The 144,179-nt window shown below is 40.3% G+C and overlaps 1 protein-coding gene across 8 annotated transcripts; it reads right to left on the minus strand.

Moving 5' to 3' along the window:
• Positions 1–21,602: 21,602 nt before the first annotated feature.
• LOC131237296 (DNA-(apurinic or apyrimidinic site) endonuclease 2) lies at positions 21,603–118,699 on the minus strand. Of its 8 annotated transcripts, none has more exons than XM_058234995.1 (10): positions 118,374–118,698; positions 101,346–101,457; positions 70,777–71,016; positions 70,288–70,373; positions 60,156–60,271; positions 47,056–47,136; positions 33,892–34,029; positions 33,659–33,810; positions 25,082–25,812; positions 21,604–22,222 (listed from the first exon to the last, which is right to left on the minus strand). In XM_058234995.1, the coding sequence occupies exons 1-10, from the start codon at positions 118,485–118,487 to the stop codon at positions 22,145–22,147; spliced, it is 1,848 nt and encodes a 615-aa protein (XP_058090978.1). In that variant the 5' UTR covers positions 118,488–118,698; the 3' UTR covers positions 21,604–22,144. The 8 variants fall into 8 exon arrangements, with proteins under 8 accessions (XP_058090983.1, XP_058090978.1, XP_058090979.1 ...); XM_058234994.1 differs by having other exon boundaries at positions 21,607–22,222; positions 33,892–34,092; positions 118,374–118,696; XM_058234998.1 differs by lacking the exon at positions 118,374–118,698 and adding an exon at positions 115,926–116,214 and having other exon boundaries at positions 21,607–22,222; positions 33,892–34,092.
• Between the last annotated feature and the right edge of the window lie 25,480 nt (positions 118,700–144,179).

Below are 144,179 nucleotides of genomic sequence, written 5' to 3' on the forward strand. Positions count from 1 at the left end.
AATAGATTGGATGGTGAAAAAACATTACGGTGGCCATTAGAAAGGTTCCAACGGTGTCATTATCGCCTCTGCTTCCTTTGGTGTGGTCCACTGGAGCTATGGACCTGCCTCATTTTTTAGACCATCCCGTAAAATGATCCGAGAAAAGGGATGAATGGCATGGATAAAACCCTTACATCACGGTGGGCCCCATGGGATAGGACGCAATCCGCTTCCCTATTTTAAAGACTTCCCAGGTCCACCGTAATGTTTGGGAACGGATTAGGTGAGACCGGTGACTCCGCGACCTAGACGTATGTATTCTATATCTACGCTGCCCATCTGTTCTTTCGTATCATTTGAAGGGAATTATCCAAAAAAACAAAAAACAAAAAAATAAATAAATAAAAAATAAAAAAAATAAAAAATTTGAAGTATACCAATAATCAGGTACACCGTACCATAGTAAAGAGTGGTGATTGAATACCCTACCTTCAAGAACTTCTCAGGACGCATCTTAATGTCTCCGTGGCCATCCAATCTGTTGATAAAGTCACATAATCTTGTATGAAGAGAAAAATACCAAATACTAGCTTGATCTAAAACTTTGGTGACCCATTAGTGGTCAATCACAACTATTTCCTATGATATGGTCCACCTGAAAATTGGATCTGCTTCATCTTTGGGATAATATGCTAAAATGATCTAAAAAAACAGATGGACGGAGTAGATACAGAATATATAAATCAAGGTGGGCGTCACGATAAGGGCCGTACCACCGTGTTGGGTGAGTGAGGGGTGTCACCTAATCCGCTCCCGTGATGTTTATCATTCGTTGAGGTCAGACAGAAAACACAAATGCGACAAGGCCGGAAAAACATTAATTTGCTACTCGACAGAACAGGTGGCAGTTTGATGTATCTATCTGGTCCACTTGTATCGGGACGGATCGCTTTCTAGAATAAAATTTACGACACAATAATGTCCGTTAACTTTATATAGTTTATCACCCTGCATATTTGGCCGTTAAATGTTTTTGTTTTACACCATTTATTTAATGTCCCAAGATCAGATGGGTATGATTCTTCAATAGGAGTGAATTTTGAGACGTAAACGATCAATGACAGGGCCCTTTGTATGGACGGACCTGCTTCACAGTTACCTTGCCACATGTCGTGCGAGGAGATGGCTTTGTCGTATCATCTCCCTGGAAAGGTCAAAGGACAACTGTCCTATGCCGAAATCACCGGACGCGGATTAGCTACTGACAGGTTGAGTAGCGAGACTTGCTACTGAAGTGACGTCACTAAGTTCTGTGGGCCCAACCGTAATGTATGTTTTGTATCCACACTGTCCACCCCTTTAGAGAGATCATATTAGCAAATGATCCAAAGAACGAGTCAGATCAAGGTCTTTAGTGGACCACACCACAGAAAACTGTGGGGAGAGTGACGACCACCATTAAAAAGTTCTAAAGGCCACAAAAGTTTCCGATCAAGCTGATATTTGTGCTTTCCCTTCTTTCATATCTGATTGAACACATGAACAGGTTGGATCTCAAAAAAACATCATGGTGGACCTTTGGAAGGTTCCAATGGTGGCCCTCACTCGCCCCCCTGTTTTCTGTGGTGGGGTCCACTCCAGCCTTGGATCTGCATCATTCTTTGTTTGTACCTTAAAATAATCTGTACAAATGTATGAACGGTGTGGATACAAAACATACATCATGGTGGGGCCCACATAACTTGGTGACGTCACTTCAGTAGCAAGTCTTGCTACTCAACCCATCAGTGGCTAATCCGCGTCCGAAATCACCGGAGCATTATTAAAAAGGTTCCCTTCTTTTCACCAAATATTTAAATATTTTATTCAATTTATCTGTTTCTGGGATCCAGTGCCTGGGGGAGGGATGGAGGCTTCGTTACCTTCGTAGGGTTTCTGCCAAAAAGCAGGATACATTAATTTTGATCAAAACCGTTCGTTTCATAGGTTTGGTGAATCCTATCCAAAGGACCATTTATCACAAGGTCATGATCGTCTAATCTCTAAGCACACGTGATTTCTTGCTCGGATCACCATAAGGGGGTGTTTGGACGGACGGATGGGAAGGGATTGGATGGTAAAATCCCGGGATATGCCACACGTGCCAAACAGACCTAGTGAACTTTTCTCGAGATATAGCAAACCCATGTATCTTAAACCAATCGACTGACATCACCATCATTACCTTAAAATTGATCCCATCCCTCCTAATCTAATCCCGTTCAATCGAGCCAGGGGTGTGTTTGGACGGATGGTTGGAAAGGATTGGAAGATAAAATCCCGGGATATGCCAAACATGTCAAACAGACCCTATGAACTTGTCTCGGGATATAGCAAACCCATGGATCTTAAACCAATCCATTAATATCACCATCATTACCTTAAAATTGATCCCATTTATCCTAATCCCGTTCAATCCGGCCGGCCAAACAGGCCCTAAACATGTTACACGTGCATTGTATACCATATGGAGGAACAAACATCCCTTATATTCCACCGGATGGAAAAAAAGATCAATCTAGGCAACTCGACATGCATAGTAATTTACCAAGGCCCATGTTGGATTGCATCCTGCCTGACTGAAAGATAATTTGTTTAAAAAAGGCTCTGTGGAGCCACCGTGATGTCTGAGTTTTATCCACGCCGTCCATTCATTTTGTGAAATCATTTTAGATTACGAACTCAAAAGAAGGCAGATACAAGGCTCAAGTGGGCCACAAAATGGGCCTCAAACGCCCACTGTTAAAAACTTCTTTGGAGCCACAGAAGTTTTCAATCAAGTTGATATTTTTGTTTTCTCTTCATGCAAGTCTAAACATCATGGTGGCCCTCGGAAGGTTTTAACTGTGGGTGTCATTATGACTATTGTGTCCTGCAGTGTGGTCCACATCAACTTTGGATCTGTTTATTTTTGGGCTCACGGTGTCTTTATCACTGTTGCCAACTGCAGTGTGGTCCACTTCAACTTTAGGTCTGCCTCATTTTTGGGCTCATAAGTTAAAATGACCTAGAAAACTGGATGGACGGCATGGATAAAATTCATACATCATGGTCAGCCCTACAGCACCCTTGGGTAGGACGCAATTCGCTTCTAATCCAAAGTTTCTAATCATGCAATCGATGTCCTCCATTTTGTTGGCACTTGGTTTGTTTCGTGTGGTGTGCGGGGTTGTGCCTGAATCCATATAACAGCTTGATTTAAATAGATGAACTTTGACCCCAAGCACCAAAATACATATATACATTAGATGAACTTTGACCCCAAGCATCAAAATACACATATACGTTTGATCCAAATATATATGACCGGCTTTTGAGAAGATCGTGCGATAATGGGAGGGTGAAGTTCTTTCTCTAAAGATGGGTTGCATCTTGTCTTCTATAAGAAAAGACTTTTCAAAATACCAGTGCAATCAAATAATAGAGAAAAATCGCAATTGATCACTGAGAGCGAATGTGTGTGTTGAAAGAACTATGTGATATTAGATAAATGACAAATCCAGTGTATGAGTATAAATTTGGATTACAACTAAAAACCAATAGTTAAGAATTACTACTACTGGATTATTGCTACTCTTTGGATAAGCCGAGATAAAAGATAGATTTGTTTTGATTTGATGGTGTGTTGGATTGGATTCATACTTTGCTAATTTTTCTGATATTTATAGACTTCTGCTGCGTAGTTTATTCTTCTAGATGTTTTTTATACTACTCCAGCAATTATAGTAGTCGAACAACCTCTCTCTAGATCCTTCTTTTGTTTTGTTTCCTCTTTCTAAATCTTCCCCTTCTCTCGACCAAGCCTTGCTTTTCTCAGTCACAACTCGTTCATCGGCCACACACCGGCCACATCACTTTTGTCAGTCTTTTGATGACATCTAGTATTAATTCTTTGCCAAATATGATTTTGTTAAAAGTGCTCCAAGTATCCGAAGATCTTCCCATACCCCTATCTGTTATGCAATGTCACATATCGCCCTCCTATTGGCTTTTTCCAGAATGGCCAAACATAGGGTACAATATTTCCCCATACGTCACTTCGCCTTTAGGAAAAAGGTGAAAGCGATGTTATTTCATTGCCCAATGCAATCAGTCATTGATCCATGTGTCATCTCCCCATTGATTCTACCTTACTGAGGTTGAACTAAAAAATATTATTTACCTCTTTTTTCTAAGTTGTCCATATGACACGTTGCATAAAATCGTATCATACGAGGAGCTATGACTGCCCTTTCATTAATGTGACATATCGCAACCGATATATAAACACAACTCTAAGTTAGTGCTTACCTTTCTTCACCCTTTGCTTCTTCTCACTTGTGTCAAAACTCTCTTTTCAATATGCTTTTCTCTAGATTATTATGGTTCCATCTTCCTCATCTTCCATTCCAGTCTTTCACTTAGAATCATTCATCAAAGATTTATATGTTTTTTTTCTTAAAGAGTGGTTAATAATCTTCTTTTTAATACTCCTATCAAATCGGATAAGGCTTTATTAATACTCGGCCCAGCCTTTCATCATACAGTTACTCTTGAACTATCACGCCCCAAATTTGGGAACTGGGCTCATAAAATTCCAACCGCTGAATTCGGTGCCGACAACCTCCACAGCTCCCAGCTCCCATGCGTCAGGTTTTGATCTTAGGATCTTACAATGAGGATTTTCAGGGTGAATTTTTTTAATCTATAAAGGAGCATAATCACAAGTGTCCTAAGTCACCAAAACATCATCACCACATATCCACTAATATAATATTTGAGTACAGTCCTAAAAAGAAATTACATCATATAACAAAATTTCAAAAGATCGGTGTAGCATCTCGAAAAAATCCGTACAAAGACTCGAGTACCACCTCAGGCAGAAATCATTAAGGATCAAATTCTTTCGAAATTAGACGAAAATTAATTAAGTACAAAACTGAATTGATCAGCAAATTAGTTTGAATCACTTTCTATACGAACTGCAAGACCCAAAACTATTAGAATCGTTAATCCAACATTACCTAGAAACCTAGGATCAATCTCAAAACTCAGTTGCTCTCGGGAGCATCTTGAAACTCCATATCAAACTTAGACTGCACGTCGAAAGTCCGATTACCACGAAACTACACGGTTATGATCGCCTTACTGGACTTGACAACCATCTCGATAATCAAGTCCAAATAGTATTCAGAAACGCGAATATCTTTAGAAAATATACTCAAACTTAAGTGAATTAGGCCGTTCGCTTACAAGCCAAATTTAAGGTTTCAGACCGTCAGATTCTGACCCAACTACACCCTTGAATCAGGAAAATTTTCCTACACATGTCAGTGTTCTTGTGGCCTTGATTGAGTGGCGATGACCGTTGAACTAAAACTGGTCCTCCGCGGTCGATTTACTAATCCGATTGGACCGAAACTTTAACCTGGCATAGGTTTATTGTCAGAGAACTTTCTTCAGACCGTAGGCGAGCAATGGACCTCCGGATGAGCTCCGTTGGACCAAAACAGACGTCTTTTGGCTATAACCTATGTATACCATGGCCCTGGGGCCATTGACATCAGTTTTGGGCCTATATAAGGGCCTTAACCCACCCCTCTCTCATTCCATACGAATTTCCTAAATCCTAGGAGAAAGAAGAGAGAAAAGAGAAGGAAAAAGTGAGGAGAAGTGAGAGAGAGTTGTGGTCTGTTGTTGGGATTCAATCCCACTACTCCACATGCTGAATCCCCTCTTCCATGTTGTTATATCGGCGATTTCGACTCCACTTTTAGGTAAGGAATCCTAACCCTAATCTGCTTTAGGTATTCAAATAGGTAGATCGGTGAAATAACTAACCTATTTCATTGATTCAAGTAGCCGTTGTGCCGTAAACAAAGACATAGTGTTCGAACTGAGTTCGATACGAGTTTACCGATGGAAGGTGTGGACTATAAACGTTTAGGTTATGGTTTTCAAGATTTTCAATGTCAGTTAATGATTTATGACTGACTTGATTGTTGTCACATGTGCCTAGACGCGATGTTTTCCATATATTATACAGATACATAAACTACGTTGAATATAATTCATTCTATTTGTTTGTTGAAATGTTTGAATGAACATGGAATGATGATTTGTGCTTGGCATGATAATTTATTGAGAATACATGATTGTTGTATGTGTGACAATTTCCTTGTGAAAGGAATTGTTGTAATATATGTTATAACTAATTTATTACATGTATGTTGATATGTGTAGTCTAAGTGTTTGATAAAATGCCTAAATGAGAAAATGCTTGTTGAAATGTATTTAATGAGGGTGTTGAGATAGGATTCTCAATTACCTTATCTGTAGTTACAGTTTCCTTCATGTAACCTATCTTACTACTACGTGATTTATAGGTGAGATACATATGTATGAAGCATGTACACTATGTGTTTGTTAAAGTGCTCGAATGAGATTTATATTTGAATTGATTGTCACATGCTGTTTTGACCATCATATATGAACGCCTATTGTGTTTGAGTATGATTGGGACTAATTCATAGTCTAGGCAATTGGTAACGGTTTACGATCAATGACCAAACCAGCTTCGCCATGATGGATACATTCGATGAATCTGAGTCGTACGGTGATTATCGACAGTGGTTAGGCCACGTGGAGTGCGTATGCACTCCATGACGATTAATGCAATGTGCACTCGTACCAATCAAGCTTGTCAAGTAACCCGATTGGCCTAATGTATGTTCACCATGTATGGACGCTACTATTTGAATTAAGGTACCACTTACCACTGAAAAGCCCGTTTAACCTTGGTATCACGATCCGCTAAGACTCATGAGCCGGGCATAGTAGTATGGGGCACCATGGTCGAGCTGTCGGCCTACGCTGGGGTGACGAGCCTCCCCGTAGTATCCAGTGAGCAAACTAAACTCATGAGCTGAATATGGTGGTATGGGACACTGTATTCGAGTTGTCGGCATATGCTAAGGTGACGAGCCTCCTGTAGCGACTTGAACTTGCCTGTCCACTGTTTTTAAATCAGGGGTGATATTGCCCTATAACTTGCCTATCGTATGTGATTTACTAGGATTGACGACCCTATATGGATCATTGTTTGGGTATTTGATATAAAGAGAGGTACCTTAGCTTCCCGAATCTGCCGTATGAATAAACCTAATTAAATATTTGCTAACATCATCATGTACCACATTGCATGTGCTTTAGCTAGGAAGCGCACGTTTAGGGAGTTTGCCATACGTGATCGTGAGATGATGTCGCTGAGGGAGTGCAGGTGAGGGTATGCATCATTACAGCATATCATTCCTGCATTAACAAGAGTACTTAGGACATGATTATTATACTGCTTTATCATTACTGCTTGACTGAATTGATAACATATTAACCTTTGCCTTATAGCTCCACTGAGTTGATCACTCACTCTCACTCTAGGACGGTGTTTTAAAATACCAACCAAACTCTATTGTAGCTTCAGGTGATGGCGATGCTTATGAGGCGGAGTCTGACTTCTATGATGACGAGGAGAAGTTCTCCTTCATGCAACTCTTCGGTGGGTCTATGTAGACCTAGAGTTGCATCACAGGGATCACAGGGATACGGACTAGTTGAGCATTACACCTTATCATTTTGTAAATTTTAGAGTTCCACATGTAATTATTTAACTTAGTGACGTTCATACTCTGGGGACTTACAATCACATATATGCTTTATATATTTATCACAGTCTTCTGCTTGCGTAATTTAACTATTTATGGAGTATGATATGCTGATTTGGTATAATCCCACTTATCTTAAATGCACTAATACGATCAACATTTAATCATCATTATTTATGTTACATAAGTGATGCGTTGGAACTCGGGAGTTGAGCTTCTGCTCGACCCCTGATTTTCGGGGCGTTACAATCGGGCACATATTCCTGCCTCAATATTGCTGTAGTCTAGCATAATCTTCATGTAACGAATGTGCATAAGCTTACTACGAAGCTTAGAGAGTGTGTGTGTGTGTATGCATATACTCCTGCCTCAATGTTGTTGTAGTCTAGCATAACCTGCATGTAACGAACATGCATAAGCTTACTATGAGCTTAGAAAGTGTGTGGGTGTGCGCACAATGCGTGTGCCAAGCATACAAATGTCAGAGAAAGTAGAAATGATGGAAGGCTAAACTGGCAAGTCCATAAATGATGTTAGTCATACCCAGGTTATGCAATGCAAGACGTACATGATTGAATGTCATATGTTAGAGATGCAATGCAAGCATGTCAATCCTCAACTAGTTCACGTATCAGTGCGGTTCGTCACTGGAAACATCATCGGGGTCTAGTACACTCTAACACTAGTTGCCGCCCCATAGCACGCATGACCAAGTGAGCGGAAGGGACCTCACTATCCGCCTTGCCAATGGTATGCCAATGCCCATCTAGCTGGTCGATAGCAGACCCATTTACAAGTTGGTCAAACTAACCTAACTTACAGCCCCCTACCCTCGGGCGGATAAGGTCACACCCCTTTTCAACCGACCAGGACACAGTGGGAGACGCGGCCTATTGGTATTCGATACTCGGGCGCTTACGTTATCCACTCAGTCTCGACGTTGAAGCATCTTACTGGTACTACAAGGGTTTAGGGACTTTCACCCAAGGATATCCATAGCACCTTAATGCTAGAACAGATATTTCTGGTACCCAATCTAGAAATCCACGATATGCCTGTGGAGACAATAACCCGGATGTCGCTAAGGCGTAAAGTGATCATGACATACAAGATGTGAAATGCATGAGTCATACTATCCAAGTCATACATCAAACTTACACTTACCACGCGATCATGTGGGGCAACCCTATCTCATATGGGGTCCCCTAAGTATCTCAGTCCAATGGCATATGCTATGATCCAATCACCACCCACAACATGCATGCAAATGATGCGTATGGGCATATGTCTGGGCATGATGTCATTATACTAAGCAAGTTCTTAGTGTGTCCTACCAGGCCAAGTACACTAGCATGTTATTAGACATATCAGATAATAATCGGCCTTAATCGGTTCATCATATACAGAAAGTGGGAACTAAACGACATGCCCCACTAGAAATATAGAAGTCTATGTGGTATGACCCACATTAGACTAACATCATCTCCTCATGTAGCCTGCAAGGCATGAATAGAATATACATAACAAGGCGGGGTCCACTGGGAGTGACCCGGATAGACACCCACATGTACAACATGTGTGTCACTAGGCTACCAATCTATTTGGGCACATGGCCCACTACTGATGTCCCAAAATAATTAGATTATCAATGACATCACTATAATTACTTTAGTAGATTGATTTGCACCGTTTGATCATTGTTAACATAAATCGACGGTTACAGATCATTGGTTAGTCATTGGATGTGATACTATGCTCATAGCTCATCTAAGTCTTGGGATTTCATCAGTTCTGGCAAAGTATATGCTTAAATAGATTTAATAAAACCATAGTTTCGATATTCACACACCAACTAATTTAAGGATTTGAATCCAATATGTCAAATATAACCAAATACCTAAGGGATCCCGATTCCAGGGATTCCCAAGTCCGAGGGATCCCTAAACTAGGGATTTCCAAGTCCAAGGGATCCCAAAACCAAAAAATCTCAAGTCCAAGAGGTTTCTACTCCCACATTACCCTATGGTACGGCCCACCTGAGATCTGGATCAACCTGAGTTTTGGGCCCATGGTCTAACATGGTTTGGTAAGATGGATGAACAGTGTGGATATGATACATACATCATGTAGGGTCCCATGTGTGGGGGCATCCCAAGGAGGCTTCCTCCCTCGCGTCACTGGGCAATAAAGCCCAATGACACCTTTCTTTTTCTTGTTGTTTCTCTCTCTCTTTTTTTTATACACTATCAGTGCAGGCCCCACATGGATCTTCTACTCCATTCACCGCGTAGTCCATCTTGAGCGGGTTTAATGGGCTCTGATTTGGGTTGATTTGGACGAATAGAGACTCCACAGTGGGCTTTGGAAGATATCAACAACAATGATTCGTTTCACTCATTATGGCCCACTTGAGACCTAAATCTGTCTCATCTTTTGGCCCATGACTTAAAATGATCTTGGAAAGTCGGTGGATGGTGTAGATTCAATATAAACATCAGAACAGGGTCCCACTTGTGAGACCCAAAATTAGCCAAGAATGGGTTAATGCCCACGTGTATGGCATTCATATTATTATTATTATTAATATTATTATTATTGTATGTTTTGCATACACTATTAAGGGTGGGCCCCAAGTGGATAATCTAATCCGTTTACCGTCTTAGCCACCTCGAGTGGAGTCCAATAGACTCTGGTTTGATCTATTTGGATGATCAAGGACTTCAAAGTGGGCTCTAGAGTATTTCAACAGTTGGGCATTAATACCCTTAGTACGGCCCACTCGAGACTCAAATTTGCCTCAAATTTTGGCACATGACCTAAAATTATATGGAGAAGATGGCAGACAGAGTGGATTAAACAAATTCATCATGGTGGGGTCCACGTGTGGGGGCAGCCCAAATAGTCGCCTAAATAGTCTTCCACCCTCACGTCACTGGGCTATAATGTCCAGGGACACTTTTTGTTGTTTTTCTTTCTTCCTTTTTTTCTGTTATGTGGGGTCCACTAGTGTATAATCCATTCCATCCATTATATCGGCCAGCTCTCTATGGGCCAAAGAAGTCCAATGATGGGTAGGTCCAACACCTATACAGACAACAGTCGGCCTTAGAAAGTTCCAACAGTGGGACTCTATTTCCCTCGGTGCGATCCCTTAAGAACTCAGATTTGTCTCATTTTTCTATCTCATAGCCTAAAATGACATGACAACGTGGATTAAAAAAAAATACATCAAGGTGGGGTCCATGGTTGGGACACCCCCATCCCACATCCGCATGGTTGATCGTGAGGGGGTACTCCCACTCCCACCATCGGTTATGGTGTGGTCCACCTGATGGTTGGATCGGCTAGATTTTTGAGCTCCATGGCTAAAATGAGCCAGCAGATGGATGGATGGTGTGGATCTAAGAAACACATCAATACGAGTCCCACGAGTGAAAACTCACTCCAACCCTCCCATGCAAAGTAAGACATGGGTAACCCAACTCCTCTAGTATTTGTGGTATGGCCCACCTGGGATTCAGATTAGCTTTATTTTTTAGCTCAACACCTAAAATGAGAAGGAAAATCGGATGGATGGTGTGGATGATATATATACATCATGATGGGGCCCAGGAGAGAAGCCCACATGATGGCTTTGGAAGGTGAATGGTACCAAAGACATGTCTCTGGACATTGTTGTATCCAAGGACTACGGTGCCACTACCCTTCTCCATCTCTTGTGTTTTAAGGGTGAAGTAGGGCCCACCTAAGAAATACACTCCATCCATTTGAATGTCCAACTCATGGTGGGGCCAAGAAGCTTTGCATCACATTCATTTTTGGTGTATTTTCACCATCCAAGTGTGCTTACACAATCAATTGGTTAAAATAGAAAATAAATATAATAGTGGGCCACACAAGGTGGTCCATGCTATGATAGTATGCAGGACACGCTCTCTAATAGCATGGCCCACTTGTGGGTCCCACAACACCATGAGAATAAGAAAAGAAAGGGAAAGGAAGGGAAATAAATCCAGCCATCGGGGTGGCTCCCTATCACTATGGGGTCCACCACATACTCAAACATGATCAAGATGGGTCCCACCCTTATGGGCCCAACAAAATAGAGAAAACACAAAGAAGGGGAGGGTTTTGACCCTCCCATGCACTCACTTGGTTCGATCGTCTCGGATCAACGATCGGATGGCTCACCAAGCTCCTCTTCACCCCTAATCTTCTTTAATCTCACTTTTCTCTATTCTCTTGCTCTTACTCTCTCGATCTTTCCTAATACTCTCACAAGTTCTCTTTCTTTTCTCTTAATCTCTCCCTAATCTTTCTTTCATTTCTTTCTTTCTCTCTTGATTTCTCTATAATCTTTCTAATATTTTTCTCTCTCTCTTAATCCTTCTCTACTCTTGCTAGGAAATGGTAAAAATAAGGAGTTAGAAAGTTTTTGCGGTAGAGATTTTAGGATAGGGAGGGAATAAGGGAAAGATGGAGGGGTAAAATGGAAAGAAAAAGAAGAAAAGAATGATGTAAGGCCTGTATCCTAGTTCGTACCTTTCCTTAGACTCCTGCGATCCTCCCCATCGAATTTTGACAACCTGCAACCTATAATTGATGTTTACGCGTGACCTTAAGTCACATCCCGTATATCTGAGTCGACTCGACCCGAGATTTGTACCTTAGCGATCGCGCCGTCACCGCAGTTCCAACGCCGTGCCTTGCGTACCGATGCGATACCCAGGCCAAGAGTTGTGGGCTCGCATTTATTTTGAGAAAAATATCGCACATTGTGAATCTTGAGAGAATCTCTACCCACCTATCACATCAATCAATCAAGTACATATCCCATTACTAGCCTATGCTTTCCTTCTCCCCAAGACAAGCAACCTACCCCCTAAGTCAACTCTCATATCACTCACACCCATCACCCATCACTTCTCTCTTACAACACCCTCTCCTCTCTCATTCCCTCTACCATTTTCCCAAGCAACCAAAGGGAGGTGACCATCCAAGATTTTCAAGAGAGAAAAAGAACCTAGGTGTGGCTCACTTCCTACCCCCTTAATCTCCCATCTTCACCCTTCAATCCTCATCTTCCATCATCAAAGAAGAAGCCAAGGAGCTTAGCTTTCCAAGGAACCAAGAAGAAGAGAAAACAGTGGGTGACATTAGGATTTCTACCCTTGATTTCTATTTGAGAGCCCACTTGTAGTGGGACCCATTTTGATGTATGTGTTGTAAAGTGAGAGGAGCTCAGAGTGGCGGAGCTCCTCCCTTCACCACTCGACTCTCTCTCTCTCTCTCTCTCTCTCTCTCTCTCTCTCCCTTGTATGATGGTCCACCTATGATGTATGTATTTTTATCCATGTCGTCCACCATGTGGGACACACCGCTGTCTAAGCGGGACCCCCTCACTGTCATGTTCGGGGCCCACCATTGCTGTCCGTTTTGGGATGGCCCGAACCATAGAGAAAACACAAATATCAGCTTGGACCCCACCTGATGCATGTGCCTTTCATGTTGTCCGTCTAGCCAGCACAGCAGGGCCAGCTGCCTATCTAGATCACCATCCAGACCCTTGGACGGTGGGGCCCTACCTTGATGATGTGTTGTATACACACTGTCCCTCCATGGGACCCACCCTAATGTATGTGTTGCTCCCACACCGTCTAGCAAAGGACGGTGCTAGGGCACCTTGATGTAAGTGTTTTATCAATGCTATCCATTTGTGGGGACTGCTGTGATATATGTATTTTATCCCATCGTCCATCTGGATGGTGGGGACCACCAGCTGACTAGCTGTTGTATTAACGTCAACAAAGTTCTGTGGGTCTGATCATGAGGTATGTGTTATATCCAAACTGTCCATCCGTGTGGCCCACCACGTGGGACCACTATGACGGTGGGAACCACCGTGATGAGTGTGTTTTGCATCCATACCATCCATCATTGGACGTGGACCCCGCCATAATATAAGTGTTGTATCCTCACCGTCCATAGGACGTGGGACCCACCGAAATGTATGTGTTGTATATCCATTTTGTCCATTTGGTGGGGCCCATCTGCATGTGCAGGCCCACCTTGATGTATATACATGCTGTCCATTTATTTTCTAGATCCTATGGGCTGCCCCATAAGGCCCAATGTGATGTATTGAGGCCCAGGTGGTGAGGCCCATTGTGATGTATCTGAGGCCCATGGGATGTGGCCCATTATGATGTATTTGAGACCCATGGGATATGGCTCAAGGAGATGTAGATGTGAGGTCCATTTCGATATGTAAGGCCTTTATGCGAGGCCTATTGCGATGTATTCGAGGCCCATTGTGATTGTACGGGGCCCACTTTTATGTATGTGTTACATACTATCCATTCATTGCGCCTAGCTCATGGGCCCCTGTTTGAGGCCCAATGTGATATATATGAGGCTCTTGTTTGAGGCCCAATATGATGTACATGAGGCCCTTGTGTGAGGCCCAATATGATGTATACGAGGCCCTTGTGTGAGGCCCATTGTGATGTATATTAGGCCCTTGTGTGAGGCCCATTGTGATATTTATTAGGCCCTTATGTGAGGTCCATTGTGATGTATATGAGGCCCTTGTGTGAGGCCATGGGCCCCACTATATGTTTGACTCTATGTGGGCAACTCCTTGGGAGCAATATTGGTTGAATGTCTGCATTGTATGGGCAATGATGGTTAAATGTCCACATTTTGATCTTCCCTTAGGACCATTGTTAGGTCCATTCTCATCCATCTCTAAGTAGCTTAACCCAAATCATTGGGCCTCATTGATATTTTCATGATCCATCTATTCATATTGGGCTAACCCAAAATGTTGGACCCCCATTAGTTACTAGTAGGATTATTTTAATCTTAGAGTCCATCTAGGACTTGTTTGGGCCCCCTAGGGAATCTAGCGGGCTATATGATAGTATGGAGAAGGAAGCCCATTCCGAATACTTAGCAATATAGGTAGGCCACCTAGGCCTAACCTTGATATGGGGAGAGTATTTCATTACCGTAGATGGTAGGATCTGCGATGTCAGATTTGGTGTATCCACAGTTGAGGACCAATCTTCACATTATAGATCAGATCCGCGGTCCTTCTGTGGACCCTGCCTTGTCTATAGGCTAGTTATCGATTCCGACTATGAGTATGTGATTGCACAACATCATGATACATGCCTATATGCATCATCTGCATGCTTGTTACGAGGAGTGATTGATCATAACATTATGCCATTAGGCAAATTGCTTATGGGACTCCCTAATAGGTGGAGTTGTCCCTCATGAGCGCACGGTACACGCAGGATTGATGCACGACTGGATTATATGACTCATACATCTTGCATTGTGTGATATGGTTACTGTACGCCCTAGCAACATCAAGGTCGTGGCCTACACAGGCACACCATGGATGGCCGGATTGGATACCGAAAATACTTGGTTCTAACATTGTGGGCACATATGATGTCCTTGGGTGAAAATCTCATAACCTTTTTGGTACCAGGAGGATACTCCAATGTCGAGACCGAGTGGATGTATGAGCGCACGAGAGCTGTATACCAGTAGGCCGCGTCTCACACTGTATCGTAGTCGGTTGGAAGGGGGTGTAACCTTACCCACCTGAGTGAGGGGGCAATGTCTAGGTTAAGTTTGATCAGCTTAAGGAATGGGTCCGCCATCGACGAGCTGGGCCCAATATTGGTAGGCAGATAGTGAGGTCTCTTACACTTACCTAGTTGCGCGCTCGGATAGGGACGGCAAGCTGGCATAGAATATACTAGACCCTAGTAATTGTCCAGAGTGAGAACTATACTGATATATGATGCTCCAGAAATGAGCTGAATTGATATGTGGATTCAGATAAAGATTGATATACTTGAGTTGCATCTCGCATATGACATTGTCCATATATGCCTTGCATAGCATAGCCTTAGTATGGCTGATAACATTCATATCTTGCATCACATAGCCTTGGTATGGCCGATGCATTCATGCCTTGCATCGCATATCCTTGGTACGGCTGATGGCATTCATGGACTAACTAGCATTTTCGCATTACTTTGATATTGCATACTTGCATTCTACCTTGCGCACACACTTTCACCACCCTCTAAACTTTTGTAAGCTTATGTACGACCGTTGCATGCAGGTGACGTTGGATCGCAGCAACGCTGAGGCAGGAGTACGTGTCAAATTATTTTGGAGCTTTTTGATCATCTTATATTTCCCTTTCCACATTGTACTCAAATAATTTTTTATTATAGCGGATATGTGTTGATGTTGTTTTGTGACTTGGTTATGCTTGTGGTTATGCTCCTTTACAAAAAAAAAAATCCATATTGAAAATCCTCGTAGGATCCCAGGATCGAAATATGACATATGGGTGTCGGAAGCTGAGAATGGGGTACTACGGAGTCTGTCGGCGCCGGATTCGGAGATCGAAAATTCTGTGAGTCCGGTTTCCGAGTTTGGGGCGTGACACATGAGAATGGCATAAGTTTGTTTGACTAATGGGGAGAGAGTGACATGAGTGATGGATGGCTTGATTGATTGATTTGACAACATGGGGATTTGTGTAAGTTGGAATGGGGCGTGTCATGGGGCGTTGGAATCGTAGCGCTCGCGCAGTCGCTAAGGTACAAGTCTCGGGGTATCGCGGTACAAAAGTAAGGTAACGATCAAAACCCATCGATTTGGTCTACTGGGAACATGTCGTTGTTTAAGTAAAAGTGTACGAAAGGTCTCGCGAGGTTACAGGTTTTACAAGAACAACTTCATGAAATTGAACCATATTTTCTAAAGTGCCCTAATGAATTTCTGCTAATTCAATTTGATCAATTTTTGGACCTTTTCAATGCATTTTAATCTCCAAGATCATGGCCAAAATTGATAAATAGTTAGGAGGAATAGTATACTCATGTTGAAACACAACATGGCGACACATGGAAGTAACTAGAATCTATGAATGTATCAAAATTTCCTTTCACGAACATCCAATCAATACTTTCATCCTCACAGTAGTTTTAACTTTTTAGAGTCGATCGACTAATATATTTCATTTTGGATGCAGCCTCATGGGTCCAACAATCATAGATATATGTACCTTCACCCATCCTTTTCCATTTTATGAGCTTGTTTATCCGGGCTTTACTTTAGAGAATCAACATCCATTTACCTTTTCAGACAAGACCAGCAAGGCATATTCCACTTTTATATCTCTGCAACGCAAATATGAGGATGAAGTTGATGAATAAGAACACACGACTTTTCTTTTAATGTGGATTTGTCAATTTTCGCTCTGTGTGAGTGTTCTTAAGATTACCAAGGAATACATTCATCTGGTTGAGGCACTTACTCGAGGATGCCAACTTGCTCTTGACCCCTTTTTACTCAGCCACTTATATCACAATATATTCAAATTGGCACTCGCTCAAGCAATACATTTTGGAGTATGTTTTTACTGTTAGTAGCAACTATTTCAGGGGGCGTTACCATGATCTTGTTATGATCGATCAAATTTTGGACTGCGTATTTCAAGGAGAAATAATGTTTTGTGTCGTGGCCTTGCCTTTGATGGAATGTGCAATACTCATTCTTCATATAATTTGGAGGCAACGGGTTTGGCGGTGGTATAGGCTGGAGAGGTGCCAAGAGTTGCCTTTGGATGAGTGTGATCAAAATGTCCATGTATGAATGAGCCAAGGGTGTAAATTGCCTAGGCTGCTGCACCGCATCCATTTGCATATTTTGATTTGTTTATCGTGGATTCCACTTAGGTTGCTACAGTTGAGGTTGGAGTTGTCGTTCCTGCAAAGGAGCATTTGACATCCCTTGTGCAAAGGCAACGACATTGTTAGTTTCTACTGAGTGAAGAGTGACCATATTTCTGTTTCTAACATCATATCTATCTTTTCTTCAGGTTTTGATTTTTGTGTAGAGGTAGATTGGTGTGGCCATGGTGCAATTGTGCCAGCTCTTATTCCGGCTTCCACCTGTTCCTCTGCAAGGATTAGCTGGGTAAAATTGGTGTATGAATATGAAATCAGATACCCCGATATATTTGGATTGGCTAAATGGACAATCATAGAGATTTGTTCTTTTTCGTTGATTAGTGTTTTCATTTGTGCGCCCATCGCTCTCCATCGTCTCACATATGCAAATAATGTCTCATCGCTCCTTTGCCTAAGGGTTGACAAGTTTGACCTTCAGGGTGCTACATTTAGATTGTATGCAAAATGATCTATAAATGCTTGGGACAATTGTTCATAGGTTCTAATCTTGTGATAGTCAAGAGACATGTACCAATCTAATGCATCACCCCTTAGGGATTTTTGGAATAAACGGATCAATGCCTTGTCATCTTCTGTCATGGCATCACGTTCACCACAGAAAGCCTTTAAATGCGCAGTTGGTCATCCTGTGCCATCGTATCGTTGAAATTTGAGTACCACGAAGTTTATAGGAACCCTGGCGTCAAGGAATGGGCATAGATCCCTAAATTTTATGGACAAGAATTCCTCCCATGTTATTTTTTAAGCTCATTTTGGATCGCCCTTAGATGGTCCTTGAAGTGTTCCCAAAGTCGATCAAATTCATTTGGTTAGGTCAAAAGAGGTCGTGCCCCTTTTGACATTTGATTAATGTAACATCTTGAACTTTTGCGGCTCAAGTACATACTCGTTCCTAAGAATTTCGGGTGTTAATAATGTAAAGATTTGGATGCTTTAAAATCTTACCTTGATTTTCTTTCAATTTATATCACATTCATTTACATTCACGAAGGTAACTATTTTTGAGAGTAAAATCAATTGTATTTATTATTTCTTTAGATTAAAAGAATTCGACAAATTATCAAATGCCCTTTCAATGGGAGCTTATTACATTATCAAAGTTTGCAACGGAAATAAATAAAACTAAACATAAAGCTATCTCTTTATTTATTCAGAATAATCTTCCGTAAGGGGATTGTCATCCGTGTCTTCAATCTGCACATCACTTGCATCATCTGTATGGTTGAAGAAGGTTAATGCCCTACTCATAGTGATGGTTATCATTTAAGATTAACAATAATTTAAGAGATTCATATTGTGGTGACTATGAATCAAATACATTTTTACACTTGAGTCAATAACATAATCTAGCTACACTAATAAATCAACACCAAAGCCAAGGAAGTGAGGGCATCGCTACGCTCACGGACGAGGGAGAGGCGTTCACAAAATGGTGACTCCATTGGAGAATGCTAGTTACTAGCCTAGGCCTGACTTAAAATATAGGATTTCTTAATTTTTGGGGATTCTATAAATTCAGCATATTTACTTTCCTGCACTCCAGTGAATACTGTTCTTATTTACTGTCCATATCATACTTTTAACATTACAGTAAATACTGGTCTCCCACTAACGTACTAACTCACTAACAGTCTAGTATATATTGATTCATTTACTTTTCTGCCTACATCCAGTATTCTAGTGCAAACTGGTTACTTTTACTTTCTTGCGAGCATCCTACGTTCTAGTCTATACCATACATCTTATATACATACGTGCATATCATCCACGCATGCATACATAGATACATGTTTAACTAAGCCATTCATGGAATTATCGATCCATCCATCTTACTATACATCCATCCGTTCAAATCATGCATCTAACCCTTCATCCAGCCATCTACCCGTCCTATCATCTAAACTGTCCATGCGTCTACCTAACCAAACATGGGGCACAGCTGGGTACAGGCGGAGGCTCCGAGGGGCCAATGAAGGGCCGCCACTATGTATGGGTTTTATCTACACAGTCCTTACATTTTTCCATATCATTTTAGATTATTAGCCCAAAATAAGACTGATCTAAGTCTCAAGTGGACCACAGCACAGGGAGTACGCCTACCGTTGAAACCTTCTCCAGGCCCATTGTGTTGTTGATTTACTATCCGACATGTTGGTATGATCGTATGCTCCTGTGTGAAGTGAAAAAATAAATATCATCCTGATACGAAACTTTTGTTGACCCCAAGAAATTTTCAACGGTGGGAATCTAATACTTAATGTGTGGTCCACTTGAGATTTGGATATTCCTTATTTTTTAAGTCCCATATTCTAAAATGATATAGAAAAATGTATGGACGGTGTGGATGAAATCCATACATCACGGTGGGCCGTAGGAGCCCAGCCTGTCCCGAGCTGGGAAGAGGCGGGGATCGTACCTAATCCGTGCCCCCAAACATGCATCCATCCATCCATCCATTCCTCCAATGCATCTTACAACATAAACCATTCATTCATCCATGCATCCCACCCATCCGTGCATATATGCATGCATATCACACGCTCACACATGTCATGTCGTGCACACACGGCCCACATATGCACCGCACATGTGAACGCGCACACGCGTGTGTTGTTTCTAAAAAGAGAGGGGTCCGATTTTCAAATAAAGAGCGAGGTATCCGGTTTCCCATAAGAGAGGAAGGTAAGGTGGTGCCAAGCACACACATGCTTAGGCACGTGCGTGCGTAAGAAGGCAGCAAGACTCTTATGTCGGTACATCACGATGGGCCGCACAATCACCAATCCACCGACATAAGTAGTTCCCCGAATCCGCATCCAATGCAAATAGCCCCTTGGTATATATATATATATATATATATATATATATATATATATATATATATTCTTTTCCAAACATGTGCAGCCCATTGAATAAATGATCCAAACCATTGATAGAATGGACCTCACATCGATGTCCCAAAACCCAAAACATGTCATTAAAAGATCCCAGTTGTAAAAATAATATTTGACCATACTTGTGATTGAATGTTCACTGCAGCTTTATTTTCTGACTTAACCCCGTATCTGTTAACCACCTACTGAAGGGTTACGACACTTCTAAATGGGAAGAGTTTCAGTTAATGGATAATCCATAGTCGGCCTGCAACATCAATGGTTTGGATCGCTTGCGCGTTTGCCCTCACCTGCAACAATGGAACTTAGTGCAAATGTTGCAATGCCTTACCTTTAAAATATAAGGGGAGCACTACCCGGTTTAGAGCTTTACATCGAACCGAGTCAAGCCAAGCCATGCGAAGCTTAGGGCAGATCGCCCCACTCTAACTCCAGCTCGAGCTCAACTTGGCTCAGCCTTTAAGGTCAACACACTAGCTCGCCTCAGCCTGATGATTTGAGCAAGTCGAGGCAAGTCGAGCCCAGTTATCTTTAGTAACGGCTAAAAGCCTAAATATAAGACAAGATATGAATGATATATGTAATCCAAAGAACGGTAATCTAAAAGTGTAATCCATTCAAAACTATCAATATTTTACAAATATATGTTAAACAAAATATAATAAATGTTAAATAGTAATTCAAAAGTGTAATCCATTTAACACTACCAACAACAACATGATATGAATAATTAACCACCTTCAAACAGATGGAGGTGTTGTCTCGCCTAGACTCTCGATCTCGTCCTCTTTCTCATCATCAGCATCAAAAGTTCTACCACTCCAAATTGACTGCAACTAATCTTGTGTATGAATGAATGCTAGTGAAAATTTCACACACACACACACACACACACACACACACACAGAGGAGTCAAGGTTGAGCCAAATTGAGGCCTGAGTTTCGAGCTGAGCTGAGACCAGCCGAGCTACCTGTTGCTCAACCTCGGCTTGCTTTTTTAATGGGCTGAATCTAACAGGCCTTGGCCGATTGAGGCGATCCGAGCTAAACCGAGTCGAGCTAAGCAAGCTTTTTGAGCTAGCTCAGCTCGTGTACAACTCTACTACCATAATCCTTTTTTTAGTTAGGAGTTCAATAAAGAAGAATTGCACTGATGATACATTCTTGGATTCTTAAAAGCAGGCTGACCGATGACCTGATGGCCCACCATGGATGAGCCATACGCCAAAAATGCACTAAGCATTAGTTCATAGTTTGCATAGTTTCTACACAGGATCATTATTACTTGATAAAGTTATAGCAATAATGCTTCAGATTGATAAACCAAAAGGTTTGCTCAGAGATACGTCAGGACTGTAGCAGTTGGATTTTAATTTTTTCAGTGACCCAAACCATTTATTTGATGGGACTCCCCTTGGATGAGGGTTGCTCGAAAAAACTCTCAGATTGAATATTTCAACCCTTCGATTATTCAAGTATGGTGATCATTCATGTTCGAAGCAAAAGAGCCAAATTATCAAAGGGTTGAAATAATCCAATTAAGAACTTTTACTTGTTGACTTTCCACCATACAAAGTGAGACCCGTCGTACAAATGGTTTGGATCATTAGAAGATGACCCAAATTCAAAGGCTAAAAAGTCCCAACTTTTCATATTGCAATAAGTCGGGATCTATTCAATCAAATTGATAAACAAAAAACAAAACAAAAAACACTTTTGAGGCATATTACAGGAGCTTAATATAAACAACAAAATCATCAGAAAAAGACTGAAGAGCATGACCAGGTTAAGAAAGTGCCAATCATCTCTTTTTCCTACTAAATTTTGAGGAAGCCCATTGAAAGTGATTACAACTCGCTTCTGGATTCGATGTGGGACCCTGGAAATAAAAAAACAAGATAAGGGGTTATTTTTGAAACATGTTATCATCCTTTGCACGATATGAAGAAGAGAAATGCAGCTTAACAGGACATGGCAATGCCTATAAGCTCGTTCAAAACAACTATTTACTGCGCTCAGCTACCTAGATGCACAGAATTCAGGAACAGAATACTCAATTAGTAAAAAGAGAATCAATATATAAAGCTGATTTCTCATTAATAGATGCACCCTTGCATTTCTGCCTCTGATAAGACTGAGTTTCAGCTATTTTATTGCTATAAAGAAGGTGGTTTATCCATCACCAAGATCGGATGTGAATAGTGACACCCCTAATACAAATATGCAGTGTTCGAAATATCAGAATCGTGTTACGTATTGCATCCTTGGGATACAAATATGTATCGGTTATTGCACGGGATATATCGTTTGTATCAGGTAATTTATCGCACTTTTTGGGAAACATTGGGAAAATGGTTGAATTTTTCAATGAAACTTTAGGGATTGTTTTTTAAAAAAAAAGACCTTAATACACTTTTAAATCATAACGTCTCAAAAAGAATTACACATAATAGGCTTCCTTTGTATAGGGTCTTAAGATAATTGTCTGACTGAACTAATGCAAGTATATTCAAATTGAATGCATAACATTTAGAGCATATGTGACGATTATTTCTTCAAACAGTCCTAAATACTTTGAAATTAGTCCTCAATTGACAGCTGGTTGAAGGGAAATTTGTAAAAAAATATTATTAAATTTTTTTAATTAAAAATGAATTTTATTTTTTGAAAATTGACAAGGACTTATATTCAGTAGAACAGCCCTAATACATGCTTGATTACATGTTTGGAGTGCAACATTGCAAACAATTTGGGAGAAATTGGGGAAATTTTTGAAATTTCCCAAAAATTTCCCAAATCGAACCACCTACACTCAAATTTCAAAATTGAAGTTTATTTTATGATCGTTTCATCAAGTACTCTTAAATATTTCGAAATTAGTCTCAATTGACAGCTGGTTGAAGAAAAATTTTGAAAAAAAACATGGAGAACATGAAGAACCAATGGATATCGAAATCAAAGCTCCAACTCTATAACTTTTCATGTAAAACATAAAAAAACCAATGAATTTGTAACCATTTGACACTGATTTAACATCATTTCAACAAATAATAATAATAATAATAATAAATAAATAAATAATAAAATAATAAAAATTAAAAATGCTCACCGGATCGAACATGTGGGATATATCAGCACTACTTGTGCGTTTCATATCACACATGTGGGATACAAGATATATTGTGGGATATATCAGCCGATATCGTTGATATTTAAAACATTGCAAATATGATGATTTCAACTTACCCCATGAGGATTGATTATCAGCTTTACCAGTACTTGGCAAGCTTGAGTGTTTATATGACAGTTATCTGGTGCTCCAACACAACCATTATGCTAAGGGCCCTGTTGATTACTAATGGGATGGTAAACGACTGCCAAAGAAAATTAACTTACTGAGCAGTGTTGCCAAAGAAAATTAACTTACAGCCAAAGAAAATTAACTCGCTGAACTAATTCATTTTTCATACTTTATTTTCACTGTGCAAGTCTTCTACTGATTTTCTATTTCTCCTAACATTAAAAAAATAAAAATAAAAAATCAAAGAAAACAAAACCATCAATTGAATCACCAATCCACTCAACCAAGTTACAAATTGAGTGGGGAAAAAACCCTCATTAGACCCAAGTTAACCTTTGAGTTCTCACACCTTGATATACAAAATGCATCAGGCTTTTATGGTAGGTGTCAGGCTTGGTTATGTATCGACATTATAGTGCAAACAAGAATTCATATAAATTCATACTACAACATATCTACAATAACCAGAACAGAAATGGTGTGATGGTATAATGCTCTCTTTACTTGATAGCCTTCACATAAGTTCCACAAAGGTGACAGAGGAAAGCATTCACAAAAATAGAAGTACATGATACGGCACGCAAATAGTGTGTTGCTAAGCACTGTTATCATCAACAAGAACAAAAATAGTAGTAAAAAGTTCATAAACTTAATTGCATGATTACAAAAGTTGGAGTTGATCGCAAGGCTTAGCCTCTTTACTCATCCAGAATCTGCAAGAACTTATGTGAGGCGTACATCTAACATAAGTCGAACCATAATGAAGTTTCACTCAAATGTTTGATAAGTGTCCAAAGTAAGATATCTCAACGGCACTACCAAAATATGGCCCCAAATTACAATCCCTAGTCTATGCATGTTGACCATTGCCAACGTGCCCTATGCAAGACCCAAACACTTGACAAAAACATGGTGTTAGGTTCAGAAAATATGCCTATCTTATGAACCGAATTTACTATGTGATCTTTTGGTTAAGAGCCACAAGAAATTACAGTGGTTTCTTTATATTCTGGCTCTTTCACATATCCATTCTAAGTATTATTTCAAATATCAATTTTGGAGTTTTGATCTCTTAATTTTGAATAGCATTATGATAATGAAAATGTTTAGCATAAAAAATCATTTCATTTACTAACTGCATTTTCCATTTGATGTTGTTTTCTTCAGTGTTGCTAGCTTTCTATGGAACTAAAAAGATGACCGCCCCACTGTTATATTATCATCTTAAGCTCCTACATAAACAACCTTACACCTTAACAACTCAACAGTGTCCCACTTTTCTACATCCTTGAGTACCTTGCTTGGCATTTCCACTTCTGGAAGAATAAATAAATAAGAATAGCACTCACATAAAGTACTAAAATTATCCATTGAGTAACTATAAGAGAAAAAGCCTACATGATATATACATGAAATGTTATTGCAAGTGTGAAGTACCTTTGCACGAGCACAGACATAAAATCCACGGCCTAAATTGGGACCTGCTTTCTTCACTGACCGTACAACGCAAGGTTCACCATGGCCGTTGCAGAGCGGTATACTTCTCTGCATTAACTGTTGAATCCTTTGCCACTCCAATGCAGCACTACCATTTTCATTTTCCAAAGAACAACATGAATTGGTGTCAGTTTGACCTTGACTGATTGGATTTATGCTGAATTCATCATTTTGGGAACAATTTCCTTCCCCACCATCTATAGGATCTTCATTAGGGGAACATGTCTCATTGGGCACATGAAAAGAATAAGGGTTTACTTTTGAGATATCCACTTGATCATGCAAAATATCATTTTTTGCGTTACCAACATCCACACTTGAGCTAGGCTTCTTTTGAAAAAATGATGTCAATGTGCGTTGAGAGCAATTCTCGTTTCTTGCTTTTTTCCTTTTTTTCATGCAACTATGAGATATAGATTTGATTCTCTCATTTCTCAAAATGATCATAGAATTCTCCTTGACATTCTCATCATCAACACTGTCCAAATATTTGTTTGTACTTGGAGCAGGACCTTGAGTTTCCTGGTCAGAAGTTGGAATTTTTTTATAAATAGGATAGAATGATTCTTTCACATTCTCACTGCAATTCTCTATTGTGACTTCAGAAGTTGAGCACAGCACTCCATCCTCCATGACAACAGAAACTTCTCTTTGTTTCGCAAGCAATGACACTGCATAGAATAATGATCAAGTAAAAAAGCAAATATAAAGACGCTTTAAACGCATTAAAAAAACAGCTCATGAGTTCAGTTTATAGACATGGATTCAGCATACCTAGTAGATAAAGTTAGAAAATAACAAAAGAAACATTAATGTTGACAAGAACTGTGCTTGTATTTGAAGAAATCACACACACACACACACACACACACACACACACACACACAAATGCAAATGCATGTGAAAAGCAGCGGTTTTATAAATTTAATTATAAAAACAAATAATTTCATATTTAAAAATTCGCTAGAAAAAAATCATTAAAAATAATTGTACAAGGACATTTGGAGGAACCAACCTGCAAACAAAGATATAGATTAGCTAGATGTAGAGAGATTATAGGTTTCCTTAAATGCTAGCCCACATGCACCCTATGCACTCCAGAAAAGGAGGAAAAAAAAAAAAACCATTTCCTTTCAAGTGGAAGGGTTAATATTTCTGACATTTTCAGGGCATGGTCCATGAATGGTAGCATGCAAACAGACCAATGGCCTGATTTCATATGGTGAGGCCATTTTAATTCTAATGAGAAATTTACTAAAATTTCCTATTTAAATTTATATATATATTTTTATAATTAAAATATTAAATAAAAACCATAATAGAACTTACTGATTGCAAATTTATTTATACAATATTTTCAATATTTTAAAATTTAATTACAATATTTAATCAGTAAAAATTAATTATAAAAATAATTATTATTATTATAAAGAGATTTTCCTAATTTTATACGTTTTTATGTATTTTTATAATTAAAAATTAACCAAAATTAATTTTTGTTAAAACTAACATGGTCCACTTCACTGATATTTAGCGCTTTTGGGCATGATTTTATATGATGTGGTTTACTTAAGCTTGGGATGGGCCTGATTTTTGGGCGCTAAAGAGAATATGAGGGGCTTACATGATGGATGGATTGGATGTCTTAAACACATCAATGTTGAGCCCCACACATTGCCTTGTAGATTAAGTTTTGGGGCTTACTCTACAAATCTTTGTAGACAATCTTGCCTCTAAATATATGATACCTTGTTTTGCAAGCTCTGAGAAGTCCTTTCAATAAGGAGTCCCACAACAATCCATCACACGATTCACACCAGACAAGGGATGGATAATTGTTGCCCAATAACTGACATGTGGTGGGGTTTTTTGAAACTATCTTTCCATCTATTAAGTAAACAAAGGAATTTTTCTATGGAAGATTGATGAGGATATCCAAGCACCATATCCAGTATATCAGAGGAGGAAGCGAGTTGTGACCCACGCCCCGATTTCTCTATGGCTAGATGATCATTCTGTGGGGCCCAGCTCCAGATCGTAGGTGTGTGGAAGACCCCACATGCATACTTGGTGCATCATTGAAAACCCTACATTGGAGAGAGATGCATGTGGGCTGCTTATTGGGAGCATGGAGATACGTTTTACATGTGGAGACACGTTTTTCACCTTAGCAAGGAGTTATTTTATATTTGTTAGAGAGTTAGGGGGTTGTCTTATTTTGGTTTAAAAGTAGGAAGTACTTGGGACTTTTCCTTATTGAGAGGTGTCTTTTTGTAAAAGTCCCAAGTTGAGACTATTTAAGGGTTATGGGAGCGCTAATTTGGGTATGATATAATTATTATGAATGAGATTTCTTTCCTAGGGTTTTTCCCCATGCAATTTCTTGTCATTAGAATCGTGCGATGCCTTGGTGTGAAGTCATTAATCTTAATCCAGATAAGTTTTCTTCTCTCTATTTCTCTGTCTTTCAAATTTCCCTTTTATTTTCCACTTTTTCTCAACCCATCTCCACAATATTCATTCCCAATTCTCATCCTTACTAAAATCCAATCCATACCACATCAAAACCTAACCTAAGCCCACACCTTCTCTTTCCCAACCCATGAACAGTGCAGTGAACAGTGCTATGAATAGTGATTTCTCACTTCCATTCCCTTTTCTCCTATTTTCCTAACTTTTAAACCCCAAGTTCCTAAATCCCCAATCCCAAACCATTAACCTAATTCTCAATTAATCCAAACTTATAATACTTGAACCTTGATGGACATGTGAATCCCATCGAATGTAGATTAATCCCTATGCTATAAATGGAAGTCCCATCTTCCATTGGGCTTATTTCTCTTTGATCTATACGTTTAAGGATCCATACTGCAGGATTGTAGTTAGGTCTTGAATCTAAACATAGTTGCTTACTCGAGTACGTTTTATATATGTGGTAGATTATATATTTTTTGTTTCTCATTCATATGATAATCCATTGATTAATCTTATGAGATCATTTTAGCCTAGTCTCACGTCCTGCATCAGAATGGTGGAGCAAGAAGAACCATAATCTAGTCAAGCCATCTCCACATGACATGTGGCAGGGTATGCTGATATGCAGGGCCCTATAACAGATGGTTTGTCTAAAAAATCTCATCTACTGTACAATCCCATCCATCTAATATGTGGCCATATCATGGATGGTTTGTCTAAAAAATCACACCTATTAAAAAATCCCATCCAACCTATGTCCATTAAAGTGATGGTGGAAATAAAAAATAGTTCACAGTCAAATAAATGGAGTTAGTATGTGGACCCAAGTGGTATTCATCCCTGTATGTTTCCTGTGAAGAGATGACTCTACAGTATTACAATTCTTCTGTCTTTACCATATCATCTCCCTCCCTCTATTAGTTGAAGAATCCAGCATGCAGAAGTTCCAGGATCTTGGCATGGTCGGAAAGTGATTCATTGTGATTCCAACTAATGGGCCCTACCTTGGATTAGGCTGCAATATATAATCCACAACAACATGCAAAAATCAGCCCTGTCTGCTCATTGGCTGGGCCAAACCTTGGGAGTCATTGGACAACCAATGGTATGACTCAACATACAGGCGTGGCCCACGTAAGGATTGGATTTGGATAAGTTCGAGGTTTGAAAAGTGATCTTCATATTGGGCTCTATAGTCTCCATTGGCACTGATTTCTTACCCTGGTGCTGTGTACACTAAGACGACACATTGTTAATAGGTAGTTGTAATGTGTGAAGTGTATTTACCCATGGATTATAATTTTACTAAAAAAATCCTATAGATTTACCAAGAAGTACTTTCAGATAGTTTTATAGATATTAGAAAAATAGGGTAAATCTGGAATGTAAAATGGGTTGAAACTCCATTTTATAGTAGTCTCGGTTTTGTACGAGTAGAGAGAATTGTGTTAATCTTATAATGTGTATTCTTTTGTTATTCCTTTTGGCAAGGGGGAATGCCCAAAAGAACGTGGGTGGAGGTAGTAGGAAAAGACATGACCTATCCTTAACTGAGGATATGGTTGTCAAGAGAGTGAAATGGTGGAACAGGACTCATGTAGCTGACTCCAATTAGTTTGGATGAGACTTAGGTGCTGGTGATGGAGATGGTGATGTGTTGAGGGTCAAATATTGCATATTAGACCCCAATGATTGCCTGGTTTTGTGAACATGATAATGTTTAAGGTTCTATTTTAACCGTGTTTGTGTTGCAAGGTGAATTTAAGAGCTTGGATTGAAAAGGGTGCTAAAAGTATGGATTTGATGCTTAAGAATCAACAAGGCAAGGGACGGATCTTAGGGGACCGAGATCGAAGAATTCACACGCCAACGATCCAAGAAAATCAAGTGATTGAAGTTAAAAGGGCCCGAAAGTCATCTTGAATACAAGATCATAGGGTTCCCACCATCCGTTTCGCTCGAAACTTTATATCCGGCCTGAGGACCCTAAATTAACCGTACAAGTCGAAATTCAGCCCTTGGATCCATGTGGAAGTGGCCCAACGGACAGACCAGCCCACATATCATTGATTTGGGGCCCACCTGATCTCTGGATATGCCTCAATTTCGGTCTCAACCCCTTAAATTAGATGAAAAAAGGGATGGACGGAGCAGATTTCTCATGAACATCATGATGGACCCCACCTGGGGATGTGCGCGCACACGCAACGCACCAAACCAGGATTCCTGGTCAAGGTCGAGTTGACCCAACGTTTCTCACCAGACGATGGACGTGCGTCCGCTGTGATGCTCGATAGGCCACCACCGTCCATCATTTGGTCGATCCGAGCCGCTCATTGGATCCAGGGCGTGGGGCTGACCATAACCATGCTATCCTTTTCGTCCCATGCACGTGTACACACGTAGATCACCGTCAAACGTAGGATGAACGGTGGGAAGATTCGATCCTTTGGGCCGCACTAAACTCTAGCAAAAGTACCCATTCCTGACCGGTTTTTTGCCATGCATCCAATGGACGGAGTGGATTTCTCCGTCAACTTCAATCATAGGCCCCACGAAGCATCAGCGCAAGCTGATTTCCACACGCCCTGCGTCCATGAAATCTGGACGCTGTGGGCCGTTTGATGATCATGATCTTGGTCGGATGAGTGATCCGGACCATCCAAACTCCTCCCATGGGACAACCGACCAATCCCAAGGAGCCTAAACTGAACAGATCACCTGATTAGATCTCCTTTGTGCCAAACACGGGTCAAACGCAAGACCGTTTGCGTTTTCTTACTGCGTAAGTTCTATGCACACCACCGCCACAACCGACCGACTCTCCTTGCTGTATAAAAGAGAGAACGTGGAGGGAAAGAGGCTATCATTTGGACATGGAGATCAGCATGGGTAGCCGTGGAGGTAAGATGGAGATAGAGAGAGAGAGAGAGAGAGAGAGAGAGAGAGAGGTGGACGTGGGACGGCCTAGAGTTTGCTTCTTCTTCTCCTTTCTTCTTCAGTTTTCCTTTTCCTTTGATGTTTTTCTAAGACTTTAGACCATCATGTCTATCATGAGCTAAACCTCTTAGCTAGGGCTAAGAGGTGAAGCTTGTGGCATGATTGGGATGTTTTCTTTGTTTTGATTCATGTCTTGCTAAACTTTCTTGAATTCTAGTTTGATTATGAAGGAATATTTTTAGTTTTTAATGGTTTGTTGTGACTCAAATATATATATATAAACGTAAATATTACCTTTTGTTTTTTTCTTCCAAATGTTCAAATACTCATATCTTCTTTGTTACTTGTTCGTTTTTAATAGTCTTTATCTTGTTTGAAAGATAATCAGATAAGCTTTCTAACAAGACTAGAATCACTTCAATCGAACCTCGTTTGACGTGCTGAAAATATGTCCGTCCAGTATATGAAATCAGTTGTTTGCAATTTGACCAATGATCTGCTTTTGATGATATTACGATCATTGGAAATGTTGACTGATAAACTTTTCATAGCAACTGAAATTATCTTAATCGAATCATGTTTGACTAGTTTAAAGACAGCCAAAGTTTTTCCAATTTTAGTCAATCGACAATGCATGGTTTTGATAAACGAGCTGGATCTCCCTTATCATGACCTAGATTGGAGGAAATTTAAGTTTGTTAGGAAGATCATTTAACCATCTTTCCAATGAATCATAAATCATCCTAATCGGTCAGGATTTGCCTCCACTAATACCATGACCATTTTATATATCAGGACAACTGTACTTTCCTCTTCCTCGATTTTGAACATATGACCTCTCACGCCTCAACACACGTTATTTGAAAAGCCTAAGTGGTACAGAGAGTGATCTATATGGGCAGAGAGGATTCAGTTTATCCATTTTTGCATGTCAGTTGCGTCATACAAAGAGTTTCAAGGGTTTTGGAGTTTGAATGCTCGACCGTGACCGAATCGCTACTGGATTTGGTGTTAGCCGATCGGGTCCGTTAGTTGTCTTCGGCACATGCCGAGTATGCTCCCAGTTTGATCCATTTGAATTTTCAATGATTTCCAAGTCAGTAAGAGACAATTCATTGAAGTCAAGTTGAAGTTCAAAGAGTAGCGTGTCCTTGTTTTAGGTGGGGTGTCTACATATGCATCATATTTTAATATAGTTGTTTTAATTCAATCAGACAGTGCATAGCTTAGGACCCTATACAAAGGAAACCTATTATGTACACTTCTTTTTTGAGATTTATGATTTAAAAGTGTAAATTAAGGTCTTTTTTAATAATCCTTGAAGTTTTATTGAAAAATTCAACCATTTTCCCAATTTTCCCCATGTTTTCCAAAAAGTGTGATTAATTACGCATACAAACGACATATCCCGTGTGATAACTAATTCGTATTTGTATGGCAAGGGTGCGATACATTGCACGATACCGATATTTTGAACATTGGTTAAGATGACAAATCAAGAATTACCCCAAAAATACCATTTCTGATATCTTGGGTCAACAATTCATAAGAGCAGGGGGATAGAGAAGGATGTTATCCAGAGAATTGAAGCTGGTGGAAAAGGTGAAGATGTGCTTCTAGAGTTTCATGTAATCGCCACGTACCAATCAAAGTTAAGGAGATACTATCCTATAGCCATAAGACCAGCCATGTTTTAGGTCTCAAAATTATATGCTTTATAGACATATTTGAACACAAAATTATTTTCAACCCTATATGTAGTAGCGCAAACAAATGCAGGAGAATGATATACATATGAAAATAATTGAGAAACAAAAACATGGTAAACTGCTTACACAGTAGAGTATTTACATATGCAATGGATTCCTACTAAAATGCTTTAACGTGTGAAGCATATACATATGTAAATGTTTACAGACAAATGTTGCCTAATAGTGGTGCTAGGTCATTGTTGGGCCCACATGGTGCATATGAGATCCAACCCATCCAAAACTGATGTGCATTGAGCTCAAAAATCAGGTGAATCAAATCATTTTGGTGGGCCACACTATAAAAAACAATGTACAACTGCCAAAAACTCCCAGGTGGTGTGGTCTATGTACTACGTATATGGCATCCAACCAAACCATGGGGTACCATAACGGCCATTACGGGGCCATAAAGACTGTTCCGTAAAGGTAAGGGTGGCAACCGTTACACATTACGGGGTCATAACGGTCGTAACAGCCATTATGAAAAAAGAAGAAGACTCATAACGGCTGTTACAGTCCCTGTAACGGCCTGTTATACCCCCCATAAAGGCCGTAACGACCTTGTATGCAGGTTTTTCAGGTTTTTTTTTTTTTTCAATAAAAATAAAAGAGACTGTAATGGGCATTATTGCCCCTATAATGGCTATAATAGCCCGTATCGTAAATCTAATGGTGGTGGCCATTATGGCCACCGTTACCGTTATAGAATACCTTGAACCGAACAAAAAGGTTCACCACACCATGATGATGGGATGCCCGAAAAATCAGGTAAATGAAATCATCATATGGGCTCCAACATTTGAATTTGGAGGTTTATGGGCATTTTTTCCATCTTTTCTATGGTGTGGCCCACCTGATTGTTGCATCAGGCTGATTTTTGGCTTGTCTAACCACCATGGTGGATCACACCTATTGGATGGGTTGGATGTTATACGAACACCGCATGGGCACCGCAAAAGCACATTTCCACCACTAATATATGTATGTATTTAATTTTGGAGGTTTTTGAACCTTTTTGTAGTGTTTTCTATCGTGTGGCCCACTTGATGGTTGGATTGGCTTTATTTTTGGGGCATCTAACCACCATGGTCAGTGGCATCTATTGGATGGGTTGGTATCATACACATATTAGGTGGGCCCCACAACAGCCCAGTACCACCACTATTGTAAGTAAATATGTATGTAGGTATGCATGTATGAAGGGAAATATATTAATTTTCCTATAAAATGCTTTCTAAAATGCAGAAATGGTGTTCTAGGCCTAAATTTAGTGACTATGCCAACTTAGGAAATAGAAACATAGAAGATGTACAAGAACTCGTATGAATGAATAAGAAATACTTTCACTAACCAATGGTCTGTTGCCATCCACGGACCTCAGGAACATATCTGGCAGCTAGAGGTGGGGTGCTATGGACTGGAAGACTGGGCATTTCACCTAAACAAACATAAACAGGCGCATGATCTGAACCTTCCAATCTTATGCTTCTCCCTCCTTTCCACCTGTGAAATGAAACAAGAGAAAATTGCATCCTTGCAATGCAAAAGAACATTAGCTAATGACTACGTATTTCTAACATTTACCTGGGCATACTGTCAGGCTTCCACCTTTTAAACTGAGTTAGTATATCACATTCTTCCACATGGCAATCTAACAAGTTGTGGACTTCTATGTCATGATTTTGATGCAAGCAAGGTCCAGCAATGAGAATATGATCAATCCTTGACCCACAATTGAATTCTTCAGCACCATCATCCATTGACCAGCATGTGTATGAATCTTTTCTTTTAAAATAAATATGATGGAAACATATACAAAAGGTAACTCAGAAGACATATAACAAATACGAAAGAGTCCTAAAAGTAAAAGTACACATCCTCAAGAAAGAAAACAAGAAAACATTTTATGGCAAACTATTCAATGAGGAAAATGAACATGCCTATATTCATGGTTTATTGAAGAAGAAGAAGATAGGAGTTCAACAAATAAGAAGATTAATCCATTGCTTGGATTAATTGACTAATCATCCTTTTTATTTTAAAAGAACTAAAAATTACAAGTTTTCCCTTATAATTGTTGCAAAACCAGCAAAAAAAAAAAAAAAAATGTCTGCCATGCGTGCAAACAAACACAATATACCATACGCACCGCATGTATGTGTACAAATACAGCACACTTCCACAATCCCCCTCGTATTGGAGCATATACATGAATCATTCCCAACTTCTAGATAGTAAACTTCATCTGATAACATCATATGGGTTTCGTGAACGCATTGCTCAATTGATCAGACCTATGGATATACGGAGTAACAATTTCCTCATTTGCCACTTCCTTACAAAGGGAGTCAACTTCAATGTGTGCTCATGGAAGACATGATTACTAACAATGTGAGTGGTCACCTGGTTATGACAATGAAGTGGCAAAAGACTACCGGGTTGGAGACTGATCTCTTATAGCAACGCTCATACTCTGATAAGTTCAGTAGAATGCGACATAGCACAATATTTTTCCTGTACACTAGATAAGCTACTATAGACTGTTTCTAGGTGATAAGATTACCTCCAAGAAATGTGCAATCACCAACAAAAGAATGACAATCAGCAACAGAAAAACCAAACAAAAGAAGATGCCCATTGAGATGGGTGCAATGCTCCTTTTCCAAGAGATGTATTCAAATACCAAAAAATAATGAAAAGAATACCATAACAAGGAATATGAATAAATATCATTGAGATCAAATGATCAAGGAGAATACATAAATTGACTAACTGTACCCCCAACATGACATAAGGTAATGCACGATGACATGGGTACCGAGTGTACTGGTAGCATCGTTCGGTGTATCCCCAATATATCGATAATAACCCCAATATTATTCGTATCTCCAGCTCGGTGATACCGATAACACTGGTAGCATCAGAAATTCCAGGTATTGACGATATATTACCGATATATCGATATCGCCAATGTATCACCAATATCTGCGACTGTGTAAATTCCAAGTGTTGTTTGTATCACCAATGTATCTATATCGCCAATGTATCACTAATATTTTCAATTGTGTGACTAGGTGTCCATTGTATCGCCTGTGTATCGGTGATATTTTGATAATATCGCCAATGTATCGATATCACCAAAAATCTGTTTATTTTATAATATAAAAAAATCCATATAAATTTTTTTATTTATTTATGGGCACATGGTTGTATGATGAAATGTATGTTTGTATGTGTGTATATGTATGCATGCATGGATGGATCATGGATGGATGTATGTATGTATGCATGGATGAATGGATGGTTGGATGGATATGTGTGACTGATTGTATTTGTGTGTGTGCACACATGCATGGATAGATGGATGGACCATGCATCTGTGTTTGTATGTATGTATGTGCATGCATGGATGGAGGGATGGATCCACCATTTTCCCGATGTTTACCGAATGTTTCCAGAAGTCAACAATACATGCTTTTAGGCACCTTTAAAGGGAAACTTATTATTTGATTCCTAAATATGCAAATATGCGTCTTCTTCGCTATTATTTGATTCTTATGCAAATATGCGTATTTCAGCATCTCATAAAGTATCATTGAAAATACCACCATTTTTCCTATGTTTCTCTAATGTTTCCCTATGTCGGCATTACATGCTTTTAGACCCCCATTAAAGAGAAACTTATTATGTATGCATCTTCTTTTCAACTTATTTGATTTGTAAATATGCAAATATATGTATTTTAACATCTCTTGAAGTTCATTGAAAAATTCTACCATTTCCTCATGTTTCCCTCAGTCAGTGATACATTTCTATGTATCAACGATTATATCAGAGATATCGATACATGTTTCTGTATCCCCAACCAATGATACATGTAATTATACCAATACTACAAACACTAAGTGGTAGTAAGATAACCCACAATAACCTTATTTCATGAACTACCCCATCAATGTTGTCATGTGCGCGATCGCGCAATGTCATAATCAAGGCCACATGGTCGCATATGCCATGTGGCCCATATGTAATCGCATGTGGCATAATGCGATTGCATAATCACATATGCGATCACATATGCAGTCCAACTGTTAGAAATATAACCATTGGACATTATTATTATTATTATTTGAAAATCCATGCATTTGCCTATAAAACAGCACTCCCCCCTCCCCATTTGCAATGTTGCTTTCCCAATTCTCTTCAATACTCTCTCTCTCTCTCATTCTAAAGGCCTAAACACACACACACACACACACACACACACACACTCTCTCTCTCTCTCTCTCTCTCTCTCTCTCTCTGATGGGGACATCCCGCGCACACACACGCACGTCGGGCCCCCTACGCACGTACGCTAGAAGGAGGGCCCCACCGTCGATCTGGATCGATGACGACATCCAGGGAGGGCCTCCTATTTAGAAGATGAAGTTTTGGTTCAAGATAGTGGACCCAATAGCCAAGAAAAGCCAATCATGGGATCTCATGATCGTGGCCCACTCGTTGGATTGATTTCATATTTTAGGTTTTGCTTGTTGTTATTATTTAGAATATCGTGAATGCTTTAGATTTCTTTGTTTGGTTTTTATTTAAGTTTACTTCATCGCCAAGTAATAGGTTGCGCACATGGTGAGAGTTTTTGGGGTATAGGGTTTTCCCTATAAATAGGCACCCCTTGTAGTTCTTTTGATTTATTGAAGCTTAATAAAATTCCTGCTTTATTTTTCTGCTCTCTTAGTGAGTTGTGGAAGAATTCAAAAGTGGGTGCGAATCCCTCCCTTTTCGAAGGGTTAACTACGTAATGTGAAGCCACATCTATCCCCATCCGTCCCTACCCTCTCTCATCTATATATCTCATCTTCTATCATCATTATTGCTTTGAATTTCCTAGCTTTTGCAGTTATTCATCCCCCTATAGCCAATTTCCAGAATCTGAACCTGTATTAGAGTTGAAACTTTGGCGGAACACTATACCTCGACCTTACATCGGATCATCATCAAACTTGGAGGGATTGGAGGTCTCTCTTGGCCAACCAAGGCCTAGGTATCACTTTGGGGAGACGGGCTTCCATCACACGTGCGGCCAACCCACCCGCGCACGTGCGTCAGCCCCGTGTCACCATCTGCACGCATGAGCTTTCTCTGGGTCAGGTTTTCCTCTGGTTTTTCTCTTTTCATTCTTATTTCCTAAAACCTAGTTTTCGTTTGCATTAGCCCTAATTTATTTGCCCCTTTTTTCACCCTAGAGTTCCTTGAATTGAGATTGGTGAATCCCTTGGATTAGAGACTGATTGCTATGCATGTGTGGATGATTAGTGCTTATCTTTGAGCATCGTTTGATTTATAATTTTAACAGATCCAGCCCTAACATGTGTAGGCTTGGACCCACATAGATTCCCCTTAATTGAATAGTTTGGACTTTCATGTGGGATATGGAATTTATGTAATTGTTTCTGAATAACGTGATCTTAAGCCTGATATCTCGCACACCATATTTAAATTTCATGTCCTGCATCAAATTTGGTATCAAAGCTTAGGGTTCTTATAGGGGAATACATTATTTGTTTAAGGTTAGTTTGTTTGAGTCCGTCATGCATCTAGTCCATCACATGTAGTTTTTAGGAGTCCATAGTCCCTTATTTTATTAACTATATTGTTGAAGTAACATTGCATAGTCCCCTCATATAGAGTCTCATAGAATCATTTAGTCCCATATAGTCGTTGTAGAAAGTCCTTAGGTGGAGTTAGTAAGTTGTATGCCCATACGTATAGGTCATGGTTTTGGCTAGCACCCTACACTAAACATGGAACAACTGCTAGAGTCGTTAAATAAGTTATCCCAGCAGATCGAGTCTTGGGGTAAGTGCTTGGAACAAAGCATAGATCAACGCCTTGACCAAATAGAGGCCTCCCTCAAGACAAACCCCACCATTAGGGAAGATGGTCAATCTCAGGCAGGTGGCCAGGAGGATAGACCAATGAATGGAGGTGGCCAAGGAATCCGTCATGGGCGTGCACCCGTACCCCCATCCCATGAGGGACATCAAGACCATTATTTTGAGGGGTACAACATGTGCGGCCTCGTGGCTAGAGAGAGTGCACCATAGGCTAGTGTAGAGTTACCATTCCAATAGTGAATGAGTTTCGTGATGTCGTTCCTGATGATCTACCGGATGAGTCTCCCCTTAGGAGGGATATAGAGCACACCAGAACATGGGACACTATAATACCTATAACCGAGTTTGCGTTTAATAGTTCTGTCAATACGTCCACAGGTCTCAATCCTTATGAAGTCGTTACTGGTTATAAACCTGGGAAACCTATTGATCTTGTCCCTATGTCACTGTCTCATAGGTCGTCAGAGCCTGCAAAGTCTTTTGCGCATCACATTCATTTATGGCATCAAGAAATCAGGCAGAAGATTATGACTAGTAATGAACATTACTCACTTTCTGCAGACCAATATAAATGTTTCAAGGAATTCAATGTAAGGGACTCTGTCATGATCCGCATCAGGCCAGAGCGGTACCCTCAGGGAGCTGTTCGAAAATTACATATGTATAGCGCTGAACCATTCAAAATTATAAAACGAAACGGTCTCAATACGTATGTAGCAAATCTTCCACCCTCCATGGGAATTAGTTCCACATTCAATGTGGAGAATCTAGTTGCATTTCAAGGGGCCATTGACGCATTGTCCAGCCTTTCGCATAACCATCCTGATTCCTCAGACCTTTTCCTTGTTCCATGGCCCCCTCCCGACCCATTTTTCCAGCCTCTACATCTCATTCCTACCCATCTCAACTCATTTTCCCAGCCTTTACCTCCCATACCTACCCGTCTCGACCCATTTTCCCAGCCTCTACTTCCCACACCTACTCTTCCCGACCTTTCTTTCCAGCTTCTACCTACCATACCCAACCTTCACACACCTAGAGAAGAAGTAGAGGATATCCTGGACTATCAAATAGTTTCAACGTCAGACGGCGGGTTTCAGCAGTTCTTGGTCAAGTGGAAGCCACGTCCAGCTTCAGCCAATATGTGGCCGCTGAGGAGGAGCTTCAGAGACTTGATCCTTACATCTCGGAGCGGTTTAGGAGTTTTATTTTGCCGATGGAGAAATTTTCGCACCCGGGGAGAATTGATGGGGACATCCCGCGCGCACACGCACCCACGTCGGGCCCCCTACGCACGTACGCCAAAAGGAGGGCCCCACCATCGATATGGATCGATGACGACATCCAGGGAGGGCCTCCTAGTTAGAAGATGAAGTTTTGGTTCAAGATAATGGACCCGATAGCCAAGAAAAGCTCATCATGGGATCTCATGATCGTGGCCCACTTGTCGGATTGATTTCATATTTTAAGTTTTGCTTATTGTTATTATTTAGAACATCGTGAACGCTTTAGATTTCTTTGTTTGATTTTTATTTGAGTTTACTTCATCACCAAGTAATAGGTTACACACATGGTGTGAGTTTTTGGGGTATAGGGTTTTCCTTATAAATAGGCACCCCTTGTAGTTATTTTGATTCATTGAAGCTTAATAAAAATTCCTGCTTTATTTTTCTGCTCTTAGTGAGTTATGGAAGAATTCAAAAGTGGGTGCGAAGCCCTCCCTTTTCAAAGGGTTAACTACGTAGTGTGAAGCCACATCTATCCCCATCTGTTCATACACTTTCCCATCCATATATCTCATCTTCTATCATCATTATTGCTTTGAATTTTCCAGCTTTTGTAGCTATTCATCCCCCTATAGCTAGTTTCCATAATCTGGACCTATAGGAGAGCTGAAACTTCGGTGGAGCACTACGCCTCGACCTTACGTTGGATCGTCATCAAACTTGGAGGGATTGGAGGTCTCCTTTGGCCGATCAAGGCCTAGGTGTCACTTTGGGGAGACGAGCTTCCATCACACGTGTAGTCAACCCACCCGCGCATGTGCCTCAGCCCCGGGTCACCATCTGCATGCCGGAGCTTTCTCTGGGTCAGGTTTTCCTCTACTTTTTCTCTTTTCACTCCTATTTCCTAAACCCTAGCCTTAGTTTGCATTAGCCCTAATTTATTTGTCCCTTTTTTCACCCTAGGGTCCCTTGAATTGAGATTGGTGAATCTCTTGGATTAGGGACTGATTGTTGTGCATGTGTGGATGATTACTGCTTATCTTTGAGCATCATTAAATTTATAATTTTAACAAATCCATCCCTAACATGTGTAGGCCTAGACCCACATAGATTCCCCTTAATTGAATGGTTTGGACTTTCATGTGGGATATGGAATTTGTATAATTGCTTCTGAACTAACGTGATCTTAAGCCTGAAATCTCGCACAACGTATTTAAATTTCATGTCCTCTCTCTCTCTCTCTCTCATCTATATCTTTCATTCTCCTCTTCCTTTACTTTCTTTCTCTCAATCTCATTCTCTCTCTCTTCTTTCACTTTGTTTCTCTCATAGTCTTATTCACATCCTCTAATCTATACCTAATTACCTTTTCTTTTACTTCCTTTCTTTCATTAGCATTCTAAGTTTTGTAAGTTTTAACATTCTTTTTCCTTCTTTTTTTTTTTTTTTTTTTCCATTTCAATAGTCAATAGTAAAGACTCAAAGACTCAAGAGATTCAAGTCAAGATATTTCTCTTGGTTTGTTTAATCATGAAAGATTCAAGAGAATCAAGACGTTTCAATAGTCAAGAATCAAGACTCAACATTATATATGCTATTGGTTTGTTTTATTGTATTCATTTTATAATTGTATAGTGTATCACAAACTTCTATTACTGTTATTTATTTATTTCTTTTATCAAGACATTCAACACTAGACTTCAAGATTAAAAAATTGAAGACTCAACTCTCTAGAGAAGTTCAACACTAAAGTTCAAGACTCTTCTCACATTGAACCCTCAACTCTCAAGACCCTGGAGTCAAGACCTAATTTTGTTCTCATATTCTATTCTCTCAAGTCTCATCACGAACCCCCCACCCCCTTCACTTTTAATTGGAAATTCCTAATGTTATGTAGATTCACACGGGGGAAAATAAAAATAAAAATTCATCTTGAACAAAAGAAGCTCAATGACCTGGTCTTCATCCAATATAACCAGAAGCTACGTGAATGATTCCAAGCTAAGCAAGAAAAGACTGGTTTCTATGATCCTATCTACCTAAATGATTTAGAGGCAGATAGTGAGTGGCTTGTGGAGATGGAGGATCTAGTCTTTGCAATTAAGTCCTTGACATGGGCCCAAGTCAAAGACACCACTTTTGGATTGACACCTAACGAAGGTTCTCAATGGTGGAGAAGAGAGGCAAGCAGTAGCACGAGGTCTAGCAGCAATCAAGGCCAAGAAGATAAGATTGAGATTGAAGAACTACAAGAAAAAGATGCTCGACCATTGGACATGGATGAACAACTTGTGCAAACAGATGATAAAGAAACAGAAGAAGATGAAATGGGCGTTGAAGAAGGAGATGACTCTGATGACGATGATGACTCTGATGATGGTGGTGATGTGCCACAATGGGAGAGGGATCAATGTATATAGTAATTTGTATATTTTGTAAATTGTAACTTGTAATTGTAAATTGCTTACTTTTATTGTAAATTTGTAATTTCTGAGTTGTAACTTATAACTTGTAAGTAATGTATATAGTAGTCTTCATTCTTTAAGATTTCATTTCTCAATAAAAAATTTAATAAGTTGTTGACATATTTTTTGCATGGTGGTTATTAACTTATTATAGCTTAGGTAGTATCATAGTAGGTACCAACTACAAATTACACAAATTACAATGAAATAGATAAGGAATAGATTAGTTCTAGTATTTTTTCCATTTTTTCACAACAACAACAAAAAAAAAAAAAAAATCCTTGTGCAATCGCATAAGCGATCCCACAGGGTGGATCGTATGTAATCACATAGGCAATTTGATAACATTGTACCCCATAAATTAATTAATGGGCTCATTTATCTAACTACCACAAGAGGTAATGCATGATGACATAACTCCCTTCGAGATAAGGGATCATAACACCAAACCTTTTGGGGACCTAAAATATTCGTTAAAGATATGCTCGACAGATCTAGTACTCAATTTATCATTAGTATGATCAAGAATGCCAACAGAACAACTAAATCAATACCCGATGAGTAGCGAAAGAATTTCAAAACTATGACTGAGTAGACAATATGGTGATTTTTCCATTCAAAAGTCAAGATAAATTACAATTAATATATTTTTTTTAAAAATGGCATTAAAGTGGCTACTGGTATTTAGGAACATGTATTTCAATAAGAAGAATCCATTTCACCTCAAGAAGATGATACTTTCAGCAATATAATTTTTGTCGATAGGTCCTTCCTTACACATGAAGTTTAAGCAAGAATCCCAATCTCTTGAAGATACAAGAGAAATTCACAAGAAGATAAGAGGGAAGACTTGTATCTTTGAACCCCTGCCCAAGCAATCCCAAAGAGGTTGAAATTGACACCAGGTGTCCTTCACAATTTCAGTGTAAGAAAATACGACTTAGAGACTCTTATGCCTTCCTACACGTGATGCACATACTCATGATCATATTGTTCTTCTTCACGAGGTTATCGACCCTAAGGATCTTATTAGCCATAGCAATCCACAAACTCTCAGGGAATAAAAGCCTTCCACGCCTCAGTGAGTGAAGATGGATGCTTGCTCCTCGACAAAGCTTTAGGAAATGCTCACAAAGCTTGCATTTCCTAAAGAACCACCACTTTTAGAAAGAAAGAGCCTTATATCCCCACTCCCACCAACCAGGACGTAGGCAATCCAAAAGAGGCTATTGAAATGAGACCAAATGTCCCTCATAGACTCATGCCGTAAGAAAAGATGACTACAGTGTTCAAAGGTGAATGTTGAGAGGGATCTGCAAGTTGGTGAAATCCCATTGCAAAATTGTTTTCATCCTTATGTGGCCTCTTTATGGCTAAAGAAGCAAAGGTGATTGATTGTTATGAGTTTGATAGAGTAACAATGAATTGAAATTTGCTTACTTGACAGAATCTCAGGGAAGAGGAAATTGAAGAGTTTAGTAGGCCCAATATAATCGAAATATCCTCGATATTATCCATATCTCCACCTTGGCGATACCAATAAAACCAGTAGCGATACCACATTGGTAGTATTAGAAATTCCAGGTATCGGCATTATATTGTTAAGTTTCACTAATGTATCAATATCGCCAATATTTTTGATTGTGTAAATTCCAAGTGTCTATTATATTGCCAATGTTTTCGACTATATATTTCATGTGTAACTTTTATCACCAGTGTATCAATGATATTTCAATAATATCGGCAATGAATCGAGACCACCAAAATACAATTTATATGATGAAATAAATGTTTGTATGTGTATATATGTATTCATGCATGGATGGATGGATGTATGCATGGATGGATGGATGGTTGGTTGGATGGATGGATGTGTGTATGTGTGTGTGCATACATGCATGGATGGATGGTTGGTTGGATGGATGGATGTGTGTATGTGTGTGTGTGCATACATGCATGGATGGATGGATGGATCCACCATTTTCCCCATGTTTCCCAATGTTTCCATGAATCAACGATACATGCTTTTGGGTCCTATTAAAGGGAAAGTTATTATTTTATTCCTAAATATGCAAATACGCATCTTTTCGCTATTATTTGATTCTTAAATATACAAATATGTGTATTATAGCATCTCCTGAAGTTTAACTGAAAAATTCCATTATTTTCCTCATTTTTCCCAACATTTTTGGGAATCCGCGATATTATCAACAATAATGATATTGTTTCTGTATCCCTAGCCAACGAAACTTGTAACGATACCGATACTTCGAACATTGCTAGTTATATGTTGAACTCTAGCAAAAGCTTGTACGATTGATGGGATCTCATTTCCTATTAAAAAAATTAGTTCCCACGGGTTCAAACTTAGGTCAAAGACCAAAGAGGAATTTGGCAACACGGAAGTCCTCCCTCTACCTTTGCACGGTCTCAATGTCTATTGACATCGGCTGATACACATTCAATTCTACGCACATGCCCTCCAAGGCAGAATAGTACTCTCCCACACTCTTATCCCCTTGCTAGAATGAAAATATGTTCTATGGAAGCTCAAAGATACAAGCAAGGTTTTTCTCACCCGAATACATCTCCTTTAAGTTATCCCAAACTTCTTTGGCAATCTTGAAGAAGATGACATTCGCATTGATATGTAGCTCCATACTGTTCTACAACAATACTCTAATTTGGGCATCTTTTGCTACCCAATCATCATAGTTTGTCACAGTTTCATCAAGTTTGGGCAAAGTCTATCTTTCCTTTTCCTATCAGAAAAACACCTACAAGTGTAGCCCACTATAGTTAGTTTGTTCCATTCAATTAAGTCGATGTGATTTGAAGAGACATCGACTCAGATGGAGACATAATGTTATTCTTTTATTCTTTCTTGGTATCCATCCTGACAAAGGGAAGAACTTTGAACACACGCTAGAAAAAACTTTCAACTGAATTGAACGTCGGATAAGTAGAAGGATCTATGTATCCACAACCATAATCAACTAGATCATTACCTGCTTTCTGGCTTTCACACTTATATGTCTTCTTCTTTTTTTTTTTTTTTTGTACCATCAACAGCCTTCATGCACAATTTGCCTTCAAATTTGACCGTAGATCTAACTGTAGATGAGAGATGGCCCACTTGGACCCATCACATGGGTAAAACAAAAAAGTGGGCCTTACCACCCACCAAGCAGTGGGCCTTGCACCCCTTTGTTGAAAGATGATATGAAGTAATTTGTCCAATATTGCAATCCCATGTGGTGAAGGGCATAGGCACTAGGTGAGGTAGAGATCAAGCCATCCTAACTCGTCGTCGGTCCTCTTCACACAGGTCACATCAGTAAAGATAGAATAAATGGGCGATGAAACCGGGGTACCTGGATGTGCCGCATCATGCCCCCAAGGTCCAACCTCTCTCTAGAACTTCCCGAAACTCTGTGACCAGTTGAAATTCCAACAAGTCCTCTATTAACTCTGACAGTTTTTCCATTAATTCCATTAAGTCTCATCTCCTTGGAACCATACGAAGATGATGATTATCCTTCCCCTCCTGTATTTACCATGTAGGCCCATCCATTGTCTTGAAACCTTTATTTAGGTATCTTCTATCCTGAAATGCACAATGCATATCAAGGTGTTCTTGAGCAAGGATTTCAGTTCTTTGCACTACCATCATCAACATGAACCCTCAATTTATTCTTCCACTCTGCTTATACCGTGGTCCTCTTTATCACTTGAACTAGCACCCCACCAACCCTTTTAGATGATCTTTGTTTCCAAGTTTCCTCCAAAGCTAGGCTTTGAACTGCCATTTGCAAAAGAGATGGCTTCAATCTCTCTTCCTTCAATCAAATGCAAGATTACTTGATATGGTTTTCAAACATTCCTTTGTTGTTCAATCCGCATTTAGACATGGAGACACTGAATGCACTTCCATCCACCAAATTGCCATGCATTCCTTTTCATTGCTTCTTAAATAATGCTTGTGGCCTGCAGGAGTTTCATGCTCTCATTGTCAATCCTAAGGCCAGGTGGAGGAGGGTTGCATCAAGTTAGCAGCCAGAGTGAAACTTTCACGACTTTTATCATGAATCCTTACCATCTTACATTTTTATCATGAATCCTTTCTTTGCTTCTTTAGCTTCCTCCTAACCCGGTACCTAACAAAGACAACGCCTCCTAGTTTTTAGAAGCTCATCACAATTCACAAGACAAGAAGACGTCCTTCAACTTGCCGAACTCACTAAAGAAACCAATAACTAGGCGTTTGTGTGGTAGTTGATGAAGGTAACAAATAGTTACTCCAATTTATCAAAATCCAGATTTATTTATTTTTTGTTCCTTTTTCCAACCTCTTTCCAGCCATCTTCATCCATAGCTTCAACCTTGTGGCTCTTGATCCTATAGATGTTGCTCCAATCTAGATGTGTCTATTATCATCAAGTTTCCTTCATTTCAGATCTCAGCAAGGACACCATCTGTCCACTGTGGACAAGCTTCAAATTGAATGTTATTGTCGTATCCCTCCAAATTATGGTAAGGACAAACAATAAAGATACATCTATATGTCACAAGTGTTAAGGGTGCTTAGTGCTTGGTCCAATATAATGTGTTTCCAGTTGATCACACTACTCACTATTAATCATGAGCCTAGAGGCAAAACTGAAATATCCAGCAGATATTATTTTTGCAGCCTCTGAGCATTACATTTTCAACTAATAGTGTAGAAACATAAATATAAGCCATACAATATAGAGCGCAGAAACAAGGCAAGGAATCAGCCAATGTCATCCAACACAAACAATGAGCAATCAGATACTGAGCAGAAGGGCTAGAAATGAGCAATCAGATACTGAGCAGAAGGGCTAGAAATGCATGTCCCAGCTGGAGCATGTATGTGGTCACTGCAATCTTTGTTTTCAGTTATAAGAAGGATGCTATTACTAAGCAAAAAGAAACCAAATCATAAAGAAAGGTGAACTCAAGAAGTTTCCACCTGTTGCAGCAAATAGGAGAATTAAATGAAATATTATTATGCAATGAGAAAGCGGCTTTTGAAGAATATAATAGTCAACTACATGGTCCAACTTAAACAGGAAAGCTATGATGAAACAAAAAAGAACAATCAAATCTTAGCTTAGACATGAAGATCGAAGCCAATACCGATGGGGATGCTTTGTCCTGAAAACGTCAGAAAAAGGGCCACCGCATTCTCTTAGTAAAGATCTCATCCACTTCCGGAACCTACATACATTCCATCACCAATGAAACCAAGACCATGTCACTATTTCTAGAATCCAACCGGCAAGCTTCCAAAAACTTTAGGAAGAAATCTCTTTTATTCTTTCATTTTGTTTTTTTCCTTGATATAGTAAAATGTCCAACCGCAAGCAAGACCACAAACAAACATCATACGAGCTCACAGGAGAGGCATTGGATTTAACGGATGGCGTTGATAGAGATTGCGACTTTCAAAAGCGGACTTAGAGAGAGAAGCACAAGGCTCAGTCACACTCCCTTTAAAAATGAAATCTCACAAATCTGTAGGCCTTGCATGCAAAAACTCCCCGACTCCCCACCTGCTTGAGCAGGTAATTGGAGATTTTTTATTGGCATATAAATTAAGGATTTGAGGATTTCTTTCATATAAACTAGAGATTTTGGGGATGTGTGGTTTTTGAAATCAGAAATCCTAGTTGGGGATTTTGAATTCTAAAATGTAATATTGGGATGATTATGTATTTAGAAATCCCTAATTGGGATGATATTGAATGTTGAACTCATTAATTGTCAATGATTTCGAAATCCCTTACCCTATGTTGGGATTTTGAATTCAGAAATCCCTAATTGGAGATTTTGAGTTAAGAAATCCCTGATTGGGGATGATTTTGTATTCAAGTGGTTCCATCCTTGATGGCCATATTTTTCTCTACTGTAAGTCTGTAACAGAAGTGGCATAAGCTAATTAGTGTACAAAACAATAGGTCCTAGTGTGGATGTAGCATAGACCAACAAAAATACAATGATCCACTTACCTTAGCCATACAATTTGTGGCCATCAAATGGACGTGATGCATGAGAACATGAATAAAATAATTACAGGAATTTGAACAGTATCCCTATGCACCCATTTTGTATAAGTGGGTCCATCCTCATTATAATAGAAATTGCGGTAGTTAGTAAATAAAGAAAGATATTATTTGTCAAAGATATTTCATTTGCATTATGATTACTACATATTAATGTGATCCTTCGTGTTATTTGGGTAGTGGTATTGCATCAATAGTACTCATCTTGTTCTCTATTATAGCATAAATGGCATAAAGATATCTTCGAATAGTTTCAAATGTGCTCTTGCTTCTATAATTGGTAAAAGGAAGTTCATATTTAGCAATGTTTATATTTCAACTGTTCCCTTAGTAGTTCTAGACCGTTCCTTTTTTTCTTCCTTAAAAATTTCCTTGTATGGAAACAAAGATAATTGACCTTCATTTGTTGAGTGTATTAAATATCATGGAAAATAGTATTCTTTTCTAATCGAATATGTAAAATCATGTTGTTTCTTCCATTAGATGACCTGTGGAGGTTTTTTTCTAATTTGTTTCCCATTGTTGTGTAATATTTGACGCTGGATTGTTGTTATTGAATTGTTCATCACAGCCAATGTTTTAAATATCGTTATCGCGTAATGTATCACTCCTTTAGGATACGGATACATATTGGTTATCGCATGGGATATATCGGTTGTATAGCGTAATGTATCACTGTTGTTGGCAAAAATGGGAACATCGAGAAATTGGTCGAATTTTTCATTGAAATTTCAAGGATTATTGAAAAAGACATCAATACACACTTAGAAATCAAAACGTTACACAAAAAAAAGTGCACATAATAGAGGTTTCCTTTGTATGGGGTCCTAAAACATGCACTGTCCAACTGAACTGATGCAAGTATATTTAAAGTATATTCATATAATTTATAAATGTAAAAAGATATGCATGAAAACACAAACAATACATTTGAAAGCAAAAGAAAAATCACTAGATCAGGTTACATACATATTTGATTTTGTGTTTAGATACAAAGATTTGCAACTAATTTGTGAGAAATAGAGAAATTTTGGTTTTTCCCAATTTTCTACAACTTGCCTCATCTCCCTCAAATCTCGAAATTGAAGTTCCAAATCCATGATTTTTATTTATTGAAAACATGAAGAATTATAGATTTGTAACCATTTGACACTGATTTAATGTGATTATAGTAAAAAATGGATCGAAAATTGAAAATGCTCACTGGATCAAATAGGTGGGATATATCGGTGCTACCAATGCATTTCGTATCGCACAGGTGGGATATGAGATATATCGTGGGGTATATCGGCCGATATCGTCGATATTCGAAACAATGATCACGGGCTATGAACTATGTTTCTTTCTTAATTTCTTTTATATTCCCATTGTATAATAAATGAGAACGTTTCATTTTTGTATTTGTTGCAATATATTATGACAAAAGACAATCATATGAATGTAGAAGTAGAAACGTATGAGAATGTACAAGAAATATGCAGTTCTTTTGTTAGAAATTGGATTCCAAAGGTAGAAAATGAGTTAAACTAATCGTTAAGAAGACTATTTTCTCTTCAATTGGTGATGCTTTTGACTTCTACAAGCAATATGCAAGAAAAACAGTGTTCAGTATTCGTACTGGTGTAACTAAATGCAAGGAACACAAAAAAAAAAATTGAAAAATATATGTATTATCGAAGGAGGGGTTAATAGATGATAAATTAGAGATGAAGCAAAGGAAAGAGGTGAGAGGATGTTACATGAGAGGGTTGTAAGGCACTCATGATAATTAAGAAAGAGAATGGTGGACCACATTACGGAGTGTAAATGTTTGTTGAGCGGCACGGTCATGAGTTGGCGACTCCTCAGAAGAAACACTTTCTTAGGTCACATCGCCAAGGCATAGAAAAGTTTGAGAAATACATTCGCAATGAATCAAACAGCCACTTTGCAGACAATGACCATTTTCAAAATTGAATCAAGTGATTTTGGAAATATTGGATGCATGGTGCAAGATGTGAGAAACTACAAGAGAGATTAAAAAACGGAGAGAGAGAGAGAGAGAGAGAGAGAGAGAGAGAGAGAGAGAGAGAGAGACTACGAGCTATGATGCTCCACTGTTGTATAAGTGTTTTAGAGAAATGGAGTTGAACTTATCCTTTGTGTATGAGATGAAGGTTGATAAGAAAAGTATATTATTGTTTTTGTGCTGATCCGATAACATGCGGGCGTATGATCACTTTGGGATGTTTTGTATATGACAACACATACAACACAGACCGCTATGAGTTGATTTGCACATCGTTCACCACTATGAGTTGACCTTCACATCGTTGAATGTGTTAATCACCATGGGCAATCGATCACATTCATAGCGATTTGTGCTGTCGATGACACCTTCTCACAACCCAATGTGATCGACTCCTCATGGTGATTAACCCTTTGAACGGTGTAAAGAACAACTCAAAGCAATGTGTCCTATGTGGCATCAAAGACAAAACTTCACCAAAGTGATAATCACTGTTCGAATTATCCCCAATACTATCAAAATATCTCTGATATTATATTTATCTCTAGCTCGACGATACCAATAACACTGGCAGTATAAAAAATATTCCAAGTATCAATAATGTATCACCAAGTATCGCCAACATATTGATATCGCCAATCTAATCGCAAATATTTTCAATTGTGTAAATTCCAAGTGTTGTTGTCAAATCACCACTTTCTCTGAAAGCACAAGCCGTTAGAGGATGTTGTATGAAGTGTTCGAAATATCGGTATTGCTACAAGTTTCATTGGCCAGGGATACGGAAACAATATCGATATCGCCGATAATATCGCTGACAACCAGAAATGCAAGGAAACATAGGAAAAACAATGGAATTTTTAGTGGAACTTCAAGAGATGCTAAAATACACATTTGCATATTTAAGAATTAAAAAAACTACAAAAAGAATGCATGCATAATAAGTTTCCATTTTATGAGGACCTAAAAGCATGTGTCGTCGTAAGAAATCAGTCTAACCATCCAACCTTCCATCCAGTGTTCGAAGTATCCGACTAGTAGTACGCACACCCTCCTAACCCCCGGCGGGGGAACGCCACTAACACAATCCTACTAAGGCCAACCGCTAAAGCCACTAAAGCAAGCCATCGGCCATATAAAGTGTTCCGTGAGTGAGAACTTAATAAAAAAGGAAACACTTTGTTTCACTCTTCTTGAACTGGCTGGTATCGCTACAAGTTTCACTGGTCGAGGATACGGAAACAATATCGATATTGTCGATAATATCGTCAATAACAAGAAATGCGGGGAAACATGGGAAAACGGTGGAAATTTTCAGTGAAACTTCATGAAATGCTAAAATACACATATTTGCATATTTAGTAATAAAACATTTGCAAAAGGAATGCATATATAATAAGTTTCCATTTAATGGGGGGCTAAAAGCATGTGTTGTTGTAAGAAATTAGTCCAACCATCCCATTTATCCATCCAACCATCCTACCTTCCATCCAAACATCCATCAGTATTTCAAAATATCGACAACACGCGATATTTTGTTAAGAATCGTCGACAATTGAAAAGGAAACGAAAGAATGTGCTCTTGATATCGCCCAACGCCCATAAAAAAGAAAAGAAAAAATGAAATGGAATTTTTTAATAAACAGATTTTTGGTGACATCGATACATTGGCGATATTATTGAAATATCACTGATACACTGGCGATACAAGCGACACCTAGAATTTACACAGTAAAATATATTGGCGATATAATGGAGATATCGATACAATGGCAATACAAGCGATACCTGGAATTTGCATAGTCAAAAATATTGGTGACACATTGGCAATATCAATACATTGGCGATACTTAGCAATACGTCGTCAATACCTGGAATTTTTTATATTACTAGTGTTACTGGTATCGCTACCAATGTTATTGGAATCACTAAGCTAGAGATAGAGATAATACCGAGGATATTTTAATAATATCAGGGATAATACGAACAATATCAATGTATATCAGGGGACTTTAATACTCCCCTGCACGTGCAGGGTAGAACTCCAGACGGGAACATACTAAGCAAGGGTGGAGGGACACTCACAACACTCACACCATAAACGGCCCCCGTGGGAGAATATACTAGGGAGGCATATTTGTCACTCTTGGAATTCGAACACTTGACCATCTGCTCTGATACCATGTTAAATCACTACTTTCTCTAAAAGTTCAAGCCATTAGGGGATGGCATATCCATGTATATCAAGGGACTTTAATACTTGTATTGCCAATGTATCGATGTTGCCAACGTATTGCTAATATTTTCAAATGTGTAAATTCTAGGTGACGCTTGTATCACAAGTCTATCAACGATATTTCAATAATATCGCCAACGTATCGATATCACCATAAATTTATTTATTAAAAAAAAAAAATCATTTCAATTTTTTTATGGGCACATGGTTGTATGCAATGTTCAATTTGTTGTTGATAATATTGATAATATCTCAATATTATCGTTATCGGAACATGTGCGATATCGAGACCACAATCTTTCATTTTTTTCCAATTGTCGATGATTTCTTAGCGAAACATCATGTGTTGTCGATATTTTGCAATATCAATGGATGTTAAGCCTCGCCTGCAATCGGATCTGTCCCAAAATAATGTATTAATCTACTCTTCTCATCAACCTTCACTTCATACACAAAAGGATGAGTTCAACTCCATTTCTGTAAAATATTCATTAAACAATAAAGCATCATGGCCCTTAGTTTCTTTTTTATCTCTAGTAATTTCTCACACCTTACACCATGCATCTATTATTTTAAAAACCACCTGATTCGCTTTTAAAAACGGTCACATTATCTCTGAAGTGACTATGTTTGCTTTATTGAGAATGTATCTCTTAAAACTTTTTTATGCCTTTAACGTCCAACAATGTAACTTAAGGTGTTTCTTTCGAGGAGTTGCCAACTTATGACTATGCTCCTCAACAAACATTTACACTGTAATTGTCCACCAACCTTGCTTAATCATCATAAACGCCTTACAACCCCCTCGTGTAACATACTTTTGCTTCTTTACTTTACCTTGTTTTATCTTTATTATATGTCAATCCCTCCTTCGAATATATGTGCATCTTCCAAATTTCTTCATGCTCATTATTGTATTTATTCAAACCATTAAGAATACCAAACTCTATTTTCCTTAATATATATTGTAAAAGTCAAAATCACCACCATATGAAGAAAAAGAAAATTTCCAACAATTGCTTTTAGGTCTTCTACTTCTGAAATCCATTTTCGAATGGAAGAACCATCTATTTCTTATATATTCTCATGTGCTTCTACTTCTGCATTCATGTGATTGACTTTTATCCTAACTTGCTGCAACAAATACAACAATAAAACATTCTCATTTAATGTACAATGGAAATGCAAAGAGGAAGGAAACTTAGCTCATAGTCCTAAGTAAGAGTTCAATCTCAGATTCTATAGAACAACAGGAGTAAATTGGAAACAGAAGACCAAAGATCATCTAATAGAGGAAAAATGATTTAGCACATTCAATTACCAACTAAAAAATTTATTTCCATGATATTTAATATATCCAAGAAGTGAATACTCAATTACTTTTTCTCCATAGAAGAAAATCAAAGAAGACGAAAAAATGTTTAGAACTATAAAAGGAATAGTTGAAATATAGACATTCTGCAATTTGAACTTCCTTTCACCAAATAGGCAAGAGCACATTTGAAACTAATCCATTCGAAGATATCCTCACATTACTTTTACCATAATAAAGAACAAGATAGCTAGCAGCAATCCAATACTATTATCCCAATATCATCAAAGACCACAAAACTTTTCAACATCCATAGCCTAGCTAAAATTTCTTTAAAAAATAAAAATAAAATATCGGCCTTCATTTGCTAATCATTACAATCTCATTTATAACAAGGATGGACCAATTATATAAAATAGGTGCGTCAAGATACTATTCGCATTCTTCCTCTTATATTATTGTCATTCTTATGAATAGTGTTCATTTGAATGCCACAAATCGTGAGGTAAAGGTAAGAAGATTAATGTAAAGTTGGTCTATGTTACGTCCACACTAAGGCCCACAATTCTGTACATAGATCGGCTTACCTTATGTCACTTCTACTCAATAGATAAAAACATTGTCGCGAAGACAAACTCCGCTTAAATACAAAATCCTCCCCAATTAGGGATTTCTAGATTCAAAATCCCTAAATATAGAATAGGGATTTCAAAATCATCCACATCATCCCCAATAGTTCATTTCATATTTCAAAATCCCTAATTAGAGATTTTTTAATTCAAAAGCATAAATACAATCAAAATTCCTAATTTATACGGAAAAAACTCCAAATCCTTAGTTTATGTGCCAAGAGAGAGATTGAGAGCAAGAGAGAGACCCAAGGAGTTTATGCGTGCAAGACCTATGGTTGTGCGAGGTATCACTTTTACAAGGGGTGTAAGCTAGTCCTACTCGCTCTTCCCTCTCTAAGTCTACTTTTGAAAGCTACAGGCTCTATCAACACCATCCATTAAATCCAACACCTCTCCTATCTCATTTGTCCATATGTACGAAAATTACCAAGTACAATCATTTGCAATCATTTGCAATATAATATAGTGCAAACGAGTAGTGCGGAACCCAGTGTTCGTAATATCGATACTATCGGCTGATATTATCGGTATCGATGGCAAGCAATACGAAACCCCTCAGAAGGCCCTTGAAATACAAAGAAAATCAAAGAAGCTTGTGTATCGTGCGATATATTGCAAAATATCATGAGATATTGCAAAATATCGTGCGATATCGACAGATATTATCACTTCTATCATTTTTTTATCAGGGATTTTAACATTTTCTTCGCAATTAAAGGGCTGGGAATGTCGGAAAAATCAGAAAAAAAAAAAAATCAGGACAGCCCCATAATATGAAAAAATATAAATAAATAAATAAAAATTTAAAAAGGGAAAAACTTTCAAGAGAGTGTATTTCGGTACCTATAGAAGAGATTGCCTAATCGGAAGTTGCATTTGGTGGGCCAATCGATCGAAGCAGTGCGCCGTTCGTAGGTAAGTGCGAAAAAATCTTCAATTCCCTTAGATTTCGGCAAATAATCTGAAAAGTCCGAAGATTGGGAGTGTATTTGAGAGAAAGAGAGATTTTCGGGTTTTTGGGTTCCGGTCCTGCCCGAAACCCTCTCTGGTTTCAAAAAAAAGGCTTTGGATGCCTTTTTACGACGCAAATTAGCTACTAACAGGTTTGAGTAGCGAGACTCACTACTGAAGTGATGTCACCAAGTTATGTGGGCCCACCATGATGTATGTGTTGTATCCACACCGTCCATTCATTTGGAGAGATTATTTTAAGGCATGATAAAAAGAATGATTCAGATCCAAAGCTCCGGAGGACCCCACCACAGAAAACAGTGGGGAGAGTGACGCTCACCATTAAAGACTCCCAAGGGCTACAAAAGTTTTCGATCAAGCTGATATTTGTTTTTTCCCTTATTTCATGTTTATGTCAACTTATGAAAAGGTTGGATCTCGAATAAACATCATGGTAGACCTTAGGAAGTTTCAACGATGGGCGTCACTTTCCCCACTGTTTTCTGTGGTGGGGTCCACTACTGCTCTGGATCTGCCTCATTCTTTGTCTTGTGCCCTAAAATGATCTCTCCAAATGGATGAACGATGTGGATACAACACATACATCATGGTGGGGCCCACCGAACTTGGTGACGTCACTTCAATGCGAGTCTCGCTACTCAACCTGTTAGTAGCTAATCCGCATCGCAGATTGGGTAGCCGGATCTGGACGGCCTTGTCGGGGGCTTTGTAGGGCCCACCATGACGTATGTGTTTTATCCACACCATCCATCCATTTTGATAGCTTATTTTAGGGCATGAGCCCAAAAAGGAGGCAGATCTATGGCTCAAGTAGTCCATGCCCATGGAAGTCGTGGTGACGATGATGCCCGCCGTGATGTTTATTTGCCATCCAAACTGTTCATAAGGTCTGACAGACTTGGATGAAGAGAAAACATAAATATTAGCTTGATCCAAAAATTATGTGGCCCCCAAGACATTTTCAACTGTAGTCGTTCAATCCTCACTGCTTCCTATGGTGTGGTCCACTTGAGCCTTAGATCTCACTACCTTTTTTTAGCTCATTCTCTAAAATTATCTGTTAAAATGAATGGACGGCATGGATAAAACATATACATCACAATGGGCCCCACAAACCCCTAACAGACCGTCCCTCTCTAGTTGGGCCCTACTATGAGGTTCACCCACATCGTGCGTTGCCCGCGAGTCCCTACGGATTGGGTATTACCTGGGTAACACCCATGGGTGTTACCCCTACTGTGAGGCCCACTTTACTGATGTTGTATATCTATGTTGCCCATCCGTTTCTCCAACCTATATTAGGATGTGGTCCCAAAAATTAAGCAAATCCAAATCTTAGGTGGACCCAGTGTTAGCATTGTCGACGAAATGTCGATAATATCGCCGATAATATCGGTGTCGCTAGTCTAGCGACACCGAAACCCCCATTTTTCGTTTCTCTCTGGATTATCGGCAAAATATCGGCGATATCTTCGATAATCTTTGATTTTTTCCGACAAAATAGGTAAAAATGGAAAAATAAACCTTTGATTTCGGTAATACCTGGTTGATGGTTGATCGGAACTCGGAAGCAAAGAATCTCATGGGCAGCAATCGACAGCGCTCGTCTCGTGTGACTCACAGATACATGATTTCGGCGAAAAATCAGAGATTTCGGCGAAAAATCAGAGATTTAGGGAGATTGCTTGAAACCTCGTCGAAAATCGCCCCTGTTCGCTGGAAAACCCTCTTCGCAGACGAAACCCTTGTTTTTTTTTTTTTTTTTTTTTTTTTGCTTTTATGCTTCAGCGGAAGCAAACAGGCGCATGGTGCGTTTTAGCGTACTGAGTAAACTTTCTGGGCCCACCGTGAATGTATGTGATTTATCCACGCTGTCCATTCATTTTTCTAGTTTATTTTAGGGGTAAATCCCAAAATTAAAGCATATCCACAGCTCCAGTGGACCACACCACAAGAAACAATAAGAATAATGATTTTCACCGTTGAAACCTTCTTAGGCCCCACAGTGATGTTTATTTGTCATCAAACCTTTTTTTAATTATAAAAAGGCATGGATGAAGGGTTAAAATAAATATCAGCTTGATTCAAAATTTCTGTGGCCACCAAGAAGTTTTTAATGATATGCGCTCAATTCACAAAGTTTCTTGTGGTGTGGTCCATTGAAGATTTGAATCTGGTTCATTTTTTATATCACACACTAAAATAAGCCTTCATATATAATGGACGGTGCAGATGTAAGGTACATAATTCATAATGGGTCCCACAGTTAGGGTTCCATCAGAAGCGGATGGGCTACTGTACCTCACACCAGCTATATAGCTGCTGTAGGTACGTGTCGTGCGAAGTCCAGCACTGACGCTCCTCGAGCTCCGAGTTGTACGAACGGTTCAAAGGAGATCAAAGTTACGTTGGCCCCACGGTGATGTATTTATTATATCTACACCGTTCATCTGTTTTTAGAGTTCATTTTAGAGCATTATCCAAAAAATGAATCATATCCAAAGATTATATGGACCGCACCATAGATAGCAGCAGAGATAATGATTTTTACCGTTAAACAATTTGTAGGGCCCACCATAACGTTTATTTTGCATCCAATCTGTTCGTAAAAATACAAATATCTGAATGAAGTGGAAAAACAATTTTCATACTGATCCAAAACTTTTGTGACCTCAAAAAGAATTTCAATGGTAGACGTTCAATCCCCCACTCGTTTTTGCAGTGTGGTCCACTTCATAGTTATTTGTCTTATTTTTCGTCTAAAGGCTTAAGGCGAGCTCTTCAAATGGATTAACGGTTTGGATATAACACACACCTCATGATCAGACCCATATCACTTGCTGATGTCAATAGCTGGTATGAGGTGCACCTGCCAATTCGCTTCCGGACTGCGCCGGAACGAAGTGAATTGCACACTGAGTAAAATGTGGGCCCATAGTAATTGTGTATTTGATCCAACTCAGTCCATCCATTTTATTAGATGATTTTAAGGCACAAGCCAAAAAATGAAGCATATCCAAAGCTTAGGTGGACCACACCACATGAAACTATGTGAATTGAATGTTTACCATTGAAAAATTATCGGGGGCCACAAAAGTTTTGTATCAACATGATATTTCCGTTTTTTATTCAACCATGTCCCTGTGATCTTATGAACAGTTTGGATGACAAATAAACATCACTGGGCCCTATGAAGATTTCAATGGTGGAAATTATTATTACCACTATTTCATATGGTGTGGTCAACTTGAAACTTAAGATAAATTTATTTTGGATATTATTAGAGTAATTTCTTATGGAAATGTATGCTTTTTGGGCCCCATTAAATGAAAATTTATTATTTAATGCATTTTTTTACAAATTTTTAATTTCTAAATATACAAATATGTGTATTTAGGCATGTCTTGAAGTTTCATGAAAAAATTTCACTGTTATCATATTTTTCTCCGAATTTCCGGTTATCGGCGATAACGATATTATATCTTTATCTCTGGCCAGCGAAACTTGTAACGATACCGACAACTCAAACACTGGGTGGACCACACCATAAGAAACAGTGGTGATTGAGTGCCTCATTATAAGAAATCCTAAAAATTAAGCAGATCCAAATCCCATTGACGCATCATTAAAAACTTCATATGGCCCATGTTTCCAAAGGCGTGGTCCACATGAGATTTGAATCTGCCTCATATTTTAGATTATGGCTAAAACTATTTGGAAAAATAGATGGACAAAGTGGATAAAATGTATATATTATGGTGGGGCCCTCAAATTTGGATCCAGTAGCTACTGGCTACTGACAGCGTCAGTAGGCAATCTGCATCTCGCCAGGACCTAGTTAGAGATGGATGGTCCTATGGGGCTCATGGTGGGGCCCACAGTGATGTTTGTGAGAAATCCACTATGTCCATCCATTTTTCCATAGCATATTAGGGCATGAGACCAAAAATCAGGCAGATCCTAAGATCAAGTGGGCTGCACAACATGAAACAATGAGGATTAAACGTCCATCATGCCCCAAAAATCAGCTAGTCACATCATTGATGGGTATGTTTACAATTTCTACTTTTTTATCTTTTTGAATGAATTAATTGTGTTTTCATACATTTATTAATATTATGCATTCAATTTGAATATAGTTGCATTAGTTCAGTCAGCCAGCACATAGCTTAGGACCCTTTACAAAGGAAACCTATTATGTACACTTCTTTTTTGAGATTTTATAATTTAAAAGTGTGTATTAAGGTCTTTTTTAATAATCCCTGAAGTTTCATTGAAAAATTCAACAATTTTTCCAATGTTTCCCCATGTTTCCCAAAAAGTGCGATAAATTACACGATACAAACAATATATCCCGTGCGATAACTGATATGTATTTGTATCCCAAGGGTGCGATACATGGTGCGATACCAATATTTCGAACACTGGTGGAACCCAACATGATGTGTCGATAACATCCACTCCAACCATCTTGCAAGGCATGCCTCATTAGGCCATAGGCCCAAAATTCAGGCTAATTAGTGATCAGGTGGCCACATGAATTGGAAGAGTTGAGGGGACGCCCACCCTAGAGTCTCGTAGAGGGCCCACTTTGTTGTGTATATGACATCCAATTCATTGATATCAAACATCTACACCAAATGGTGACACCTCAAAAATCGGCCATTCTGAAACTTGAGTGGGCCCCTGTGTAAATCAGTGGTAGGCGTCCCCCTCCCAACAGTTCCTGCTCATGTGACCTACCGGTGTCATGGATATGTCGGATTTTTAGGCCAATAACCAAACAAGGACAGCATATAAGATAGTTGGAGAGGATGTCATCAACACATCACAGTGAGCCCTGCACAACTAGTTTGCATTATAATTATAATGCGACATTTGAACTAGATAATATCCCATATATGTGCATGGGTATGTATGTATATAGGCTAGCTGAAAGCTAATACTATGTTTCATCTATGAGAAAAATATTAGAACCTATGTAGCCTGATGGAGACATTGTCCAGCAACCTACATGTTCTCCTCAAATTCTGGCCCAGCATTCCACCGATCGATAGCAGCAGGGGCAATATTGAGATCACCAACAACAAAAACCCTCCTTCCTTGACTTAAGAGACTCTCCCATCTTTTCTGCAAGAAAAGGGTAATTGAATCAATCAACTAATGGTAAAAATGAGCGAAATAAAGAAAATTATAAGGATGTTAATTGCAAGTGTGTTAATCAGGGATTAGATCAGTCTGTTTCCACAACAGCAAGAGGAACTTTATACTGGACACACCTAAAATCCATTATAACATGATAAAAAATAACCACGACTAGAGTAAGCAAGATATCTGAATTAGTGTGAACGAGAGAAATGTTGTTGATCACTAGTTAATGTTACTAAATACCTAAGTGATGCAATTGTGTTTATTAAGTATCTCGACTCAGCCTCAGCTAAAACTGATGATCTACACCAAGATCACCTAAGAACATTGATTAATCAGAGTTCGACCATATATGTCTAGGATCTCCACCCCATGACGACATCATGTTTACCTTTCTTAGTCTAATCTTCTCATGAAGAGATTACTTTCTTTTTTCATAAGAATGGTAATAAAAAAATTATTAGCACCACTCAAAAGAAGCAAGCAAGACATAAGATCTCATAGAGCACTTCAGGGAGACGCTCGTTCCAGTTTCACTTGTTTTTCAAAACAATCAACCCTAATCAAGGACAAGCCCCTGATCTTCTACATTGCGGCATGTGAGAACTCTCTCTGCACTCTATTGGCTCAAAATATCAAGGGGGTAAAGGACAATGCCCTATACTATCTAAGTCGAAGTCTAGTGGTGGCAAAAACTACTCGTTGAGAAGATATGCCTGGCACTGATCTTCACAGCCCAAAAGCTCCGCCACTACTTTCTGTCCATGAGATCACTCTAATATCGACAATTAACCCGATCAAATTCTTGACGTCACGGCCCATGCTCTCCAACCGTCTAGCTAACTAGCCATAGATGCTCTGTGTGTCTAACATTATGTATATGCCTCAAAAGGCGGGCGAAGGGCAAACCCTCGCAGACTCCTTAGTTACAAACAACCTTCCAAACAAGCAACTGCTGCTAACTCGGTGCTCACCCTGGGAGTGGATTCGGTGAGGTTGGGGCTTCACCAAAAATGGTAAGGCCCTGATGTGGCCAGGTTTGATTGGGTCAGCCCCATGTGATGTCGGTCAAGTACGTACTCGACCAAACCACTTTCAAACATGCCTTGTGTGGCCCAATCAAACCTTGCCACGTAAGGGTCTTACCATGTTCAATGAGACTGGGGCCTCACCAAATCCGCTCCCACTCACCCCGTGGCAAGTATAAATCAATGGAGCCGCTCGTGCAACCGTCACCGGTGTAGGCATTATATTCATCACTTCTCAAGGGGATCTCTTCCCATATTCCTTCCTCTTGCACATCACCCGTTTGCACAATGAGGTGGAATATCACGCAATCCACATCAGCCTCGAAATCACTCAAGAGATGAAAGTGCATGCCATTAGGGTCTACAGGGACTTGAAGTTCATAATCAACCAGCACTACAAAGTAAGAAGTTCGCAAGCCCAGACTCATGCACTACTACAAGTAAGCACAGTAGCTCATTGAAAGCTTCCGAGATATCCATATCCAACACGTCCCTTGGCATAACAACAACAAGGCCAGTGTGCTAGCTAATCTTACCACGACACAAGCCTAGCCATCTGAAAACCCCTTATAAGTCACCAATGAGGAGCGATGATTCCTACTGCCCCTCAATCCAATCGATGAAATCCTCCTTGCACAACTAGTCTCTTACCTCGAGGTAGAGATCAAGGATTGGACGCAACCTTTTGTTGAAAGATTGTTAGTTGAATAAATTTATAGCCTGAGATGAATAGTTGTGTACGAAGAGATGCATAAGGGGCAGCAATGTAAACACACACACACGTGTGTGGTTCAGAACCCAAAAACTTATGGTGAATTTGCAAATGAGGAAACAGTTTGAGGATGATTGTTTTGCTGTGCAATTTAGTGTAGAATACATGTCCATCTGCTGCTTTGAAACATTGGGTATGGGGTTGCCAAAAGGAGTGGAAAATTAGAAGGGTTGAGGATAGAAGAAGAAGTGCATGTGTCAAGGAAAGCAATGACAGGAATGGGGAGTGAATAAATGTCCAGAAAGAGGTAGGTTTGGACAAGGGGAACTGGTTGGATGGGAAACAAGTTTGTTGGGACAATTGAGAAAGTATTGATTTCTTCTTCAATTAGAAGAATTGCGCCCCAAAATTCATCACTTGCATCGGTTTGGAGAATAAAAAGTTCAATTGAGCTAGGAATTTCTAATGGTGGTAGATGGGAGAGCTGGGCATCAGGCAGTAAAAAATTTGTGCAACCGGTATAAATCCATGCGTTGAATCGAGCAACTTGGCAAAAGATTAGGGCATGGGTGCGATTATCCAAATCTCTCTATCAATTGCAATGATCCGGCAACTTGCACCAGTCATACTAAGAAGTAATTCAATTGCAAGAAGCTTAAACACTTCTTCCGTGATCAGCACTCCCTCCAGGAATTCAGCAAATAAAGCTTCAAATGGAAGTTTCTTCACCCCAAAAAAGTTTCGACACCACACTATCAATCGGTGTTTGTGGCAAGAAAGGCCATTTTTCCAAGCAATGTCCGCAAAGACTCAAAAAGAAAAACATTGCCCTCTTTCAAAGGCCAAAGACATTGCTCATACTGACTTTTCGGATCTTGATTATACATTTTCTCTAAATGATGATTATGATCCTCAGTCACTCCTTGCCATCCACCAGCCAGAAGAACCCTCTTCTCCTCTCTTCACCTGATCCTGAAAAAGAGTTTTGCCTGCTTTACTATACTTTGGTATAGTGCGTGACATTCTGGGCACTGTTCTTATAATCTTGAGGACAACCCATGGTGAATACTATTACAGAATAGTTATTATACAATGACAGCAAAGTCATCCCCTAATATCCCTACCCCATTCCGACCTTATACATCTTCATTTTGAAGCCTCTCATCCTCTAAATTCAATCATCTCTATGAAATAGAATACCAACCTCCTGCAAAGAAAATCCCAGCCACCAACTATCCAGCGGTCAACCCTTATGTTGTCTATGCCAATCCTCATGATAACTCTAGCAAGAAGATTATCAAAAAGTTACTGGCCCTAAAGCATTCCAACATCATTAAAGAATATGCTTGTGCCTCAAAAGTTTGATCAATACCACGTCCATGCCGGAAAAAAGAGAGAGAGAGAGAGAGAGAGAGAGAGAGAGAGAGAGAGAGAGTCTTTTATCACTCTAAACTTACTGGCTCACCTTCATCCAAATGGCTTGCAGACGGATTCACTCATCTGCATATCGGTGCTATCAAAATTGCCCTCACTTTTCATGCACGTCCAGGTCTTGAAGTAGCCAGTAATATTGCAATTTTGAATACTCGGTTCAATAAATACAGCCAAGCAGTGATCGGCAGCATCCAAACCACGTCGAATGCTGGAACAATGTCCTTTACACTGTACCCCATTTATAATCTCTCTCAGCGATCCATTTCTTCTTGAAGCCCTTAAAGCCCAAATTCAAATTACTGGAGCCCCTCGAACTAATGGCGTCATGGCCGCCACATTACGCTACCAATTGGCTTTTAGACTTCAGAATCATTCGTCAAAGCTACTGATCACTGGCATCAGTCAGACATAGGAAGCTTTACTCCTTGGTACAAAACACAGGGGTACCACACTATACGTTTGTTCCCCAACAATTATCAAACGAACAGTTGGCAGCTATTCTTTCTATGTGATGGATTACAGCATATGAGCAGCATCAGTCTGCCACTGAAGTAAGCCAGAACACCCAGCCTGAGTATATTTGCAGACAGGACGACAATGTTGAAACATGTTTTCCAGTGGCCTCCAATGAAGATCAATTTTTCTCCACCCCTTTGCCTGAAATCAAATTTTTCTCTCTCGAGGACAATGATCCTGGTGGCGTCCTCTACACCAAGCAACTTCCACAACAAAATAAGAATATCTGGTGGGATGTGTGTGAATGTGATCGTTCTTCTTTGATCAATTTGAAGATGAGAATCAGTCAAAGGCACAAAGGTCTTCTTTTCAAAAAAAGCTCACTCGACGATGCAAAAATGGTGATCCAAAAGTGGGTCTCCTTGGAGAACCATCCGGAAATTTTGATTACTATGTACTTCATCCAAAAAAGAAATCCTCAAAATCGTCTCCAACACCACCCAAAAAACCCTTTGAACCCCATTCACCTCCCCCTAAGCCTACCATTGCTCCATATTACCAAAAGGCCTCTCCTTGCTGCAAAGATTTCCTGCTCTTTGCAACTTGAAGCCCCTTTTCCCCATTGCCACGGTGCCTAAAGTTTGTCTTATGAACAACCAGCCTCTTCCAGATTCCTCAATACCAAATTCACCTTCCTTCTACTCTTTTCCCCCTGCTGAGGATTTCGAACTTCCCCAAAAGCAAGAAAAGCACGTTTGGAAAATCAAAACTCCTGCAGGCAACATTGTTGATGGCACGCTGATGGGGACATCACACGCACATGCGCACTCACACCACCCCCCTACGCACGTACGCCAGAAGAAGGAGGGCCCCACCGTCGATTTGGATCGATGATGACGTCCAGGGAGGGTCTCCCAGTTAGAAGACGGAGTTTTTGTTCATAAGAGTAGGCCCGATAGCCAAGAAAAGCCCATCATGGGATCTCATGATTATGGCCACTAGTTGGATTAATTTCATATTTTAAGTTTTGCTTATTTATGTTATTGAGAACATCGTGAACGGTTTAGATTTATTGATTGGTTTTTATTTTAGTTTACTTCATCGCCAAGTAATAGGTTGCGCACATGGCGCAAGTTTTGGGGTATAGGGTTTTCCCTATAAATAGGCACCCTTTGTAGTTCTTTTGATTCATTGAAACTTAATAAAAATCTCTTCTTTATTTTTCTGCTCTCTTAGTGAGTTATAGAAGAATTCAAAAGTAGGTGCGAAGCCCTCCCTTTTCGAAGGGCTAACTACCGTAGTGCGAAGTCACATCTATCCCCATCCGCCCCTACCCTCTTCCATCCATATCTCTCATCTTCTATCATCATTATTGCTTTGAATTTCCCAGCTTTTGCAGCTATTCATCCCCCTACAGCCAGTTTCTAGAATCTGGACCTGTACGAGGGTTGAAACTTCGGCGGAGCACTACGCCTCAACCTTACGTCGGATCGTCCTCAAACTTGGAGGGATTGGAGGTCTCCCCCGGCCGACCAAGGCCTAGGTGTCACTTTGAGGAGGCGAGCTTCCATCATACGTGCGGCCAGCCCACCCGCGCACGTGCGTCAGCCCCGGGCCACCATCTGCACGCAGGAGCTTTCTCCGGGTCAAGTTTTCCTCTGGTTTTTCTCTTTTCATTCCTATTTCCTAAACCCTAGTCTTACTTTGCATTAGCCCTAATTTATTTGCCCTTTTTTTTCACCCTAGGGTTCCTTGAATTGAGATTGGGGAATCCCTTGGATTAGGGACTGTTTGCTATGCATGTGTGGTTGATTTCTATTTCCCTTTGAGCATCATTTGGTTTATAATTTTTATTGGTCCAGTCTTAGCCTGTGTAGGCCTGGACACGCATAGATTCCTCTTTACTTGAATGTTTGGACTTTTTATGTAGGATATGGAATTTGTGTAATCGTTTATGAACTAAGGTGATTTTAAGCCTAAAATCTCATACATCATGTTTAATTTCATATCTTGCATCACACACCAAAGAAGATTTCGGCTGTCGAAGCCATGCTCAATTGGCAAGCTGAAAATGCTATTAACAAGAACCTAACTCTCCAACAAATTCTTACACAAACAGGAGCCAACTATTCAAATTTGACCACCATGGTCCAATAAAAAATTGCTACCCTTAAGCAAGAATTGCAACACATCACAACTACTATCTCAGATTGGAAAATTGCCTCTGCACTCATTGTTCCCAAAGAAAAAAAGAACAAGTCTTTGGAATCCCAACTTGCCTCGATTATGTCCACGTCTACTTCTCAACCCTCATTCCTCCAAGCTTATCCACCCAGCCAACAATCTCCTCCTTTACCTTATACTCCAAACCTCCAACTACAGACTTTGCTTGTTCATCCACCCAATGCTAGCCCATTTAAGGAATCTTTTCCCCCATCCCTACAGGCTTACCTCCACTCTCAAAATCCTAGCTCTCACAAATGTAAATCCCTTAACCAAGCCTCCACCAACACCCCCTACGCTCCTCCACCAGCCTATGTCACTAAGGATATTCTAGCTTCCTCGATACCCATTGAAACTCTTCCTACTAGCTCCATAGACCTCAACCCTATTGCTTCCTTCCTTAAGGCCATAGCCATTACCCCTCTTCCCCGCCCTCTTCCTCTATCATGCAGATGCAAGTAGAGGATAACACTGTCTTGACGTCCTCTTCAAATACAGACTCGAACTCTCTTCCCGAGTGTTTCATGCAGCATGGCACTGTCCATAATCCTTCTTATTCTGAATCAGACACTGGGCAACAACAGCAACCACCCATTCTGGTTCAAGTTCACTATGCTGAGACTATTGACAAGTAGCATCTCTTCACTCTCGTGATATGCCACCTTCCCAATGGCAAAACAGAATATTTGAAATGTACTCCTAGTGCGCAGCTAAAATGCATACCCCAAATGCCACAAGTCCACGCACCATCCAAAAATTCATAGACAGACTGGCAGGATGGTTACAAGAATGGTGGAATAGCCTTGGAGAATATCGGCAGCTACAAGCCCTTCAGTCTCAGACTTTTGAAGCATTTATGGATCTCATCTATGCTGAATTTATTGATTCTATTGAAACCTACAGCGACTTAGCCCGCAACAAGTTTCTCAAGATCAAGCTCTACTCTTTCAAAAAACGAGACACTGAACAACATTACAACAATATGTTTTAACAATTCTAAATCCTCAACGCTAACGATGATGCGAATCTCAAGCAGACATATCTCAACTCTCTCCCAGAACCATTAGGAGAGGAAACTCAAAGGTTGTTGACCCTCAAAGGTCTTAATTTGCAGCAAATCTCATTAGGGTTCATCCACCAGTACAACCTTCAGGCAGTTGAATATATTTGATGCATGACTACACTGAGTTATTTGATAAATTTAAATCCTTTCGTGCTGAAATTAAAAACCAATTCCAAACAAATATATAAATGCCTTCGGTCTAACAATGCCCAAGACCACATGTCTCACGCCTTTCAAGAATACTTAACGTCTGCTGGCATTACCCATCAAACATCTTGTTCATACACACCTTTAAAAAAATGGTGTGGCTAGAAGAAAAATAGGGATTCGTTAGAGGTTGCCCATTCTTTGCTAACACACATGCATGTTCCAAAACGTTTTTGGTCTTATTCAACTGTCCTTCAAGGCCGCACCTTCTGCACTATTTCTAATTCCAATCCATTTCTTCTACCTGCCCAAGTATTTGGTTCTACCGCCCTTATTCAAAAATTGGGAAACACGTTACAAAGACTTTCTTGGATACTCTTACCCAAAAGGTTATGCTTGCTTGACCCTTTGACTAATAGGGGACACGTTAGAGCAGATGTCACCTTTTTTTAGGATACTCCATTCTTTGCATCTCTTTTCATCTCCACTATCACTCCAACCATTACCACCCCACATCCATCCCCAATCATTTCTCCATCCTCCCAGGATGGTAGTACCGGCCCGTCTGCCTCATCACCCCTCCTATGGTTCCTACTGACGCTCCTGGGACATCATCCACCTAACCTGACCTCGATCTTCTGATTGTTGTTCGCAAAGGTACCACTCTTGCACCTGATCATATGCTAACGCATACTGTGTAAGATCTCTAACAGACAGGAAATACACCTCTGGATTCTGTATATTTGTTCGAAGAAATCTTGTAATGTGGAAGAGCAGGAAACATAATATGTTGGCTAGGTCAAGTACCGAAGCTGAATACAAAGCTATGGGTCACACCGTTTGTGAGTTCTTGTGGGTCAAGTCCCTTCTTCAGGAACTCAAGCTGTTTGATGGAACAGCATTGACCCTTCACTATGATAATCGGGCCACTGAAGACATAGCCAACAATCCCGTCTTCCACAAAAGGACCAAGCATATAGAGGTGGACTGCCATTTGATCGTTGAGAAGGTCATGTCCAAGGAGATCACCATGAAGTACGTCAGCTCGAAGGCACAACTCAAATACTTTTACTAAGGCCTTACCTCACACACAGGGTATTTTCATTTATAAGAGGCTGGGTATGATGAATATATATTCTCCAGCTTGAGGGGGGTGTTGAAAGGTTGTGAGTTGAATAAGTTTATAGCCTGAGATGAATAGCTTTCTATGAAGAGATGAATTAGGAGCAAGAATGTAAATACTCATTGTGTTGTGCCCAGCTAAAAGAATAAAATATATGTGGTGGAGTGTTAAGGTTTTAACCTAAGCAACTCTCTCTCCCTCTCATCTTCTCTTTTCAAAACCTCCATTAGCATCTTCATCTCCAGCATCACCACTACTGGACATTTTTTCACCTTTCATCAACTATATCAAATATGGGAGTCTTTTAGATGACCCCAAGTGAAAGACGGAGATTCAGCAACGAGCCGATATTTCGTCTACCACAACAATACCATGTACTGTCAGTCCTATGATGATGCTCTCCTGAAATGATTGGCTGAGCAGGAAGCCCAACATGCCCTATGGGGAAGCGCCCACCAGGTTGGTCCTAAACTATATCAGCATGTCAAGCGCATAGGATACCACTAGCCAATGATGATTGTTGACACCCTACACTTTGCAAAGACAGATTGGCGAAAGGTGTAACACAGAACCATCTCTGATTCTTGGACAGCAGTTAGTTAATGCATTTGTTTGGGGCAGGTGATTGTCTTTGGGGAGGATGATTGTTCTTTCTTCGCTTTGCCCAGCAGGCTTTTTTTTTTTTTTTTTGATAAATTTGATTCAATTCATCCAAAAAAAGAATGTTAATGTAAAATGGGCAATCTATTTTCTAATTCCCATATCCGAAAAATCTGTGTCAAACATGTCAACATAACTACTAGAAGAAAAAAAAATGTATTTTTAGCAATATTGATACATTATATATACAGTTGAAATTTATATCTAATTATATAGAATATTCTTCTGTATCTTATTCATTTAGGAATAAATCTGTATGGACATGTTAGTATATTAGGTTTTCCAAGGTCCATCGTGTCAGACAGCTCAAGTTAGCGTCCAAGTTACATGGATGTAACCTGCCTGCAAATGTAAATCATTCCCTTCCCCGCTCTGAAGAAAAGGAATAGGTCGCTGCTGAGGATCCAGGAGTGCAGCTTATGTGCATTAATGCGCAAACTCCCAGAACACCTTCAGAAACTACGTTCTGGACCTACTCAAATACCAAACCGGACCATTAGTAGGCACGTTAGCAGTTCAGGCCTAGAGAGAACCAAGCAATGATGTAATCAAGTTTAAGAACTTGAAAAGGCCATCAAACAAGCCAAAAGGCATCAAAGGTCAAAACACAAGTAAATCATCGCTTTTTTCTTTCTTTTTTTTCTTTTTCTTTTTTTTTTTCCCTTGAGATGTAGCATCTTTTATGTGATAGGATGACGAAAGAATATCAAGACAAATGGGAACAAGTTCACAATACAAAGAAGAGGCCTAAACACAATTACTTTGGGCAACAAATTGGCCAAGTCATCCACCACTCTTCCCACAAGGGTAAAAAGAAATTGTTTAACCTAGAATATGTCCCCAATTTCATCAAACACAGAAGCTAAGATCTCTGTGTCCATTTAATGACATTCAACAAATCGCCTTTTAATTCACTATGTTATTACTAGCTATGGATTTGTCATACGAGAGATATCATCACCCTCGCCTACTTAAATGTCAATTAGTATTACAAGAACAAGGGAGAGTCCAAAACATGATCTTTCACTAAGAATACACTGCAAATACTGCATAGCATGAGGTGATTTGAAGGAACCAACAATCCAGTCAAAACAGCTGTTTTCTTCTTTTAATCATACATATTTTTAACTGGAAAGGGCAACAGCGGAGTACCTGTAATGTCTTGAAAAAATTGAACTTAAAATCAATCCTTCCCTTATCATCGCAGTCTGCTCGTGGTCCATATAGATTGAAAAGAACTGCCAAGGGTCATTAGTTTGAGTTAGAAGTAAAATGCTAAAATACTCTTTAAGATGCCTGAAGATACTGAAATGAACCCTGTATAATAAAGAAATTTGAAATAAAATAAATCACTGATGTAATATCATTCTCAACTCCACCAGTATGAGTTTTGCACTCTCACTGCCAGTCCCAAGCCCGAATAAAGGAGGGTTGTGTCAGGTTGGCAGCCAGTATCAAGCTTCCACCACAATTTTGATCAACACTATATTATCATTGTTATGAGCATTGAATCTAAGATCCAGCATGAACAAATTTCAAGTTGGTTCTTAATGATGGAGCTACAGTGTAAATTGCTTTGTTTGTTACTCTCCTACTAAATGGATCGCTTGAGACAGGTTCTACCATAACATGCTAGCTCACCAAAATGGCCATGATCTGTGATGATACAACGCCCCTCACTGTCCATTTTAAGAAGGTCCTCTTTCGTTATCTCCTCTAGGCCCTCCACTTCAATTGGCATTTTAAGTGGGCAATCTCCCATCCTGTCATCCCCACTTTTAGAATGTTTTAGGAGACCTGTGAAGCCTTCTTCTGCTGCAAGTGGCAAAGCCACTTCATCGCTAGAAAATGCTGATTTTACCCGGCAAAATGTTGCTACACCTGCAAAAAAAAAGAAGTCCACATCAATAAAAGCATACGGAAAAGACATCATGGTCTAATTTCACTGTATCAGAAAGATGCAGAAAAGACAAGTAGGCATGGTCCTCTTTCTTTAGAATTTAGTCCTAAATCTAAGCAAATCGACAAACAAGTTAGCTGATAACTAAAGGAGGATATTCTGGTTTTTTACAACATAGACAAATTGGAGGATCCTCAATCAGAGCATTGTATGGTATACAAAGATTCTCAGTTCTGCTAAATGAGCCCGTGGTTAGGGATTCCAGACCATCAGTCAGTTGCAGCCTTGATTGTCCATGCTGAAAAATCTACCAAATTGGAAGATCCTAACAATCTTGGGACATTTTCTAGTTGAATGTAGGCAGTTTCTGTGTTTCTCTTCTTAACATTATTTTTCTAACCACAAAGAGAAAGGTTAGGATTGTCCTACTGAGGAGATCTTTAGGGTGTGGTCCATTCCAACAGTGATGTGACAAACCAACATCTGGATCACCAAACCACAGGTTCCACTTGGCAGAATCGAGAACCCAAGTATCCTGTCCAAAGCCTCAGGTCAAGGAGCCTGTATGTAACTCCTTCCATCAAATCTGCAGAATAGCAAGCTTATCATACTGTGCTTTAAAGCAACAAGCAAAGGAAGTGAATGCCAATATTCGGGGGAAAGAAAGAAGCAACTAGATTAGCTCAGTTAGCTTCATCACATCAATTGGCAGATACCAAATGATGCAAGAATGAGGAGCATCTTCTGAGGGTGAGTCTACAAAATCACATCCAAAACTAGTCACTGTGCTAGTTTGCAGGCATCTTATGGAACATGTTGAAGAGCAAAAAGTTAGCTACTAATAGATTAGCGCACGCAGCTAAAACTTAGTAATCGAACATCTAGTGAATGCATGGATCGCCATTGGTTTGTGTAACTGCACATTCTCTACAACTAGTTTGAGGATGGGTACTTTTACTACATCAATGACACAGTAATTGCACCAACTCATAGGGAGAGAGACAAATGAGTTTGGGAAATCTACAAAGCTATCTCACACTGTCGCAAGTAGAAAGGCAAGCAGTAAAAGCTCACATGAGTCAATACTTTACCAAAACAAGAAGGCACACATTGGGGAAAAAAATGTAAATTTTTGAAAAACTAGAAGAAGAAGAAGAAGAAGAAGAAGAAGAAGAAGACTCGTGACTCAATAATTTGTGAGCTGATGAATACTTCAATAGGTAACAAGATGAGGGAAAGTAGACTTACATGAGTCTTCTTCTTCTTACATGTGCAATGGAAATGAAGAACTGCTCCAGTTAGATGGTGTGAGTTCATACAAGTTGGAGGCTCTAAAAGGGCAAGAGGAAGGCCTAAAAGGAAGGGGTTGGAAGTAGTAAGAAAAGATTTAATGGCCTATGGTCTAACTGAAGATATGGCTCTTGATCATGGTGTGCCGTAAAGGCCATTATGGGGCCATAAAGGCCGTTACGTAAAGGTAACAGTGGCAACTGTTACACGTTACATAGTCGTAATGGTCGTAACAGCCGTTATGGAAAAAAATGACTTGTAATTGCTGTTAACAGCACGTTACATCCCCTATAAATACCATAATAGCCCCATAATGGTCTATGACAAGACATATGCAGGTTTTTCATACTTTTTAATCAACATTACGGAGCAGATATAGGTTTTTTGGGAGTTTTTTCAATGAATAAAAAATAAAAAAGAGAGACCGTAACGGCCGTTACGGGGCCATAACAACCGTTATGCCCCGTATCATAAAGGTAACGGTGGTGGCTGTTACGGCCACCGTTACCGTTACGGAACACCTTGCCCTTGATAGAGTGGTATGGTGGAAGAGGAGTCATGTAGTTGATCCAAATTAGTTGGGATAAAGCTCAGATAATGATGATGATGATGAATACTTCAATAATCACGTGCCTTACTATTTCGACAAAATTGTTTTTGAATAATAACTAGATTCTTAACAAATTAGTCATGAGGTATTCAATAATTCTGAAAAAATCAAGAAATTTTGAACTTGTTTTCCTTTTTTTTAAAGGTAACACTACCAAGGTTTGAACCCTAGATTACACTGTCTCCACCAGCTCATCTAACAAGTGGGAGATTGAAAATTTTTTTCCTTAAAGAAACCCTGAATTTTCTTTTCCCCAGAATTTTCTACAATCGCAATTATTGCCTTGCAGAATCTTTATATAATCTAAACTTTGTACAATGAAACAAGGGCAGGCATTACTAATAATTGTTTGGATCTAAGAGTTTTTGATGTTTTGACGTTGTATATGTGCATCAATACTGAATGTTGTAACATGCATTACAATGTTGAATTTTTTTTGTAGAAATTATGGAGAGAATCCATGTATGGGGATTGGTCTGAGGTAATTGATTCTGAGTATGGTCTTCCCAAAAAAAAAAGATGCAACATGGGCAATCTATTCATCACCGTGCTATAGAAGAAATGGAGGTTAGAAAAGACGCATAAGTGAGATGCATTATTCACCTCCGACCTCCTAGATGGGATCCAAGGGATTGCAGCATCTTGAAAGGACCGGAGGGACAGGTCACTAGGAGACAATCAGAGCATGAAATGGAATTTGTATTGAAGATTGCAAGAAGCTTGGAGGAAGCAGATAGTTGTGAACAAGGCTAAGCTTTGTGTATAGCATTGCAGAGGGCAAAACATAATCGATTAGTTGTGGTGTTGGTTCCAAAAATTATTTTAAATGGTGGATAGATTGGATCTTTTAACCCAAATGATGGTTGTACAGCCTTAAAATTGAAGAAAAGAGAAGAACAGGATAAGAGAAAGAAGAGAACGATGAGAGAAGAGGGAGAAGGGCTGTGGTATTAGCTCACACACCCACATCCCTCACTCCTATTATATTAGGGCTCTCATTATTAGAAAGAACATTACAAAACTGCCCATCTTTACTTAAATATTACATAAACTAAGCCTATAGGCATAAAACTCTAACCCAACACATATTTTTAGACCAATAATTACGAGAGACCACTCATGAGACCAAGTCGATCCACCCGAGTGATCACAACAGCCAATTTAACACTCCTTGAGTTAGAGCATAGATACCATACATATTCAGCTTGGAAATAAGCTTTTCGAACTAAGAATTCCCAAGAGCTTTATTAAATAGATATACATATTCATAATACAAATTTCTTTCTGAGAAACCTTATCACGAATGAAGTAGCAGTCAACCTCTATGTTTTGTTCTTCATGAAACACTAGATTGTTGGCTATATGCATAACAAGTTGACTATCACAGTATAAAAACATTCAAACTCGGACTGCAAATCCTAGCTCTTCCAAAAGTGATTTCAGCTACACAAGTTCACAAGTTTTATGTCAACACTAGACCTAGCAACAACATTCTGCTTCTTGCTTTCTAGGTAACTACATTGCCACTAAGAAAAGTACAGTAACCTTTAGTCGACCTTCTATCAAATTTTGACCATTCATAAATCTGCATCAAAATACCCTACTATTTTAAGATGGTCATGAGATCTATATAAGATACCTTTCTCGGGTGCATATTTCGAATATCTATTAATCATAATAACTACAGCTAAATGTGAAGCTCTGGGAATTTACGTGAATTGGCTAAAGCACATTTACATAGAACGTAATATCAGGACTAGTAATGGCTAAATAAATGAGCTTCCCAACAAGTCTTCTATAGATACCAGGGTCTGTCAATAACTCTCCTTCCTTCGGATTAAGTCTAAGATGAGGATCCCTAGGTGTATCTGCGGGTTTGGCACCCAACATTCCCGTCTCTTTTAACAAATCACAAACATATTCTCTCTAGCACAAATGTATCCCAACTTTAGATCTCACCACTTATGTACCCTGAAAATAGTGAAGCCAAGGTCTTTAATCTAGAACTAGAAGTGAAGATACGACTTCAATTTGTCAATACTCACCAAGTCACCACTTGTAACTACAATGTCATCCGCATATACAACAAGCACAATATGATCCGATATAGTAAGCTGAAATAAAACCGAGTGATCTTCTTCTCTTCAAACCATATGATATTACCACATCACTACTTAAACTAGGCTTCAGGTGATTGTTTCAGCCCATAGATTTATTAAATCTTCCTTTTTGTTCTAGAGTTGATGAACAAAGCACTGTTCAATCTAAATTACTTCATATGATGTGTGGGGACCAGCTCAAGATCCTAGTCTGTTAGGCTTTCAATATTTTGTTCCTTTATTGATGACTATTCTAAAATGATCTGGCTATGTCTTATGAAAAATTGGTTAGAAGTTATTTTGTATTTCAGAATTTTTTTAGTGAAACAAAAGTGAATTTGGCTTAACTCTTTGCATAGTTAGATATGATAAACATTGGAATTTGTCTCGTGATTTTCAATCCTATGTGCAATGTTATAGTCCAATTCATCAGACCTCTTGTGCTTACACAAATAAGTAAAACAGGGCGGTTGAGCACAAGAATAGACATTTGATAGAAGTCACGCGTGGTTTACTCTTGCAAATGAATGTTCCACAGTTTTTCTAGGGTGATGCCATACTATCTTTTTTTTCTTTTCTTTTCTTTTTTGAAAAGTTGGGGTGATGACATAGTTACATCATGTTATTTGATAAATCGAATGCCTTATTATTTCCTGATAATTCAATCTTTTTTACTCTAAAAGTTTTCATATATGCTTGTTTGTTGACCTATTTGAACCTGGCCAAGATAAACTTGATGGGTTCATGTTCGTGCCTAAGTAGTTGACTATGTGTATCTTAACATTGAGGTCGGGAGTTCAAGCCTATCCTTACCTAAATGGGGATTTAAAAAAAAAAAAAAGAAGGTACTCTCATACTCAAAAAGGTTATAGATGCAATTGTCCTTCACTTAAAAGGCATTTTGTGACAGTTGATGTAACATTATTTGAGAACGTCTCATTTTATGCTAAAACTGAGCATGTTGCAAACGCCACTCATCTAGAAGTTCCATTACCTAATGTGTTCCTAGCGGATCTTGTTACTTAAGCATCGCCGCCTCAAAAAGATTTCACGTACATCTATTATAGTAAAAGGAGAAAATACCACATATTGCAATTGTTTCTTCTCACACCACACCTTCATCCCCTGTTCCTATTGAGGTTCCAATGTCTCCAGTGTCTACCGAGATTATCAATGATCTACTCGGTTTGGCTTTGGACAGCATTTACCTTTTATGAACAGCAATAGGCAAATTATTGACAATCATGGTGATGCGGACAGCAGTGGTGCACCATTTAGAGTGTACCAGAGCCGACAGAGTACCGGAGTGGAGGGGTTGATGTGGATGGACGTTGAGTCCATCGGACCCATTTTCTAACACGCTACGAGTGCAGGAGCGGCATGACCGTACCCTGACCATAGATCCATGGGTCGGATTTCATACCCTACCACACGAGTGTTTTAGTTTTAGGCGTTTTTTGTTCTTTTCCTTATTTCAGGGACTTTATTGCACTTTCTTTACTTTTCATCTTTTTTGGCTATTTTTCTTGTTTTCAGGGGCTTTAGTGCACTTTTACTTTTTCCATAGCTTATATATACGTTGTGAGAAACCCTATTTTCATTATTATTGAATAAATAGAAATTAGTCTCTTTTCTTCTTCTTTATTCAGGAGATTATGGTTTCAGGATTGGCCCTTGGGTGTTGAGGATTACGCCACGATTTCAGGTTTCCTTTTTTCTAAATCTTCGAGGTGTAGGAAAAGGTAAGAATCATCTTCCTTTTCTTTTGACGACAAAAGGACCCGTACTTTCCTCATCTCGAACCCTTCGTTCTTCACCCCTTTCGTTCCTCTCTGAATACCCCCTTTCAAGTTTGAACGAAAAAGAGGGATGGTTAGTTAGTAGAATCAGATCCAAACTTGACCGTGGACTGACTGATGCTAGATCTGGAATATCCTCTTATCCCTAGGTCCTCCCCTTTTACTGTTTACATGATCTTATGCTAAGGGGTATGATCCTGACGAAATAACCTCATCTTTGTGTTGAGATTTACCTAATCCTTTTGATTGGAAACAGTTAGTTAATTGGTGTATTTATTTGAATATTCTTTAACTTGATTATACATGCATTTAGGGTTAGGTCATCACATGTCCCTGCATCACATGGTAGACACCAGACATGCCAGAACCAGTGTTCGAAATATCTGCACCCCATTACGTATCACACCCTTAGGATACGAATACGTACTGGTTATCACATAGGATATATTAGTTGTATCGCATAATGTATCGTTGTTGTTGGAAACATGAGGAAGCATTGGGAAATTGGTCGAATTTTTCAATGAAACTTAGTGATTGTTAAAAAAAGACATCAATGCACACTTATAAATCAAAACATTACAAAAAACAAGTGCACATAATAGGTTTTCTTTGTATAGGGTCCTAATCAATGCACTATCTAACTGAATTGATGGAATTGATGCAAGTATATTCAAAGTCTATTCATTTAATTTATAAATGTAAGAAGACGTGGAAACACAAGCAATTCATCCAAAAGCAAAAGAAGAATTACTAGATCAGGTTACATACATGTTTGATTTTATGTTTGGACACAAAGATTGCAACCGATTTTTGAGAAATTGGAAAATTTTGATTTTTTTTTTTTTTCAATTTTCCACAACTTGGCCCATCCCTCTAAATGTTGAAATCGAAGCTTCTAATCCATAATTTTTCATGCAAAACGTGTAACGCCCTGAAAATCGGGGGTCGAGCATAGGCCTAACTCCCAAGTTCCAACTCATCGCTTATGCAACATAGATAATGATGATTAAATGTTGTCCGTATTAGTGCATTAAACATGAATGGGATTATACCAAAACAACATATCATACTCCAGAGACAAGTGAGTTTTGCAAGCGGAAGACTGTAATACATGCATAAGATATATGAACTGTAGTAGGTCTCCGAAGTGTGATCATGTTACCAGGTTAAATATATACATGTATACTCCCAAAATGTACAAAATGAATATACATGTGTGCTCCAAAATACAAAATAACAGTGTAAGGGCATCTAGTCAGTGTCCCTGTAGCCCCGGCGATCAGGACACGGCTCACATGAACCCGCCCGATAATTGCATGTAGGAGAATGCCTCCTCGTCATCCTCGAAGTTTGGCTCCACCTCGTAGGCATCGCCACCACCTACAGCTAAGACAGAGTCTGGTTGGTGTACACAACACCGTCCCAGAACGTGGGAGTGAGTGATCAACTCAGTGGAGCTATTAAGTAAAGGTTAACATGTTATCAATTCAGTCAAGCAGTAATGATAAAGCAATACAACAAGCATTCATAAGTACTCTGGTTAATGCAAGGATGTAATGTATTAATGATGTATGCCCTCGCCTGCACTCCCTCTGCGAACTTCATCTCACGGTCGCAGCATGCATCCCTTCCACAGTGCTCAACTCCAACGCCAAAGGCACATGCAACGCGGTGCATGAACATGATTACCAAGTTCTTATTAGACCTTTTCCTACAGCAAGATTGGGAAGCTAAGGTACCTCCCTTATATCAATTCCCAAACAATAATCCATTCTAGGGTCGTCAATCCTAGTAAATCTCATACGAAGTTGCGGTTCTAGGTCATTACAAAGGGCTCGTCACCTGATCAGTGTAGGCCTAGTTTATACTCTAGTTGCTACGGAAAGGCTCGTCGCCTCAACGCAGTCTCAGAGTATGCTCGAGGTCACTACAAAGGGCTCGTCACCTGATCAATGTAGGCCGACAGCTCGAATACAGTGTTCCATACCACCGTATTCGGCTCACGAGGCGGTGTTGCTCACTGGTCACTACGGGGAGGCTCATCGCCCTAGCGTAGGCCGACAGCTCGACCACGGTATCCCATACCACTATGTCTGGCTCATGAGTCTTAGCGGATCAAGGTACCAAGGTTAACGGGATTTCCATTGGTGAGTTTGGTACCTTAGGTTCAAGCAGTAGCATCCATACATGGTGAACATATATCGGGTCAATTGGGTTACTTGACGAGCTCGACTAGTACGAGCGTACGTCGAGCCGATTGACATGGAGTGCGTAAGCACTCCGTGTGGCCTAAGCACTGTCGACAACCCAAGTACGACTCGGATTCATCGAACACGTCCGGTGTGGCGAAACAACCTCAGCCACCAATCCAGGACCTGTTACCGATTACCTGGACTATATCATAGTCCCAAACACACTCCAAAACAATTTATTTCACATGTGATAGTCAAGAACAGCATGTGATAATCAATCCACATAGAGATCTTATTTGAGCATTTTAACAAACACATAGTGTACATGTCAACATACATAGGCATTTCATCACAAATCACATAATAGCAAGGTAGGTTACATAAGGAAACCATAAGTATAGATAAGGAGGTTGAGAATCCTGTCTCAAAGCCCTTATATCATACCTTTAAACAAGCATTTACTCATTCAGATATTTTTACAAGCACTTAGACTACCCACTTCAACATACGTAACGTATGGTAGCGATAACGAGTGTTAGGGCGAATCCTTCCACCAAGGAGTTGTCACACGCATAACAGTCATACATTCACGACGAATAATCATAGCAAGCACGAATCCAAATTCCATACTCATTCAATCATGCCAACAAACACATGGAATACACTATATTCAACATAGTTCATATATATGTATAAAGCGCAGGAAACATCATATCTAAGCATGTGATAGCATTCAAGTCAGTCATAAATCATTAACTAACATGGAAAGCCTTGAAAACCATAACCTAAACATTTATAGTCCGCACCTTTCGCCGGTAGACTCGTAACAAACTCAGTTTAAAAGCTAAGTCTTTGTCTACGGCACCACAACAACCTATAACATGAAATAGGTTAGCTATTTCATCACTTACACTATTGGAAACCCCAAAACAGATTAGGGTTAGGTTTACTTACCTAAGAACGGAATCGGAATCTCCGGAATATCGATACAGGAATGGTGGTTAAGCACGTGGAGCGGCGGGATTGAATCCCAGGAAGAAACGCCGACTCTCTCTCTCACTTTCTCTCTCTTTCCTTCTCTTTTCTCTCTTCTCTCTCTTAGGGTTTTCCAAATTCGTATGGAATGAGAGAGAGAGGGTTTAAGACCCTTATATAGGCCCAGGATTGATGGAAATGGCCCCAGGGCCAAGGTATACTTAGGTTACAGCCAAATAGCGTCTGTTCCGAACCAACAGAGCACTTCCGGAGGCCCCTTTTCTGCATGCGGTCAGACTTAAGCTCCCTGATATTGGATCTAGGTTGAGTTAAATTTTCGGTCCGATCAGATTTACAGATTGACCGTGGCGGACCAGTTTCAGTTCAACAGTCATCGATACTTGATCAGAGCCACAAGTGTACTGACATGTGTTGGAAATTTTCCCTCATCCGAGGGTGTAATTAGGTCAGATTCCGACGATCTGAATCCTTAGATTTGGCCTGCAAGCGAACGACTCAATTCACTTAAGTTTCAGTTCACTCTCTAAAGGTATTCGCGTTTCTCACACACTTCGCGCCGGGCTCAAGTTGTGCGTTTTTTGGCACCGTTAGGACTTGATTTCCGAGGTGGTTGTCAAGTCCAGGAATGCGGTCCTAACCATATAGTTTCGCAGTAATCGAACTTTCGACGCGCGGTCCAGGTCCGATACGGAGTCTCAAGGTGCTCCCGAGAGCAACCGGGTTTAGAGATTGATCCTAGATTTCAGGGTAATGCAGCACCAATGATTCTGCACGTCTTGAGTCTTACAGATCATATATAAAGTGGGTAGTGCTAATTTTACAGGTACTCTAGCATAGCACTAGCTAATTTTCGTCTAATTTCTAAAGGATTTGGTCCTGAGTGATTTCTGCCTGAGGTGATACTCGGGTCTTTGTACGGATTTTTCTGAGACGTTACAAAACATGAAAAATCTTGGATTTGTAACAATTTGACACTGATTTAACATGATTTACAGAAGGGAAAAAAAAAGGATAAAAAATCGAACATGTGGGATATATTCCACTACTTGTGCGTTTCGTATCGCACAGGTGAGATACAAGATATATCGTGGGATATATCGGTTGATATTGTCAATACTTAAAAGACTGTGATGGGGACATTAGAGGACCTACTCAGGTGTACCAGAGACGAAGACGACCACCCACATCAGCGCAACTTTCTTTGTGGATAGGAGACGAGTTCCAGATGGTGCCCGCCGAGCCATTTTAAAGACCCCACATGTATTGGACGTGCATCAGAAATACCCCACTTTGGGATGATACATGTGGGTTGCTTAAGAAATCATTTTAGTCATAAGATTTCTATTTCGTGTCAATCCGACCGTTGGATCTTTGTCGGTCAGGCCACCAGGCCACCAAATCTTTTAGATCTGGACCCCTTGGACTCTGATCTTACTTTCTTTATGTTTGTTGTTATTTTTTGGATTTATTTGATGGTTGAGATTGATAATAAATGTTTTTGTTTTTCTTATTTTGGACATAAATGTTTTAGTTTTTCTTCACTTAAGTGGCAGAATTGTAATTATGATGAATTTTTAATAATAAAAGAACACGAGGGGTGAAGTGGTTGGATTTTGTGATTGAGAGAGAGAGAGAGAGAGAGAGAGAGAGAGAGAGAGAAAAGCACTTGTTTTCTTCTCCCATCTTCATACAATTTGAAAATACTTTTATGCGATTTGGAAGAAAGATTGGTGTAAGGCTAACCTTCATCAAAAGAGGTGCGAGGTTTCCATCTATCCCCACACCCGTTACTCTTTTCTCCCCCATCCAGATATTTTCTTCAGCTTCTTCATTCTTTCCATCCCAGATCTTCGTCTTTTCCCAAACCCTACTTTCCCATACCTATCCACAATCCAAACCCTAACCGACCTAAACTCATCCTCCCACGCCACACGTGTGACCGTACGGCCACAGATGTGAATCCCACCTAGCCCCTTTTGGCATTTCCCATGAACCCTAATTCTTCAAATTTCAGATTTTCCACATCCTAACCTTAATCATAAAACCTACAAATTTGTCCCTTGAATGTGGAACATGCCTATGCTAAATTGGAAGTTTTATCCTTCCATCGGTCTTAATTTTAATTGATTTATGTGGTTTCTTAGCATACGGGCATGTGATTTAGGTTAAATCATATTTTATTTCCTATTGTTTACTCTTAATTACTTGGTAGGTTAGCATGTTTTGTTAATTGAATTACTTTATGGACTCTTTCATAATCTCCACGTTGCATGCTAGCATTAAATCATATGTCCTGCATCACACTGGCTAGAACCTCCATAAGAGCAAGGACGAAGGTGTAGCGTGAGAGGAAACAGTCGACAATACTTGGCCTTTTCTCCCTTTTTTCTTATAATAGGTATGCGACAAATCTTTCTAAGGTGGTAATGCCTAAATAATAAGATCTACTCAGAATGCATTAGATAATAGCACTTCCAAAGGAGTGGCTTGTACAACATGCTCAATTTTAGCATAAAATGAGACATTCTCAAAGAAGGTTACATCAGCTACCACAAAATGCATTTTAAGTAAAGGATAGTGGCATTTATAACCTTTCCAAGTACGGGAATATCCAAAAAAAAAAAAATCACAAAATGTGGATCAATTTTATCTAGGTTGGGAAAAGATAAGTGAACAAAACAAGTACAACCAAAGACTTTATAAGGAATAAAAAAGAATGGATTATCGGAAAACAACAATGAGAATAGTGTTTTTCCATGCAAAAAAATAAAGGCATTCAATTTATCAAATAACATGTTAAGTACGGCATCACACTAGAAAAAAGTGGAACATTAATTTCCAAGAGTAAACCACATGTGACTTTAATCAAATGTCTATTCTTACACTCAGCCACCCCGTTCTCTAAGTTGTGTAAGCATAAGAAGTCTGAAGAATAATACTATAACATTGCAAATAGGATTGAAAAACATGAGACATAAATTCCAATGCATTATCAAATATAACTATGCAAAGAGTCGAGCTAAAGTCCAATGTTCGAAGTATCGGTATTGCTACAAGTTTCACTAGCCAGGGATACCGAAACAATATCAATATCCCCATAATATCGCCAATTTCTAGAAATGCAGGGAAGCATTGAGGAAACATGGGGAAAACGTTGGAATTTTTCAGTGAAAGTTCAGGAGATGCTAAAATACACATATTTGCATATTTAGGAATAGAAATTTACAAAAAGAATGCGTACATAATAAGTTTCCATTTAATAGGGCCTAAAAGCATGTGTTATCAACTTATCATAAGAAATTAGTCCAATAATAACACAACAATCACTTAATCTCATTAAACCAATCAACAAACAAACAAACATGCATAATGCATTCCATTCATACATTATATATCCATGCATGAATAAGCATATAAACATAATGTACGTGCATAATGATCCAATTATCCAACCATCAATCCATCCATTCAACCACCCCATCCATCCAAACATCTATCCATCCCATCTATCCAACAGAACATCCATCCCATCTATCCATCCATCCAAACATTTTTAATAAATAGATTTTTGGAGATATCGATACATTGACGATATTATTGAAATATCATCGATACACCAGCGATACAAGCAACACCTGGAATTTACACAATAAAAAATATTTGCAATATTGATACATTGGCGATACAAGCAACACGTAGAGTTTACACAATCGAAAATTTTGGTGATACATTGGCGATATCGATACATCTGTAACTTAGCGATATATCTTTGATACCTAGAATTTCTGATACTACCATTGTTATTGGTATCACTATCAGTGTTATCGGCATCACCAAGCTGGAGATACAGATAATATCGGGGATATTATCGTAATTTCAGGGATACTTTGAAGTCTGAACAATGAGCCAAACTGACTTTTTATTTCATTAAGAAATGTCGAAATACAATAAAAAAATAAAAAAATAAATTACTTCTTAATAATTTTCATAAGATATAGCCAAATCATTCTAGAATAGTCATCAATAAAAATAGAAAAAACAAAATACTAAAAACCAAACACACTAAGAACTTGAGTTGGTTCCCACACATCACAACGAACTAACTTAAATGGAACAGTGCTTCGTTTATCAACTCTAGAAGGAGAAGGCATTCTATAATGTTTACTCAACTAGCGGGTTTGCAATCCAAACTTGATAATTTCAAAAGGGATGGAACAAAGCTCTATAATTTCTAAAGAGATAGATTGTCCAAACGACAATGCCACTGAATGGCAGAACCTTCAGGTAGCACCATAGCACTCACTGATTCTCTCTCTCAAGATAGTACAGACCATTCCTCTCATGTCTTCCACCAATCGCCATGCTCGTCTTGAGGTTCTGAAAAATACAATGAGAAGGGAAGAAGGTGATACAGCAGTTTAAAGACTTTGTTAGCTTCCTCACAGACAAAAGAATGAAGGGAAATATAAGGGCATATAAGACGGAAGATAATGACACATGCATTAGGCTGAGCAATACCAGGTCTAATAATGTTGGAGGTACCATTAACTAAGGCAACGGATATATGCTAGAAGAAGTGAGACCAAATGAGAAGAATAAACTATGAGTACCGATAATAGGATTCAAACCCCAGAAGATGTGGAGGATACATTATTGAATGAAGGACAACTAAAGGAGAGGAACCACGCATATTCTTATCCTAATAATGTAACATTAACCTCATCACCACCAACATTAGAAGCAATCGAAGAGGCGGGTCTACCATCAAATGGAACATCATCAACAACCAGTGCTTGATTGGCCCTTGCCAAATAACCACTTGCTCTAAAAGCTCGAACCGTTAAAGGATGGTGTATCAATGTATATCACGAGACTTTGATGAGGACAACCAAACACCTTTTAGAGTTTATCAAAGGATTAGGAGAGTTGCCCTAGTTTCTTTATGGTTAGGTGATCATTTCATGGAGCCCAGTGGGCCCAATTCGAGTACCTAGCCATGTTGAAGACCCCACATGCATGATTGTGCATCTTTGAAGACCCCATATTAGGAAGATGCATGTGAGTTGCTTAGTTGAGAGTATTTGACCGTTGGATCAATTGGATACAACTATCGAACCGTTGGATTTCACATCGAACCATTAGATTTTGCACGATGGGCCATCTTGACCGTTGGACCATTTTGATCGTTGAGTCATCTTGATCATGGACTCATATCGGACACTAGTTTTAGTTATTTTGTTTAGTTAATCAATTATTTTGTTTATTTTTTTATTTAGTTGATATTAGGGATGTTTTGAACATTTTATAGTATTAAGGGTGTTTTTGTAAAAATACCCCAAATTGAGCATATAAGGGTTGGACGTGAATCCTAGGGCATTATGGACATATTGAATGAAATTAATCTACATTGCTTCTTTGAGCAAGAAAACTTCCTGTGAATGGAATTTGGAGTGATTCAAAGTTATCTCTCTTATTCTTATCCAGGTATTTCTTTCTTCTCTCTCTCTCAAATCCTCTTTTCCCAATGAATTTTTCTCTCTTCTCAAACCCTAACTACATCAATCCAACCCATCACCGACCAAACCCACCCCAGTCCCACCACGCCATCCGTACGACTGTACGGACGTTCCCGTACACTACACGGATTTCTCCGTACAGCTTCAATCCAACCCATCACCAACCAAACCGACCCAGTCCCACCACACCGTCTGTACGACTGTATGGACATTCTTGTACACTGCATGGATTTATCCATATAGCGTCTGTATAGCCGATCAGCTTCCCCCTCATTGATCATTTTCTCTTCTTCTTTATTTTATATAACCCTAACACTAACCTTAGCCTTTTATAAAACCCTAAATTCCCAATTTTTTATTTCAAAACCCAAACCCTAATCTATTCAATCCCTAGCAAAGCATAATTGAATCCTCGAATATAGAACAAATCCTATGCTAGATGGAAGTTCTACCTTCCATTGGGCCATTTCCGATCAATAGCCTTCAGGATCTATTTTGCGGGATTGTGATGTGGTCTTGAACTTGAGCTTAATTGAATATTTGATTTCTCTAGATTTATGATAGATTGCTTTATTTTATGCTTTGATTTACTCTGGTAATCTGTTAATTAATTTATTTGCATCAACCTAGTTTAGGCCATCCATCCTGCATCAGACTTTAACACTCCCCCGCATGTACAGGGTGGAGTTCCGCACAGGAACATACTAGGCAAGGGTATAGAGACACTCACAGCATAAATATGCCAGACTTGATTTTCCTGGCCCCTCGTGGGAGATTCGACCACTTGACCTTCCACTCTAATACCATGTCAAATAACCACTTGCTCTAAAAGCTCGTGCCGTTAGAGGATGGTGTATCAATGTATATCAAGGGACTTTAACAGCCCTTTGAGGTTTCCTACGAAGGTTCAAACAGAAATCCATAAAATGATTAGTTAGCCCACAGTGAGTGATAAAAAGGTCTCCTCTACCACTACAACCACCTCTACCTTCATTTAAAACTCACCTCTGCCACCACCATAACTTCCATGCATACCAGTGTAACCATACGAGGTTACCACAGCTGATTTATCTGTTCTATTAACCTGAATACTGTTAGAATCATTTCCAATGGAAACTCTCCAAAGTCTAGCATAAACTTACGCAACTGAAGAAATCGAAACACCTCCAAAATCTAATCCTTCGTGAATTGTTACTCCTTTGGCAAACCAGTTAAGAGCTTCATGAGTTTCACATCTTCCATCTGCTTCTTCATAAGTGTAACATCCGAAAAATGGGATAATAGAACAAAAGTTTTTTCCACATACCAGAAAGTTTGGCAAAATACTCACCAAGAGATTTATCTCCCTTTTAAAGAGAGAAAATCTCTTCATACAACTGATACATCCAAGAAACATTCTGTTCTGAAGAGAACATTATTCTAACCGTATCCCATACATCTTTAGTCGTAGTAAAAAAAAGCAAGTTTGAACTGACTTCAGGCTCCAAACTATTCCCTGACCAGGACCTAATTTGAACATCATCACACATCCACTGTTTATATTTAGGATAGGATTCCTCAAATTTGGTCTCCGTAAGGAAGTGATTCTTCTATCGGGCTAAAAGAAACACTCCAAAAATTTAGCCTAAAGTACTACCCGTTAATTGACACATTAAATGATGAATTGCGACTCTCACCCAATGATGCAGAACCAACAACCATGCCATTAGGTTCCCTAACCCACTTATAACAAAATTGATTCAACTAGTGTTGAAAAATATTGATTTATAATCAGAGCCACACTCAACTACATCCAGATTATGTTAAAGATAACAAGAATCTACTCAAAAACTGCCTTTTACTGCAAAGTAATTGAGGGATAACAATTGCAACATCACCTTGATATAAAAAGTCAGCAAACTTTCATCTTCCAGGCCCAATTTCTCACTTCCTTTGCAAAAGAGGGCACTTGCCTTAAAATGATTGCAGAAAACATGAAAAATGAAGAAGGATCCTCTCTTCTAGGGTTCGATCACCACTTTAGGGTTTTTAACAATTCCCCTAAAATCTTTAATAGGTTAGGTTTTGAGAGAAGAAGATCAAGATTTGAATCACGTCTCAATGTGCTTTGATACCATGTAAAACCTTATGATTGAAGAAAATAGAAGAAAAGGAGAGGAGAGTGAACAGGGAGAAGGGCTGCTCGATATATATTCAAACGCCAACACTCCCCTCTCTTATTATATCAGGGCTTTCATTACTAAAAAGAAAATTACAAATTTGCTCCTTTAAACTTAAATATTATATAAACTAAGCCCATGGCCTAAACTCTACCCAACACATTTTAGCCCAATAATTACAAGAGACCACATGGGAGACCAAGCTGGTCCACGCGAGCAATCACAACAGTCCATTTGAAAATGATGAATTGATGATGATGATGATGACAATCATCAACAATGATGCAGACGTTGATGGCATTTTTATTTTATTTTTTTGAAAGATGACGTTAATGACAATTAATGACAAAAATTGCAGATCTGATGGATCTTGCCATCACTAATGGTACCCAAAAAAATCCAAATATGAGGACCAAATATCCGGATCTAAGAAGAAGGAGAAGAACAAGAGCTTAACCATCTAATATATTTATAGAATTTTTATAAAAATAAAATAATCGAACTCATGTCTGGTCAAATCAAGAGACGCCTCGTCAAATCAACTTGGCAATTGACCAAGTCCCGATCCCTTTTATTACAAAACTATGGTCCCACTCTCCCAAGTATTCAAAGGAGCTTCAAATGTTGATTTTTTTTTGTGATCAGAGTAATATCATCGACGTTGTCCGGATGTTGTCCCTCTGGGTAGGTCAAAGGTAAATGTTGAATTAAGTTTTATGGGCAATCTCCACCCAATCTTCCTTGTTGGCAGATTTTCATCAAGTTTTAAGTGATTTCAAATACTTACAACTTTCGTCTTCCTGTGAGAAAAACTTCTACAAATGCGAGTCATTGTTGACGATTAGCACCATTTTAACTTGATTATTGTGATTTGGAATTTCATGGACTTAGATGGAGTTAAGAGATTGCTCTTAGTGTCACTTTTCCCATCCATTTTATAAAATAAAAAAGAGAGAAATTAGAAAAAATAAAATAAAGTGAGAAGTTAGAAATGTAGAGTAATAAGAAGAATATAATACCAATTTACTACTTCAAAGAGATGCAAAGAGATGACCTCCACCACACAAGTACACTAATATCCCATGATCACTATTGGACACGACAAACTCTTCATACACATTCACAATCTCCACACAAAACTTAATCTTCAAATATGACAGTAGAAGCAACATGACCGAATTTAAACCATGATCGTTGGTTTAAGGTGAAGTGGGCCTTATGCACTCTCAACTATACAAACCACCATATGGCCTTTGTATGATAAGAGATTTGCGTAGATCAACCCCTAAATAAATTGGGGTTTCACTTGGGAAAGGAAAAGAAGGAGAGAATGGAAAGGAAGAACAATAGCACAAAGAATCTTACCAATCCAATGCAATGTTTCATGAAGGAATGTAGAGAAGAAAGAGATGAGAAAAGAAAGAGAGCTTTGGGTGCCCACGCCCACCTCTCTCCTCTATTTTATTATTAGAACTCTCATAACACAATGTGAAATTACAATGATATGCCGACTCTGAAGTATACCCCACAAACTAAAGAATATAACAACTATTTTAACCATAGCCCACAAGGAAAGGACCACTCATAACCATCTCATCATTGTCATCAACATGGTGGGCCACACATGGTGGTCATCATCAATCATGTTCCATCAACACTGAGAATGTAAATTTTTTTTTATTCTAAGGACTCATTTGGCATCTCTACTCTAATCTAATAAGAGCTTTTCAAATAAGAGTTACTCTAATAAGCTCTTTTTGTTCTAGCTCTTGTTTTAAATAAGCACGTTTGGTAAAATCACATTTTCAAAAAAAAAAAAAAAACACTCATATTTGAAATAAGCATGTTTGGTAAAACGTTCAAATAAGAGCTTTTTTAGAGGTAGTTGATGTCATTTTTAAAGATTACAACAACTCCATTATAAGAGCAATCGAGACAGTTGTTTTGATGGATCTCACCATAGATTGACTGTGCCCCAAATGGCAAAAGAATGGATAGCTACAATCTTCATATTTTAAGACATTTGGGTCGTCCATTATGTTAGACATTAGATGTGGATCCTCCATCATGCGAGCCAAACCTTTAAAGTGGCTCGTCCATCATGCAAGGCCCGTCTTGGATGTGGACGGGTCAAACACGAGGAATCGAAGAATACATATCAATGTAAAAAATGGATTTCATTCTGTGAACTAGAGACTTAACATTGCTATCACAAGAGTTGCAAAACCTTATGGACAACCAAATATTATAGCAGAATATATAGCTCTACAATTAAAGAAGATTTTTTCCTTTTGAAAGGCAATGAAAAAAGCTATTGAATAAACTGAACAAGCGGACAAAAGGAATTCAAGTGCAAATTGCGGGGCGTATCGACAGAAAAGAAATAGCACATTTCGAATAGATCAAAGAAGGTAGGGTTCCCCTACAAACCATTTGAGCTAAAATTGATCATTGTTCCTATAAAGTTCGAACTATTTATAGGGTATTAGGCATCCAAATTTGGATAAAAGTAAATGAGCAATGACGGGCCTTTCCTTTCCTTGCCGTTCTATCCAGTGATAGAACACAAACTGACAAACTCTTTTATTTCCCTTCCATTTAGGGATGACCTTTGACATGGATCATCCATTATGTGGGGCCCACCTTGATGTAGTCATCCATCATGTGGGGCCCACCCACCATCAATGTTAATTGTCCTTAATGTGCGGCTCCTCAATGTCCACTACCCACCACATGGAATCCACAATTAATGTGTCCATCGTGTGGGCCCCACTTTCGAAGTGGGTTGTCCATCGTGTGGGGCCCACTTTTGATGTCCACCATCCATTGTGTAGGCGCACCTTCTATGTGGATCATGGCCACTTGTATATGGGTCGTCCATCATGCGAGACCTTGAATGTGGACCATCCATTAGGTGGGGCTCACTTGATGTGGATTGTCCATCATCGAGGGGCGACACTTTGATGTGGGTCATCCATCATGTGAGGCCCACTCCGTTCATTATGTGAGCCACCTTGATGTGGACCATTCATTGTGGGGCCCCACCTTCAATACAGGTTGTTCATCATGTAGGCCCACCTTTGATGTCAACCATTCATCACGTGGACCCACCTTTGATGTCCATCATCCATCATGTGGGTCCACCTTCGATGTGGACCGTCCATCAAGTGGGGCTCACTTAACGTCCATCATGTTGGGCCACACTTTAATGTGCGCCATCCATCATGTGCGGCCCACCATTGATGTCAATCGTGCATTATGTGGGCCCACCTTGACGTGGAACATTCATCATATTAGGAGCACCTTCAATATGAGTTGTTCATCATGCAGGCTCATCTTTGATGTCCACCATCCATCATGTGGGTCCCACCTTTGTTGTCGATCATTCATCACATGGGACCCGACCTTCAATATGGGTAGTTCATCCCACCTTTGATGTCAACCTTTCATCATGTGGTCCCACCTTCATTGTCCACCATCCATCATGTGGGTCCCACCTTTGATGTGGAGCATCCATTCCCACTTGATGTGGATCGTCCATCATGTGGGGCCACACTTTGATGTGGGGCATCCATCATGTGGGGCCCACCTTTGATGTGATAACACATTATGTGGGCCCACCTTAATGTGGAGGCCCACCTTCAATATGGGTTGTGTTCATCATGTGGGCCCCCTTTAGAGATTGTAAAAAGAAGAGGAGGGGAAGATGGGAATTACTTACAAAGTTTAAGGATAAACTTATCATAAAATTAGCTAAAAATATCTACTCACTTAAGCCAAAGAAGCTCTTGAAGAAAAAGTGACCTCCCCATCTCTTATTTTTTAAGAGCTTTTTCGTTGGTTCCTTAAAAAATAAGTGGCAAAATTAGAGCATTACCAAAAAGTCTATTTCCAAAATAAGAGCTTATTTTTTTTTAGAATAAGCAAATAAGCTCTAATAAGTGGAGATGTCAAACGGCCCCTAAGATGCCAAAGCACAAAAGAAATTGAATGAAACTAGAAGGATATTTAAGTTGTTAGCAGCGCACAACCCTGAATTTAAACAATTTCATGCTCAGATTCTTGGGTACCAAACTTTTCCCAGTCTTAACAATGTGATGCAGGACATGATTTAATGCTAGCATACAACGTGGAGATTATGAAAGAGTTCATAAAGTAATTCAATTAACAAAATATGCTAACCCACCAAGTAATTAAGAGTAAACAATAGGAAATAAAATCTGATTTAACTTGAATCACGTGCCTGCATGCTAAGAAATCACATAAATCAATTAAAACCAGTGTTTTAAATATTGACAATATCAGCCGATAAATCCCACGATATATCTTATATCCCACCTGTGCGATACGAAACACACAGGTAGTGTCGATATATCCCACCTATTCGATCCAGTGAGCATTTTCAATTTTTGATCCATGTTTTTGTTGTAAATTACGTTAAACTAATGTCAAATGGTTACAAATCTATGATTCTTCATATTTTCCATGAAAATTTGTGGATTTGGAACTTTGATTTCGAGATTTGGGGGATATGGGTCAGGTTGAGAAAAATTGAAAAAAAAAAAAAAACAAAATTTCTCAATTTCTCACAAATCAGTTGCAATCTTTGTATCCAAACACAAAAGTAAACATGTATGTAATCCGATCTAGTGATTCTTCTTTTGCTTTTGAATGTATTGCTTGTGTTTCCCTACATGTATTCTTATGTTTATAAATTATATGAATAGACTATGAATACACTTCCATCAATTCAGTTAGAAAGCACAAATATTAAGACTCCATACAAAGGAAACCATTATTATGTGCACTTTTTTTTTGTAATGATTTGATTTCTAAGTGTGTATTGATGTCTTTTTCAACAATTCTTGATGTTTCATTGAAACATTCGACCAATTTCCCAATGTCCCCATGTTTCCCAACAACAACGATACATCACACGATACAACTGATATATCCCATGCGATAAACGATATTTATCCATATCCCAAGGGTGCGATACATTACGCGATAACGATATTTAAAACATTGATTAAAACTAGGCCCAGTAGAAGGATAGAACTTCCAATTTAGCATAGGCACATTCCACACTCAAGGGACAGATTTGTAGGTTTTATGATTAGGGTTAGGAAGGGAAAAATATGAAATTTGGATAATTATGGTTCATGGGAATTGGGGATTTTGGAATTAAGGTTTTTATAAATTGAGGAAAATAGGAAATTGGGGATTTAGGGTTTAAGGTAGGGTTATGGATGGGGAATCAAGGAGTTTTGATGGAAAAGCAATGGGAAATCAAAGGATCGAGCGGTTGTCCATACGGTTAGCTTAGGGGCTCGCACGTGTGGGTCGTTAGCTAGGGTTTTTTGGGTCCTCAATGGTTGATTTCGGTTGGGGTTGAAGTTGGATGATGAAAAGTTGAAGAAAAAGATTATTTTGATGGTCTTGGATAGGAAGGAAAGAAGAGAGACGAAGTTTTTGGAAAAATACAACTTTTGGATAGAAAGGAAGAGATAAGGAAGATGATCGATGGAAGCCTTGCACTTCCGTTGAATGGGAAATGGAATCACACCACAACCAAGCTCCAAATCACATGAAGAAGAGAAAACGCAAAGCTTTTTTTTTTTCAAAATAATGGCATTAGGGCTTCACACACCCATATTTCTCTTTTATAATTTTAGAAAAGACCTTTTACAAAAAGATGCTCTCAGATAAGATTCTCAACATAAAGACGCTTAATAAATTAAAAGTTGTTCCTAACTCCCTAATGTCATCACAAATATAAATTGTACCAAAAATAACGAAGCATGTAAATAATCTAAACAAATAAACTATTTCGTAGCCCATGGGGTCCACGATCAAGATGTCTGATGATGATGATCAAACGGTCCGATCATCGTGTCCATTAAGCTCCTATATGCAGCCCACGTGCATCTTCCGAATGTGGGGTCTTCAAAGATTCACAAACATGCACATGGGGTCTTCAACATGGCTAGGAATGTGAATTGGGCCAAGTAGGCCCCATGTAACGGTCGTCTAGCCATAAGGAAACTAGCTCAGCCCTCCTCTGGTATGGTTGCTCGGATGTCCTTATCACAATCTATATATATATATATATATATATATGCTCTTTTTGAGTGATGAATGGTGAAGAAATGTGACAGGCATGCCTACTCCATCCATATTAAGACTATTATCACAAATGGAACTGAAGGCCATGGAAGATAGATTGTGATTCTATGATTCTAGTGCGCATGGTGGTGGCAGAGGGCCATGGCAAAAGCAGAGGCTCTAAAGATGGATTTTCTACTCATTGCAAGCAAACGGATCATTACATTGATACTTGCTGGAAATTGCATGGCAAACCCTCCATAATGCCAAGATTTAGGGCCCATAGTGCTTCTATAGAATCCAGCAAATTCCCTGCTACTAACAAATGCAATCCTTTTGGTGAATTGCTTCAAATCTCACAAAATGAATATGGTTCCATGCTTCACAAGATGAGTGATCTCTAAGGTACCACTTGCTTTGAAAAATCACCTACTACCCTTGCACAAACAAGTACTTCCCTGCTCTTCATGTTATTTCTCTAGCAGTCCCTAGGTGATTGACCTAGGAGCGATGAACCATATAACAGGTACATTAAACACTTTTTCTTCTATTATTCGAATTACCAATGGATATCGAGGGTCGATAAGAGGCACTCCCAAATCTTCCTCGCAAACAGACAATGGAGGAGGAATAAGTGATCCACTTATTCAAGGGGGGGGGGCAAGGTTGGCCAAAATCAATAGTTGTGACGATCAACTGAAGAGGAATGGCTGAGCATATTGTACAAGGATCGGACCAAAAACCCCTTCGAAATGAGCACGCTACACAACTGATTCTTCCACCAACACCCTTGGCACGAAAAGCTCGAGGCTTTTCAGAAGGCTAATGAAATCAACTACTTCCTCATCATAATTTCAAAACCAATAGTTGTGACCAAAGAGGATTGGTTGAGCATATTGTACAAGGGTCGGACCAAAAACCCCCCCGGAAATATGAGCACGCTACACCACCAATTCTTCCACCAATACCCTTGGCACAAAAAGCTCAAGGCTTTCCAGAAGGCTAATGAAATCAACTACTTCCTCATCACAAAGGCCCCTCCAGCAAGGTGGTACCCACACCACCTCATCATTGATCTAAGAATAACATCGAGCTACTGGAATATTCCTCTCTGGTGCAATAATGGCTACCCTAGGGAATACCTCCTTTAACGCATAACCGCAAATCCTCTCAAAAACAAATGCAACTACTATCTTCCACAGAAAAGGACTCCTTCCTTGAATTTCAGGGCCACCGAGAGAATAGCCCTCCACAATCTAGAAGTTAGTACCACGACGAATCCTTGATCCGCCATCTCCTCCAACAAGTCTCGTATTTACTCACCATCACATCTCCGCAGCAAATAACCAACCCCACCCCATTCTTCTAAAACATGTTTGCACACCTCCCCCCACCTCAGAAGGTGGAATTTCTTTTTCTCCTCCGCACCACTCCATAAGAAGTCTCGCCTAAGCTTTTCTAGCTTATCCAACACAAATCAAGGGCATCTAAATAGAGACATGAAATAAAATGGACTATTTGTGAAAGCCACCTTAATCAACGTCAAGCAACCTCCCAAAGACAAGTGGCAGCTCTTCCATCTAGAGAGCTTCCTTTCATTTCTTTCAACCAACTTGTCCTAAAAATGTCTTGTAGGCTTGCCGATGCAAAGGAGCAAGCCAAGATAAGTCGAAGGAAACGACCCAACTCCACAAACAAAAGTCTCAGCTAATTGACGCACCTCCTCATCGAGCATCCAAACACCAAGCATTTAGCATTTTCCGGAATTCACCATCAAGCCTGAGACAACTTCAAAAGATATCGCAATCTTTTGCAAATTGTCCACCATTGAGACAACTGTATCACAAAAAGGGACAGTATCACCCACGTACTGAAAATGGGAAACCAGGGTTCCTACCGCAAAAACCTTAAAGACCAATTTCTTAACCTCTTATGCATTTTGCTAAGTGCGTTGACTACAACCACAAACAAGAACAGGGAGATCAATTCATCGGTAGCATTATCGAAGTATCCCCGATATTATCAATAATATCCCCTATTTTATTCATATCTCTAGCTCAACAATACCGACAACACTAGTGTTAGAAATTCCAAGCATCGGTGATATATCACTGAGTATTGCCAATGTATCACCAATTTTTTCCAGGTATCAACAATATATCACCAAGTATTGCCAATATTTTCGACTATGTAAATTCCAGGAGTTGCTTATAATGCCAATTTATCGATATTGCCAATTTATCTCTAATATTTTCAACCGCGTAAATTCTAGGCGTCATTTGAGTCACCAATGAATCAGTGATATTTCGATAATATTGCCAATGTATCGATATTGCCAAAAATATGTTTATTAAAAAAATCCACTTCGAAATTTTTTTATGGGTGCATGGTTGTGTGACGAAATGCATGTTTGTATGTTTGTATATGTATGCGTGCATGCACGGATGGATGGATCGTGGATGTATGTATCTACGTATGTATGCACGGATGGATGGATGGTTGGATGTGTGTGTGTGTGTGCGTTTCTATGTGTGTGTACACACAAAAGCATGGATGGATGGATGGATGGATCGTGCATATGTGTTTATACGAATGTATGTGCATGCATGGATGGATGGATCCACCATTTTCTTCATGTTTCCCTGAGTCGATGATACATGCTTTTAGGTCTCATTAAAGGAAAACTTATTATTTGATTCCTAAATATGCAAATATGGATTATTTTTGCTATTATTTGATTCTTAAATATGCAAATGTGTGTATTTTAGCAACTCATTAAGTATCATTGAAAAACTCCACCATTTTCTCCATGTTTCTCTAATGTTTCCCTAAGTCGGCATTACGTACTTTTAGACCCCATTAAAGAGAAACTTATTGTGCACGCGTCTTTTTTGCAATTATTTGATTCCTAAATATGTAAGTATGTGTACTTTCGCATCTCCTGAAGTGTCATTGAGAAATTCCACCATTTCCTCATCTTTCCCCAATGTATCCCTCTGTCGAAGAAACATTTCCTAGTATCAGCGATAATATCAGTGATGTCGATACATGTTTCTATATCCCCAACAAGTGATACATGTAACAATACTGATACCACAAATATTGATTGGCAATCAATATGAATTGGTCCTTAACTTGATGTAAAGAATGCATTCCTACCAGGAGGTATGCAACAAGAGGTATACATGTCACCACCACCCAGATTTACTTGTAAATGGGAGGAACAAAAGCTTCATTGTCCTAAAAAGGTAATTTATGGGCTAAAAACAATCAATAAGAGCTTGGTTTGACAATTTTAGCAGCACTCTCCTAATAATTGGGTTCCAGTGATGAAGATTTTTAGTTTTATCAACCATGTTTGTCACATGAAAAAAATGGCAAAAGCACTCTCTTGATAGTTTACGTAGATGACATAATCTTCACTAGAAAAGATGAAGCCACCTTCATAGAGATATGAAATCATCTGCAAAAATTTGTCTAGATATCAAAGATCTAGAACCTCTCAAATATTTTCTTCGCATCAAAGTTGCACTACCAAAGCAAGGGATTGTTCTTTCCCAAAGGAAACATGCCACAGATTAATGCGAAGAAACTGTTTTTCTTGCCTGAAAACCAGTTGATACACTTCTTAAGCCAAACTATAAAATTCTATTATAAGATGGAGATCTCCTTCCACATCCTCTATCTTTTTCTTTTTTTTCAAAAGGTGACGATTTATTTATTGATAGTAAGGAGCACGAAGGCTCACACTACAAAGACTATTACATTCCAACTAACATTGACCCATCATTTGGATCAAAGTCTTTTGTACAAAAAATCCACCCTATTACATTCATTTTCCCCCTCCTATATTACATCAACTCCATTCACTTTTATCATGGAAACACCGTCACTAACTTCTGCACTTGACCTCCTTTTTCCTAGTATCTCCACCAGGCCATGCTAAGAGGAGGCCAACCATAGATCCCGGCATCACCCAAAACGAACCGAAGAAAGCAATAAATCCTACCCACGCCTTCCTAGCAAAAGGACAATGAACAAATAAATGATCTACTGTCACTAACCCTCTCATGAACATGACACAACAATTAGGAATAATTACTGATCTCTTCTGACCGTTGTCAATCGTAAGGATCTTATTCCTTCCTGCCAACTGATGCAGGACAATTAACCACTTGCTCTAAAAGCTTGAATTGTTAGAGTATGGCGAATTAATCCCTTTATCTCATAGACCAGGCCCCACATCGCATGGGTTAGAACCTCGGCCGAACCCCCTTCGTGGGCCCCAAATCATATGGACCGCCCACCCCGAGTGTGTCCCCGCATCCCACGAGCTACCCCACTCGAGCCTAGTGTGAAATGCGCATTAATCACCCCCGGTGAAGAGTCTCGAACACGAGACCTCCCCCGTGGGCCCCAAATCACATGAGTCACCCACCCCGAGTGTCCCTGCATCCCGCAGGCGACCCCACTCAAGCCTGGTGTGAAAATGCCCCTACATTAATCACCCCCGGTGAGGAGTCTCGAACATGAGCCCTCCCACTCTGATACCAATTTGATGCAAGACAATTAACCACTTACTCTAAAAGCTCGAACTGTTAGAGGATGGCAAATTAATCCCTTTTATCTCATAGCCCAAGCCCCACATCGCATGGGTTAGGACCTCAGCCAAACCCCCTTCGTAGGCCCCAAATCACATGGACCGCCCACCCCGAGTGTGTCCCCGCATCCCACGGGCTACCCCACTCGAACCCGATGTGAAATGTGCATTAATCACCGCCGGTGAGGAGTCTTGAACACGAGACCTCCCCATTGGGCCCCAAATCACATGGGTCACCCATCCCGAGTATGTCCCTACATCCGATAGGCGACCCCACTCGAGCCCGGTGTGAAAATGCCCCTGCATTACCAACTACGTAAACACCGCCACTTTTGGAGGAGCATAGAAAGACCAAACAAACAATAGTCTCCCACTATCATTGTGTGCAGTTGGGTTACCTAGTGAATCAAGAAACAAACCGTAAAGAGCCCTGACTTTTCCAGCAACCACACCATGGAATCATTCTCGCCCAATTTCCACTTGAGACTGTGAAGCCATTCTAATAACCGAGCACACTCTACTTCTTCGTGTAACAAATTTCTTCAGCATGGGGGAGCCTAGACGACAAAGTCACCAACAAAGGATACACACCTATTAATAGTCATCTCCAAGTCCTTGTCTATTCTGGTTGTGGATAGGAATACAATATAAAGCAGGCTCTCTCCTATCCTTAGATCCTTCCAAAATTGAATTCTTTTCCCATCACCCCACGAGAATTGGATCCCACCTTAAACTTGTTAATCATAGATGTGATTCCCTTCCTCAACCTCGACACTCTATAGAATGATTATGTTTTCACCCACCGCCCACCATCCTATAGGCCATATTTGTCTACTATTACTTTCCTCGACAAGCTCCCTTCCTCCCTCCCAAACCTCCATAGCCATTTAGCAAGGAGTGCTTCGTTTACCTGCCCCAGCCTATGTACTCCCGCTCCACCTTCCTCATATGGCTTACACATGTCATCCCACCTTAGAAGGTGGAACTTATGCATCATCGTTGCTCCTTGACATAAGAAGTTCCTTCTTAGCCGTTTCAATCTATCCACCACCAAAGCCGGGCACGTGAATAGTGACAGAAAACGCACGGGTGGATTGGACATAGCAGCTTTTATTAATGTAAGCCCACCCCCTAACATCTTCCTCTCTATCCTTTCAATGACCTTATCCCAAAGGTGTTTTGGCCGGTTTACCAACACACTAGGATATGTCCTAGGTACTTTGATGGAAATGAACCTACCTTGCACCAAAAAACCTCCGCCAAAGCCTCTACCTTGTCGCTTGTTGTGCACACACCAAACAACTCGCTCTTGGTTATGCTCACTCTTAGGCCCGATACCACATCCTCAATCTTATCAAAAGATTGTTGGAAAGTTGATTTATCTTACTATAACCAGACCAAACATTGCTTATGCTATTGGAGTGATCAGTCAGTTTAAGTACGCACCCCGAACAACACATCTCAGGACTAAAATGGATCATCCAATACCTAAGAGGATCTCCTCACATAGGCATCCTCTATGCTTCTCATGGGCACTTATGAGTTATTGCATATTTTGGCAGAGCTTACTGGAAATCACAATGAGAGATGATTTACTTCAAAAAAAAAAACAAAAACAAAAACAAAAGAACTAATGTGGCTTAAGATGTTAAATTAATTGGGGTTTCTTATTCAAGAACCTATGGAAATCATCATCATTTAAGCCTTATCCCTCATCATCGTCTAGGCCTTATCCCAACTAATTGGGGGCAGGCTTAGGAACCTATGGAATGAGATGTGATAATTAAGCAGCCGAATCCAGTGTTTCATGAAAGTCAACTACTAATTAGAAGGAAATTTGTTACTAAAGAAATTACCAGTCAATACATCAACTCCAACATGCAGTTGGACGATGTGTTTACCAAATCTCTTCCAAAAGCACAATTGATGAATATCACAAACGAGTTGAGAATAAGAGACATTTATGGACTAACTTGAGGAGCTAACACCTGTGGAGCACCATGTTAAGAAAAGTAGAGTACAGATTTCTATACTAGTGTGATGTGTAGATATTGTATGATATCTTGTAACTCATGTAACTCACTGTGTAAATATCTTGTAACCCATCTACATGAAATCCATATATTAGGGTAGAACTCTAGCGGTTTGGGTTAGTTTGAGGGTCAACCCAACCTCAAGAGGACCCAAACAGAAACCCAACCCAAATTCCTCTATACTCGACTCAACCCGACCCAACCCAACCTAAATTCCTCTATTACTGGACTCAACAATACCTGACCCAACCCAAATACATGTCATTATTCCCAACCCAACCTAATCCGAATTTGCTCAACCCGAACACGACGTAATATCAAATAGGGTTGGTAATTTCCAACCCAAACCCAACCCAAGGACCTTGACAACCCAACCCGAACTCGGGTTGGGTCAATCAGTTTCAAGTTGAACCGAAGTCCAGTTGCAGCCCTACCATCAAAGATAATAATAAAAATTCACTCCAATCTTTGACTTAAAGCCCACAATGATGAGATAATGATTCCTGTAGAGTTGAGATTCTAGAATCCAGACTAATATTTTGTATTGCAAAAAAGAAAATACACAGATAAATCATATATGCATGTTTGTTGGTCTTAAGCACAACCAAGCGTTAAAGGAAGATCTACAAACCACAGCCAATGATAACTTAAAAATGAGACTCAGAGAGCACAATGAGAACAGCAATATAATATTATTTTACAAAATGGGCTATGAGAGCCTGAGAGAAGGTATGAAGTAACCTGTAATCCTCTAATTTTTTGCCAGATCTGCTCTTGTTCCAAAAGCAGCATTAAGGTAAGTTGCAATGTATTTCTATGGTTGTTCACTTCTTAATACAACCTAAGGGATTGGACATATTTCAAAAGGGATGCCAGAGGCATGACCATTTTTTAACCAAACAATCGCTTACCAGAATAAGCAACACGTCCTTGCCCAAAAGTGCGAGTGCAAGAAAAGAATGCTTCATATCCCTCAGCCATAAACAAATCTGCTGATAAATCATGCCTCGATACCTTTGTCTCCTGGCAGTTGTCATTGTTCAGCATAAAATAATATTACAAGGCCACAAATTTTTGCATGAAATAAACAGTCTTATCATTTGTAAAACAAATTCAATTCAACAAAAGGGCACCATAGCATAAAAATGAAGAACTATGCAAGAAAAAGGGGTGGCAGTGAGTTAAGTTCAGGCTGGGTCAGGCCAAGACCGACCTGTTCACTAAATGATGGGGACATCTCGCGCACACGCACGCACCCCACGCACGTACGCAAGGAGGATGAGGGCCCCACCATCGATCTGGATCAATGACGACATCCATGGACGACCTCCTAGTTAGAAGACTGTGTTTTGGTTCCTTGGAGTGGACCCGATCGTCATGTGGATCCCACAATTGGATCTCATGATCGTGGCCCACTACTCTAGATGATCTAGTACTTTGAGTTTTGCTTATTATTGTTATTAGGAATATCATTGACGGTTTAGATTGCTTTAATTAGTTGTTATTTTTGTTACTTTGTCTCCAAGTAATAGGGTGCACACATGGCGTGGCTTTTGGGGTATAGATTTTTCTTATAAATAGGCAACCCCTTGTAAGTTTTTTCTCATTGAAGATTATGAATTAAATTCCGCGTTTTTCTGCTTCTCTAATTCTCTAAGTTGTAAAAATCCAATTGGATGTGAAACCCTCCCTTCTTTGAAGGGCTAAGTACCGTGATGCGAAGACACATCCATCTCAAATCGCCCCCACCTCCTACCCTCGATATTCATCATCTCCCACAGCCATCCCATCTCTAAATCCATCCATTTTTGCAGCTAATCCTTCCTCTACAGCAGATTTGCAGAATCAAGCCCTGCAGGTTGGCTGAAACTTCGGCGGAGCACCGTGCACAAACCGGACATCCGATCGTCCCGAAATTTGGCGTGAAGGTGGACCTCCCCTGGCTGACCAGACTAAAGTTGGCCGATTTCAGATTCGTGGGCCCCACACACATGCAACCAGGATCCCATGCACATGCGTCTAGGCCCAGCAGATGTCCACACGTGTAGATCACCTCGGGTTCGTCTATTTCCTCTATTTCACTCATTTCTCACCTTATTTCCCTAACCCTAACCCTAGATTATCCTAAATCCCAAGTTCTATTCCCCTTTTACAACCTTAGGGTTTCCCGAATTGAAACATGTGAATCCCTTGGATTGGAGAAATAATCCTTTGCATATATGGATGAATCTACTCTCATTCTCTCCTTTGATCATTATTTGGTCTATAATTTTAATTAATCCAACCCTAGCATGTGTAGGCTTGGACCCTCGTAGATCCCCCTTGTTGAATGCTTGACTTTATGTGGGATGTGGAATTTTTGTGATTGTTTCTAAATTAGTATGATCTAAAGTCTGAAATCTTGCATATCATATTTAATTTCCATGTCCTGCATCACTAAACCGACCAAGACTCAAGCCAAGCCTAACCTATGACCAAAAACAAGATGACAAGGCCCAACACAATGCTGATTTTCAAGCACAACCCGGCCTAGGCCAACAAAGTAACCAAAAAAAGGATTGAGAAGGCTCAAACCCAAGTATTTCCACACCAATTGACTGGTCTTCAACACTACAGCAAACATGCATTCATCCATATTTCATCATCATCATCTAAGCCTTATCCCAACTAATTGAGGTCAGCTACACAAATCCTATCCCACCATTCCACTCTATCAAGGACCATGTCCTCAGACCAGAGGTCATCAAATCTTTCCTTACTAACTCCACCAACTTTTTTTTATGAATAAAACACTACCTTGACGCACATACTTCTAGGCCTTCCCCTTCCCCATTTACAACCTTCAACTTGAACCAACTGACTCCTAAGTCCTAACTGATGCAGTTCTTGCTCTCTGATACCCCCAGTCAAACCATTTAAAGTATATTTCTTCTCATCTTATAACCAACTAGGTCTACCCCTAAGTTCACTTAAGATGGGTTCATTACTTTCTATCCTTCCGCATCTTAGCACTCATCCAACATCATCGTTTCAGCCACAATCATTCTATGAACATGTTGTTCCTTGACTGCCCACCATTCTATCCCATAAAGCATGGCCGGTGTTATAGTTTTCCTATAAAATGTCCCCTTCAGTTTGATTGGTATGTACGCTAACTTAAAACTACAGAGGTGCACCCCAACTTCCTCCACCCAGCTCTAATTCTATGAGCGATAGTTCTCAATCTTCCATTCTAATGAACTATTGCCCCAAGATATCGAGAGTGGCCATTTTGGGGTACTTTTTGGCCATCAATCTTGACTAATTGCTCACTTCCACTCATTGTTCAAGGTATCCCCGATATTATCGAAATATCCCCAATATTTATCCCCATCTCCAGATCGACGATACCGATAACACCAGTAGTCTCAGAAATTCCAGGTATTGGCAATGTATCGCTAAGTATCACCAATGTATCGATATCACTAATGTATCGCCAAATATTTTCAACTGTGGAAATTCCAAGTATCGCTTGTATAGCCATTGTATTGGCGATATTTCGATAATATCGCCAATGTATCGATATCGCTAAAAATCTATTTATTAAAAAACATTTCATTTATTTTATAAGCACATGGTTATATGCGGTGTTAAAATTGTTGACGATACTATCGATCATATCGCGATATTATCATTATCGCAACATGGGCAATATCAAGACCACAATCTTTCGTTTCCTTTCTAGTTATCGATGATTTCTCAGCAAAATTTTATTTGTTGTGGATATTGTGAAATATCGATAGATATTTGGATGGAAGGTTGGCTGGATAGAGGGGATGGAAAGGATGGTTGCATTAGTTTCTTACGACAACACATTCTTTTAGGCCTCCATTAAATGAAAACTTTTTATGTATGCGTTCCTTCTGCAATTTTTTTTGTTCTTAAATATGCAAATATGTGTATTTTAGCATCTTCTGAAGTTTCACTGAAAAAATCCACCATTCTCCCCATGTTTCCCCAACTTTGCCATTATCGGCGATATCAATATTGTTTCCGTATCCCAGACCGGCGAAACTTGTAGTGATACCGATACTTTGAACATTGCTTCCACTCTAGTATTACTAAAATTGCATTTCAAGTACCCCTGTTCTTAAAAATCAATATAAAAATAAAGACTATGTTCGTCCATATTTCTTATTTATATATATGGGCAGGTCTACTTGAGTTAAGGCTAACCCTTGCCCAACTGATTTACTCAACTAGGCCACATTTTCTAACCCGAGTCTAGCATGAAACCCAAAAAACATAGCCCAAGCATGTCTTTTTTTTATAAGCTGGCCAAATTGGTAGTCCAATATATCAACCCAATCATCGCCATCCATAGTCAGAAAGACACCTTGTCTAACCCAAAGTTATGGTAACAAAGTGACATAAATCCAAGCAATGCAAAGTATTGAACAGTACATTTATATAACAACGGCTCCAAAAGAATGCAGCGGAGAACTTAATCTTCACCATCATTAATGTCCTAATAGCCTTAGCATAACTATTTGGGGCCAGTTTAATTCTCAAGATTGCTTGGCAAAAGTTAACTAGTTTCTTATAACTTCAACAAATGACACTACAAAGAGAAAAATACATACCAATGCTTAGAAAATAAAAACAACTAATCAACCTAGGAACAGGCCTCATCACCTCAAATAAAGCATGGCCGGTCTTATAGTTTTCCTATAAAATCCCCTTCAGTTTGATTGGTATGCGGCGCTAACATAAAATTATTGAGGTGCATCCCCACTTCCTCCACCCAGCTCTAATTTTATTAGCCACCAGTCTCAATCTTCCATCCTAATCAAGGTATTCAAAATCGGTTACGTAATGGTAATGGTCATAACCGTTACACGTTATAGGGTCAAAACGGCCGTAACGAATGTTACAGAAAAAATAGGCCGTAAAGGCACTGTAATGGTCCCATAACGGACACTAACAGCCCCAAAACGGTCCCATAACAGCCCTGTAACGGTCCTATAACAGTTATTTGAGAAAATAAAAAAGGGCCATAACGGCCGATACGAGGGCCGTAACGGCCAATACAGTGCGTTTCATAACGGTAACAGTGGTGGCCGTTATGGCCACCGTTACTGTTTTCGAACACCTTGATCCTAATGAATTATTGACCCAAGATATCGGAAATGGAGTGGTCATTTTGGGGTACTTCCTGGCCATCACTCTTAACTAATTCCTCATTCCCACTCCATTATTACTAAAATTGCATTTCAAATACTCCGGTTACTAAAACTATGTTCTTCCATATTTCTTAATTATTTATATATAAATATAATATATGGGCAGGTCTTCTTGAGCCAAGCTTAACCCTTGCCCAACTGGTTTACTTAAATGGGCCATATTTTCCAACCTGAGTCTAGCATGAAACCCAAAAAATACAGCCCAGGCATGTCTTTTTCAAGCTAGCCAAATTGGTAGGCCAATAGATCAATCCGATCATCACTGTCCATAGTTAGAAAGATGCCTTATCTAATCCTTAGTTATAGCAACAAAGTGATATAAATCGAAGGAATGTGAAGTATTGAATAGTATGTTAATATAACAACTGATCTAAAAGAATGCGAGGAAGAACATAATCTTCACCATCATCATCATCCTAATAGACTTAGCATCAATATTTGGGGACAGCTTAATTCTCAAGATTGCTTGGTAAAAGTGCAAGGACTAGCTGCTCATAACTTCAACAAGTGACACTACAAAGGGGAAAATGCTTACTAATTTTTTGAAAATAAAAATATCTAACCAACCTAGGATTAGGGACCGTCACCTCAGATAAAGCATGGCCGGTCTTAGAGTTTTCCTATAAAATCTCCCATTCAATTTGATTGGTATGCGGCGCTGACATAAAACTACCAAGGCACATCCTCACTTCCTCCACCCAGCTCTAATTCTATGAGCAACAGTTCTCAATCTTCAACTCTGATGAATTATCAACCTAAGATATCAAAAGTGGTCATTTATGGGGTACTTATTGGCCATCAATCTTAACTAGTTTGCTGCTCATTGGATGAGTTGGTGGAGACAGTGAGGTGTGAGTGATCCAAGGCTCAATCCTTGGTAGTGTCTCCTTTCGAAAAACTAGTTCCTCATTTCTACTCCAAAATTACTAAAAAATACTCTTGTATCTCTCAATTTCAAAAGACTGAGAGATTTCGCATGGTAGCTGAGAGATGATTCCAGAAAACCCATCCCGCAAGAGACGCAAGATCCGAGAGAAGATACACATTCCAAGGGAGGAAGAATCTCAAGCTAATCCAGTTGAAGCTCATGAAAAGGGGATGAATGGAAGATACGGTCGCGCAGAGAAACTCAAAGCAAAATCCAAGAATGGACATCCTGAGGAATGGATGATAGTCTCAAGGAGAAAGAAGAAGGTAGGATTTGCTTACATGAAGGGGTCAAAGGGTCGATCAATTAGAGACTTCCCAACCATTTCCATAGAAAACTTTCCACCTGAACGGAACCATACCCAATTGCAGAGTGTTTTCCAGCAATGTGGTAAGTATATGGAATCACCACCCGAGAAGACAAAAACTGCCCGAAGGGTTTTGCATTTGTTCAAGTACAGACTCCAGAGGAGCTAGCTTGAGTTGTAGAGAATCTCAACGGAAAGCCCTTCCAAGGTAGGACTCTCCTCGTCCCGAAGGCTCCCTATGAACTGGGGTCAATGGATATTCAGGACCAAAAGTAGGGGGTTAACATAGCGTATAGAGAGGAAGAGACATCAGCGGAGGGCGCAGGAGGGGACTCTAAGGCAATAGGAAAAAATGGAGGGGGACGAATAGATGCAATGGATGGTAAAGCAGTGAAAGAACATGGGAGGTTGGGTGGGGACAAAGGGCTATGGGTAGCAAAATCTTACGCTGAAGTGGTCAAAGGGGGAAAAGGGTGGCTTGTCTGGGGCTCAAAGAGTATCTTAATCTAAGGAAGGCATAAGGAATCAGATGGATAGGAATGGATGGGGGTGGTGGGGACTCCAGTGGTCAAGGTGAACTTGGAGATATTGAAGGCATCTCTACAGCTATCAATTTCTCTTCTCCTTATATCCAGAGAAGGGGCTTTGATATCGGAAATTAAGTGCTAGTTTCTTGCCTGCTATGGGTTGAAGAAAGAGGATTGTGTTATCCAACTATTAGGTGGGATGGAGTTTTGGGTATTTGTTATAACCGATGCAAACACAAATCAAATTCTTGTCGTAGCAGTGCTCTTCAATGATAGTCCAGTCAAAGCAATATACAAATGGGAGGAGAAATCCTTCTTTAGGGTGACAAAGGTCTAGTACTTGCTATGTGGAATCCCATTAGAATTGTGTGAAGGAGGTTTTCCAAGCTCTAGGATCCTGTTTGGGTGAGGTAGTTGCCGTCGATCACAATATAGAGAAGGGGGAGCAGATCAGCACAGCTTGGGTATGTGTAAGAAGGAGAAGTATTCTTCCTTATTTGAATTCTATAGCAGTTTTTGTATGGAAGGAAGGATTAGGGGTGGGGGTGACGAGGGAATTCCAATGGGGGGTTCCGTTCAAATGGGGGGAGGAATGGAAGACGAGAGAGGCTAAAGCCTAGGCGGAGCAGGAAGGTCACCTCTAGATGATCCTAACCCTATAGGTAAACCTTATTGATCATCCATTAGCCTTAGAAGCTTAATTGGAATATGATAAGGTTAGAAGAGGTGCAAAGCTGCTGTGAAATCATTTACCCAAAATAACAGTTTTCGAGTGGTCCTCAATCCCATCGATGGGACTCGATGGAATCGAAGGACCACTCGATCCGATCGAAGAAACAGTACAGCAACCTCGATGGGATCAACAGAGGGTTCAATCCTGTCGAAGGACCTTCGATCCCATCAAAGGCCCTTTTGATCCTATCAACAGAGCCGTTTACTAGCCGTTTTATAGTTGTTGCAAATTAGTTTCTTAAAAAAGGGTATTCGGTTCTTGGGCATGATGATGGGCTTTTAGTACAATAGAAGCTTAGGAGATTCCACACTTATATCCCACATTCCAAGCCTCTAAAACCATGAGATCTAAGTCATCTTCCTTGTGATTTATCACTTGAAAGAGGATTCCAACCTCAATGAAGAAGATGAACTTAATTTCCACCTTGTTCTAGATATTAGACTTAAACCAACAGTCAAATCCTTATCTAAACCCTCTAGAACACCCATCTAGGTGAATCCCCTAGGAAATTACAACATTCTCATGTGTTGTAGGAGATTCACCCAACCTCTCGTTACCTTGGTCACCTCAATGTAGCATCGCAGGTAAGGTGTTTGATCTTGGAGCTAAAACATTGGCAAAACATCGACGCCAACAATCAAGGGGAACTGATTGAAGCATGGGAAAGCATCGATCACGCAACCCAAGACAACGTGTTAAAGAGGCTCAATTCGACAAGTGTCATTTAGTGAGTTCATACTCTCCTTCCTTGTGTAGGATTGAGGGTAAGAGTTTGTGACCTAAACTCGATGGGTTCTTGTGTAGGACATACGATCTTGTGTAGGGTCGAATTCACTGGATACAGATGTATACGTGTTAGTCTTCGTGGGAGCTTCTGGCGAGAGTAAACGTAGGTCCTTGGACTAAGACCGAAGTTGTTAGTTAGCCGATAGAAAACCAACTAAAGTATCTTGCGAGAGTCTCCGGCAGGAGTGTACGATAGGTCCTTGTGTAGTACTAGTTCAGAAACAATCACATAAAATTCCACATCTTACATAAAGTCAAGCACTCAACAAGGGGAATCTATGCGGGTCCCGGCCTACATATGCTAGGGCTGGATCAATTAAAGTTATAGACCAAACAATGCTCAAAGGAGAGTAGATTCAGCCACACGTGCACAAGAATATTTTACCCAATCCAAAGGATTCACAAGTTTCAATTCGGAAAACCCTAGGGTTGGAAAAAAGGGCAAATAAATTGGGAGTTTAAAACAATCTAGAGTTAGGGTTAGGGAAATCAAGTAAGAGGAATGAATGAGAGGAGAAAGTGAACCTGAATCCCGCCCGTGCGTGTGGACAACAAGCCACACCTAACGCACGTGCGCTTAGGGCTGTCCGCACGTGCGCGGGGCTCACGCACCCAAAAACCCCCTCTTGGGGCTGGTCGACTAGGGTTGGGCTACAAACCTCCCAAGTTTCGGCTCGATCCGACGTACGGTCCATGCGTGGTGCTCGCCAAAGTTTCAGCCCTCCTGCAAGGCTAGATTCCAAAAATCTGCTATAGAGAAGGAACGGCTGCAAAATAACAATGGATTTGAACGTTGAATGGCTGTAGAGAAAGGTGAATATGGATGGTAGAAGATGGGGGCGAATCGGGATGGGTATGGCTTCGCGCCACAGTAGTTAACCCTTCGAAGAAGGGAGGGTTTCGCACCCAATTGGATTTTCACAACTCAAAGAGGAGCAGGAAAACACAGAAATTTTATTCAATCTTCAATAAGAAAAAAGACTACAAGTGGTGCCTATTGATAATAAAATCTTATAACCCAAAACTCGCGCCATGTGCGCATCCTATTACTTAGAGACGAAGTAATTACAAATAACAACTAATCAAAATAATCTACACCGTCCATGATGTTCCTAATAATAATAATAATCAAAACTCAAATTACTAACTCATTTAAAATAGTAGGCCATGATCATGAGAACCCATGGTGGGATTCACATGATGATCGGATCCACTCCAAGGAACCAAAACGCAGTCCTCTAATTAAGAGGACCTCCCTGACCGTCGTCATCGATCCAGATTGATGGTGGGACTCTCCTCCTTGCATGCGTGCGTGCGTGCATGGGCGGGTGATGTCCCCATAAGGTAAACCGAATTTAAAATCTCTGATCATGAAATCTGGTACACTCAGAGAGAGTGCGTCCGTCGAGAGTGGAGTAGGGAAACCAAACCACCATACATGTGTTTGGGATTGTCTTTTATGCACTTTTCTATTTATGCTTATGTGATTGATTAGCGAATTATATGTATGCATGATTAGATAAATACTAGGAGATTGATAGTTAGCACATCTCACACACACATGTACACCATCATTTATATACTAGTTGCTTAAATGGCTTATCTATTGTAGTCTATGTGATTGGACCCTCTATTGGCTTGGAAGCATTAAAGTTAATTGCCTTACCTAATTTAAATTGGCATATTTGTTTAAGTAAGCAAATGTATGTTAATTGGCAAAATTTTATTTGGACCTAATCAACCCCCCTAGGACATAGCATTCATTCCTTAGCTCCTCCAAGCTTCCACGCATAGTCATGGCATCCTACACATGCAATTTCATTCAGGGGGGATGGATGTGTCTACCTCTCTAGGAGAGTGTACGAGAGTGGGTATAATAGCTTTGGTCCATTGAGATGAGCAAACAGATGCTTTTATTATGGATGTCATGGAGCAATCTAGGCCATCTACGTCTTTTGATGAGGCAAGAACGGTGAGGGAGAAGGTCGATTCAGATCAAGAGGCTTGAAGGCTTTTATAAGCTCGGACTTCGGGTGAATGTCTTTCAACTTGATTTGAGGCCTGAGCGGGAGGTCTGGATTTTCATTCGATTCCAAACCGAAGGCTTCTCCTAATACAAGTATGGTGGAGATTGCTAGTTCGCTCAAGGCCCCGACTCATGCGAATCATGCTCACATTATAACAAAGAGACAAATGTTGCTTTCCATTAGCAGGGGTTAGAGATCATTGACTAGTCGATGAATCTCGTGGCAACATGTGTCAATGATGTCTACAAGAGTCAGCAAATGCCTCTCTCAACCCAGAAGATGGAGGGATGCAGCATAGATGTTTAGGGGGCGAGGGGGGGGCGGCTCAAGAGAGAGACTTGAACTCATGTCCCATTCGCCAAGTGCGGAAATATGTGAAGCTATTTCACATGCATCCCAATTTTTATTTAACGCTCGCACGTGGAAGATCAATCAAGTAGTTATAAATAGAGGGAGGCTTATTGAAATAGAAGCTTACGCAAGAAGCACGACCTTTTTCCTCTCAAAAAAGACATCAGCCTCAATGTGGGACACATTGGATAGCATAACGATGCGGGGCAGATCATCACCTTTGAGAAAGGGCCAGTGGAAGATCAATGGCAAGCAGAGAAAGAACGAGTTGGAACTGTATACTCAAGATGATGAGGTAGCAAGCACTAATGTCTTTGACGATGCTCTAGATGTCACTCCGCTTCAGGCAGTGAGGGAGCTGCCTTCAGAAATAGTCTCAAATCTTCCCATTCCTGCTGAAGTTTCACAGGAACCTAATGGGGAGGCTCCAATATCTGGGGAACATTTGGAATGTTATCACGACATGATAGAGAGGGGGTGGGTTAAGTCAATGGATCTTAACTTCAGTGCCAATAATGACAATGTTCATGCTTTCATTCATTTTGTTAAAGACCGAGGATCCCAAAGGACTTAGGGTATGCGATTACAGAAGGCGAGACCAAAAACTCTGAGAGGGTGGAGAGAGTTGTTAAATTTGGAGTGTTTCGTCAATTATGACTCTCATAGTAAACACTCTGATGAAAGGGAAGAGGAGCTCTAACGGTTTCCCAATGAAGATCATAAGTTGGAATGTTCAGGAGCTGGGAAGCTTGGAAAAAACGAATCATGTCAAATACGTATTGGGTAAATATATGGATTAGATAATAGCCCTTAAGTAACGAAGCTTGATAAGATTGTAGAAGCTTAGGAGGGACTTCTTGTGGAAGGACTTGAATGAAGGCTACGTATTCCATCTTTTAAAGTGGGAAGATGTTTGCAAGCCTATCATCGACGGAGGGGCTGGTCTAAGAGACCTTCTCAACATGAATCGCATTCTTCTTGGGAAATGGTTATGGCATTTTGGCATAGAGGAAGGGAACTTCTAGAGGGAAATCATCGATTCCAAATATGGGGTTACAGTCGGGGGGTTGGGAGGCTAAGGAGTCCTCTCTCTACAAGGCTTCAAATACTTGGAAGTCGATTATGTCACTCAAGTCATAATTCAAGAAAGTCATTTCCTTCTCTATTGGCAACGAGTTTAGAGTCAGATTTTAGGAAGATGAGTGGTGTGGTGATCTACTCCTATCACAAGTCTATCCCAATTTAGCTCGGTTAGCACCTTCAGTAGATATTAAATTGGCGGAGTGCTTTTCGACTAGGGGTCTTGAAGTATGCTGGACTCGGTCCTTGTAGAAGGGGCCTGACAGATTCAGAAGTGGAAGAGTTTGTCTCTTTTGGAGATGCTTCACTATGTTTCTCCTCCCAGTGGTAGTGATGAAATGGTTTAGAAGCACATAGTTCCGGGAAGTTCTTGGTGGGCTCGTTCTATAATCTGATCCACTCCTCCACGAGGGGTGTCGACACTGGCCCGGCCTAACACTTTTGGCATTACGATATCCCTCCCAAAGTTGCAACCTTCACTTGGTTGGTAGGAAGGAAGAAATTTTTAACAATTGGCAACTTGCAACAACAGTCGATGGTCATCTCGAATAGACGTTACCAATGTAACTTGTAAGCAAGCAGCGGAGCATCCAAGGTGTGGTCCATTTCTTATATTTTTTCAACTCATCATGGGCTATGCTAGCAATGCATGGGACCTCCTTTGGGCATGGCATGGTGGAGGTTTGAGTATAAAGGAAGGAGCCCTTTGGCATATGACTCTCCCACTTGTTTGGTGGGTGACATGGAGCGAAATGAATAGGCGTTGTTTCAACAATGCTTCATCGTCAGTTGAGACAGTGATTACATAGGTGAAGGGTCTTGTTTTTTAATGGGCCTCCCTCCTAAAAAAACCTTGAAGACTAGCATCGTTTAATTCTTCTTTTTCTTTTTCTACTTCTTCCTTTCGGGACTTCATTCCCCTTTATATTCTTTTCTCACTGGTTATTGTTGGTGGACCTTTAATAAATTCCCACTAACCTTCAAAGGAAAAAAAAAATTTTGATTGATGACCGACTTCTTGATATAATCTGGGGAGTAAAGAACATGGGTTGGGTTGCACTGGATGTAAAAGAAATGGTGGGAGGGATTTTGGTGGCATAGAATAAAGATTTATGGGTGATGGAGGACAGTTTTATTGGTTCCTTTTCAGTATCAGTATCTTTCAAAGACAGTTTCTCTGGTAATAGATGGATATTCACAGTGGTACATGGGTCGTGTTTTTTGAGTCGCGGACAAGTCTTCTAGGCAGAGCTAGATGGGAACAGAACTCAATTTAATAGGCCAGGGTGTGTGGAAGGCGACTTCAACGTTGTTAAATTTGCATACGAAAAAATTACCAAAAGTTGGGTGACAAAGAGCTAAATTCACATGGTCTAATAGGACAGTGCCAGTTATGTGCCGTCTGGACAGATTCATGCTTTTAGTAGATTGGGTTGAAGAATACTCATTGGTTCATCTCCAAGCTCTGCCCAGACCAACATTTGATCACAGGCCCTGGAAGATAGCTGGGGGTCGAAATCTTTCTGGTTTGAACTAATGTGGCCTGGAAATGGACGGCTTGCCAGACCTAATTAAGGAATGGTGGTAACCCTTCGATATAAAAGGCCCGACTTGCTTTGTGTTGTTTTAAAAACTTGAACTTCTTAAAAGCAAACTAAATGTCTAGAAAAAAGAGGTCATGGGAAGAAGAAATGATGTGTAGAGAACATCCTAAATGAAATTCATGGGTTGGACATTAAGGAAGAGGCAAGTGGGCTTTCTTATGAGGAATGGCACAAATGCACAAAACTATTGGCAGAATACTCCAAATAGTTGAAAGAAGGGGAAATAAAATGGCGGCAAAGATCTATGGCCCTTTGGCTCAAAGAGTGTGACAAAAATACTCGTTTCTTCCAAGTATAGCCATTGCAAGAGCAAGAAATAATCATATTAGCAATCATATGGTTGATGGAAGAAGAACTGAAGACAAGGAACAAATTTGCTCCTCAGTGGTACAATATTATTCGCAGCTCCTTTCTTCTGTCTAATGGAGTATACCAAAGTTAGATAACTAATAGTTTGAAAGCTTATCTACCGAGGAAAGGGAATCTCTAGAGAAGCCTATCACTAAAGAAGAAATCAAATTGGCTATTGATTCATTGGGTAAAGACAAGACCCCCAGTCTAGATGGATATCCCATGGCGTTTTTCCAAGTCTTCTAGGAAATGCTAAAAAGAGAGGTGATTGATTTTGTACAAGGGTTTTTTTTTTAAAATGGTAGCTTAGCGGCAGGGATAGGGGCAACCTTTATTGCCATTATTCTGAAACAGGTGGAGAAACATTAAATGACGTTTAATTGGAAGTGCCTATAAGATTGTTGCAAAAATCCTCTCATCCAGATTCAAGGTGGTGTTAGTTGAGGTGATATAGAAAAATCAAAGAGCCCTCATGGCAGACAGGTAGATTTTGGATGGTGCACTCATAGCGCATGAATATAATGACTCTAAAAATAGAGAAGGAAAGGTTGGAATAGCATGCAAACTTGATATCGAGAAGGCCTACAACCATGTGGATTGGAGGTTCCTCAAGTACATGTTGGGTAGGATTGGATGCGGAAGCAAATGGATTCGTTGGGTGCGAGAATGTGTTTCTTTAGCTTGCTTCTCAGTGTTAATGGTTCCCCTAAAGGTTTCTTTAAAGCTTCAAGAGGTCTTAGGCAAGGGGATCCGCTCTCGCCTTTTTTGTTGGTAGTGTTGGCGGAAGCCTTAATCAAAATGCTATTGAAAGGGCAAGAGGCAGGCCTTATTTCCGGTTTTAAAACATCACATGGGGGAGTAAGGATATCTCATTTACAATATGCAGATGACACAATACTATTTTGCAATATAGAGCTATTCAAGGTCAATAATTTGAGGAAAATAGTGGGGTGCTTCGAAGAGGTTTCCAATTTAAAAGTTAATGTCAAAAAAAGTGAAATGTTGGGCATCGGATGAACTAAGAAGTTCAAGAATACGCACATGTATTTGGATGTGGAGTTGGGTCTTTCTCCTATGAGGAGGTGGTTTCTTTATACGTTATCCTTCAAAAAAAAAAAACTCTTGTTACAAAAATTGTTCTTGTCCATATTTCTTATTTATTTATAGAAATAATATATTTGGATAGGTATACTTGAGCCAAGGTTAACTGATGCAGCCCGATGCGGTCACAATGGACAGCTTAAATACACTAACGTCAAAATAGTGTATCTTCTTGAATACAAGTCCGATCGAGGTGATTCAAAAGCCAAAATGAAGCTTGATGAGACTTGTTTCAGGGGAAAATAAAGAAAAAATAAAATAAAGTAGAACATGGCTGATTTTAGGATGTTTTGAAACTGCCCAGAAAATGGTCGGTTTCAGGTAGCTGGTACTTCAAGAACTTTTATATTGTTTTTGGAACTCGGAATGGAAAGAAATTTTATGGTATGAAAGCAGACTAGATGATGAATTGCTAGAAAAATTATATAAATAATTCATTAATTAAAAGTGTCAAAAACGTCACAAGAAACAAACCTGACAGAACTGAAAATTTCAGCAACTACAAGTTGCCGATAAAGCGGACAAGTTAGCAATGGACCGGGAATCACTCCACCGGTATGGGATTGGAATCACTCACGACCAAAGAGGAATCACTCAACTCTCTCTTCTGCTGGAAATTTGTAGGAAACAATATGTTTTTTAATAACTCAAAAGAGGATTCTATTTCCCATTGCAAATGGGTCATTAAATAGACCAATTACAACCACCTCTCATCAATGCATTAATGAAAACCATGGGTTCCCAATGCATGATACACCTTTCTAAAAAAAAAAATACAAGTTTCTAGGCCATGCAAAAACACATTTCCAAGACATACTAAAAGGCTATTCATGCATAATTACAGCATACAGCATTTGATTGCAAAAAGTTAAAAAAATAAAATAAAATAAAATAAAAAATTGTAAGTTCAGAAAATTCTGTCATAAACAGGAAAAATAAAAATAAAAATTCAAAAAATCGCCAAATCGAGAAGAAATGTGTAAATCTATAGTATTGAAAGCCTATTCATGCATCATCACGGCATTTGATTGAAAAACGTAAAAAAAAAAAAAAAAAAAAAAATTGAAAATGTTCAAAAAATTCAGCATAAATAGAAAAAATAAAAAGTTCAAAGAAAAAAATCCCCAAATCAAGAAGAAATGTGTAGATCTATAGTATTCAAAAGGCTATTCATGCATCATTATAGCATTTGATTGAAAGAAGAAAAGAAAATCTGAAAATTTAAGAAAATTCTAGCATAAATAGAAAAGACCAAAAAATCAAAAAACAAAAAAACAAATCAAGAAAAAATCAGGCACAATTCCTTCGATTTGGGTTTCTAATATATTTTCAACTCGATTTCAGCAATAATAACAAAAAAATAGGCATTTTACCTTTCTTTTATTTTTCCCAAATTGGGTACCGGCGCTTCAATTCTTAGATTTGATTTCAAAAATGATGTTTTGATCTTCAAGTGTAGTGCAAATCTAGTCAGAAATGGGCTTCAAACAATCGTTGAGGTATAAAAAAATATATATAATAATAATAATAATAATAATAATAATAATAATAATAAATAATTTTAAAAAAAATAATTGAAAAGGGAAAGGAGTAGAGAGGAAGGGGGAAATTTGAAAAAGGAGTGCCAATTGTGGGGCTTTATGCCCAAACTGATACAAGTACGGCAAATCAGGCTGATATAGGTTCAATTTTTTTTATCGGACCAATATGGACCCATATCGTGTACCATCTCATGCCAATATGGATACAATATGCCTGTATCGGCCGATAAAATACTGATATTTAGATCTATGCTTATCATAGATATTTGGGGCCAGCTTAATTTTCAAGATTGCTTGGCAAAAGTTCAATGACTAGATGCTTATAGCTTCAACAAATGACCCTACAAAAGGGAAAATACATACAAATGCTTAGATATAAAAACATCTAATCTAACTAGTATTAGCGCCCATAACCTCACATAAACCCCCATTGAAGTAATAAGTACAAACCAACTAATACCACATAAAGAAGTGGCTGATTATGCCACAACTTGGTTGAAAGTTGCTTCCAACTTGGCAAGCCTTCATTTTAATTTATTTTAGGTTTCTTCAATTTGTTTGCTGAAGCACCATGTTCATACACCAGCTAACTTGATTAACCAAGGGTGAGAGATGAATTTGGTATATGCACATATTGACATGTAGTAACCATGTAATGAAGGTTGTGGTCTATTAGTCGTAGTGCTAAAGTGATTTTTATTTATTTATTTATTTATTTATTTATTTATTTATTTATTTATTTGCTTGGGCAACATGGCATTCTGTTATTTTCTTGTTCAGAGTGGATGGTCTTTTGCAGCTTTAGGAAATAGGCTGTCATTGCTAGTCTGCGACTAAGTTCCAGAATACACAGGCTAATCCATAGGTAAGATAAAAACAGCCCCCTATTTGAATTAGGCGGATTGTGAGCAGTCAAGGTGTTCTAACAATGCTGAAGACAAATAGCAGGAAAACCAACAATAACTATTCTTGTAATCGCCTCTACAGTCAATAACAAATCAATGAGTTGCTCGTCAGCTGCCATCTCAATCCAGACAACAGGCCCTGCCCATTTATAGGAAACAACAAATCCATGCATCGCATTCATCAGCTGCCATCCGAATTCAGGAAAACGGCCCCGCCCATTTTCCACCATCATCAAATGAACAAAACTAGATAACCCATTCAACCAATGTTAAATGAATTTCTTGTCTAAAGACCCAAACTGAATATTCCCTGCCATATAATATCCAGTCCTGTGCTTTATAAAACCCATCCATTCCATTCGAGCAAATGCATCTGTTTTTGCGACTTACGTGAATAAAGATGAAAACAAAGAATTAATGACACCAAAAATGTTTTTTTTTTTTTTTTTTTTTTTTTTTAAAGGAAAATTTCCAACCTGAATGCAAATGATGTCTGCTTGGAGGGAATTCAGGAACTTTAATAGAGAGCCGTATTGAGCAATTCTTTGCTTGAGGCCGTTCACATTGTATGTGACAATCTTCATCCCCATCCTTTTGAAATTTCATGAATATCCAAGGGAGACAAGGAATTGCCTTCTTTTGGGTGGATTGAGAGCGGAGAAGAATTATAAGATCCTCGACGCGAGGATTTGCTCAGTATAGACGAGCCTTTTGTTCTTAAAGGTGCGTAACTTGGTCCGACTATCTGCTCCATTCGTCCGTCGTGTCCCAACGTTAATCGACGATGCCCTAAGGGGCCGTTTGGGAGCGTGGATTCGGAACCCCTAGATTTGAAACTCTCTTATTGTGTTTGGCATCCTACATTCATAATTAACTTTAATCCAAAAGTAGCTATGCATATAATATTTATAAGGGCTTGAATTTAATTACTAAATCAACTTTAATATCTCTGCATATGTAGTGTTTGAAACAATGGTTATAATAAGCCCTTTGAAATACATACTTGGCCCGAAAATGATGAAATTCCAAGTCTCAAATGGGATACAAGCACAAGATCATGTACAAATAACTAACCAACAATTTTTAACCGTTGATTTACATGGACAATGTTTAGATGGCGCTGATCATCGTATTAAACTAATTATAGTGATGCAATTGATAATCTAATTATTTTGGAATATCATTAGTGGGTCATGTGTCCAATAAATTAATAATATAGTGACACACATGTTACAAATGTAACTCTTGGAAAGATTTTAGATGTAATCCAAGCTTTCACCGTGGATTTGAAACTCCCTAGATTCGAAATCCCAATTACTTTATGGTGCCAAACAACCAAGGGATTTGAAACCCCCTCAAATTCCCTCAAATCCATGGTGTCAAACTACCCCTAAGAATCTCCAACTCCAAGATTCTGTATTTATCTTGTTAACTAGAGTTTGTAAGCCAAGGAACGAAGGGTTAGGATTGCCCACGAAGGATACTTTTTTGGAGCAAATTGGCTGGGACCCCAAAACCAGCCATGTGGGTGGTGGACTCGAATACGGTAGTGACACCGCCAGTCCCCCCTCCATACTGATCGGTGCTGGAAAAGCTCTATGGGCCCCACCATGATATATGTATTTTATCATTTCCGTCCATCCATTTTTCGAGATCATATTAAGGAATGAGCCCAGGTAGATCCAAATCTTATGTGGACCACACCATGGGAAACAGTGGTGATTGAACGCCCACCATTAAAAACTTATCAAGGACCAGAGTTCTGGATAAGCTGATTTTTATGTTTTACCTCCATCCTAGTATGGGTGACTTATTCAATGGGTTGGATGGCAAATAAACATCAAAGTGAGCATAGAAAGCTTTTTATTATAGGCATTTTCTGGTGGTGTGATCCACCTGAGATTTAGATCTGCCTCAGTTTCGGGCTCATGCCCTTAAATGAGCCGAAAAATGGGTGGACCGCGTTGATGAAACACATAGTGTCATGCCCCAAACTCGAAAATCGGGCTCACAAAATTCCCGATCACCGAATTCGGCGCCGACAGCCTCCATAGTGCCCATTCTCGGATCCCGGCACTCATATACCAGATTCCGATCCTGAGAACCTACAAGGAGGATTTTCAGTATGATTTTTTTTTTTGTAATGGAGCATAACCACAAGCATAACCAAGTCACAAAAAAACATTACCACATATCCACTATATCAAAAACTTTAAGTACAATGCGGAAAGGAAAATACAAGGTGATCAAAAAGCTCCAAAATAGTCAGATGTACACTCCTGCCTCAGCGTTGCTGCTGTCCAACGCTACCTGCACGCAACGGTCGTGCATAAGCTTACAAAAGCTTAGAGGGTAGTGTAAGTGTGTGCGCAAGGCAAGCGCCAAGTGTACAATATCAGAGTAATGCGGAAATATGCAGTAAGTCCATGAATGCAATCGGCCATACCAAGGCCATGCGATGCGAAGCCTATATAGCCAAATGTCATATGCGAGATGCAAAGCAAGCATGCCAGTACTCATCAAGTACACATATCAGTACAGTTCCTCTCTGGGATATCACCGGGGTCTAGTACACTCCACACTGACTGCTGCCTCCCTAGCCGCACAGCCCAGCGAGCGAAATAGACCTCACTATCCGCCTGACCAGTAGTCTGCCAATACCTACCCGGCTCGTTGATAGCAGACTCATTTGCGAGCTGGTCAAACTCAGTCTAGCTTACAACTCCCTCACTCGAGTGGATAAGGTCATACCCCCTTCCAACCGACCACGACACAGTAGGAGACGTGGCCTACTGGTATTCGACACTCGGGTGCTCGTGTATCCACTCGGTCTAGACGTTGGAGCACCTCCTGGTACCAAAAAGGTTCTAGGACTCTCACCCAAGGACATCTTAAGTGCCCACAGTGCTAGAACCAAGTATTTTCGGTATCCAATACGACTATCCATGATGTGTCTATGGAGCCACGACCCTAATGTCACTGGGGCGTAAAATGATCATGACACACAAATGTGAGATGCATGAATCACACTGTCAAATCTGCAGCAATCTAGCGCGTATCGCGCAACCATGTGGGGCACTCCGTCTCATAAGGAGTCCGGTAAATGTCTCAGCCCAACTGGCTTATGCTATGATCAAACATTCCTCATATCAAGCATACGTATGATGCATATGGGCATGAGTCATAGGATTATACTAAGCATGTTATAAAGTAATGAACTATCCTTACAACGTAGATGGGCCTAAACGGCTTACACACAACAAGTATGGGCCCATTAATGGGCCCTAGGGAGAGTCATAATGTAGACATTCAACCAACATTATCCTTACAATGTGGACATCAAACCAACATTGCTCCTAAGGCATGGCCCGCCATAAAATATTATTACACAAACCATGGGAATCACACATTACAATGGACCCTAAGGACATCCCGCTGGGCCTCGACTCATGGGCCTTAGATACATCAAATGGGCCGCATCACATGGGCCTTATATTGATCAAGTAGGCCGCACCAATGGGCCTTATGTACATTGCAATGGGCCATAACCCATGGGCCTTGAATACATCACAATGGGCCTCATAACATGGGCCTTACATTCATATCAAGGTGGGCCTCAACAACGGCCTCATACACATCAAGATGGCCTTAACAACGAGCTATAAATATGACAAGTGGGCCACATCACATGGGCCAAATGTATATCAAATGGGCCACACCAATTGGGCCCCATGCATATCAAATGGGCCATACCCAAAGATAAGTGGTGATAATGATTTCCACCGTTAAAATTCCTAAGGTCCACCATAGCATTTATTTCCCATCCAATCTATTCATAAGGTCATAAGGACCTAGATTTATAGGAAAAGCAAATATCATATAGGTCCAACCTTGTAATCCAAGGGTTTTAATGGTGGACGTTCAATCCAACACTGTTTCTATAGCATGGTCCACGTGATCCTAGATCTGTATTATTTTTAGCCTCAAGCCTTAAGACGAGCTTGCCAAATGGTTGGATGGTTTGGATGCGGCACATGCATTATTGGGGGGGGGGGGGGGGGGTGTCTCATAAGGATGGACGGCGTAGATATAGCACATGCCTCGTGCATGGGGCCCACATGGCCTGGGAGGCCTGGCAATGTCAATACAGCAGCTATTACGCTGTTGTATGCATGCACCAGTCAATCCACTTGCAAGTGGGTCCCACATGGGGCCCACCAAAATGTTTATTTGCCATCCAACTGTTGATAAGGTCACACGGACCTGGATGAAAAGGAACAACAAATTTCATAATAATTCAAAACTTCTGTGACACCCAAAAGAGTTTCAATGGCAACCGTTCAATCCACTATTTCCTGTGATGTGGGCCACCTGAGCTTCGTATATGGCTGATTTTTGGAGGAGGCCCATCGCAAGAAGGGGCCCACCAAATGCACGGTGTGGATATTCTACACACATCACAGTGGGGCCCATGTGTAAGACCCGTATCCTAGTCCGTACTATTCCGTTAGCTTCCGCGGTCCTTCCGGTCGAATTCCGGTAACCTTCGCACCATATCCGACGTTTGCGCGCGATCCTAAGCCGAGACCTTCATATCAAAGTCGGCTCGAACCGAAACCTGTACCTTGGCGACCACGCCATCGCCGTGGTTCCAACGCTACGACTCGCGCACCGAACCGATACCCAGGGTAGAAGACGTAGGCCCACGTTCATTTCGAGGAAAATGTCGGGCATGCAAATTCTAAGAGAATCTCTATAACATGTCCCATTAATCAATCAATTAATCTCATTAATTAAGTACACATCTCACATCAAGTCAAGTACAAGCAACCCATACCCTATCCTTACCTTTCTCTTACACAAGCTACCCAAAGTCAACTCTCCCTCTCTCTCCACCCATCCCTTTCTTACAACCCATCACCCATCACACATCACTCCATCACCTCTTATCCTTCCCATCACCTCTCTCTCTCTCATTTCTCAAATCTCCCAAGCAACCCAAAGCTTCACATGTCCAAGCATTCCCAAGTTTTTCCAAAAAAATCAAGTGTGGCCCACCCTCTCATCTCTCATCCACACCATCAAAATTCCATCAACCACCATCAAAAGAGAAGGCAAGGAGCATAGAAGGCTAAGGGAGCAAGGAAGGAGGCCTAGAGGTGGGTGATCCATCGTTTATTTCAACTTTAAGGGACCACTTGTTGTGGGACCCACTTGATGTATGTGTTGTTTCAATGGAGGGCCCATAGTGGCGGGGTCCCTCCTCTTTATCACCGTATCTCTCTCTCTCTCTCTCTCTCTCTCTCTCTCTCTCTCTCTCTCTCTCTCTCTCCTCTCCCTAAAATATAGTGGGCCCCACCAAATCATGTTAAATCCACTCCATTCATCAATGGTGTGGCCCACCACATTTTAGGCAAAAATCCATCATCCGATGGGAAGTCCCACATGCAGATATATATATATATATATATATATATATATATATATATATATACACAATATATTATATTTATACTATGCTAATGTTATGCTAATATATGAACATATATATATAGTTGGTGGGCCACGTCCATGTGGGACCCACCACAATGCATGTGTTTATCCATGCCGTCCAGCGTCTAGGGACGCTGGACGGGCGTGGCCAACATGGAGTGTGTATACTGGCAGGGGTGTGTACTTACAAGCTTACAAAAACAAAAACAAAAGGGGCCTTTTTGGAGTGGACTATCCATGCAGCCCCCACCTTGATGTATGTATACAATCCAAGCCGTCCATCCTTCTCCTCAGATCATTTTAGGCGTTGAGCCAAAATTTGAGGCCAATCTGATCATCGGGCGGACCATAGTATAGCAAATTGTGTTTCTACCATTGAAATACTGCCGAATGTTTGGGTATGCCAAAACCTGTGCAATATTGGACTCTTTGGAATTGTATCGAGCCACAGGGACCAATGGCTGGGTTGGATTCGTCCGAGGTGGGCCCCACCTACCAAAAACCACCAGATTTTTGTTTTTCAAAAAAAAAAAGAAAAAAAAGAGGTGAAGCAGCAGCAACGTTGCTGTCAGAAGATGCAGGCGCTGCCTGTGGCTGCGTGGGCGGGCGGACGGACGGGCTAGCCCCCCCACGGCCCCAGCTGTGGGCCCCACCGTGATGCGTTTCGAACATCAACGTCGTGCATTGGGCGGGCCCTTAGGGCAGTGGCCCCCTTGCCAAAAATTAGCCATATACGGAACTCAGGTGGGCCATACCATCTAAAATCATGTGAGGACATGCCTAAAACATATAAAATCACACGGTGGGGCCTACCTGAAATTTGGATGCGGCTGAAACTTGGTCTGAACCCTCAGCCAAGTGGGACACACATAATGGGTGGACTGGATTTGTGAACCACATTACAATGGGCCCCAGGCCCACCCCCAGGTCCACATGACCTTATAAACAGGTTGAATGACAAGTAAATATTACGGTGGGCCCCCCCTGACCGTGTGACCTTATAAACAGTTTGGGTGGCAAATAAATATTACAGTGGGCCCCCTGGCCCACATGACCTTATGCACAGGTTGGATGCAATTAAACATTATGGTGGGCCCTGGTCCACGAGACCTTGTGAACAGTTTGGATGAAAATAAACATTACAGTGGGCCCAGGTTGTGTGGCAAATAAACATTACTATGGGCCCCAGGTCTAAGTGACCTTATCAATGGGTTGGATGGAAAATAAACATTATGGTAGGCCCCACATGGGACCCACTTATGTGTGTATTGTAAACCACACCCTCCATTAGAGTAGGCCCCACCATGATGCATGTGTTTCATCCAACCCGTCCAATCATTTGGAAATTATTTTAAGGCCATGAGATAAGGCCCATATTGGTGTGTTTGTGGGCCATCCTTGAGGCCCACCTTGATTTGTATAAGGCCCATATTATGAGGCCCATTGTGACGTATGCAAGGCTCATGTGATTAGACCCAGCTCGATGTATTTGTGGCCCGCCCACTAAGGCCCACTTGAGATATATGAGTTCATGGTTTGAGGCCCATATGATTAAGCCCATCTTAATGTAGTTATGGCCCATCCACTGAGGTATATATAAGGCCCATGTTGTGAGGCCATTTAATGTATTAGAGGCCCATGGGTCGAGGCCCAATGGGACGTACATAAGGCCCATTGTAGTGTGATTCCACCATGGTATATGTGTCGACCCTTATAGCGGGCTATGCTTTGGGAGCAATGATGGTTTGATATCCACATTGCAAGGATGATGTTGGTTAAATGTCTGCATTGTCACTCTCCCTAGGGCTCTTTGATAAGCCCATACCTGTAATGTGTAGGCCGTCTAGGCCCATCTTCGTCTTGATCAGAGCCCATCACCACATAACATGCTTAGTATAGATCCATGATTCATGATCATACACATCATATGTATGTCTGGTATGAGAAGTGACTGATCATAGCATATGCCTTCGGGTAGATCCTTTATGGGCTCCCTGACAGGCGGAGTTGCCCCACATGAGCGCTTGGTACGCGCAAGATTGTTGCATGTCTGATAATATGATTTATGCACTTGCATTAGTGTGATTGTGATTACTGTATGCCCTAGTGACATCAGGGCCATAGCCTCCACAAACACATCATGGGTGGCTGGATTAGATACCAGAAATATTATTACTAAGCATCGGGGCGCTATAGATGTCCCTGGGTGAAAATTTCTAAACCCGAAGGTACCAGAGGATGACTCCAATGTCGAGACCGAGTGGATATATGAGCGCACGAGGGCCGATTAATAGGAGGTTGCGTCTCCCACTGTGTCGTGGTCAGTTGGAATGGGGTGTGACCTTGCTCGCCCGAGGGTAGGGGGCAATACTAGGCTGAGTTTGACCAGCTCGTGAATGGGTCCACTATCAACATGCCGGATAGGTATTGGCAGACTATTGGTCAGGCGAATAGTGAGGTTTCTTACGCTCACTTGGACTGTGCGGCTAGGAAAGCGGCAGTGCCACTTGGAGTATACTAAATCCCGGTGATTATCCATAATGAGAACTATACTGATTTATAATGAGGATTGGCATGCTTGAGTTGCATCTCGTATCGCATGGCCGTGTTATGGCCGATAACATTCATATCTTGCACCGCATAGCCTTGGTACGACTGATTGCATTCATGTATTCATCACCATGATTCCGCATTACTCTGACCTTACATTCTGAGCACGCTTATATTGCGCACACACTTACACCACCCTCTAAGCTTTCTATAAGCTTATGCATGATCGATGTGTGTAGGTGACGTCAGGACGCAGCCATAGCCTCGTCAGAGTTGGAGCATGCAGTTGAGCTTTTGGAGTTTCCGTTATTTGCATTATCTTGTATTTTCTTTCAGATGCATTGTACTTAAAAGTTTTTTATCATAGTGGATTTTGTGATGGTATTCTTGTGGTTATTGTTCATGGGTTATGCTTATGGTTATACTCATTACAATTAAACTAATGATTTGAAATCCTCCTTGTAGCATCCTAGGATCGAAACCTGGTGTATGGGTGCCGGGAGCCGAGAATGGGGTACTACGGAGGCTGTCGGTGCCAGATTCGGCGATTGGGAATTTTGTGATCCCGGTTTCCGAGTTTGGGGCATGATACCACGGTTGGGATCGTGGTCCCTACCCGCTAGCCAACGCAGCAGCAGGCGCTGCATACCATTTTCTCTTCTTTTTTTTTGAAAAATTATTTTTTTACGGTTTTTCATATGTGGGGCCCACATTAGGTAAATCCACTCCAGCCGTTGGATTCCAGGGCTCAAGACAGACACATCAAGCCCAATATTCGATATGTTTTGGTGTGCAGAAGCATCAGGGTAGATTTCAACGGTAAAAATAGTGTTTTCTATGCTATGGCCCACCAGATACTCAGATTGGCCTCATTTTTCGACTGAACACCTAAAATGAGTAGGAGAATAGGATGGATGGCGTGGATTGGACCCATACATCAAGGTGGGGGCCTGTATGGGTAGCCCACCCAAAAAGCATAAACCAATCTTATTATTATTATTATTATTATTTTGTTTGTTGCTATGAGTGCAACCCATTGTCCGTTCACACTTCACAAAGATCGTGTCCAGCGTCCAGGGACACTGGACGGTTTGGGATACAACACATATTCGAGGTGGGTCCCACGTGAACGTGGCCCACTTGGTCAATTGATATTTGTGTTTTCCCATTATTCAAAGGGTAGGGCCCACATGGCTTGGACGGCCATAGGGTCCATTTGATGGACGGTTTGGACACTACATACACTCACTAAATGGAACACAAAATAAAGGAAGGAGAGAGAGAGAGAGAGGGAGGGAGAGACACGTGATGATGGAGGGCTCCACCACTACGAGCCCTCCCTTGCATTCAATCATACATCAAGTGGGTTTCAATATATGTGGGCCCACCAAATCAAAGATCAACGGTGGAGATTCCTTCTCCACCAAAATGGAAGGTCTAGATGACCTCTATTCATGTAAGGAAAATAAACATCATGATGGGGTCCATGGAGAATGGCTCCATCATGGAATGATCATGAGGATTAAGGTGGGCCATCGGCCACACCTAGGGTCCCAAAATGAGATCCATACCATCAATCGGTAAGCCTCACTTGACCCATCATAAAAACATGAAAATCTAGCCTATAAAGCACCCACCGTTCGATCTTCTTGGTCCGATGGAACACCGATCTCCTTATGTCTCACTTTGATGGAAGATGATGAAAGATGAATAGCTAGGATGAAGGATTTTTGGGGTGGAAAGTGGGCCACACAATTCACTCTTCTCTTTTGAAAATGGCTTGGACGTGCACCTCTCTTGCTTGCTTGGAAAATTTGTTGAGAAATGAGAGAGAGAGGGTTGTAAGGAGAGAGCGTGATGAGTGATAGATGTGAGGTGATGGTGTACTTGACTTGGGTGTGTGTACTTGACATGCGGTGATTGATTGATTGATTGATGGGACATATTGTAGAGATTCACTTGGGATTGTAAACATGTGGTGTTTTTCTCAAATTGAACGCAGGTCCACATCTTCTGACCTGGGTATCGGATCGGTATGTAAGATACGGCGTTAGAACCGCGGTGATGGTGCGGTCGCAATAGTACAAGTCTCGGATTAAGCCGACTCAAATTTATAGGATACGACTTAGGGTCGCGCGCAAACGTCGATTATAAGTCACAGGTTGCCAGAATTCGTCGAGAAGGATTGCAAAATTCGACGGAACAGTACAGACTAGGATATGGGTCTTACACATAGTATATGATCGGGCCACAGAGCTTGTCCAGCATCTACACACCTAGATATTAGTTCTAGAGGGGTCTCTACCAAATCTGAGTTCGTGGGTGGTACCCTGACTGTATAAGGCCAGTTTACAACTATTTTGGATGGCACTAAGTGGTTCAATAGCAAACCACCACGTGGTGACACATATTTGGCATGTGTGGAATTTGTAGTTGCACATAACGAAATCGTCAATTGATTTTCTTTTAATGTTATGTATTGCATTATTAATACGATGGCACAGAGCCTTATGCATGATTTTAGGGGATGAATAATCACATACCACGTGGCCATGATCAACATACCCGTTAATGAGGCACCATACCTGTCACTAATATAAAAAGACCCATCGAAAGAACAAATCTATTCACAGATCTAGCTATGATATTCTTAGTGAAGCCGTCTCTCACAATCCTACTAAAATGGGAGATATTTCCATAGACGTTTGGAGAACCAATAACGCTCAAGACTTATTGCCAACTAAGGTTGCCATTTCAAGATTTGCAAGCCTATCACAAATACAAAAGGAACGATCAATGACAAATTACAAGTCGGCACCAACAATGTTATGGGAGCATTTTTCGTTATCGAGACAACCACCAACTATAGCGTGCTCCTTAGGACAACCACCAACTACAGCATGCTCCTTGGGAGAGATTGGATTCATTCCAATCAATGCATTACTTCATCCTTGCATTTGTTCCTAATCCTTTGGAATGGACCCAAAAATGAAAATTGTTTAGGTTAACAATTGGTCATTTAAGGTAGACTCAAACCTCGCAAAGATAAAGTTTTACAACGGAAAGGTTGACCCATTACGCATGATTGGCTGAGACAAGAATGGTCAACCAACCAGAGTAATAGCTACAATGGACTCTTCACAAGATCTAAATGCGCTTATCACAGCCAGTCCAGCTCGAGACTGGGACTCCTTGGTCATAAGGACCAAATAGGTCGAAGTTGAGGCCAAAGTAGACACCTGCGTAAGCAACATGATCACAATAGTGAAGAACTTCTTATTGGTGCCAATACCTACACCGATTCAAAATTGGCCCTGCGCTCTAGTCATTACAATATTAAAGGGTTAGTGTTGGAGTTTTGACTCTTATATCACACCATTACGATGTAACCCCGAGCTACAACAAACCAAGATTAACCCTAGGTACTAGAAATTCATATCTAATACCATTGTTAATCTGTGCGCTTTGTGGAAGCACGTGCAACAAAGATAGAACAATCAAATAAAAAATAACAAACCAAAGCAGTCACATATAACACAAGATATTTAACGTCAAAAACCCCTTGTGGGAAAAAAACCATGGCACAAAGCGATAGAAATTCATCTATAATAAAAAAACCTTAGAGTTTACACCATTCACATTCTTCAATTATAGATGAAATTGGATCTTTCCTTATGATGCTCACCTAAGAAAACCCTAGCTCTTTGAGAAAATCTCTTCCTAAGCCCTTACAAGTGTCTAGAATCCTCTCACCTCGCAAAACCCTTGCCCTTATAGAGAAAACACTCGACCATGAGAGAAACCCTCGTCTTTAAGAGAAAACCCTCTCTCCAAGAAAACCCTTGTTACTATCTCTACAAGCTCCAATCACAATTAGGACTTAAATGCCCTTATTTGTGCTAATTTGTGTAACCTGTTTGGTCAAACTGAATGGGAACTTTTGTCGAATCGAGCCAAACCGACTTACACTTTTTGGTCGAACTAAAAATGTGCAAATCTTCAGCACATGCAAACTAAGAATCCACCTAATTTTCGGTCAGATCGAAAAAGACTCCAGCAAACTGAGATAGGGCTTCTTTACACTAGCAAATTAGCAGAATCCAAAGCATCCTGCACAACAATCTCTATCTTGACTTGAATTCTACTAAGTCACCCTAAAGACTTCCCATGCAACCTCTACCTTGAGTGTAGACTGCTCCTTACATTCTCCACCTAGAATGAAGCTCCATCTGCACCCCTATGCAAGGGTGCCCAATCTCATCAATGGCTAGAGAGATTGATCAAGCCAAAGCAATGTTTAAACTTCTCTATAGTCAGTGGATTCGTCAACATGTTTGCAATATTCTCGTCCGTGTAAATCTTTTGAAACTGAATCTCTCCTGAAACAATGAGTTCTTATATATTGTTGTCAATGCTAACAAGAAATTTCCCCCCAGGCTGCCCACTAGGCATCTGGGTCGGACCATTTGATAGTTGCATGAGTTGAACGATGGATATAATATAATATAATATTATATATATATGTATATATGTATATATATATATGTGCGGCGATGATATAAAACTAGAATTTACTCAGATTTTTGATGTGACAGGATTTGAATACCCGGCAAGTCATAGAGCATACATCTTTTGTAAATGTAAAATATCGTATGCTTAGTTGATATGAGTGATAACATGTGAAGGCCCGTATATGAAGTCTATCTAGATCTAATAAAACCCGTAGTTAAGACCTCCATACCAAAACCTCACGGAAGTGTTGAGAAGAGAGATTAATGATTTTATGTGCTTAATTGATAGGGTAGTAGTGTATTTAGTCCTAGAACTAAAGTCTATCCAGATTGATTATAACCTATAGCTAAAACCTCCATACCCGAACCTCATGAAGGGGTTAAGAAGAGAAGCTAATAATTATAATTATACCGTTTGTAACCCCTCATGAAACATGCTTGTACCCTCAATCACTGACCCCTGGGATGTGTGCTTTGTTTACAATAATCTAGTATGGTTCTAGGTTGAACACTACCTTTCACAAGACTGATAGAATGACTCGACTGAGCACTGTTTTGGAATCACCACTAATTAAAATAAAGGCTCCAGAATCAACGGTAGACTAGAATCAGTGGAATTGCCTTGAGATAAGGAAAATCAAATAATTCTTAACTCGAGTAACTCCTATTTTGATCTACACCATGGGTTTAAAATTGTGCGTTGTGGGATGCCCACGGGCCATGCGCGCGATAGCTTGTCGGAGGTAAGGAATGATTGTTATGTCCTAGAAGGGGGTGATTAGGACAAATTAAAACTTATACCATTTAAATTCAATTGCCTACTTAAAATAATATGCAATTTAAACTAAGTAAGGTAATTAACTCTAATGCTTCCAAGCCCTTAGAGGGTCCAATAACATAGACTACAAACGATGTTGCAATAAGCAACTAGTCTATAAACATGATAGTGTACATGTGTGTATGGGATGTGCTAACTATCAACTCCTAGCATTCATATAATCATATATACATATAATTAAACATCCACACATAAGTAAAATTAAACAAGTACTTAAATAATAATCCCAAATATAAGCATGTATAGTGGTTCAGTTTCCTTACTCCACTCCTAGCGGACGCACTCAACCCATGAGTATATCGAATTTCACTATTGGAGGTATTTAATTTGGTTCACCTCTAACCTTTACAATCCTACACAAAGGACCGACTCCCGCAGGAGACTTTTCGTGGTTTTTTATAGGCTCACCATGAACATCGGTCCTACACAAGAACCTACTGATGTATACTCTCACTGGAGGCTCTGATAAGAAACTTTAGTTGGTCTTCCTTACACTAATCAACAACCTCTATCCTAATCCAAGGACCTACGTTTACTCTCGCCAGAGACTCTCACAGAGACTAACACGTATGCACCCATGTCTGGTGGCCTAACACAAGGACTTTGATTTAAACCCTACACGAGAGCTAATGTCTTATAAAAGAACCTAGCCGAGTTTGGCAATTTAAACTTTTAAATTCAATCCTACATAAGGAAGGTGTGTACACAAACTCTTACACATAACAACTTACTTGTCGGATTGGGTCCTTTTTGGAGCGCCTTTTCGGATTTCTTGATTAATGCTCTTCTATGATTCAATCAGCTCCTCTTTGCTCCCTCGATCTTGATGCTGATGCTTTGCTTAGGCTTCAACTCTAAGATCAAACACTTTTCATGTGATGCTCCAATGCGGCAATTGAGGTGATGGGAGGTTGGATAAAATCTCCTACAACTAATGAGAAGTTGTAAACCGAGTCCGAACCATGTGCAAATCGAGCCCGAACTTGCAACTGGTGGAGTGATGACCGATTTTGATCGAAACTAGCTGACGCTTCGCTAATTTTGAACCAAAATCAGCAGTCAATTGTGCATCCACCAACTTTAGTCAGAACCGGCTGATGCTCAGCCAGTTTTAAGCCAGTTTGGGGTGTCTATACATGCCCCTCTTTGGCAAAGATTGGGGGACAACCGAATGTCAAAGCGAATGGACACCCCACATGGATTAAATGGAGAGACGATTGGTTCTTCTTCTTACAAAAGTGTCGTGATCGAGAAGCTTTCTTAGTTAAAAGCTTAATTGAAAAAATTAGTGAGGGTGGGGAAAAACATTGCAATATCTTATTGTAACCCTTTTACACCATTGATCGACATACATATCGAAGAAATCTACTAGGTTGGATGTTTGAGTGGTTAGAGATAATACGCTCGTGGCCTTAGGAGGAACACATGTTATATATGTAAATAGTAGTTTTTTCAATGCTGCATATGTCATAAGATTGTTTGCAAGCATATTGTTTATAATGGGCAGTTGCATGCATGCTCGTTTGATGACTTTATGGATCTCTCGCATTACATTGCAATAGTTTTATAGGAGTCTCAGACTAGATTTTTCTAGATTATGCTTTATCCAATTAAATTCTGAATTTTTTCATCGTGGTTTGTAAAAGCTCATTTCGCAAGTTGGAGTGCGATTAGGCTAATTTACGTATCCAAGCAAAGTATTCTGGATTTATCCTTTTCTTGGGATGATCAGCCTGTAGCCGTGAGGTCAGGTTGACCATCTTATGTATGCTTCTTCCTTTTTTTAGTTTTTAGTTTTTTTTTTTGTTGAGCAAACATACCTAACTTTTAACATTTGCATGGATGTTGCGCTTGCAGAGTTTGGTCTTGTGATATGGCTGGAGATAGATTTGATCCATCATACAACGTCCAATAGGTTCCGATTGGAACTTTGGACGGTCAAGATTTGGGGTGATCGATATGTGTCGATCTAATCCATCATATTGTGTCTAATGGCCTTGATTAGTGCATTAAGTGGTCAACATCGGAGATGTTGGGTGAAATGGAATGGATCTTATTTGCCATCCAGCATCTAAAAGGGCTTTTTGAGAAATTTGGACAGTTGGAATCAGGGTTTGATCAATGTGGATAATGTGGACCCGATCCGTTATACGACGTCTAATGGCCTCGATCAAAACTTTAGATGATCAAGATCGGAGATGTTGGATGAAATGGAACGGACCTGATTTTCCACCTGACATTTCAAAGGTCTTTTTGGAAATTTAGATGGTCGGAATTAGGATTCCCTTATTGAATGAAGCATAAAAATGAGACGGATGCTGTAACGCCCTGAAATCTGAGGGTCGAGCAAAAGCTTAACACCCGAGTTCCGACGCATCACTTATGCAACATAGAAAATGGTGATTTAATGTTGTCTGTGTTAGTACTTTTAAACATGAACGGGATTAAGCTAAATCAACATATCATACTCTAGAGACGATTAAATTTAAGCAAGTGGAAGACTGTGATAGATATATAAAACATATAAACTGTTGTAGGTCTCTAAAGTGTGAACATGTTACCAGGTTAAATATGTACATGTACAATTCCCAAGATATCCAAAATAAATATACATGTGTGTCCCCAAAATACCAAATGGTAAAGTGTAATGGCATCTAGCCATCATCCCTGGAACCCCGTCGATCAGAACATGGCCTACATAGACCCGCCTGATAACTGCATAAAGGAGAACTCCTCGTCATGAGCGAAGTCAAGCTCCGTCATGCAAGCCTCGTCGTCATCTGCAACTATAACAGGGTCTGGTTGGTGTTTTAAAACACCGTCCTAGAGTGGGAGTGAGTGATCAACTCAGTGGAGCTATAAGGCAAAGGTTAACATGTTATCAACTCAATCAAGCAGTAATGATAAAGTAGTACAACAATCATATCCTAAGTACTCTTGTTAATGCAGGAATGGTATGCGATAATGATGTATGCCCTTGCCTACACTCCCTTAGCGACATCATCTCACGATCGCGGTATGCACCACTCCTGACACATGCACTTCCTCGTCAAAGCACATGTAATGCATGTATGATCGTGTTGCCCATTTCTTAATTAGGTTTATTCAAACAACATATTCGGGAAGCTAAGGTACCTCCGTATACGTCACTTACCCAAATAATGATCCATCTAGGGTCGTCAATCCTAGTTAGTCGCATATGATAGGCAGTTCTAGGTCACCATAGAGAGGCTCGTCACCTCAGTGCAAGCCTGGTTTATACTCTAGTTTAGTACGGAAAGGCTCATCACCTCAACGTAGACTTAAAGTATGCTCGAGGTCACTATGAGAGGCTCGTCACTTGATCGTAGGCTGATAGCACGAATACCGTGTCCCATGCCACTGTATTCGGCTTATGAGTCTGGGTTGCTCACTAGACACTACGGGGAGGCTCGTCACCCCAGCGTAAGCCAACAACTCGACCACGATGTCCCATACCACTATGCTCGACTTATGAGTCTTAGCCGATTGTGGTACCAAGGTTAAACGGGTTTTCATTGGTAAGTGGCACCTTAGATTTAAGCAATTATGTCCGTACATGGTGAACACACATTAGGCCAATCGGGTTACTTGACAAGCTCGATTGGTACGAGCGCATGCTAATCTAATCGACATGGAGCGCATACGCACTCCGTGTGTTCTAACCACTATCGATAGCCACCGTACGACTCGGATTCATCAAATGTGTCCGTGTGGCGAAGCTAAGTCAGCCACTTGGTCGGAACCTATTACCGATTGCTTGGACTGCGTATCAGTCCTAATCATACTCCAACACAATAAGCATTCATATATGGTAGTCAACACAACAGTTCACGACTAATTCAAATATAAATCACATTTGAGTATTTTAACAAACACATAGTGCACATATTATCATATATAAGCATTTCATATATGGATCACTAAGCCTAATGTAAATTACATGGTGAAATCTATGCGAATAGCTAAGGTGATTGAGAATCTTATCTCAACACCTTTCATAAATACAGTTCATCAAACAATTACTCATTCAGACAATTTACCAAACACTTAGACTACACATTACAACATACATGTAGTATATTAATTATAACATATATTATGGCGAATCCTTTCACAAAGGAGTTGCCATACATACAACAATTATGCATTCTTAATTAATAAGCATGGCATGCACAAATCATAATTCCATATTCATTTAGACATTTCAGCAAACACATAGAATGCAATATATTTAACATAGTTCATATATATGTGTAATACACGGAAAGCATCATATCTAAGCACATATGACAGCAATCAAGTCAGTCACAAATCATTACTGACATTGAAAGCCCTGAAAACCAAAACCTAAACATTTATAGTCCGCACCTCCCGCGTAGACTCATATCAAACTCAGTTCGAACACAATGCCTTTGTCTACGGCACAACAACCACCTATTGCATGAAATAGGTTAGCTATTTCATCACTTACTCTATTTGAATCCCTAAAACAGATTAGGGTTAGGATTTCTTACCCAAAAATTGAATCGGTATTACTGGTATAGCGACACGGATGAGGCGATTCAGCAAGTGGAGTGGTGGGATCGAATCCCAGCAATAGACCACTACTCTATCTCACTTCTCCTCACTTTCTTCTTCTCTTTTCTCTCTTCTCTCTCTTAGGGTTTTACAATTTCGTATGAAATGAGAGAGGGGTGAGTTTAGGGCTTTAAATAGGCTCAAAAGTGAGCTCAATGGGCCTAAGGCCATGGTATACTTAGGTTACGGAGTTCATCTGGAGGCCCATTTTCTGCATATGGTCCAGAGAAAGTCCCCTGACAATGGATCTACATCAGGCTACATTTTCAGTCCGATCGGATCAGTGGATTGACCGTGGTGGACCTGTTTCAGTTTAACGGTCGTCATCACTCGATCAGGACCACAAGTACATTGACCTGTGTAGGAAAAATTTCCTGATCCGAGGGTGTAGTTGGGTCGGATTCTGACGGTCTGAAACCTTAAATTTGGCCCGCAAGCGAATATCCTAATTCACTTAAGTTTGAGTTCATTTTCTAAAGATATTCACGTTTCTCACACACTTCGCTCTGGGCTCAAGTTGTGCGTTTCTGGATACTATTTGGACTTGATTTCCGAGATGGTTGTTAAGCCCAGTAAGGCGGTCATAATCGTATAGTTTTGCGAGATTTGAACTTTTAACACGTGGTGCATGTCCGATATGAAGTTTCATGATGCTCTCGAGTGCAACCGGGTTTTGGGATTAATCCTAGGTTTTTAGATAATGTAGCATTAGCGATTCTACTAGTTTTGCGTCTTGTAGTTCGTATAGAAAGTAGTTCAAGCTAATCTGCTTATTAATTCAGTTTAGTACTTAATTAATTTTCATCTAATTCCTAAAGAATTTGGTCCTTAGTGATTTCTGCCTAAGGTGGTACTCGGGTCTTTGTAAGGATTTTTCCGAGACGTTACAATCTACCCCCCTTAAAAAAATTTCATCCTCAAAATTAGTATCTTTTTGTACTCCTCAAGAATCTGAGGGTAGTTTTGCGTACCTCGGCTTCTGTTTCCTAAGTAGCCTCTTCCTCAGTATGATGTGTCCATAATACCTTCACAAGTAGGATAACTTTACTGCACAACACTTGCTCCTTCCTATTTAAGATACGTGTCGGTCGCAATACATAAGTAGTGTCCTCACTCAACTGCACCTGCTTCCATTTGATAATGTGGGAAGGGTCAGGAACATATTTCTTCAGCATTGAAACGTGAAATATGTTGTGCAAGCCTACGAGTGGTGTGGGCAAAGCAAAGCGGTAGGCTACCACACCCACTCGGTCTAGTATCTGCAATCGGCCAATGAATCTCGGCGTGAGCTTTCCCTTCTTGCCAAACCGAAGGACTCCCTTCATAGGAAAAACTTTCAGGAACACATAGTCCCCAACCTCGAACTCTAGCGGTCATCGCCTCATATCGGCGTGGCTCTTCTGTCTGCTCTATGCTGTAAGAAGTCGATGCCTGATAATGTCGATCTTCTCTGAGGTTGCCTGAACTAACTCTGGGCTAATCAAACTCTTCTCACCAACCTCTGATCAACAATACGGTGCTTAATAGGGACGCCCATACAGTGCCTCATAGGGGGCCATACCAATACTCGCCTGGAAGCTGTTGTTATAGGCGAACTCAGCATAAGGAAGACAATCATCCCAACTGTTCTTGAAATCACGCACACAAGCTCGCAACATATCTTCCAACACCTGATTCACCTATTCCGTCTGTGGGTGGAACGTGGTGCTGAATTTTAGTTTCACACCCATTGCTTCATGGATATGAGTCCAGAAGATAGATGTGAATCGTATGTCTCTGTCTGACAAGATCTCCATAGGAACTCCATGTAGACGTACTATCTCCTTAATGTACAGCCTGGCCAAATCATCTGCAGAGTTCGAAACTCAAATAGGGAGAAAATGAGCCAATTTCGTCAATCAGTCCGTGATCACCCAAATGGAGTCTTGTCTCTTCCTTATATTCGGTAACCCTGAAACGAAGTCCATAGAGATGAAATCCCATTTCCATTCAGCTATGGGCATGGGCTGAAGTAGTCTAGGAGGTCGCCGATGCTCTGCCTTGACCTGCTGGCATGTGAGACAACGGGACACATAATCTACTATGTGGGCCTTCATGTTGTCCCACTAGTACGAGCGCTTCATATCCTGATATATCTTTGTACTACCGGGATGCATCGCCATCTTCGAATTGTGAGCTGCCCTTAGAACTTCCCTTCTCAATTCATGAAGGTTTGGGATGCATAGGTGGCCACGATAACGTAAACCCCCATCCGTACTAAGTCTCCATTTAGAGTCTGCATTGTCATTGGCTCGCTTCCTCAACTCCACTAACCATTCGTCCTCGCCTTAAGCCACTATGATTCGGTCATCGATGAGTGGCTGCACACGAATATGGGCGACGCTCTTGAACGGCTCCTCAACCGTAAGCTTTTGCTCAAACTCTAGCAAAAACTCGACCATATTCCATTCATCGATTATTAGAGGAGCCGCAAATGCTATAGTCTTCTTGGGGCTCAATGCATCTACCACATGGTTGGCCTTGCCGGGATGGTAGGAGACCTCGAACTTGAAGTCTTTCAAGGTTTCCATCCATCGCCGCTGCCTCATATTCAAGTCTCTTTGTGTGAATATGTACCTGAGGCTCTTGTGATTGCAAAAGAGCTCGAACTCCTCTCCATAAAGGTAATGTCTCTAGAGCTTTAATGCAAAGATGATGGTTGCCAACTTCAAGTCGTGCATAGGATAGTTCTCCTCGTGTTTCCTCAACTGTCGCGAGGCATAAGCAATCACCCTGTCCTTTTACATCAGAACACAACCTAAACCCACATGAGAGGCGTCGGTGTATATCGTATACTTGACCCCTTGCTCTGGCAATACTAGCACAGGGGCGGACGTCAACTTATCCTTCAGTTCCTGAAAAGCTGCTTCCGTCTTCTCATTCCAGGCAAACTTAAGATCCTTCCGAGTTAGCTGAGACAACGGTCTGGCTATCTTGGAAAAATCCCTAATGAATCGGTGATAGTAGCAAGCGAGTCCCAGGAAACTCCTCACCTCTATAACCGAACCGGGTAGCTCCCAGTCCTGAACTGCTGCCACCTTGGCGAGGCCCACAAGTATCCCTTCCTTGGACACCACATGTCCTAGGAACTTGACTTCTTCTTTCTAGAAGTCGCACTTCTTGTACTGCGCAAACAACTGGTTCTTCTTTAGAATATCAAAGACTGCTCGCAGGTGTTCCTCATGATCCTCCTGACTCTTAGAGTATATCAGGATGTCATCTATAAACACAATGATGAATCGGAATAGATACGGCCGAAACACTCGGTTCATTAGGTCCATGAACACGGCCAGTGCGTTTATGAGTCCAAACGACATCACAAGGAACTCGTAGTGCCCAAAAGTGGTCCTAAAAGCTATCTTCTGCATGTCCTCATCCCTGACGCACAACCGGTGATACCCTGACTTTAAGTCGATCTTCGTGAAATACTGCGCCCCCTTCAACTGATCAATAGATCATCTATCATCGGCAAAGGGTACTTGTTCTTCATCGTCACTTAGTTTAATTTGTGGTAATCAATACACAATTTCAGTGATCCATCTTTCTTCTTCACAAACAACATGAGTGCTCCCTAAGAAGATACACTCAGTCATATGAAGCCAGCATCTAACAGATCATCGATCTGTTTCCTCAATTTCTCCATCTCACACGGAGGCATGCGATAAGTCGGTAATGAAATGGGTGTCGCACTAGGCATTAGATCAATGGTAAAATTGATCTCGCGCTGAGGAGGCAATCCAGGTATCTTTCTGAGCACATCCTCAAAATCTCGAATGATTGGCGTGTTTTCAAGTGTCGGACCACTATGATCCTTCAATAGGGCAGCATAACAAAGAACCCGGAAGGGACAATTGACCTGAACGGGGAAAGTGAAGGTCATGTTTTCAGGCCCGTGCGCCGTCACCAGTTGGGTCTCGCAGTCGATCTCGGCCCTCATTTCAGTAAGCCAATCCATACAAAGGATGACATCGAAATGGTATATCGTGGTGACAATCAAGTCAATGCATATTGTCCTGCTCCCTAAATCTATCAAGTAACCCTCACACAACTTGGTGGCATCTGTTAAAGTTTCTAGTGCTGCGATAACTCTCACCCCAACCATCGGGGTCGTATTCAGCCCTAAACGCTTGACTGCAGAACATGATATCACCGAAATAGTAGACCTGGTGTCCACCAACAGAAATATGGGGGTACCTTGGATGTGGGCAGTGACCTTGAAAGCTAAAGGCACCGTAGCTGCTGAATCAGATGCTTCAGTTGCAAGAGCATGTACTCTCACCTGCTAAGAACGGTTGGGCTGCGGTACCATAGGTCGCTGAGACGGCCTAAATCGAGGTGTAGGCGGTCGAAAAGATGGATGTGTTGGTGTTGACCGTAGAGGTGGGGCTGCAATAGTTTGAGGAAGCTGGCGGTTGATCCTCAGAGGCTGTGAGAAGCCATTGTCCCTCATCTTGGTGAAACAATATGTATTAACGTGGCCAGACCTCTTGCAGTAGGTACACCACAAGTTCGCTCGCCTTAGTTGAGTTGGTGGAGCTGCAAGCCTGGGAGGCGAGTCTGCATAGGGCCTCTTGCCAAGGAACGGTCTGTTCAGTAAGTCTAGTTGAGGCCTAGGAACCATAGGCACACGTGTATGGGACAACCTGTCCCAATCCTGCTCGGCCCGTAGAGACATGCTCACCAGCTCAGCATAGTGAGGTATGTTAGCGCAGCACATCTTCGAGCGTATCTCGGGTCGCAGACTCTTAGAAAATCGCCTTATACGCATCGACTCATCCGCTAATATCAACAGAGTGTACTTAGCCAACTTTGTGAATCTGTTCTCTACTCCGCAACTGTCATCCTTCCCTATCGAAGGCGCAGAAACTCTCCCTCCTTCTCATTATGGTAGGTGAGAGGAAAATACTTCTCGTGGAAGCACGTCTCAAAAGCCTCCCAAGTCCATACATAATTAACGGCCACGGTCCGTAGGATGCTGTCCCACCAGAGACTGGTCTCCTTTTCGAACATGTATATGACCAGCTCAACCTGCTCCACCTCAGTGCAGTGCAGTGGCTTTAGCATCTTAGAGATGCGGTCGAGCCTATACTCGACCTCCTCGGGTCTGTGAGTACATGTAAAAGTAGGAGGTCGGAAGCACTGGAATCGCTCGTATAAGCTGCTGACACTCATATTTCCAGCAGGCTACACTGGCGGTTCAGGCAAGACCGTGTGTATATTCTGAGCAATGGCCCCCGCAATGGTGGCCAAAAACTGCTGTTGTTGCTGTTGCTGCTGCTACATCAAGAGTATCATCTGCTCTAACCTATCAGGAGGAAGAGCCAACTAAGACACTTGTGGCGTCGAGGTAGACACGCGGTTCTGCTCTGAAACCGGTGGTGCAACAGGTATCGGCCCATTAGTGGGGCCAGTGGCAAGCTGAGAATCCGGCATAGTCTTATGAATCGGGCCCAAACTGGGGTCCGTATGGCTATCACTTAGGGGAGGTGCCCTGTCAATCGTGTCGCCAAGTGTAAGACGTGTTGTACTCCGTGTAGCCTTTGGTGGCATCCCCTATATACAACATATGGTGCAACCCTTGTTAGATTCAACATAAGGACATACAGTCACCCACACATCATTCACATTACAAGCAGAAGAAACTTCATGCATTTCATTTACCAAAATTTTCACAATACATGGGATGTAGATTCACATGAGTCATGACAGAAGATGCATGTCAGCTAATTTTAAACAGGCATTAACCACTAAACATACTAACGACCAAACAAACCTACTAAGGCTAGTACAAAAGAAGACTAACAGTAAAGCAAACTAAGAGACGACTACACATGAGACTAGTTGTCCAAATCTAGCGATGGTGGAGGAGCACCCTTGTGCTGCATGCAGCATAGGATATGCTTCAAGGTGTGAGACACCTTTTTAAATTTTTGTTTCACGAAGGCCCGGGTCTCGCTGACCTCCTGTCACAGGGCGACCTGGCCCTCCTCAAGCTACGCCAAGCAGCCTTCGATAGCAGCCTGATCACTGTCATGCTCCTGTGTAGTAGGAGGAGAGCCCCCATCAGAGTCTTGGGCCTCCACTTCTTCCCCTTCCTACTCTCCTCCTTCATTACTGCCCTTATCTCCACTGCCTTCCTCACCACTTTCTTCTTCTTTATCACCACTCTCTTCCTCACCTTCACCTTCCTTGACATCTTCACTTTCTCCTTCTGTATCATCGCTTTGCTCCTTAAGGCGAGCTTGGCGTCACCTTTGGCTAATGCCCATGTTGTCGAGTATGTTGTCACTGATAATGTGGATCGGGGCGATGTTATCCATTTGGAGTCGGAAGCAGTAGTGACGGGCAATTTTGCAAATCAATCAACCAAAAGGTAGCGAGGAGCTTTCTCTCTTAGACCACGCAGTGCGGATTATCTGGGATAGGATAAGTGTAGGTAGGCATACTTTCTCCCCTTGCCCAACTTTGAACTAGAAATCCACCATAAATCTTGTGCATTCGGTGCGGTTACTCCACCTTGGATACACGTTATACGTGCATATGTGGTGGAGCAGGCAGAAGTTGGCCATCATCTTGGATGAAGCGAGACTATTTCCCCACCTCCAATGCTTGAGTCGACCGCATAGGAAATGTGTGCGGAGTCTCTTCTCTCGCTCACTAGTGAGGTTCTTCTCACTAGCGTGCACCACACCTCTTTTGACTCCCATAATGTGGGCAATCTTGTCCACACCAACTATGATCTCCTGCCTTCCTAGAGGGATAGTAAACTGGAGAGGCTTCAATAGTAGGTTCTGAATGAGGGCGTAGAAGGTGCACATGGTGTGTTCACTCACATGAGTGTTCCCTTCAAATATGGGACCCCACCCATTATCTAGGAGAAAATCGATGGCTGGATACATCCCAAACATCTTCTTATCGACATGTGCCTCAAATATGACCTTGTAGTTACGGAACTTACCAAGGTTGATGTTTGGCAGTAGCGATCTCTCCAATGGAATCTGAGGATCGAGGTCCCGCTTGGACTTCCGTTCACGCTCGACACTTGTACTGGCTTCGACGTCTGCCCTCCTTGTAGTACGGTGTGGTCGACTTAGCTCGGCCTCATACGGGGCTGCTCTTTTCCTTCCTATAAGAAAAAGGAGCGTAGAGATCTAGAAGATGGCGGTGATAAACTCGAAAAGAGCCATCGGGAATGGGAATGCTTGAAGGATGAGATGGGTTGATGAGTTTCTAGAGGGTTTGAGGCACAAAAGGAGGGCCTTTGTGCTCAATAGATGGAGATAAGGAAGAAAAGGAGATGAAAATGATAGTGTTAAGGCACTATCCTTGATGGAGAACGCACCGGCCGTGTTCATGGATCTAATGAACAGGGTGTTTCGGCCATTCCTGTTTCGATTCGTCATTGTCTTTATTGATGACATTTTGATTTATTCAGCGAGCCGGGCAGAGCACGAGGAGCACTTAAGAGCGGTTTTGGATACTCTTAGGGAGCATCAGCTTTTCGCACAGTTCAAGAAGTGTGATTTCTGGAAAGAGGAAGTCAAGTTCCTAGGACATGTGGTGTCCAAGGAAGGAATAGCCGTCGACCTTGCCAAGGTAGCTGCAGTGCAGGACTGGAAGCAGCCTGGTTCAGTTACTGAGGTGAGGAGTTTTCTAGGTCTTGCAGGCTATTATCGACGCTTTATTCAGGACTTCTCGAAGATTGCCAGACCGTTGTCGCAGTTGACACGGAAAGATTTGAAGTTTGCTTGGAGTGAGTAGGCGGAGTTAGCTTTTCAGGAGCTGAAGGACAAGTTGACGTCCGCCCCTGTGCTAGTATTGCCAGAGTAAGGGGTTAAGTATATTATATATACTGATGCCTCTTGCGTTGGCCTAGGTTGTGTCCTTATGCAGAAGGACAGGGTGATTACTTATGCTTCGCATCAATTGATGAAACACGAAGAGAATTACCCTACGCACGACCTGAAATTGGCAGCTGTCATCTTCGCATTAAAGCTTTGGAGACATTACCTCTATGGTGAGGAGTTCGAGCTCTTTTGTGACCACAAGAGCCTTAAGTATATCTTCACGCAGCGTGATTTGAATATGAGGCAGCGCAGGTGGATGGAAACATTGAAGGACTTCAAGTTCGATGTTTCTTACCATCCTGGTAAAGCGAACCTTGTGGCAGATGCGTTGAGTCGCAAGAAGGCTATTGAGTTTGCGGCTCCGCTGATGATAGCAGAGTGGGATATGTTGGAGTTCGTGCGCGA

This window comes from Magnolia sinica, chromosome 2 (genome assembly GCF_029962835.1).
Source record: "Magnolia sinica isolate HGM2019 chromosome 2, MsV1, whole genome shotgun sequence".
NCBI lineage: Eukaryota > Viridiplantae > Streptophyta > Magnoliopsida > Magnoliales > Magnoliaceae > Magnolia > Magnolia sinica.

Bases quoted from the DNA above. Each gene is read 5' to 3' on its own strand.
- LOC131237296 (XM_058234994.1), bottom strand. From the start codon at position 118,487: ATGGGGATGAAGATTGTCACATACAATGTGAACGGCCTCAAGCAAAGA. The intron at 71,017-101,345 runs GTAAGCGATTGT...TTTTTTTTGCAG, and splicing joins AGGACGTGTTGCTTATTCTG to GTGTAGCAACATTTTGCCGG. The intron at 33,811-33,891 runs GTAAATGTTAGA...TTCATTTCACAG, and splicing joins AAGCCTGACAGTATGCCCAG to GTGGAAAGGAGGGAGAAGCA.